The sequence below is a fragment of the Periophthalmus magnuspinnatus genome, chromosome 22, assembly GCF_009829125.3.
Source record: "Periophthalmus magnuspinnatus isolate fPerMag1 chromosome 22, fPerMag1.2.pri, whole genome shotgun sequence".
Taxonomy (NCBI): Eukaryota; Metazoa; Chordata; class Actinopteri; order Gobiiformes; family Gobiidae; genus Periophthalmus; species Periophthalmus magnuspinnatus.
In genome coordinates, this window is record NC_047147.1 from 2,595,069 (window position 1) to 2,739,247 (window position 144,179).

The 144,179-nt window shown below is 43.9% G+C and overlaps 2 protein-coding genes across 3 annotated transcripts; both read right to left on the reverse strand.

Annotated features, from left to right (window-relative positions):
- Positions 1-5,456: 5,456 nt before the first annotated feature.
- msrab (methionine sulfoxide reductase Ab) lies at positions 5,457-85,484 on the reverse strand. Of its 2 annotated transcripts, none has more exons than XM_033988886.2 (7): positions 85,298-85,484; positions 63,486-63,554; positions 61,426-61,545; positions 50,431-50,535; positions 25,674-25,780; positions 6,432-6,646; positions 5,457-5,738 (listed from the first exon to the last, which is right to left on the reverse strand). In XM_033988886.2, the coding sequence occupies exons 1-6, from the start codon at positions 85,368-85,370 to the stop codon at positions 6,467-6,469; spliced, it is 654 nt and encodes a 217-aa protein (XP_033844777.1). In that variant the 5' UTR covers positions 85,371-85,484; the 3' UTR covers positions 5,457-5,738; positions 6,432-6,466. The 2 variants fall into 2 exon arrangements, with proteins under 2 accessions (XP_033844777.1, XP_055087221.1); XM_055231246.1 differs by having other exon boundaries at positions 6,427-6,646.
- Positions 85,485-136,759: 51,275 nt separating this feature from the next.
- On the reverse strand, positions 136,760-144,139 carry ythdf2 (YTH N6-methyladenosine RNA binding protein F2). Its single transcript, XM_033987898.2, has 5 exons — positions 143,687-144,139; positions 142,517-142,596; positions 139,745-141,421; positions 138,518-138,583; positions 136,760-137,603 (listed from the first exon to the last, which is right to left on the reverse strand). The coding sequence occupies exons 1-5, from the start codon at positions 143,733-143,735 to the stop codon at positions 137,580-137,582; spliced, it is 1,896 nt and encodes a 631-aa protein (XP_033843789.1). The 5' UTR covers positions 143,736-144,139; the 3' UTR covers positions 136,760-137,579.
- Positions 144,140-144,179: the final 40 nt, after the last annotated feature.

Sequence of the window (144,179 nt, forward strand, 5' to 3'; positions counted from 1 at the left end):
AGTGTGTCAGACTGTAGAACATCCAGAGTGTGTCGGGCTGTAGCACATCCAGAATGTGTCAGACTGTAGAACAGGGACCATAGCTCCTAACTGAGCTTTTCTACACTTCTTCACACTTAGTTCAATTGGTTTCATCATATTTTAGTTGGTTCTCTTAGCTGAAGAAAGAGAGAGACGAGAGAAAAGAAAGAAGTGAGAGGGAGAGAGGGAGAGAGGGGGAGAAAAGAGAAAGGGACATAAAGGGAAGGGAAGAGAGAAATGGAGGGAGAGATGACAAGAGAGCAAAAAGAAAGAGGAAGAAAGAGAGAGAGAAAGAGGAGAGACAGAGGGGGCTCACCCCAATCAGATTATGGCTGCACATCCAGAGTGTGTCGGGCTGTAGCACATCCAGAGTGTGTCGGGCTGTAGCACATCCAGAGTGTGTCGGGCTGTAGTACATCCAGAGTGTTTTGCGCTGTAGCACATCCAGAGTGTGTTGCGCTGTAGCACATCTAGAGTGTGTTGAGCTGTAGCATATCCAGAGTGTATCAGACTGTAGCACATCCAGAGTGTGTCGGGCTGTACCACATCCAGAGTGTGTCAGACTGTAGCACATCAAGAGTGTGTCACGCTGTAGCACATCCAGAGTGTGTCAGGCTGTAGCACATCCAGAGTGTGTCGTGCTGTAGCACATCCAGAGTGTGTCGGGCTGTATCACATCCAGAGTGTGTCAGACTGTAGAACATCCAGAGTGTGTCGGGCTGTAGCACATCCAGAGTGTGTCGGGCTGTAGCACATCCAGAGTGTGTCAGACTGTAGCACAGGGACCATAGCTCCTGACTGAGCTTTTCTACACTTCTTCACACTTAGTTCAATTGGTTTCATCATATTTTAGGTGGTTCTCTTAGCTGAAGAAAGAGAGAGAGGGGAGAAAAGAACGAAGTGAGGGGGAGAGAGGGGGACAAAAGAGAAAGGGACATAAAGGGAAGGGAAGAGAGAAATGGAGGGAGAGATGACAAGAGAGCACAAAAACAGAGGAAGAAAGAGAGAGAGAAAGAGGAGAGACGTAGGGGGCTAACCCCAATCAGATTATGGCTCTACATCCAGAGTGTGTCTGGCTGTAGCACATCTAGAGTGTGTCGCTCTGTAGCACATCCAGAGTGTGTCAGACTGTAGCACATCCAGAGTGTGTCACGCTGTAGCACATCCAGAGTGTGTCACGCTGTAGCACATCCAGAGTGTGTCAGGATGTAGCACATCCAGAGTGTGTCACGCTGTAGTACATCCAGAGTGTGTCACGCTGTAGCACATCCAGAGTGTGTCAGGATGTAGCACATCCAGAGTGCGTCGCTCTGTAGCACATCCAGAGTGTGTCAGACTGTAGTACATCCAGAGTGTGTCGCGCTGTAGCACATCCAGAGTGTGTCAGACTGTAGCACATCCAGAGTGTGTCACGCTGTAGCACATCCAGAGTGTGTCGGGCTATAGCACATCCAGAGTGTGTCGGGCTGTAGCACATCCAGAGTGTGTCGTGCTGTAGCACATCCAGAGTGTGTCAGACTGTAGCACATCCAGAGTGTGTCACGCTGTAGCACATCCAGAGTGTGTCAGGATGTAGCACATCCAGAGTGTGTCACTCTGTAGCATATCCAGAGTGTGTCACTCTGTAGCACATCCAGAGTGTGTCGCTCTGTAGCATATCCAGAGTGTGTCGGGCTGTACCACATCCAGAGTGTGTCATGCTGTAGCACATCCAGAGTGTGTCGGGCTGTAGCACATCCAGAGTGTGTCGCTCTGTAGCACATCCAGAGTGTGTCGTGCTGTAGCATATCCAGAGTGTGTCGGGCTATAGCACATCCAGAGTGTGTCAGACTGTAGAACATCCAGAGTGTGTCGGGCTGTAGCACATCCAGAGTGTGTCGCACTGTAGCACATCCAGAGTGTGTCACGCTGTAGCACATCTAGAGTGTGTCAGGATGTAGCACATCCAGAGTGTGTCACGCTGTAGCACATCCAGAGTGTGTCATGCTGTAGCACATCCAGAGTGTGTCAGGATGTAGCACATCCAGAGTGCGTCGCTCTGTAGCACATCCAGAGTGTGTCGCTCTGTAGCACATCCAGAGTGTGTCAGACTGTAGCACATCCAGAGTGTGTCACGCTGTAGCACATTCAGAGTGTGTCGGGCTATAGCACATCCAGAGTGTGTCAGGCTGTAGCACATCCAGAGTGTGTCGTGCTGTAGCACATCCAGAGTGTGTCAGATTGTAGCACATCCAGAGTGTGTCAGGATGTAGCACATCCAGATTGTGTCGCTCTGTAGCATATCCAGAGTGTGTCACTCTGTAGCACATCCAGAGTGTGTCGCTCTGTAGCATATCCAGAGTGTGTCGGGCTGTACCACATCCAGAGTGTGTCATGCTGTAGCACATCCAGAGTGTGTCGGTCTGTAGCAAATCCAGAGTGTGTCGCTCTGTAGCACATCCAGAGTGTGTCGTGCTGTTGCACATCCAGAGTGTGTCATGCTGTAGCACATCCAAAATGTATCAGACTGTAGAACATCCAGAGTGTGTCAGACTATAGCACAGGGACCATAGCTCCTGACTGAGCTTTTCTACACTTCTTCACACTTAGTTCAATTGGTTTCATCATATTTTAGTTGGTTCTCTTAGCTGAAGAAAGAGAGAGACGGGAGAAAAGAAAGAAGTGAGAGGGAGAGAGGAGGACAAAAGAGAAAGGGACATAAAGGGAAGAGAGAAATTTGTGTGTGTGTGTATATATATATATATATATATATATATATATATATATATATATATATATATATATATATATATATATATATATATATATATATATATATATATATATATATATATATATATATATATATATATATATATATATATATATATATATATATATATATACATACTCCTACTGGAGTAATATATTGTAAAGTTTAACAGTACTCCTATTTGAGTAATATATTGTTAAGTGTAATAGTACTCCTACTTGAGTAATATATTTTAAAGTGTAACAGTACTCTATTTGACTAATGTTTTGTAAAGTGTAATAGTACTCCTACTTGAGTAATATATTGTAAAGTATAAAAGTACTTATATTTGAGTAGTATATTGTAAAGTTTAACAGTACTCCTATTTGAGTAGTATATTGTAATTTGTAACAGTACTCCTATTTGAGTAGTATATTGTAAAGTGTAACAGTACTCCTATTTGAGTAGTATATTGTAACGTGTAACTGTACTCCTATTTGAGTAGTATATTGTAAAGTGTAATAGTACTCCTATTTGAGTAATATATTGTAAAGTGTAACAGTACTCCTATTTGAGTAATATATTGTAAAGTGTAATAGTACTCCTATTTGAGTAATATATTGTAAAGTGTAATAGTACTCCTATTTGAGTAATATATTGTAAAGTGTAACAATACTCCTATTTGAGTACTATATTGTAAAGTGTAACAGTACTCCTATTTGAGTAGTATATTGTAAAGTGTAACAGTACTCGTACTTGAGTAATATACTGTAAAGTGTAACAGTACTCCTATTTGAGTAATATATTAAAGTGTAACAGTACTCCTATTTGAGTAATGTATTGTAAAGTGTAACAGTACTCCTATTTGAGTAATATATTGTAAAGTGTAACAGTACTCTTATTTGAGTAATGTATTGTAAAGTGTAACAGTACTCCTATTCGAGCAATATATTGTAAAGTGTAATAGTACTCCTATTTGAGTAATGTATTGTAAAGTGTAATAGTACTCCTACTTGAGTAATATATTGTAAAGTATAACAGTACTTCTATTTGAGTAGTATATCGTAAAGTGTAACAGTACTCCTATTTGAGTAATATATTGTAAAGTATAACAGTACTTCTATTTGAGTAATATATTGTAAAGTGTAATAGTACTCCTATTTGAGTAATACATTGTAAAGTGTAATAGTACTCCCATTTGAGTAATATATTGTAAATTGTAATAGTACTCTTATTTGAGTAATATATTGTAAAGTGTAAAAGTACTCCTATTTGAGTAATATATTGTAAAGTGTAATAGTACTCCTTCTTGAGTAATATATTGTAAAGTATAACAGTACTTCTATTTTGAGTAATGTATTGTAAAGTGTAATAGTACTCCTATTTGAGTAATGTATTGTAAAGTGTAATAGTACTCCTACTTGAGTAATATATTGTAAAGTGTAATAGTACTCCTATTTAAGTAATATATTGTAAAGTGTAATAGTACTCCTACTTGAGTAATATATTGTAAAGTGTAATAGTACTCCTATTTGAGTATTATATTGTAAATTGTAATAGTACTCCTACTTGAGTAAAAGCTGTGGTTACTCTCTCCGCTGTGATTAAGTCTACGAGTGAGAAAAACTTTATGTTTTGCAGTGCTTGTAATTAGGGGACAAAACGTTTTGATGGATTACGATAGTTTACGTCAATGAGGATGAGACACAACAGGATTTTGACATAATTTATGTTAACTGGAAGTGCTAGTTCATCTTGTTTGCCTAACAATTTTTTATTTATTTCATTCTGTATTCTTGTTGTCACTGGATAAACGCAGTTAAGGTACATATTACTGTCTCACATTTGATCCATCCTTCAGTGCCATGCAGTAAGTGTCTACTTGTGCCTATCCTGAAAATAGCAGATTTTGTGCATTATTTAATATCTGTGTAATCCCTCAGTCGTCCAGGTCTGATCCATAGTAAAAGACGAAGTTAAAATCTGTCAACTGAACAAATTGTTATAAGAAATCTTTTAACTTTGTCTTTTGTTATGCATTATTTAGTGTTTTGTCCCTCAAATTACATTTCAAATTATAAATCAGATGCTACTGTACATACAAACTCTTATAATTACTATTTCTCTAGTAGTTTTCCAAAATACAGTTTTATTTGAGTAATTTCCCTACTATAGCCATTCTGTTGATTATGTTGTGGTAGTGGATGCATGTAATTTGGTAGGTTATTTATGTATTTATTAATGTATTTATTTGTTTATTTATTTGAATCATTTACTATATTTTTCCACACAAACCAAACCAAACCAGACACATGACCGGTTGTTTATCTCAAATATTCTCTTCCATGTGTGGTTTGTGGTGTATGTCTCCATCTGCTGCTCACTCGGCGGTACTGTGTGCTGTGTGGGTGTGTGTATTTGTGTGTGTATCCTTTACATTTATGTGTTTACACTACATTTGTGTGTGTGTGGGTGTGTGTGTGTGTTACATTTATGTGTTTACCCTACATTTGTGTGCACGCGTTACATTGATATGTTTACATTACATTTTTATGTGTGTGTGCATTACATTTGTGTCTGTGTGCACATTACATTTTGTGTGTGTGTGTGTGTGTTTACATCACATTTCTGTGTGTGTTTGCATTACATTTGGACATTCAAAGAGAAAGAAATGACTCAAGAGACTCTGAGACCACTCCCAATGACACACAGCACTTTAATATAAAATGAAGGCAGCTGTTCACAATCACAGTACAGCATAGTTTATACAGTGGTCTGCAAATAATATTTCCTCTGGACGACCACAATCTACTCATAAAATGTATTCAAATGTTCTATTTAATGCCCAATTATGTGCATTCAAACAATATGTGGATTACTTGAAGGTGAGATTTTTAGCCTGTGGTTTAACAGAGGTGCACAGTTGTCTGCCCCGGAACCTTCTTAAGGAGCACCCGCTCCCTGGGGACTTATTTGGCAGGAACACCTAAGATGGCAGACAACATGGGTAAGTAGAAATTCAGACAATTCAATTGCATCAATTAGCTGATGCTCTTTTACTTCTGTTTTTTTTTTTTTGTTACGGGTCAACTTTAACTGCACCCACCTTAACCAATCAATAAACATTTTAAATTTGTTTGTGTATTGTCCTTTTAACCTGTTATCTTTAACTATAGCCCATGTCATGGACTAGCTACAGTACTTACTGGACAATCATTTTAGGAATTTGTCTTATTGGTTTTAGTTGTAGGATCTGGAAACCCAAAGGAGGCACTCTGAGGCGCATACTCAACTCAACTGTGCATTGTGTTTGTTATGTGTCAAATAATTACTTCCTTTGAACATGTTTACCTTATATCTGGGGACACACACATGGTCATGTTTATGTCACATGTACACAGAATTCTCTGGTTATAAAATAATAAGACCAAATGAAAGAGTAACTATACCAGAATACAGTAACTTAAAATGAGTATGGTGAGTGTGTATTTTCCATACATGTATTTACCGGTAGTTACTCTTATGGTGCATGTGCATGTGAGTGTCTGTGCTGGTGAGATCAACATACTGTACTACCTTTTATCATCTAGTACAATACACACTGTACTCTGTGAGTCCTCCATAATAATTCCCTCCACATTTTAAGACTAAATTTATTTCAAACTGAGGTATACTTTACATAGCTGTGTAGTACACTGAGGCGCAGAGAGCAGCCTACAGCTCGCCGTGCTGGTCCTGGGCCCCCAAGGGACAGCTGACCCCGGTCCCCTTCAGAGCACAGTAGCCTTTGGGGACTTTGCGGAGGTACTGCTGGTGGTAGTCCTCTGCATAGTAGAACTGTGTGACCTCTGAGATCTCAGTGGTGATGCAGCCCAAGCCCTTCGCAGACAGCTCCTGGAACACAGGGTGATGATCAAGTATCCGACTACTACACAACACCAGTACTCAGCAGACTGACCACTACACAACACCAGTACACAGCAGACCGTCAACTACACAACGCCAGTATACAGCAGACTGACCACTACACAACGCCAGTATACAGCAGACTGACCACTACACAATGCCAGTATGCAGCAGACTGACCACTACACATCAGACTGACCACTACACAACGCCAGTACACAGCAGACTGACCACTACACAACGCCAGTATACAGCAGACTGACCACTACACAATGCCAGTATACAGGAGACTGACCACTACACAACGCCAGTACACAGCAGACTGACCACTACACAACACCAGTACTCAGCAGACTGACCACTACACAACGCCAGTATACAGCAGACTGACCACTACACAATGCCAGTATACAGCAGACTGACCACTACACAATGCCAGTATACAGGAGACTGACCACTACACAATGCCAGTACAAAGCAGACTGATCACTACACATCAGATTGACCACTACACAACACCAGTACTCAGCAGACTAACCATCTGACTGACAACTACACAACGCCAGTATACAGCAGACTGACCATTAGACTGAAGAGTCCACAACACTAGCATACATCAGACTGACCACTACACAACACCAGACTGGCCACAAACACAAATATTGTTTTGATGTGGGTGACAGTAGCCCTGTTGGTTTGTGAGGTTTGGTCAGTGTTCATCCACTGGCCTGAAGGTTAACAGTTTGAGACCCACTCTCAACATAAAACATCATTGCTGAGTCATCTGATTCACTGACTCAGAGGTCATCGGTGTGATTCCAGCTTCCACAGATGAATGCTGTTGTTGTTTCATTGGGCAAGACACATCCCACCTCGCCTTCTGGTGTATGGATGTGTGTATGGTTGTATCTATGGATACATGTATCGATGGGTGTATGGACGTGTGTATGGTTGTGTGTATCGATGGGTGTATGGACGTGTGTATGGTTGTGTGTATGGATGTGTGTGTGGATGTGTGTATGGTTGTGTCTATGGATGTGTGTATCGATGGGTGTATGGACTTGTGTATGGTTGTGTCTATGGATGTGTGTATCGATGGGTGTATGGACGTGTGTATGGTTGTGTCTATGGATGTGTGTATCGATGGGTGTATGGACGTGTGTATGGTTGTGTCTATGGATGTGTGTATCAATGGGTGTATGGATGTGTGTATGGTTGTGTCTATGGATGTGTCTATGGATGTGTCTATGGATGTGTGTATGGATGTGTGTATGGTTGTGTCTTGTGAAAACCAGAAAGATCAGGTCCAGTCACTCAGATCACACATGTCTCGCACACAGTAATCTGATTACTCGACAAATCAGAGCATGGTGAGATTGTGTAGGAATATACACTTATAAAGTGATGGGAAGAATACTTTGAAAATGTATTTAGTTACAGAACATATTTGTAATATGTTCAGATATATGGTCAAAGTACTACATTCTAAATACATGGAATACTTTTAGACAAAGATGCATTTAAATTATAATGTCAATAATATGACATAATCACAAACAGCTGTACTTTGTGGAGTTGTTTGTTGTGTATTTAATTTATGTGTAATTCAGTGGTGGAATGTAACAAAGTAAAAGTAAAGTACTGTAGTTACTGTAGTTCAGGTATCTATACTGTAGATACTTTGTACTTTTACTTCAGGTATCTGTGCTTTCTACACTACTATATTTTTGAACAGGACTGAAAAGTAAAAGTATTTTTATTATAATTTGAAACCTACTGAAGAGTGAGGGGCTGATTCTGAACACTTATGTAATTTAGGCAAACAAAAATATATAATAAAAAACAGCTGGAAAAACCGACTGATTTTTGCAGTAGCCAGAGTACTTCCTTATTTACAGTTGTAACATGCCGGTCTGTCCACACGGGGGCGCTGTAGTCTTACTTTCTCATGCACAGAGGTCAGGCTGGAGATCAGTAAAGCCAGTAGTGAATAATTTCTGCAATTTTTGAAGTAATTTCCTCCACAAACAACATCATCTCCTGTTTTATTCTGCATAAAACCTGCTAATCCTGTAGTTTACTTTGTTTTAGTATGTCAGTTCATATTTCAGAGTTTTTCCTTCATGACGTGTTTAAAATATGAACTTTGAACACAATTCTATCGTTAAAACATTAATCACAAATCTAATCGCAGTGCTTGTCAGAAAAATCACAATTAGATATTTTTCCTCAAAATGTTTTTCTCAAACTTTTCACACGTCCCATTCAGTCCAAAATCCTCCTTTTGCACACAGCACATTTACGACACATCAGACAAAACTCAAACCAAAGTGGCTCACAGGTTTACGCTTGTGATAAACGTATAAATCAAGACTTAAAGGCGCTGCACTCGTTTTGAACATTATGAACAAAATGAAAGAAACAGAACAGTTCATGTCACGTAGTTCGCAGTGTTTTTTACCTTGTGCTTTTCTGAGCATCACATTCTGTGCACAGCAGCTGGCGAACTAGAGCTCTCTGTTTCTGGACACACACTTTTATTAAAAAAAAAAAAAAACTAAATATAAAATAAACAACCTTTAAAATTCATATACATTTATTAACTTTTGCTTTAATATTTATTACACTTAATAATGCATGCACATACACACGCACAGGCACACAAACACGCACATGCACTTGCACGTGCAAATTAGCATTAGCATTGACAGACTCTTTCTAAAGTGTTGTCCAGTGAAGTATTAATTTTATTTGTGACAGTGACATCCTCCTGCAGCTCCCTGTCCACTGTCTGACCAACACCTCTGACCTCTGACCCATGACCCACCTGCAGCTCTCTGTCCACTGTCTGACTGATCTTTAAATATTTATGAATTTTAATGTGACTCTGTAAAAACCTTGTGGAGATAAAACTGGACAGAAAGTAGTGACGCTAACAGCGAGGTTGGGGGCGCTGTTGTGCACAGAGTCAATTCTTCACCACAGTGAGTTTAAAAGCACTTTTCACAACTTTGAGACCAAAGTAGAGTTCTGCCTTGACAGTAAAGCTAACAACAACCAGCATGCTAACCACGCACTTCAATCAGCATGCTAACCACGCACAATAATTGCGTTAGATGCATATCCAGTCTGTTCCTTAGTATCTAAATCCAATTTGAAATGTTAGTATCGTGACGACACTATAGTAGGTACAAAAACATGTTCATGATTCAGAATAACTGTCGTCTAGACCCGGGACCCCGGTTTGAGAATCACTGCTCAGCGCTGTGTCGGCCATTTTAGATGTATAAATCAGAATGCACAGCGTCACGCCACATGCTAACCTTATGTGGCTCCTCCCTCCCTCGCTCTCTCGCTCGCACTGCAGCAGCGGAGAGGTGGAGGAGGGGAGGACGGAGGGAGGAGATGGAGGAGATGGAAGAGAGGATGAGGGGATGGAAGGAAGATGATGAAGATGAGCGGTGGAGGAGATGGCGAAGGGACAGGGTGGATAACAGAGGACGGAGGGAAGATAGAGGGATAAGGATGAAGGGATAGAAGAGGATGGAGAGATTGAGTTGAAAATGGGGGGATGGAGGAAGATGAGGAGACGGAAGAGAAGACGGGGTGGAGGAAACGATGAGGGGATAAAAGAGAGGATGAGGGGATGGAGGGATGAAGGGGAGGATGATGGGACAGAGGGAAGGATGGAGAGATGGAGGAGAAAATATGGGATGGAGGGATGAAGGAGACTGAGGAGAGGATGGGAGAATAGAGGAGAGGATGAGGGGAAAGAGAAGAGGGAGAGAAGAGGATATAAGGATGGAGTAGAAATGGGACATGGAAGAGAGGATGGGAGAGAAGATGGAGGGATGAGAAGGATAAGTGAGGAGATGAGATAGAGAAGAGGATGGGGGATACATGAGAAGATGAAGAGAATGGAGAGGAGAAAAGGGGATAGAGAAGAGGATTTGAGAATGGAGTGGAAATGGACTGATGGAGGAGAATAAAAGGACAAAAAGGAGGATGGGAGAAAGGAGGGGGAAGATGGAAGGATGAAGGGAAAGATGGGGGATGGAAAAGAGCGTGAGGAGAGGATAAAGGAGGGGAGAAAAATGAGGGGGTGGAGGGAAAGAGGAGAGGACCGGAGGCTGGAGGAGATGATGGAGGGATAAAGGGGAAGATGATGAAACAGAAGAGGATGGAGAGATGGAGGAGAAACTGTAGAAATGAAGGAGGATAAGAGGATATAAGACAGGATAGTGGAGAGGATGAAGAGATGGAGGAAAGAACATGGGGTGCAGGGATGGTGGAGCGGAAGGGAGAATGTGGCAGGATAGAGGGATGACAGAAATGATGGGGGATAGAGGAGAGGGTGAGGGAATTGAGGAGGAGAAAATGCAGGAATGAAGAGAATGGAGAAGGAGGTGAGTAGAGCAGGAGGTGGAGAAGAGGAAGAAGGGACAGAGAAGAGGATGGAGAGAGTTACAGAATGGAGGGGGAGATGGAGGGATGATGGTGAGGATGGAGGAGAGAATGAGGAAAAGATGGGGGGATGGAAAGAGGGTGGAGAGGATGAAGGGATGAGGAGAAGTAGAGGGAGGAGGTGAAGGAGAAAATGGAGGATGAGGAGGATAAGTGGAGAGATGAGATGGAGGGGAGGATGGAGGGACAGATGAGAACATGGAGGGATGAGGAGGCTAAGTGGAGAGATGAGATAGAGGGGAGGATGGAGGGATGAGGACGATAAGTAGAGAGAGGAGATGGAGGAGAGGATGGAGGGATGAGGAGGATAAGTGGAGAGAGGAGATGGAGAGGAGGATGGAGGGATGAGGAGGATAAGTGGAGGGAGGAGGTGAAGCAGAGAATGGAGGGATGAGGAGGATAAGTGGAGAGTTGAGATGGAGGGGGAGGATGGAGAGATGAGGATGATAAGTGGAGAGAGGAGATGGAGGAGAGGATGGAGGGATGAGGAGGATAAGTGGAGAGAGGAGATGGAGAGGAGGATGGAAGGATGAGGAGGATAAGTGGAGGGAGGAGGTGAAGCAGAGAATGGAGGGATGAGGAGGATGAGTGGAGAGAGGAGGTGAAGCAGAGAATGGAGGGATGAGGAGGATGAGTGGAGAGAGGAGTTGGAGGGGAGGATGGAAGGATGGAGGAGAACATGGAGGGATGAGAAGGATAAATGGAGGGAGGAGATGGAGGGGAGGATGGAGAGCAGAGGATAAGTGGAGAGAGGAGACAGATGAGAGGATGGAGGGATGAGGAGAATAAGTGGAGAGAGGAGATGGAGGAGAGGATGGAGGGATGAGGAGGATAAGTGGAGGGAGGAGATGAAGGAGAGGATGGACAGATGAGGAGGATAAGTGGAGGGAGGAGATGGAGAAGAAGATGGAGAGATAAAGGAGGACAAGTGGAGAGAGGAGATGAAGGAGAGGACGACGGGATAGAGGAGGATAAGTGGAAGAGAGGAGATTAAGGAGAGGATGGAGAGAAGATGGACCAGGGGATGAGGGATGAGGAGGATAAGTTGAGAGAGGAGGTGAAGGAGAGGATGGAGTGATGAGAATAAGTGAAGGGAGGAGATGGGGGAAGATGGAGGGATGGAGGACAACATGGGAGAATGGAGGAGAGGAAAGTGGATGTAAGAATTATTATTACTACTGTTTTAATGATGATGATGATGATTATTTTTATTTATTTATTTATTTATTTTTTAAGTCTTTTTAAATGAATATTGTGATTTAAAATGTGTAAATTATGAGAGTCACAGATTATAACTTTATAGAAACACAACAGGTAAACATGACATGCACCACTCTAGCATTAAGGCAAACACAACAGACCCACAGACATGACAGTGCACCACTCTAGAATTACTCACGCCTCCTAAACTCATGGATCTTATTACCACCATTACTTTCACATTTAATCATTTTATAAAATCTCTCCTCCTCCTCTCCTCTTCCTCTCCTCCTCCCCCCTCTCCTCCCTCTCCTCCTCCTGCTGCTCCTCCTCCCTCTCTCCTCGTGTCCTCCTCCTCTCCCCTTCCCTCCTTCTCTCCTCTCCTCTCCCTCCTCCTCTTCCTCACACTGGCCTCTCTCTGTCCTCCTCCCTCTCCTCCTCCTCGTCCTCCTCTTCCTCATTCTCCTCCTCCTTGTCCTCCTCCCTCTCTCCTCCTTCTCCTCCCTCATTCCTCCTCTCCTCATCCTCCCTCTCTGTCTCCTCCTCCTCTCTCCTCCTGCTGCTCCTCCTGTTCTCTCTCCTCCTCCTCCTCCTCCTCCCTCTCTCCTCATCTCCTCCTCTTCTCCTCCTCCTCCTCTCTCCTCTTCCTTACACTGGCCTCTCTCTGTCCTCCTCCGCCTCCTCCCTTCTCCTGCTCCTCTCCTCCCCATTCCTCTCTTCACTCCTCCTCTTTTCCTCTCTCCTCTTCCTCACACTGGCCTCTCTCTCCTCCTTTGCTCCTCCTCCTCCCTTACCCCTCCTCCTCTCCTCTCCTCCTCCTCCTTCTCCTCCTCTTCCTCACACTGGCATCCCTCGCTTCCCCTCTCTCCTCTTCCTCATATGGGCCTCTCTCTCCTCTTTCCTCTTCCTCACATGAGCCCCTCTCTCCTCTCTCTCTCCTCTTCCTCACATGGGCCCCTTTCTCTCCTCCTCTTCCTCACACCTCCTCTCTCCTCTTCCTCACATGGGCCCCTCTCTCTCTCTCCTCTTCCTCACATGGGCCCCTCTTTCTCTCTCTCCTCTCCCTCTCCTCTCTCTCTCTCTTCCTCGCTCTCTCCTTTCCCTCTCCTCCTCTCTCTCCTCCTCTTTCTCCTCCTCTCTCTCTCCTCCTCCCTCTCTCTCCTTTCCCTCTCCTCCTCTCTCTCCTCCTCTCTCTCCTCTTCTGTCACACGGTCCAAAGCACAGCCTCTTCTTCCTCCCTGTGAACAGTAACATGGATGAATCTTGATCTTTTTCATATCGGGACTTTGTGAATTCATCTAAGAGCAGATGCACCTACCCCTTATCTCTGCCCACTTACAGAACTTGCAGTTATTTTAAAAAAAAACAGAAAAAGTTAAACTCCGAGTCACCTGTGCACCTCCTCCCCTCTGCTCTCCATCCAAACGCGAGGGAAGGAGAGGGGGTGCAAATGAGAGGAGAGGACCCAGTTTCTAAAATGACTTGAAAAACATATATTCTTACTGTGAGCAGGCTTGCCTCTCCACAGACCTAACCTATAATTGACACACAGGGACATTTCAGAACATATATGTAGAGGTCTAAGCTACAGGGTTATCAACTTTTACAAAAAAAAAGATCTAATGAAGACAAAGGAAGGACATCTGACACAGTGACATTTCAGAACATGTATGTAATGGTCTAAGCTACAGGGTGAGCAGCTTTTACACAGAATAAGACCTCATGGAGACACAGGAAGGACATCTGACACAGGGACTTTTCAGAATATGTATGTAGTGGTCTAAGCTACAGGGTGAGCAGCTTTTACACAGAATAAGACCTCATGGAGACACAGGAAGGGCATCTGACAAATAAGGTCTTTTCAGAACAAGTCCGTTCATCTTTAAGTCTCATTTGTATTGTATTTACGTAGCCTTGATGCTAACTAGCGCACTGTGGCTACATCCACGTTCCACAGTGAGGGGTTTAGAAAAGCTGCTCTGTGTCGACAAAACAAATGAAAAAAAAAAGAAAGAGATGATACTGATGGAAATGTCTCTGTGACCTCAGTAGACTGAACCAATCACAGAGAGAAAAGAGAAAGAAGAGAGAGAAGAGAGGAATGAGAGGGAGAGAGAAGAGAGAGGAGCGAGCTTCTGTCCTCCTCTGCACCTCCTATACCTCCTCTGTCATCCTCTGCATCCACTGCCTTTCACGCTCATTAGCAGCGCGCTCCTTATTAGGGGGCACAGCGAGCCTCCACACCCCTCTGCACACCCTCACACATCTGCACCTCCTCTTCTCCTCTTTTTCACCTCCTCTGCACCTCCTCTGCCTCCCTGATTTTGACTTTCATGCACATTACGAGTGCTACCCTTATCAAAAGGCACAATGACCTCTCTACACCCATCTATCCTCCTCTCCACCTGTCTACCCTCCTCTGCACCCATTTGCACCTCCTCCAAACCCCTCTGCTCCTCCTCTGCACTCCTCTATAACCCTGCTTTTTGCCTTTCACGCTCATTATGGGTGCTATCCTTATCAGGGGGCACAGTGAGCCCTGGGAGGCCCATGGCACGTACACATCGTATTGGCTCTGGCTCCGTAAAACCTTTTGTTTATATGCCGGTACAAGACCCAGCCCCATCCTCCAGCTTGAGCCCCCACCAGCTGAACGTTCTCCTAATCAACCCTCCGCATCCCTCTCCTCCCCTCCACCCATCCACCCATCCCGCTCTGGGGAGAGAGGGGGGGAGTGGGGGGGAGTTGCCACGGCGGCGCAGCTCCACAAGCCTTTGATGTTCTGCAAATTTCAAATTTCATTACAGCGCGCCCCCTTCTTCCTCTCCTTCCTCTCCTCCTCCTCCGCCTTTCCTCCATTCCCTCCATCCACCCGCTCACCCTCCTCTCCTCCTCCCCCGCTTAACCCAACTCTTTTTCCCCCCCTACCCATGCAGCTCAAGTTGAGAAAGTAAAAGCCCCGCACAAGACTACGGGTTAATTATTCATCGTGGTAAAACGTGGATGTGCAGAAAATGGAGTACTGAGCTGAAGACAGTTTTGGAGGCTTGTCTCGGACACGGGGTTGGATGGGACAGTGTCTCCTGGAGATGTTTGGGTGCTCCTAAACACGTGAATCCAAAAGAGAGCAGTGACGGCGTGAGTCAGATGTGAGTCAGATGTGAGGAGATGTCTGAAGATGGCGCTGTGACGAAGTGGCGTGACAGTGCTTTGATCTCTGCTCAATGGAGGTGGATGGGCGCAGTGGCAGAGTGGTTAGCTTCGCCAAGCGGCTTTCCGCTCTCCTAAAAAGAGCGCACTGATTTCATTCAAGCATTGCTAAACATCGTCCCATCCCAAAATGGTGCCTGAGTCTAAGGTTCCATACTGTTCAGATCAGTGCTGGCCTGGTTTGTTACCAGTGTTACCAGGCAGAATGTTCAACTACAACTGAACTACGACTGAAATCACAATCACTTTAACCCTTTCATGCATGAATTATGATAGGCTACTTCAGGATTTTTTCCCAAAGTGTTTTTATTACTCTTTAGGCATGCAAAAGAAATATTCATCTTATTTTTTTTCAAACATGTATTCTTCAAGGAGTTGGTGACGTGTCCACTAGGGTGGACAACGCGCATTTGAACAATGAATGAAATATGTGTTTGAGAAAACAAATATTTAAAAAAAAATACTGAAAACACTATAAAACATGTTGTTGTATGCTCCCTAACATTGTGTTTATATATTTGAGCCTGAATAAGTGGAATGGTGCAAAAGAAATTGTCAAAAAACACCTTGTGATTCTTTTGCTGTATGTCATCACAAAGGTGCATGACAACATCTGCAGCCATTCCCAAACCACTGGCCACACCAGGCCCAGCCAAAGCCTGACACACTTCAAATCTGAGCATGTATCCAGAGCTCCCTGCTCTAACCCACACTTTCACACCCCAGGGTTTGGGTTTCTTTGGGATGCACTGCTTCAGAGATAAAAGTCCCTTGAATGGAATGATCTGTTCATCAATTGGTTAACAGAATTCTTTGGGATCCACAGCTAAATGGAAAGTTCTTTTTAGTGTATCCAACACTGGCCTGATTTTGAATAGCTTATCACTATTTCCCTGCTCCTGTGAGAAGTTATCAACAAAGTGAATGTATCTCAGAATCTGCTCAAATCGATTCAGTAGCATGGCATTTGCAATCAAGACGCAACCCTTCCTCTGATGACCAGTACATTCTTGATCTTGGGTATCTGAGGTATGACATGACCAAAATGATCCCTAGAAACTGATTCATTTGACCATTTGTAATGGCCAGATTTTCTTTGACTTTTTGCAATGCACAGAGGTTTGATCTGAGCACTATTTCATCTATCAGCTCCTCAGGAAATAGATACATGAAGAAATCTATTGGTTTTGTTCCTTCAATATTCACCTTCCACTCTCCTAAAAAGGAGGCAAGTCTTCCTCAAACTCATTATCTTTGGTTTTCTAGACATGTCTGCTTTTTTGTGTTCTTGAGCTCTGTCAGGTAGGACATCCTGAGCACCCTCAGCTTCTTCCTCAGCCTGAACTTCCTCAGCATCCTCTGCTCCTTCCACATCCTCAAATTCACTCTCACTACTGCAGCCATTTGCCAATTCTCTTTTCTCTGGTAGCCATTCATCATCACTGCCACTAACATCATCTTCACTTGAGTCAGATGGCATTTGCTGGACTATCCTGTAGGTTTTGATAGCATGATCTGCACCTGACCTCTACATAAACACAAGGACAAAGATAATAACTCTCATGCTAGAACTAATACCCACAAATTATTGCTATAATATAAATTAAATTGATTTTCATCCAAAACATTACTGCAAATGGTGAATTTAAAAAAAGAAAAAGAAAAACAACAGTGACAGCAATACTATGAATTGTAGTCTAAATATAGCTAGCGATGCATGATGTCCAATTTAGTGGACACATGATTAATCACAATTTCCTCAAATCACAAAATCAAAACTTGGATATTTTAACAATTATATTGTTCCTTAGTTGTTGCTTGATGTCCTCATATTTTTTTTTACTTGCAAGGGTCTCCTAGAATAGAAGGAATTGACAGAAATTGCTCCCCTGCGAGGCACATGTGCTCTTCTGTCGGCCATCTTGTTTTAGAGATTTTTTTTTTACTCTTGCCAAAGTTCACCAGTGGGTGGCAGTGTATTGTATGACACATAAGCGTCCACTGTAGTGACTGATGTGCAACTGTGATATTCAGACTCACTTATATAGGAGAAAACAACAATTGAATAGCTGTCCACTGTAGTGACCACTATGCATGAAAGGGTTAAATTCTCCATTTTCAGACTGTGCTACAGGGCAGTGGTTCTGTGAGCGCCCCCTACAGCCTAAGACATTATTAATCTGTGAGCAGTTCTATATTACCAATTAGAACTGATTTACTTGTTTTAATGACATTTATTTTAAAGTTATTATCTCTATCCATCTATCCATCTCTGTCTATCTAGAGAGTAGAGGGAGGAGAGAGGGAGAGAAGAGCGAGAGGGAGGAGAGAGAGAAGAGAGGGAGGAGAGAGGAAGGAGAGAAGAGGAAAGAGGGAGGAGACGAGAGAGGAGAGGAGAGGAGAGGAGAGAAGGAGGAGAGAGGGAGGAGAGGAGAGAGGTAGGAGAAAGGGAGGAGAGAGGGAGGAGAGAGGGAGGAGAGGAGGGAGGAGAGAGGGAGGAGAGAGGGAGGAGAGATGGGAGGAGAGATGGAAGAGAGATGGAAGAGAGATGGAAGAGAGATGGAAGAGAGATGGAAGAGAGATGGAAGAAAGAGAGAGGAGGAGGGTTAGTGTCCTCTGGATGAATCTACAGAAACATTAGATGGTGTTGAATGTAAAGCTGTGAGATTCTCCTTAGACTCTAATATAGACTCCCCCCTATGATAAAAAAAAATGAAATATATAAAGCAGACAAGACTGTGTGTAAATGTATTCACGGCTCATCCAGACTGTGTATGAATGTGTTTACGGCTCATCCAGACTGTGTATGAATGTGTTTACGGCTCCATTGGCTCAGATTCACTTTCTATTGAAACACTTCTCTCTGTATCTGCTGCTGTCTGGCTCTTCATTTTGGTCTTGCTAGCATTAGAAGGAGGTTTTATTGACAGCATTGCTAAGCACCCGCTCCCTGCCAAACCAGCATCGCAGGCGGGAAGGGCTGTTACCTTCAACATCCTTATTCTGGATTGGCTCTTTGGTTGCTATCACACCCGGAATTCCAAATATGGAACTGGGCTCCAAATGAAGCTCATTATAGGGATGATCAGTTATAGGGATGATCCTTCTGAGTACAGGCAATGAGTTTGTGCTCACCCTGTACTCTACAAACATGTTTTGAAATGTCCCTGTGAGTCAGATGCCCTCCCTATATGTCAGATGCCCTCCCGGTGTCTGAAATGCATGGGATTCTTATAGCAGCTCAGATTTCTTCTCTTAAACCTTAACACTCTTTGAACGCTTTAAATCGTTTTCAGATTTAAAATAATAAATCACATATCTGATCATATCATATCCGATATACACACCTTCTTCTGTTATATACATGTCTTGTTCAGTTATATACACGTCTTGTTCAGTTATATACACATCGTGTTCTGTTATATACAGGTCTTGTTGTGTTATATACAGGTCTTGTTCAGTTATATACACATCGTGTTCTGTTATATACAGGTCTTGTTGTGTTATATACAGGTCTTGTTCTGTTATGTATAGGTCTTGTTCTGTTATATACAGGTCTTGTTCTGTTATATACCCGTCTTGTTCTGTTATATACACATCTTCTTCTGTTATATACAAGTCTTGTTGTGTCATATACAGGTCTTGTTTTGTTATATACACGTCTTGTTCTGTGATATACAGGTCTTGTTCTGTGATGTACAGGTCTTGTTCTGTTATATACAGGTCTTGTTCTGTTATATACAGATCTTGTTCTGTTATAAACAGGTCTTGTTCTGTTGAATATACATGTCTTGTTTTGTTATATACACGTCTTGTTCTGTTATATACAGGTCTTGTTCTGTTATATACACGTCTTGTTCTGTTATATACAGGTCTTGTTCTGTTATATACAGGTCTTGTTCTGTTATATACATGTCTTGTTCTGTTATATACACGTCTTCTTCTGTTATATACAAGTCTTGTTGTGTCATATACAGGTCTTGTTTTGTTATATACACGTCTTGTTCTGTGATATACAGGTCTTGTTCTGTGATGTACAGGTCTTGTTCTGTTATATACAGGTCTTGTTCTGTTATATACAGATCTTGTTCTGTTATAAACAGGTCTTGTTCTGTTGAATATACATGTCTTGTTTTGTTATATACACGTCTTGTTCTGTTATATACACGTCTTGTTCTGTTATATACACGTCTTGTTCTGTTATATACAGGTCTTGTTCTGTTATATACGTGTCTTGTTCTGTTATATACACATCTTGTTCTGTTATATACACATCTTGTTCTGTTATATGCAGGTCTTGTTCTGTTATATACACGTCTTGTTCTGTGATATACAGGTCTTGTTCTGTTATATACACGTCTTGTTCTGTTATATACACGTCTTGTTCTGTTATATACACGTCTTGTTCTGTTATATACCCGTCTTGTTCAGTTATATACAGGTCTTGTTCTGTTATATACAGGTCTTGTTCTGTTATATACAGGTCTTGTTCTGTTATATACACATCTTGTTCTGTGATATACACGTCTTGTTCTGTGATATACAGGTCTTGTTCTGTTATATACACGTCTTGTTCTGTTATATACACGTCTTGTTCTGTTATATACACGTCTTGTTCTGTTATATACAGGTCTTGTTCTGTTATATACGTGTCTTGTTCTGTTATATACACATCTTGTTCTGTTATATACACATCTTGTTCTGTTATATGCAGGTCTTGTTCTGTTATATACACGTCTTGTTCTGTTATATACACGTCTTGTTCTGTTATATACAGGTCTTGTTCTCTTATATACAGGTCTTGTTCTGTTATATACGCGTCTTGTTCTGTTATATACCCGTCTTGTTCTGTTATATACACGTCTTCTTCTGTTATATACAAGTCTTGTTGTGTCATATACAGGTCTTGTTTTGTTATATACACGTCTTGTTCTGTGATATACACGTCTTGTTCTGTGATGTACAGGTCTTGTTCTGTTATATACAGGTCTTGTTCTGTTATATACAGATCTTGTTCTGTTATAAACAGGTCTTGTTCTGTTGAATATACATGTCTTGTTTTGTTATATACACGTCTTGTTCTGTTATATACAGGTCTTGTTCTGTTATATACACGTCTTGTTCTGTTATATACAGGTCTTGTTCTGTTATATACATGTCTTGTTCTGTTATAAACAGGTCTTGTTCTGTTATATACAGGTCTTGTTCTGTTATATACACGTCTTGTTCTGTTATATACACGTCTTGTTCTGTTATATACACGTCTTGTTCTGTTATATACACGTCTTGTTCTGTTATATACACGTCTTGTTCTGTTATATACACATCTTGTTCTGTGATATACAGGTCTTGTTCTGTTATATACACGTCTTGTTCTGGTATATACAGGTCTTGTTCTGGTATATACAGGTCTTGTTCTGTTATATACCCGTCTTGTTCAGTTATATACAGGTCTTGTTCTGTTATATATAGGTCTTGTTCTGTTATATACAGGTCTTGTTCTGTTATATACACATCTTGTTCAGTTATATACAGGTCTTGTTCTGTTATATATAGGTCTTATTCTGTTATATACAGGTCTTGTTCTGTTATATACATGTCTTGTTCAGTTATATACAGGTCTTGTTCTGTTATATATAGGTCTTATTCTGTTATATACAGGTCTTGTTCTGTTATATACATGTCTTGTTCTGTTATATACATGTCTTGTTCTGTTATATACACGTCTTGTTCTGGTATATACAGGTCTTGTTCTGTTATATACATGTCTTGTTCAGTTATATACAGGTCAGCAGGATGAGCCTGTCCTTATCCTCTTCTGTGAATATACCATAGTGTGATACAAAACAATACACAACAACTTCATAAACGTGATGTGCTTGTCTCCATGGAGCTGTTATCGGTTTGTTTTACAATATGGCATTAAGCGTCATAAACATTTATATTGATGTGCGATTTAAAAAAGAAAACAAAAACAAAACTTTTCCACAGAGCTGACTAGTAATGTTGTGTGCTTTTCTTCTGCAGAGGTGGGTAGTACTCAGTTACATTTACTTGAGTAACTCAGATGATGTCCGTGTTAGATTATTTTTCAGACTGTATTTTTACTCCCTCTTGAGTCGTGTATTTGTCAGAGTAACAGGACTAGGACTGATTCATCTGCATCAAATCCAAATTTCAATTTGACTGGATAAAATTAGCAAACCGCTGTCATTTTTTAAGTACTATATTTTTCTGCACAAACTGGGGCTGTCAAAAGTATTGAAAATCAGTATTGAATTTTTTTTTACAGCGTATAAACGTGCATTGTGTTGTACGTCCTGATTGCCTAAGGGACTGTAGACCATTGTGCTCTGTGTCCTGATTGGCTGTTGGACTGTAGACCATTGTCCATCAGTCTCCTCCGTGCCGTGTCTCCTGTACAGTACAGAATGTGTTCAGACAAATTTACATAAATGTTGTATCGCAGTGTGACTCTGAAGTGCTGTATGTTTGCAAGTTTTCTCCCCGACAAAATCCACACAGTCGATGAAACTTTCTGCATCAACTCAAGCGCCTACGAAGGTTTGAACTTTGAGAGTGTTTAAACAAGAGAGAAATGTGAGAAAATGTTAATGCCTGTGTGAGAAAAGTGTATAAAGTGTGTGGTGAGGGTGAGTTTTACAGTTGCAAAACATATATAATTATAAAAAAAAAATAAAGCTGACTACTTCGTGGAATTTGCCTAATGTGGGTTATTTTTACAAACGCGATAAACAAAGGGCCACTGTCTTCTGCGCTGATGGCAAACCCTCTATTAAAAAGCTACATAGTGTGCCTTTAAGTTCAAGTACTTTATTATATGAAAGAAAATGTGGTTTATTGATGAGCAACCGAGAAATGAACTCAATCCTCTTTTTGGAAGTGCGGCCGTGTGTTTCTACTCCATCCACTGGACTTTTGTCTAAGCGTGCATGTTCCCTGGGCCCGCATGCGCGTGCACTTTTACCCCACCATATCCAACGTGTGCCGGGGTCAGTGGGGTCAGCGGGGTTTGCGGGGTCATCCTCTCATTACCCCGCTCCCTCCCCCTCTACACTCTGATCCCCCTCCCTCTGGTTCTTTCCTCTTTCTCTCAAACCGTGATCCCAGCTGCGGCTCCTATTTGACCTCTGACCCCCAGCTGAAGGCCAAGGTTGAGAGGTTGTCACCACAGCAACCGAGCCCCAGGTGACCGCTGACCCCTCGTCCCTAAGTAACCATGACGATGTGAAGCCCTCATATTGTTCATGAATCTCATTTGAGGACAAAGCCAACGCACTGCAAAAACGTCAAAGACACAAGTATTACAGCTTCTCTCTGGACTTGAACAAAACCCTCACGATCACTGCTGTAATCCTCCACAAGTCTGTACATCAGCCTCAAGATAAATATAAATAAATATAAATATACACTCACTGTGGTGTAGGGCTTTAGTCTGTGGTGCAACATTAAGTACACATTTGAGGTATCTGTCCTAAGTGTATATTTTTACTTTTACTTCAGTACATTTGAGAGCAGTATCTGTACTTTCTGCTCCACTACAATTATTTTTATTATAGTTTGAGACCTGCTGAGACTGAGGGTTTATTTACAAAAATATACAAATAAAAGAAATAAAGATCGATTTAATTGTTTCTGTTGAACAAAATTTAGCTCAAATCTGTATCAGAATCACCACATTTAAAGACTTGTATGACTCAAAATCTGCACAAAATACATTTACTTTTCACTCTTTAAGTACATTTTTAAATGGATACTTTTACTTAAGTAGATTTTTTTATGTGATTCTTTGACTTTTACAAGAGTATTTTTTGCTTTCCTCTGACAATGCCTCTTAGTTCTGGCACTGCTCTGCTGCAGTGTCGATCCAACATTTATGTAAATTTGGCTGAACACATTATGTACTGTACAGAAGACACGGCAAACATGTTTACCTCGTATCTGGGGACACTGTTAAGTCATGTTTATGGAATTTAAAATCAAAATATTACAGATCAAATGAAAAAGTAAAACAGGTATTCAAACAGAGACACAGAGAAAGACAGTGACAAATAAAGCCACAATTCTCCCCTGGATCCTTATAATCCCAGTAAAATCATTAGTCTGCTAATAAACTTTTGGGTAACGACTTTTAGTTTCGTGACTGTTTCGTTTTCCAAGCCTCTGTAGATTAGACTGGGGATTTGGGCCAAAAGCTGTTGGCCCATTACCAGGCTTTTCTATCGAGTCTAATAACCCGACCAAACACGGATGGAAGTGATTCTCAGAGTAATATATCGCCAACCTTATATTTCAGAAAAAGGCTCTTATTGGTCTGGATGTTGTTTTCATCATGCTGAGTGACATCACATCAGTGTTTCTCAAACTGTGGGACATGTTCTAATTCTGCGAGTCCCTTCAGGTGGTGTTAGGACAGCTCTTCATCTTGTTTCAGCCTAATTTTGTCAATTTTATGGTAAATGGTCTTATTTTTCAATAGTGCCTTTCCACCTTCTAGACCAGGGGTGTCAAACTAATTTTCACAGAGAGCCACAGCAACAAAATGGTTGCTCTCAAAGGGCCAGATGTAACTGTAAGATAAATGTAACTAAATGTAACCAAATGTAATGTAAAATAAATACAACTACTTTTTAACTGTTTCTATATTTATTACTTAATAAAGTTACAAATATTGCAAATGGATTTGCATAGATATGAAAAATGGCTGTGTATCTGTGTATCTCCTGATAAATTGATATTTTAAAACAGTCATACCTTTAATTTACCTTGTTGCAGGCCACATAAAATGATGTGGCAGGCCACTTGCCCCACGGGTTTGACACATATGTTTTAGACGCTCAAAGCACTTTACATGAACCCATTCACACACACATACACACACACATCGTTGAACCAATTATCTTTGTGTCGAAAGCGGGACTCAATCCGGCAACCTTTTGATCAGTGAACAAACTCTATGCCAACTAAGCTACTGTTGCCCCACTTTTTCTATCCTTTTGGTCCTTGTTTGGACCATTTCATAGAACTGCAGTAAAAATGCTGAAGTCCAGCAGTTGGACCTGCCATCGTCCTGTGATATACCTCAAGTCCAAACAATGAGATGCTCAAAACGTAAATTTGAAATATGTTTATTCATTTTAGTCACTGTGGATCTTTTTTTTTTTTTTTGCAGTGCGAAGGCTCTGGAAGGACAAGTGGACGAGAGGACAGAAGGATGAGGACTGGGGCAAAGGACACGGGGACACAGAGAGGACCACCGTGGGGCAGGGGTTGTGTTGACCTATCGACCCACCTCCGGCACCTCACTCTGGGCCATTGTGAGTGGCGCGTGGCGTGTATGGAAATGGGATTAGCCCAAAGAGGAGCATTAGCTAAACCAACGCAGGGGTCACCACTCCAGAGACCTCCAGGAACCCCCATTGGATTCAAACGGCAGAGACCCCCAAACTAACTGCACACATGATTACACATGCACGATTGTTTGACTTCCATGTCTCTTTATATGATTCATATGTGCAGATTTAGTCTCATATTTTAGGCTGACTTATTGAGTTTTTATTTCAATTTCTTACTACAACAATGTCATTTTTATATTTTTATAGACAGACATACACACACACCAGTGTGCGCATACGCTGGGGTCGAGGGGGGTTAAATGTCTTGCCCAATGAAACAACAACAGCATTCATCTGTGGGAGCTAGAATCACACCACCGACCTGTGGCTCAGTGGATCAGACCGCTCACCGATGATGTTCATGTGATACTTTTGCCTGAGTACTTTTTGCCTCTGTATCTGTACTTTTACTTCAGTAACAAAGCTGAGTACTTCATCTATGTCTTTTTACTGAACCTTTTTTTTTTTAAATGGTAAAAATCTAAACATCTGAACATCACCAGTTTAACTACACACAAAAGCCCAAACTGCAAAGAGATTCCAGACATGTTAACATGAGCTCACCATGTGCAAAAACTGAGTAACTTGGAACCTTATGGTCGACTCAGACAGGGATCTATCTACCAACTACACTATGATCTAGCACTGCTGTTTTTTCACTGTATTCATTCTATACATATCAGCTTTAACCCTTTGTGCCAGTGTCATGTGGACGGGTGTAGTACCTGCTGATAGGCCTCCTTGCTCTCCAGCGCCACCTGCTGTTGCTTTGGGCTGGACGTGTAGATCGTGGAGCGATACTGAGTGCCGACGTCCTCGTACTGCTTCATCCCTGTTACAAGCACACAAGACATTTCACTCAAATTAAACTAAAACTCAAAACCTAGACATGAAGACACGAGCAGCAGATATGACAGAGGTAATTGTTACTATAGCAACCATAACGGAACATTATCCTACAGCACCATACTGTGACATTACTTCCCACTTACCTTAAATAGTCATTGTGGTGAGTCATTAGGATGCTCTGATTGCATAAGTGCTTTTCATGACTCTCAGAGCCCAGTGCAGAGTTTAAGGTGAGGGTAAATCTAACAACAACTAGCATGCTAATGTGCACTTCCTGATTATGGGACAATACAACACTTTATAATTCGATTCAACTGGCATGCAGAAAACTGAATTTGACCTCAAGAGCTACTTCTACAATATATCTGTGCTGAGGCAAGACAGATTTTGCTCAAAGACAAGGAAAAAAATCAGGTACACTTTGAACAAAACTTGAACCAGTTACCTTCTGGTTGGAGGTCAAAAAATACCAGCTGTCCCAATGACTTCCCAGGATCCGAACAGTTATATTAAAGTTGAACAGTTTAAGTTGTGATTGGTCCTATTTATATTAAATCCATCTTCAGTGTTCACAAACATGAGGATTCCAGGCGTGTGGACATATGCACGCTCTCATTTTGTGTGGATGTACGCACACTCTCGTTTCGTGTGGATGTACGCACACTCTCGTTTCGTGTGGATGTGCGCACACTCTCCTTTCGTGTGGACGTACGCACACTCTAGTTTCGTGTGGATGTACGCATACTTGTGTTTTGTATGGATGTACGCACACTCGTTTCAGGTGGACGTACGCACACTCTTGTTTCCTGTGGACATGCGTGCACTCTTGTTTCATGTGGACGTACGCACACTCTCATTTTGTGTGGACGTTCGCACACTCTCGTTTCGTGTGGATGTACGCATACTTGTGTTTTGTATGGATGTACGCACACTGCTCTCGTTTCAGGTGGACGTACACACACTCTTGTTTCGTGTGGACATACGCACACTCTTGTTTCATGTGGACATGCATGCACTCTTGTTTCATGTAGACGTACGCACACTCTCATTTTATTTGAGTCCCATTGTTTTGGACATAATGAAGCGCTGTAATCAGCACAGGCCCCGCCCCCTCTCATTAACACTAAAGGCACACGTCTAATAAAGGTGACGCATGCAGGGTTAGGAGACACAGTCTGTCTGCTTTCTAATTACGCTCCTTTGCATTGTCACTACACAGAGCTAACATGGCTGACCCTGTGGCAGAGTGGTTAGCCTCTTGGCACATACACAAGGTCCTGGGTCGGGGGAACATTATTTACTGAATGTTCTCCCTGTGTTTGGGTGGGTTTCCATCGGAGTTTCAAACAAATATACCTTAAATGTGCCATTCACATAAATGTAACAGACACATGTTCTTCCTCATGTTTTGTTTCATAACAAGATGTTCCATATTGTCCCTCTCGTCCTCAGCCCTGTCCTCTGTCTCCTGCCCTGTGGTGAAGCCGACATGGCCCCTATATCAAAGGCCCCAGCTCCCACCACCATTGGCTGACCACCATTGGCTGACCACCAGAGGCCCTGCTCTGATTGGCTGTTGGCAGGCCTTCAGTGACTCTCCTGGCCTCTGTGGCCCCTGTGGGCCTGAGGAGCTGATCGGACCCTGGAGGCTGGACAAGGAGGGCCTAATGAGCACACGATTAATATGATTACATTATTATTATTATTATTACATGATTATTAAGAGATAGTGTTGTGGAAAAACATCTGATTGTGATTTGTGATGTGTTTAAAGGGCTCATATTACACTTTTTAAAGGGCCCATATTAGCTGTAAAATTCTGTGCAAGGCTCTGCCCACAAGCCTACATACATATATACAGAAGCATGATACACAACTGTACACAGCAACTTCACAAACCTGGCACGATGTGCAGTTGCTTCATTAGAGACATGGATTCTGATTCTGCTCTGAAGGGGGAGTGACTTTGTGTGGAGAGCAAAGGGAGAGGGGACTCCATAACGAGTGAAAGTGAAATGTATTAAACATGTTAATACGTTGTTTTCAGAGACTATAGCATTTTTTATAGCAACAGTAAAAGAAACATGGAGATCTAAATGTGTGTCAGCCCCTCAAAACAACACCTCCTCTTTAAAATCTAAGCACAGTGGGCCCCCACTACAGTGGTCCCACGCTATTCGCGGTCATAAACATATATAATACTTGGAAAAAAAAATAAAGTTGACTACTTCACGGATTTTACCTATTGCGGGTTATTTTTGGAACATAACTCCTGAGAGAAACCAGGGACCACTGTATTTGCTTTGGATCAGCATAAAAGAACTGTGACATCAACTACGTTAAAGTCCGCTACGTTAAAGGCTCAATACTCCGAGCTTCTGAGACACCCTGAACCGCACACAGAGCGCCACATAGAGCACCACACAGAGCGCCACACAGAGCACCACATAGAGTGCCACACAGAGCGCCACACAGAACCGCCCACAAACCTCCACTTGGACCAGTGGGCTCCTTATTTTCCTACACCCATCAAAGCCGGCACAGGGCAGTCATTATTAATACCTCCTCCCAGTGTGTCTACATAATGCATGAGCCTCTGAAAAGGAAGGCGAGGGGGGAGGGGCATAGGGTCATACGCACACACCCCCACACGCGCCGGGTCACACCTACGTGCCCGTGCAGCCAAAAATATTCATTAAGGGCCACCGGCGGTAAAAGGAGCGGGGGCCATTTGAACGAGTGGCGAGACAAATGAGACAGAAATAGACCCAGTGGGATGGGCCAGCGGGGGATTTGGAGGGAGGGGGCGGGGTTAGGCTGGCATTGGGGTCGGTGGTGAATGGTGGGAGGGGCATAGCAGCACGATGGAGTCAATGAGTCCAGGGTAGGAAGGGTTAAATGAGGGCAACTGGGGTGGTCTACTTTTTGACCCTCTCCTCTGGACCATCTGACCCTCTCCTCTGCGCCTCTGTCCCTCTCCTCTGCTCCTCTGTTCCTTTCCTCTGCTCCTCTGTCCCTCTCCTCTGCTCCTCTGTCCCTCTCATCTGCTCCTCTGTCCCTCTCCTCTGCTCCATCTGACTCTCTCCTCTGCTCCTCTGTCCCTCTCCTCTGCTCCTCTGTCCCTCTCATCTGCTCCTCTGTCCCTCTCCTCTACTCCATCTGACCCTTTCCTCAGGGAAGACATTTTGACAGTTTAAACACAGATTTAACAAAATAAAGGTGTAGTTATTTATTTTTATTTGTCAGATCATAACTGCTGCAGTTTTGGCCCCAGCCAGGAAGTAAGAATAGAAACTTCACCACAATAAAAAAAAAACAAACAAACCTGAATGCGGATCTAAACTCTAATGATGTTAACTATGTTTGAGTGAAAAGTGCTCAGGTCAGGTTCAGGTTCAGGTCAGACAAGTCGTGACAGTGGCTCAGGTCAGTGACTCCAGGAAATAAGTCAATTTAATGTCCCGAAGAAGCATGGAAACCCAATATGTGTATATGTGTGCATGTGTGTTTGTGTGTATGCATGTATGTCTCTGTATGTATGTATGTGTGTGTGTGTGTGTGGGGGGGGTGTTCATGTGTGTGTGTGTTCATGTGTGTACATGTAAGTAGGGGTGTTCGTGTGTGTGTATATGTTCATGTGTGTATGTGTGTGTGTGTGTGTGTGTTCGTGTGTGCATATAAGTGTGTATATGTGCATGTATGTGTGCGTATAAGTGTGTATATATGTATGTGTGTTCATGTGTTTGTGTACATGTGTGTATGTGTGTTCATGTGTGTCTGTGCATATACGTGTGTTCATGTGTGTATGTGTGTTCGTGTGTGTATGTATGTGTGTTCGTGTGTGTGTGTAAATGTAAGTGTGTTCATTTGTTTGTGTACATGTGTGTATGTGTATGTGTGTGCGTGTGTGTGTGTGTGCATGTGGGGGTGTTCACGTGTGTGTATATGTGTGTATACGTGTTCATGTGTGTGTGTGTGAGCGCTGGAGTGTGTGCGCCCTGTGGTTTTCTCCTGTGCGTGCCGACCTCTTCTCTTTCCTCTCTTCCCCTGTCTCCCTCTTTTAATCTCATCCTCCTCTATCTCTTTCTCTCCCCTCTCCTTCTTCCATCTTCAGCTCTATCACTCCAGTCCTTCTCCTCTCGCCTTCCTCTTTTCTCATCCCTCTCCTTCCTCTCTCTCCTATCACCCCCTCTCTTCTCTTCCCCTTTCATCCCTCTCCCCTCTCCTCTCGCTCACCCCTCTCCTCTCCCCTACCTCTTCTCCTCCTCTCTCCCTCTCTCCTCTCCCTCTCCTCTCCTGTCTTTCCATCTCTCCTCTCCCTGTCTCCTCTCCCTGTCTCCTCTCCCTCTCTCCTCTCCCTCTCTTCTCCCACCCTCCTCCCTCTCCTCTCCTCCCTCTCTCCTTTCCCTCTCCCTCCTTCCTCTCCCTCTCTCCTCCCTCTCCTCTCCTTTCCCTTTCTCCTCTCCTTCTCTCTTCTCCCTCTTCTCTCCTCCCTCTCTCCTCTCCCTCTCGTCTCTCTTCTGTTGCTATTTTTGCCCTGCTCTTATGTAAGTCTGTGGAACGCGCTGGAGACAGAGGCAGAATAGAGAGCATCCCCAGTGGACGCACACACACACACACGCACACACGCACACCCACACACCCACACACACACACGGACACACCAGGCATCACGTGCGCTCTGTGTGTGTGTAGAACAGTGACAGAGCAGAACAGGCATGTTCTCTCCACATTTGCCGTTTGAATATGTTGTTTACTTTAAAGCAGACATATTGTGCTTGTGCCTCTATGGTTCTTATCTCTGACACTGTGGATCATTATGTTACAGTTTACACATTTTAAATCACAACATTCATCTAAAACGACTTAATAAAAGAAACAAGTCCACTGACTTCCGCGTTAGAAAACTGTGGTGCCCAATGGGAGCTAACGTCACCGTAAACGTGATCACAACAAAGCGCCGCATGCTGTCAGCACGTATGATGGAAAATCATGCCAGCGAGCAGCGGATTATTAAAAATGTAGATCATAATGGCTACACAACGCTGCCAAATCCTAAGGAAGAGAGTACAGAGTAACGGGCGTGTACTGGTGGTGGCGAGAACACAGGCAGATTGGCTCAATGACGTCTTGAATACAGGAGTACAAAGATTACTCAAAGATGCATGAATCACAGTAAATACAACATCAGAGCATCAACGAGAAGGAAACGTCTATAACATCAACAAAAGCTCAGGAAAGTGGATTTTACGGAATAGGTCCATTTTAACAAGGGCCAAAACGTTTAAATTGCACAATAGTGATTTGACTAATAAAATAAATGAAAAGGTCTTTAGTTTGGATGGATCTCTAACGCTCTGAGCCCCTCTGACGTTAGCATCTCCGTGAGGTCACAAACCGCTAACATTAGCAGCTGTGGCGCTTTCCTCATTAAGATAAGACTCGACTGCAACTTAGGACTGAACCAAACCCGACAGCACACACGCCACGCAATCTCCATATATTACATCTGTATGGCACAACACATCCCCCACACCCACTCAGCCAATCAGAGCGTGCCTCAAAGAGTGGGGGTGGGAGGTGGGGGTCAGGGGTCACAGGTCAAGGTTGTCTCCTGAGAGGGCGGGAGTCGCTCGGGGACGCAGGGAGGCCCTCAGGGGATCGGCGTGTGCGAATATTCATGCGGCGTGACAGCGGCATGACTGTGCAGAGGGGGCGGGGCTCAGGACCCCCACATGACTCTGCAGAGGTCACACAGCTGATGGTGAGGCTCATGTGTAGAGACGTTTTCATCATCCCCCCAAATTAAAACACGGCAAGATGAACTCAGGTACTGTTTATACAACGCACTGATTCAAACCGCCGACCTTCATGTATCTCCCTCAGTTTGGCCAAAATAAACGACAGGTCACTGATTAAGGCTATAACCTAATACTCTTAAAAGTGAAAACATAGATTTAAGACTACAGTGGTCCCTCGCTATATCGCGGTTCACCCTTTGCGGTAACGCTGTTTCGCATATTTTTCCAGAGCAATTCTACACTCTTTTTTACAGTGTATGAACGCGCATTGTGTTCTGCGTCCCGACCAGCCAAGGCACTGCAGACCACCGTCAGTCGATCTCCTCCGTGTCCTGTCCCACACACACAGAATGTGTGGGAGCCAAGTTTAATTCATATATAATAATGCTCAAATTTACAGAGTGTTGATATTTTGTTATAAATGCTGTTTTATGTTTACATGAATAATTTCATATTGAAAGATTTTTAATATTTGATTTATATACATAAGCTACATTTATTTTATTGCATCAACGTTGGTGTTAAAATATCTTAGAACTGTTATTAAGTTTTACTTAAATATGTTACCGTCACAGAGCGATAGCGTGCACGAGGAAAAGAGCACATGCTTGGGAAACGTGCTGAGTCGAGTCAGCGCATAAAGACAGAGACAAATGTTTTGTTTTTTTACCGTAGTATTGTTTATTTTTCAGAATGACTTGGTTTGATTACTTCTGTAAAAAAGGATTTTGCAAAGCTGTGAATTATTTTGTGGAGTCCAGAGGAAGTTATTTTCTCTTCCATAAAAATACATGAGTAACACCAATGGACAACGCAAAACCAGGCCTCAACCTGCACAGAATGTGTTCAGACAAATTTACATAAATGTTGGATGGACACTACAGCGGAGCGACGCCAGGACGAAGAGGCATGGTCAGAGGAACTGTGAAATACATGAGAGTCACTATTAATAAATTAAACAAGAGAGAAATGTGAGAAAATGTTAATGCCTGTCTGAGAAAAGTGTATAAAGTGTGTGGTGAGGCGTTTACAGCAGCAAAGCAATAATTGTAAAAAATAAAACTGACTACTTCACGGATTTCGCCATTGTTGGTTATTTTTGGAACATAACCCCCGTGATAAACGAGGGACCACTGAATAACCTAATACTCTTCAAAGTGCAAATATCAACTCACAATAAACAGCAGACATGCTGAAAATGGTCTGACGCGGTCTCTGATACTGTTAATAATCACACAGATGAAGTCGGTTTACAGTTTCACATGATCTTCATTAGCAATAGACCCATGATAGGCCGATATTCACACTTTAAAGCTCCAGCACAGGATGATATGATAGTTTGGTCGAGCTGAATATACAGACAGGTGTATCTGAACACTTAAAGGGTACATACGACACTACTCTCTGATCTCTGTTCTAATGTAGTTTCCTCGTCACAAACAGACATGGAGTTGTGTTTTGTTTCATTCACACATGTTTAACACACAAACCCTGCATATTTAGACTGAGTTCATCTCTCAGACTGAAAATGCTCTGTTCCACCTTGTGATATCATCATCTGGTAATACAGGGGATGCTCCACTGTGTTTTTAAACTCCATACACCTTCACTAGAATCATTTAGAGAATTGCCAATCTCTTCTAAATTAAAGGTAAAAGGACCTGTTAACTTGAAAACTAACACTTCATGACATGAAATGGTGGACCAGAGCATTTTGAGCATGTAGACAGACTAATAATAAATTGTTACTCAAACATGTGTGAATGTGACAAAACACAACTCCAGGTCTGTTTTTGAGGAGGGAACAGCATTAGGAAATGGCTTAACACTCACAAGAGTCTGCTTTGTGTAATATAAGACATTTAGTATTACAGTGTTGTCTTATACAAGTCCTAATGTCCATCATGATCATTTTTAAACCTAGAAGCAACATCCAACAAATATTTATCTTTTTTTTTTCCTTCTTGGTTTGTGTTCATAGGTTTGATTCTAGTTTTAGAATCTGAGTATCATTTTTGACGACCCTTGTAGACTATATTTTGCAATGTAATACTAAAGACTAAGGTGTCAGACAAGATACTAGGGCTGGGAAAATATAGAAAATCTGATACTAAGCCTAAAAAAAAAATACATAAACAGGAGAAAGTAAAAGAAAAATACAATTCTTTCAACTGAGCAAAAAGTTTGCGGACACCCAAAATGAGCCTTCAGTAGATCTAAAAGAGCCAAAAAACAGGACAACAGGGAATGAACCTTAGAGAAAAGGCGTAACTATTCCTTACACATGGTTCAAAGCTCACAAGAGTCACTCTGGTGTAATATAGGAGCTTTAAAGAGATTACTGTGCAGAATGTGACTCTCTGTGGCTCTGTTAAAGGTTTGTGGTGAGTTTGGAGACAATTAAAACTACATCATTTGGGAAAAAAATACGCTAAAAATGGCCCAACATGCGTGTATCGGCCAACTGTTCCTCTGGATGATAAACAATCAATACCGACATCGGCCATGAAAAACACATATTGTCGATCTCTAATATTCATTCAGTCCAAACAGTGGTAGACCAACCACCTCCAATTGCTCACTCACTGACAGGCAAGTGTCCTGCCCAAGAGCACACAAGACAGCCACAATACGCACTGGTAGAATCTAACCACCAAGCTTCAGGGTTTGGCGAGAAATACAAAAACACCAAATATGTTACTGGTCCTTTACACGCAAATACCACCATGTAGTAGTAATAGTAGTAGTAGTAGTAGTACAAGTAGTAGTAATAACTAAAGTCAAATGAGAGTCAGATATGCTATTCTCGTATTGTCCTGCTTTTTAAGTCCCGGTCAAAGGCATTCCTGGACAGTCTGTGTGTGCGGCGTTCAGAGGAATCTAAAATAACTGTCCGACAGGTGAAGCGAGCAGCGGGTGCACAGGGCCATATGGTGGTTGGGTACCTCAGAGGCCCGGTTTGGTGCGCTGGCCAAAATTATGGACATATTTTTAGGTGGGCTCTGAAGTCACACAAATAAAAACAGGCTCAATGTATTGTAAGGAATGGGCTGTAACAAGAAGGTTGTCAGTTCCATTCCCACTCAAATGTGGGCAGTGTGGGCCAGTTGTTCTGGTTGTAATTATTTCCCTGATACTGAAAGGTCTTTAACCCTTTAAGGACTGAGCACATTATAGACCAGTATAGCTCGCCTAGACTTTTATTATTTTTTAGCCATAAAAATCATGTTAAAGGAAGTATCAGAATGTACTGCATTTCTGACACATCTACCTCTATTTTACATATCCATCTGTATTTTTCCTTTGATGCATCTAATAACTGACTGGGAAAATCCCCACAACACCTGCGCTCTAATTGGTCATCTTCGAGGGACAACATAAGCACATTACCGTAGTGACAGTAAAATATTTAAAGAGCCCTATGCCTCTGCTTTGAGATGCCGTTTTACATGAGATCACAACTGGTTGTGGAGTTACGGTAATGGAAAGTCCGCAACTGCGCTCTATCGATGATGATAGGATCAGACGCTATAGAGTTTTTTCCCCATGTATTTGAGCAAAATGTGTCTTGCTCAAGTACAGATATATTATATAAGTAGGTCTGGAGGTCAAAATAAGTCTGCTGCGTACTGTCTGCATCAAATTACAAACCTTTTTATTGTCCGATAATCAGGAAGTGTGTGTTAACATGCTAGATGTTAGATTTACTGTCCCAGCAAACCCCTGCACTGGCCTCTTTGAGCTGTGAAAAGCGCTAAACTCATCATGGTGAATAATCAGGATGCTTAGATTGCATAAGGTACGTGAGGGTCGGACCACGACACTTAGAACCATCTGAGAAGGTCCACATGCCCTCCCTGAGCTGCAGCGGCTACACTAGCACTGACATATGATGCAGGTGCTGGGTTTAGGTCGTGATGATCCAAATGTGAATCATGGAGGGCTCAGGGGATGCCAGCACATGCTCTTCATCTTTAACTTACCCTTCATCCTCGCTCCATCTCTATCTCCATCCTCCACTGTCATCTCTTTCCCCCTGCTCTCCACTTTCTTCCCTTCTTTCACTCCTTATTTCTCATTCTTCTACTCCTCCCCACTCTTGTTCTCTGTTCTCCACTCTCCCTCTCTCTCCTCGTTACCTTTCCTTCCCTTCTGTCTTCTCTCCTGCTCTCTCTACCCTCCTCTCCTCTCGTTACTTCTCTCACTCTTCCTTTCATAAATCCTCCATTCCCTCACTCCTCTAATTGTCTCCTTCTCTCCTCTCCCGCTCTCTTCTCCCCTTCTTCTCCTCCTCCTACCCTCTTGTTCTCTCTTTTCCGCTCCCCCTCTCTCTCCTCATTACTTTTCTTCCCTTCTGTCTGCTCTTTCAGTCTCTGTAGTCTTCTCTCCTCCTCCTTCCTCTCTCCTCTGCTTCCATCTCTCTCCCCCTGACCCACTCTCTCTTCTTCTTTCCTCCCTCTCCCGCGTTCGCTCCCCCTCTTCCTCCTCTCTCTTCGTCCTCCTCTTTCCTATGGTATAGCACGTACAGTATTCCCGGTGTTGGCTGCTGCTGTGTCACTGCTCAGACATCACAGAGGAGGAGCAGGAGGAGCGGAGCTAAGATGGCCGCCGCGCTCTCATTTGAAACTCCGACACGTCCCCCTGGTTCCCACGCACCCACCGCACCTCGGCCTCCCCCCGGAATCAGTACCGTGCTCCTATAGGCTGAGGGTTCAACTCTTCACACCATCAAATCAAATCATCTTTATCATTTAGACCAGGAATCTAACCCTAAACCTTCCTTGTGTCTTAACTGCAAACACACAACAGAACACCGTGTTTCCTTTTATTGTTTTGAAAATGCTATAGTTGTCTAAAACAGTGTATTCACATGTGTTGTAAGTTCCAGTTTCATTCTGAGTCTCAACTCCCCTTGCTCTCGGCGCTAACACCCCCCCCCCCTTCAGAGCGCTATCACATTACAATCGCCACGTATGTCGCTATTTGAAACTCCTGCACATCACATCAGGTTTGTGAAGCTGTAGTGTATTGTTTTGTATCATGCGTTTGTATATTTATGAAAATTGTTGTGTGAGAGCATGGGTGACGTAGGCCTGTGGGCGGAGCTTTGGACGGACTCTTACAGCTAAACATGAGGAGGGGTTGAATAAAGGTTGCAGGATTAATCAAATGTGCATGGATGACATTTAAATCCACTTCAGTCATATTTTTGATGATGGAACAGTGTTATAATATGGGAAAAAGCGCAAAAAAATCAGTTTTGCGTTATTATCAGAGATATTTGCTGTTCTCTTTGAAGAATGCCAGTGAAGGCTTTTAAACTCTTAACGTTGCAGTTGTTACGTTCCAAAAATAGCCCGCAATAGGTGAAATCCGTGAAGTAATCAGCTATGTTTTTACAATTATTATATATGTTTTAAGGCTGTAAAACCCCTCACTTTTCTCAGACAGGCATTAACATTTTCTCACATTTCTCTTTTGTTTAATTCATTAATAGTGACTCTCGTGTATTTCAAAGTTCCTCTGACTATGCCTCTTCGTCCTGCCGCTGCTCCACTGTAGTGTCCATCCAACAATTATGTAAATTTGTCTGAACACATTCTGTGCTGTACAGGAGACACGGCACGGAGGAGACTGATGGACAATGGTCTATAGTCCCTCAGCCAATCAGGACGCAGAACACAATGCACGCTCATACACTGTAAAAAAGTGTGTAGAAAATCAGCAAGACCACGAAAGGTGAACCGCGATATAGTGAGGATACTATAATTGTTCCCCCATCATAATTAGCTCAGCTGGTTTGTGTAATCTTCAACTGTCCTGCATCCAAGGCTTGAATGCTCAGAATGTTTCGGTTTTAATCTAAAAAAAAATGTCATAAAATTGTCAAATAGGTCATATTTATATAGCACTTTCTTTGAGGAAGCACTCACCCTCAGTGTACGCAGACACTGGGGACGAGGTGAGTTAAGTGTCTTTCACAAGGACCCAATGGCAGTACTTTTGGAGGTGGAATCACACCACCAATCTGTGGGTCAGTGGATCTGACCGCTCACCCATGTCTTATCATCATCTTATCATTAAGAGCGAGATTTGAACTGCCAACCTTTAGATCAGAGGAAGAGTACTCTACTAACTGATCCTTTGCAGCTGATGTCATCATCATTCTCTGGAGTTGAGAAGGTAACTGGGGTTTTTCTGTTAGTCAGAAGCTAGCTAGCTAGTTTTTGTGAGTTGTTCTCACTTTTTGCTGAAACATCTAAACAGGTCCATGACGTTTTGAGTTTTCAGATATTCTTAAACCTCCATCTATTCATCCATTCTTAAACCTTTTTTTTCCCTAATGTTTACATTGTGTCTTCATCGTAACTGCTGAAAATTCCACCATAGAGATACATGAAAAACACCCCCAATGTCATGTTACTGCAAAGGATCTATTGGGCTGCTTTTGCGTAAAATCAGACTCCAGACCCTACACCAAAGTTGAAAAACCTTGTGTAGCCCGTTTTCAAATGTAAAAACATAAACAAAAATGTGATGCCTGATGAGCCACGTGAACTGATGGAACGAGCTGCAGAGGTCAGTCTGCAGCAGGAAAAAGTCAAATGACCCGTTTATATGATCAAGCTGCACTTATTAGTCCACTGTGTACCGCATGGAATTAGAAAGAATCAGGACATGCTACGTTAGCATGCTAGTTGTCATTAGCGTTATTGTGACAGCAAAACGGTGCTCAACTTGTAAAAAGCATACTATACTTATCGTGGTGGATCATTAGGATGCTCTGAATGCTAACACTAGCAGGAGTGACCTCGAGGAAAGAAGGCAAGGCAAGGCAAGTTTATTTGTATAGCACAATTTGTACACAAGTTAATTCAACGTGCTTCACAGAATAAGAAAGACATTAAAATCACACAAATCAAAACATAAATAATCACAAATAATCATCATAAATTTACCATTAAAAGAGAAGAGTGCATAATAAAACCTTTCAGTCGTATGCACAGCTGAACAGAATCGTTTAGAGCCTGGATTTAAACATTGTCAAAGTAGAGGCCTGTCTCACATCTTCAGGAAGACTGTTCCGGGTTTTAGCTGCATAAAACTTATGGACACAATAGTGAAATAAAAAACGCAGGATCATGTAGAGCGGGTAAATAGAAACATTTAAGACCAAAAAACAGTCTAAGAGCAGCAGTTACAGAGAGAGAGGGGTTTTCTGTAACGCGAACTGGATCACTTCTTATTTGGAACGTGGCAGCTAGCAGGTTAGCTATGTCCATTCATATATACAGACTGTGGTTGAAGACAGTAAAAAAGTGAACAGTGACAGTGAACTGTGAGAGTGAACACAGAGAGTGAACAGAGAGAGTAAACAGAGAGAGTGAACTGTGAGAGTGAACAGTGAGAATGAACAGAGACAGTGAACAGAGTCAACAGTGAGAGTGAACAGAGAGACAACAGAGAGAAAACAGAGAGTGAACAGTGAGAGTGAACAGAGACAACAGAGAGAAAACAGAGTGAACAGAGAGAGTGAACAGAGAGAGAACAGAGAGAAAACAGAGTGAACAGAGAGAGAACAGAGAGAGTGAACAGAAAGAGTGAACAGTGAACAGAGAGAAAACAGTGAGAGAGAACAGAGAGAGTGAACAGAGAGAGAACAGAGAGAGAACTGAGCGACTGAACAGAGAGAGAACAGAGTGAGTGAACAGTGAGAGAGAACAGAGAGAGAACAGAGCGAGAGAACAGAGAGAGAACTGAGCGACTGAACAGAGAGAGAACAGAGTGAGTGAACAGAGAGAGAACAGAGCGAGTGAACAGAGAGAGAACAATGAGGAGAACAGAGAAAATGAACAGAGAGTGAACAGAGAGAGTGAACAGAGAGAGAGAACAGAGAAAGAACAGAGCGAGTGAACACAGAGTGAACTGTGAGAGTGAACAGAAAGAGAAAACAGTGCGAGAGAACAGAGGGTGAACAGGGAGAGAACAGAGCGAGTGAACAGAGAGAGAGAACAGAGAGAGTGAACAGTGAGGGAGAACAGTGAGGAGAACAGAGAGAGTGAACTGTGAGAGTGAACAGAAAGAGTGAACAGTGAACAGAGAGAGTGAACAGAATGAGTGAACAGTCAGTGTGAACAGTGAGAGTGAACAGAGAGAGTGAACCCAGTGACCTCTGCACATGACACCCTGCTGTAGGTACATGTGCACAGTGAGCACAGCATAAACCCGCCCCCTCTCCAGCTCTACATCAGCCTGTATCATGTGTCTGGACGAGCTGCGGCGTGAAGGCAGCTCCAAACTTCAACCCTCGCCGTGTCTCCTGGAGTGTGTGTGTTGGTTATCCTAGTGCCGTGGGGACTCACATCTATACACACTCTCATTCCATGGAGACCTTTTGTGGGGACCAAAAATCAGGTCTCCATGAAGTAAATACTTGAATATACATCCAATAACATGGTTTAAAGTTACAATATGGGTCCATTTAGGTAAAGGTCAGGATTTAGCTTAAAGGACCAATATTGTGCTGTTTTCTGATCTTTGTTATAATGTTGTTTTCTCATTAAAAACATAACTGGAGTAGCTTTTTGTTTCATTCACACATGTTTAACACACAAAAGCTGCATATTTCTTCTGTCAAACTGAAAACACTGTTCCACCTTGTGATGTCATCAAGTGGTAATCCACTATGTTTTTAAACTCCATACACCTTCACTAGAATCATTTCAGCTCCTGAATTTCCTATTTCTACTGAGGTAACTTGAAACTACCACTTCATGACATCACAAGGTGGAACAGAGTATTTTGAGGTTTGGAAATGTAGACAGACTAATAATAAAGTGTTACTCAAACATGTGTGAATGAAACAAAACACAACTCCAGGTGTTTTTGATGACCTAACAACATTCTAACATGTCTTAAATCTCACAAGAGTCAGTTTTGGTAGTATAAGACCTTTAAAGTCAGTTAGGAAGTAGTTATAATGGTTCAGGTTAAGAGCTGACTCCAGGAAATTAATATGTAGGTCAATGTAATGTCCCCATATAGCATGAAAACAATAACATGGGTGAGTGCATGTGAATGTGTGTGAGTGTGTGTGTGTGTGTGTGTGTGTGTGTGTGTGTGTGTGGTGGTGGTGGGGGGGTTTATGCAACAATCCAGAGGCAGCCGCAGATTGAGACTCGCTGAATATGTAAAGAGGGCAACGCGGCAAAGGCAGCTGGGCGTTTGTGATTGGCTGCTAATGTTGCTATCCAGGCAGTGATTGGTGGAGGTGGCGCAGCCCGACATCACGTTGCCGGGACTAAAGCCTTTTGAACTGAGGCAGAGATCTCTCCGCACACACACACACACCCCTACACACGCACACATCAACGCACGCATCAAAACCCATCCATCGGAACATATAAAGTTGTTGGGTTGCGTCGCCCGAAAATTCCGGACGACGTGGGCACTGCTCTGTGGTAAGGTGGCGCGGTTCAAAGGTTACAGAGGGAAGAGTAAACTTTTGTAATTGGTGCGTTCTCTTTTAAGCCCAGCGCATAGGTGGACAGAATAAATTGGACTTAAGCACGCATGAAGGCACAGCTAGCGGGCCCCATCCTCTACGCCACATTTGTCAAATCAGAGCTAGCAAGAACATAGCGGGGATTAGAGCCCTGCACGTGCGCCAAAGGAAAAATATGGTTGCATTTGAGTTTGGGAATAAGCTAGGTTCACGTGACATCACAGCGTTGTACAATGTCTATTTTCAAACTGAGACAGAGGACAAGATAGCTTCAGAAAGTGGCGGCGTTGTTCAAGCCCAAAGACGTGATCATTGTCAGTGGAAAGGGGTTTAAGGGAAGACACTATGGTTTTTTTTTTGTTTTGTTTTTTTCTTGTTGTTACCAAATGAAAGATTGTACGCCAGAATTATCCACTCTGCAAGATGTTTTAATATTAACTAATCATCTTGCAACCATAGAGTCATATGAGGCTGTTTTCTCCAAATGCATTTCCCCCACAGGGACACTAACCTTAACCCTAACCCTTTAAAGCAGCACCTACAAACACCAAAATCACTGAACATGATTCTGACCAAACGTACACAAGAATTTTTTGCTATCTAATTCAATGTGTTTTTTAAAAGCTTTAACTGCCAAAAAATAAAAAATAAAATAAAAAATAGGTGAAATTATTATTTTTGGGAAAATTTTCAGTTAGATCTTGTTTTCTCAAATACTAAAAAATACATCTGCCTGGAATGTTCCACAGTATGCTCTAAAACTAAACATCTATGTCCAGAGTGACACCACAAGATCTATCTTTTAGCAATAAGTAAAGGGAAAATATGCAATGCATTTCTGTGAAACAAACAAATGGTTACCCAAACCCAATAGAAATGTTACATAGTGTTTTGACATAGCTTTTTCCTTTTTAATGAATACATATTACAAACAGTATTTATTTTTTATGCTCCACTACTGCAGATCTAAGATTACAACGATTAAAGGCACAGCGTCTGTTTTTTTTCTCAGAAACATGAAAGACTCGTACATTTTAAACAGTTTGCAGTGGGCCAAAGTTACTCCTGTCTTATTCCACGCAATGAGTTTAAAAGTGCTATTCACAACTCTCAGACACCAGTGTGGAGTTTTGCCGTTGCCGTAACGCTAACAACAACTAGCATGCTAACAATGCACTTCCTCATTCTCGGTCACTAAAATGCTTTATAATCAGAGGCAGAAAGCACACAGAAGACTTATTTTGACCTCAAGAGCTGCTTATACAATAAATCTGGACCTGGTCAAGACTGACCAGGTCCAGATGAGAAGAAAACTGGGTCCAGTGCCTTTAAAGCTTTTCAGAGCTTTTAACTATATTATTGTTGTTTTCCTTCACTATTCACCTTGTCGAATTTGTATTTGGAGTGATTTGCGCATGTTTGAGCAATCTTTACCTGCTTATTTTCAAGACGCCATATTGCCGAACAATCTCCATTTTCACGTACACCGGCACACGCCCACGGCTCTGTACTGATCTTCAATTTTATATTTCTAATTGATGATACACACAAGATTCAGCAAAGTCATGCAGTCATTTTGCTACAAATTTTTAAAATGAGCTGCTCGCTAGAGTTAGAGCTAGAATAATGTGTAGCTATCAAGGCGCAGACTCTTTGTCGTGATGTGTTCATGGCAACTTCAGCTCCCATTGGGCAATGCAGTTTTCTGCAGGAAGTCAGTGGACTTGTTTCTTTTATCAAGTTGTCGTTTTAGATGAATACTGTGATTTAAAACGTCCAAATGATAAGATAATAATCCATGGGTGTTGTAGATTATAGCTACATAGCAGACACAATTGGTCTGCTTTAAATAATGACAGGTCTGAGTTTACATCTGAGGCTGTGGAACTGAACACATCTATGATCAATGTAAAACTATTTCATTCGAAATGTAAAAGTGTGTCTTTTTTGGCGATAAAGCGTATGGTTGAAGTCAGTGCTTGTGGTGAATAAAACATGAGCTTGGTGAAGCATGAGGGGGAAATGCATGACTCCGCGGCTGGCCTCAGTGCCCCTTTCGCGGGTCCACTCTGCCCCTGCCCCGGGCAACTCTCTGGATCCTGGACATGTTCTGGACCATGCTGCAGGTCCTGGTTTGGTCCTGGTTCAGTCTCCTCGTCCTTTACTTTGGGACAGCTCAGGTGCAGGTGCAGTGTCAGAGAGCCAAAATGGCGTCCGATGTTTACAATGAAATGAGGTCACGGCGCGGAGGAGATGCTCTGACACATGCAATGGCACGAGCGGCTTCGGCAATGTCAACACATACTCCAAGAGAGAGACTGACAGAGAGAGAGAGAAAGAGAGAGGGTGGGAGAAAGAGGAAGGGAAAGAGAGAGACAGAGAGAAGGAGAGAAAGAGAGTGGGAGAGAAAGAGGGAGGGAGAGAGAGAGGGGGAGAAAGGGGAGGGAGAGAGGGAGAGGGAGAAAGAGGGAGGGGGAGAGAGAGAGGGGCGGCTGAATACTGCCTTTTCAGGGGAGGGGAGCGAATGTGCATTTTACAGCAACAGTCAAAAAATAGATTTATTTTATTTATACTAAATCGCATCAGGTTGAAGTAAAACGTAGGAAATCCAGTTGAGCAAGTGAAGTGCAGGTGTTTGTTCCTGTTGAGACTCTGTGCATAGAACATATGGAATTAATGCACACCTAAAAAAAAAAAACATATTATAGAAATTGCATTTCTGTGCTGTATCAGTCCCAACCTGTCAGCTCAGTGCTTGTTATGTTGACCTGTGTCTGAGATATAATACTCCCTACAACGGAAGCATAGCCAGACTAGACTGGATTGGATTAAAATGGACTGGACTGGACCGGACTAGACTAGACTAGACTAGACTAGACTAGACTGGACTGGACTGGACTGGACCGGACTAGACTAGACTAGATTGGACTGGACTAGACTGGACTGGACCGGACTAGACTAGACTGGACTGGACCAGACTAGACTAGACTAGATTGGACTGGACTAGACTGGACTGGACCGGACTAGACTAGACTAGACTAGACTGGACTGGACCGGACTAGACTAGACTAGATTGGACTGGACTAGACTGGACTGGACTAGACAGCTGGACTGGATCAACTCAGCTTCAGTTTATTCAGATTGTCGTGTAGGAGCGTGGGTGATGTCAGCCTGTGGACAAAGCTTTGGGCAGAATCGTATTGCTAACTGTAAGGAGGATTTGAAAAGGGCTTGAGAGAGATCACTAAATTACTGAAACGTACATGGATGAAATCTAAATCCTCTTCAGGTTTTGATGAGAGAACGTTATAAAAGTAGAAAGCTCCAAAAAGTAGGTTTTGCATAAATACCTCCTCTCTTTAACACATAAATAATATTATTAATTGAGAAACTACATCTCTGTTCTGTGCCAGCCCTACAGTGTCAGCCTACATCATCAGAGGTACAATACTCCCTACAACGGAAGCATAGCGCAACTAGACTGGACTGTACTGGACTGGAGCAAGTCTCAGGCTACAACATTTATATCTCAAATACACTTAGCTGATAAAGGTGAAACATGAGCTTTAATCTGACTGCAGATAATTATAATACACTTTCATTCATCACACACCCTGTAGAAAAAGTCCCATATCCCTCAGAGTTTGATCTCTCCTCACTTGACCGTCTAAATACTCTGACCACACAAAACATGTGTTACTGCCATGATGCTAATGTTTCAAAGTTGATTTTGATCTAAAGAATATTAAATGAAAATGTGCATTGTCACTGGTTGCGTCTCCCTGAGTTCAGATGTGTTCAGGAGTTTGACTGACAGGGGGGCCGTATCAAAACAAAAAAATGGCTGCTTATGAGGAAAAACGATGGGAAAAAAAACAAAAAAACACAGGGGACTGAAAAAGCTTTCTGCAGAATCGATGAGCATAACACTAAATTCTGTTAATCTGAGGCGAGAGAAGTTTGAATGTGACTCAAGTTGTGGGTGGAGGTCGTGGGGACCAGACGGACATACATCTGTATAAAAAAGACAGAGACATATCAGTCTGAATTTGCCTGGAGAGTGTCCACATAATCCTCCTTGTGGATGAATACACTGTCTAAATTTAACCCTATTGTGGCCAATGCAATTGTCACCAATAGAGCATGATTGCAGACTTTCCATAACTGTAACTCCGCAACCAATTGTGCTCTCATGTAAATTCAAACAGAATCTGAAAGCAGAGGTATGGGGCGCTTTAAATATTTTACTGTCATTACGGTAATCTGCTTACGTTGTCCATCGAAGATGACCAATAAGAGCGCAGGTGCCGCAGGGATTTTTCCAGTCAGTTATTCGATGCCTCAAAGGAAAAATACAGATGGATGGATGTAAAGTTGTGTGGAAAAAATGCAGTACATTCTGATACTTCCTTTAACATGATTTTTATGGCTAAAAAAATAATAAAAGTCTAGGCAAGCTATACTGGTCCATAATGTGCTCAGTCCTTAAAGGGTTAAAGAAAAAGCAATAGACTTTTATGGGGTATTAACTGATAACATATAACATATTTAGACCACCATGTTTCCTTTTATCATTTTGAAAATGCCATATGACGTATGTCCTGCTAATGAAACTACCACTTGTGCACATCACATCAGGTTTGTGAAGTTGTACTGTATTGTTTTGTATCATGCTATTGTATATTTCAGGAAAATTGCTGTTTGGCAGCGTGGGTGACGTTGGCTTGTGGGCGGAGCATTGGACAGAATGGCACTGGCACCTGTAAGGAGGTTTCAAATAGGGCCCTCAAACCTACATGGATGACATCTAAAACCTTCAGGTGTTTCTGATGAGAGAATGTCATAATATGGTAGAAAGCTCCAAAAAGTTGATTTTGCATAGCGCACCCTCATGAACACCTTTCTGTAAACCATAAGACCCTTTAGAAACCCATTAATGCCCAAAGTATCTAACTCTAACTAAATGTAATCAAACTATTTATCCACATCTCTTCCCCCATCAGCAGCAGGCAGCAGGCACGCACACTCCTGATAATCACAACCTCCAAGTGCCAAGTCCGAAGCCTCCACTAAATGAGCCAATATATGTTTAATCAAATATTAACCCAAGTGCTTTAAACAAGGCCATTAGTCAAATCCATAATAGATGCTAGCAGTAATTGCGAGTCATTATTGTACGGGCTGTGCGTATTCACCCATGTGTGTGTTACGCCCATGAATCTTTGATACCTGTTCTCTGCCGCACCCCCCTCCTCCCGGCGCACGTGAGGGGACAAAGTGCCACTTGGCCGGGCTCTCGAGGACTCCTGATGCTGTTGAGGAGGCCCAGGAGAAGCAACAGGGGGAGGGCAGGAGCACAGACAAGGGGAGCGGTGTAAACTTGAGATATAGAGGAGGGGTTTGGGGGGGTTCAAATCAAGTTATGAAAATCAACAAATTATACGACAGGTACAGACGGATTCTACAAACATATTTCAACTCTCTTAATAGCAGGGTTACCAAAAGTATCAAAAATCAGATACTAACCAATATTAAAACTAGTAATGAAATGAGGTACTCATCTGAGCAGGTATTGATCCTAAAAAGATCACATTCACAGTACAGAAATGTATAAAGTATAAGACACATAGACTAATATACGACCATGGACCACTATGGAAACTACCTGAACTAAACCAGGACCAAACAGGACCAAACAGCACCATGGACCACTATGGAAACTACCTGAACTAAACCAGGACCAAACAGGACCAAACAGAACTAAACAGGACCAAACAGGACCAAACAGCGCCATGGACCACTATGAACCGACTGGACACTGAGGTACTACACACATATAAGACACATGGAAATAGAACAGAGAGTTTAATGTTAAAAAGGTTTATGCTAGCTTCAGGTTCATGCTAGCTTCAGGCTCATGCTGGCTTCAGGTTCATGCTAGTCTCAGGTTTATGCTAGACATTCTACTGTCTAAATAAATAGTGTTTTTATGGTATCGAGTACTGAGTCAATTCTTCAGAATCAAAATTGAGTTTGAAATATTAGTATCACAACAAAACTACTTGACTGTTTAACTACAATGTTTGGCCTTTGCAGATCACAGACTGTAGGCTCTTCTGTGATCACATAAGGAATAAACACCAAGACAACTCGTGTTTTGCCAGTTATTTAGCGTTTAAGTAATAAAGCTGCTGCTGCAATTTTCTACACTGTAAGAAAGACATTAAATCTTTAAAAATAAGTTTCATTTTGTTAGGACTTCATTACTAATGTTATTTCAAGATATATAGTAGTTATTTTAAAGAGCCCATATTACTCTATACTCTGATCTCTGTTCTAATGTCGTTTTCTCATCACAAACAGAACTGGAGTTGTGTTTTGTTTCACACATATTTAACACATAAACCCTTCATATTTAGGTTCTTCTCTCAAATTGAAAAGACTTTGGATAATTGCCAATCTCTACTAAAAAACATAAAAGGAGCTGTTAACTTGAAAACTACCACTTCATAACATCACAAGGTGAAACAGAGCATTTTCAGGTTTGGAGATATAGACTAATAGTAAAGTGTCACTCAAACATGTGTGAATGAAACAAAACACAACTCCAGGTCTGTTTTTGAGGAGGTAATGGCATTAGAACATGACTTAAAGCTACAAGAGTCACTTGTGCGTAATACAGGACCTTTAATTTGAAAGATGAAAAATACATGTCTATCTGTTTCAGAGAAGATACATTAATTATTTAAAATGATTACTTTTATTTATTGCTGTAGCATAACTGATAAGAGTGTCATGAAAAGTCTAGATCGATAAGAGCAGTAGTACCGATAAATCCTGAAGGATATCCATGCCTAGTCATTGATCTGTTCATGATCAGAACATGTTTTCTTCTGTTCACATGGAGATAACCTTAACAAGAATGAACCAAACACATTTTTAATATCAAATATGTGTGATATGTGATCTTGAAGTCATGCGCATCCATACCAAGGAACAGGCTCAGAAAGATTTGGACATAGTGGGTATAAACCCAGGATGCATCGGTTTGTGTCCATGGATGGCTGCACCTCAGACACATTAACACAGACTGGCATAGCCCTAGACCCACGAGACCCCCATCCACACACACTCACACCCCCACACATGCGCACACGTCTGGGCTCCCTACTTCTGCTCCGCTGACCCTCCGCCCCAGGGACCATGATGTGAGGGTATGCAGAGGCCTTGAGCTGGACACGAGGCGCTCCTGACTCTGGTATGTTTAGATTGTCTCAGTACAGTATACACACCCTGTGCATTTGACCGACTCTGTGAAGGGGAGTTGGGGGAGACAGAATCTTGGTCAGGATTAGCAGGATTAGTTTAGTGTGTATGTATTTGGCTGATGGGGGACAGTGCAGGGCCAGGGTGACTACCTGTCCAACTTATTTAAATCTATTTAAATCTCATGTGTTTTTTATTAAAGAGGGGATCCTGTGCTAAATTGACTTTTTGGAGATTTCTATCATGCTATAACACTGTTCCCTCACCAAAACATGTTTGAAGTGGTTTTAGATGTCACTATTCCCTTATGCTTAGCAGGACAATCCTGTCCAAAGCTCAGCCCACAGGCCCACACATTACATTACACCTTCACAAACCTGATGCAATGTAAAGTAGAGCTATGGAACACCCTCTGCTCATGTGACATCTGCTGCCCATGTCTAACCAGGAAGTCAAATTATAAACTTCATGTTATATTTTCCTTCGTAAAGTGAGCATCGTACAAGCTGATATGAGGAGCTGTGTGCACAGGCTCTGCCTGATCTGAGCACATTTAAGTCAGTAGAGTTTAGGCCTGTGCATGTGATGATGTGCACTGATGAGTGTGACTCAAACTAGAAACTAGAAACTAAAAGTGACTCTCTTTCAAGTGAAAGTTAATTTACATGAGTGCTTCTCAAACTGTGGGTGAGTTCAAGAAGGACTCAAGGGGTAAACTCAATGTATATTTTTGCGTTTTGGCTCTTATGAAGCCTGCATTTCCTTGAACACATGGAATATGTACAAATTTATAAAATACAGTGGCAACCAGTTCCACGATGTCACAGAAATATAAAGTAAATTGACAGTTCTATGTAAAACTGGGAACTACAAACTGTGTCAACGACAAAAGTAATTCAAAGTAACGTGAACTGATGGAGCTCAGTAACACTTTGAGACAGTAATATTATAATATAAATATATTAAATATTTGAGCATTATGTGTCCTGCCACAGTACAGATATATTATATAAGCAACTCTAAGCCCTCTGAGTACAGTCTAATTATAAAGTGTTTTATTGTCTGATAATCAGGTCCACTGTTTGCATGCTAGTTGTTGCGGCTGAGTTTGCGGGTGCATCTGAGAGTGCATCTGAGGGTGCGACTGAGGATGGACACGGCTGAGGATGCTGCTGAGTTTGGTCGTGCCTGAGGGTGGACACGGCTGAATTTGGTCGCGGCTGAGGGTGCGGCTGAGGGTGCGGCTGAGAATGCGGCTGAGGGTGAATGAGGCTCAGGGTGTGGCTGAGGGTGGTCGCGACTGAGGGTGGTCGCGGCTGAGGGAACGCAGCTGAGGGTGGTCACGGCTGAGGGAACGCGGCTGAGGGTGGTCGCAGCTGAGAGAGCGGCTGAGGGTGGACGCAGCTGAAGGTGCAGCTGAGTTTGGTCACAGCTGAGGGTAGACAGGGCTGAGGGTGGTTGCGGTAGATGGTGGATGAGGATGAGAGGGAATGCGGCTGAGGGTGCGGCTGAGGGTGGTCATGGCTGAGGGTGGTCACGGCTGAGGGTGGTCACGGCTGAGGGTGTATGCCGCTGAGGGTGGGCGCGGCTGAGTTTGGTCATGGCTGAGGGTGGCCGTGGCTGAGGATGGTCATGGCTGAGGATGGTCGTGGCTGAGGGTGCAGTTGAGTTTAGTCGCAGCTGAGGGTGCTGCTGAGTTTGGTCACGGTTGAGGGTGGACATGACTGAGGGTGGTTGCGGCTGAAGGTGCGGCTGAGTTTGATCACAGCTGAGGGTGGTGGCCACTGAGGGTGGTGGCCACTGAGGCCGCCGCTAAGGGTGGACGTGGCTGAGGGTGGTCGCAGCTGAGGGTGGACGCGGCTGAGGATGGTCATGGCTGAGGGGGCGACTGAGTTTGGTCGCGGCTGAAGGTGCAGTTGAGGGTGGTCATGGCTGAGGGTGGTCACGACTGAGGGTGCGGCTGATGGTGCAGCTGAAGGTGCGGCTGAGAGTGGACGCGGATGAGGGTGTGACTGAGTTTGGTTGCGGCTGAGGGTGCGGCTGAGGGTGCAGCATTCTTACCTTGTGTTGGATCATGGTTCTCCCAGAAGTGCTTGAGCAGCATCTCCAGGCTGATATCACTGGGAGAGAAGACCACACGGACCACCTCCGCATGCCCCGTCAAACCTGCACACAAACAGCAGACTGACTCACATCCAGCTCTTCATCTGCAAAGACCTCCAGTGCCTGACCTCCATCACCCCCTGAACTCCTCCAGCCCAACCTCCACCATCTCCTCTCTGCAGACTCCAACCTCCCTACACCATCACAGAATCCATACACCTCCTCAAAATTTTATTTAAATTTGAGATGATTTCAGGGGACATAATCAGCAGTATGACCTTCTTTAAAGGCACAGTATGTAACTTTCTGGTGGTGGTACGTCATACTACGTACTTTGACTTCAGTGTTGATTCTATCATATACAATGTGGCCAAACATCCTGGCTCCTCTGGTGGGCAACACGGAGCACCATATTGAGAACAAAGTAGAATTTGTGAGCAAAATCAAGTATCTCCAATTTGATCCGGATGAGACCATGATTTCATTTGATGTGACCTCTCTTTTCACGTGTATCCCCACATTAGTAGTGATGGAGGCAGCAAAGAGGAGGCAACTGCAGGATACTAAGCTAAAAGAGAACAAAACTGACACTGGACTAAATCTGCAAACTGATGTAAATTTGTCTTAATACCACATATTTCCACTTCTACAGGCAAATCCACGGCTGTGCCATGGGCTCACCGCTCTCTCCTATTATGGCTAACTTTTATAAAGAACAATTTGAACAGGAGGCATTGGCCTCATTTCCAGACTCCACCCACACATTGGTATCGATATGTGGATGACAACTGGACTAAAATCTAAATTCAGGATTTGGAGCCTTTTACTGCACATATCAATGCTGTGGATCCAAACATCAAGTTCACGCGGGAAGAGGTTGTACTCTACAACATAGAGCTCAAGTGGTGCCCACAAACACAGAGGGGAAAGTGAAGGAGGAGCAGCATGTGGAGAAAGCCTTCTCGGCTTGTGGATATCCAAAATGGGCCTTCAATCTAAGAGAGCTAAAAAACAGGACAACAGGGAATCTGAACCCAGAAAGAAAGGTGTTACCATTCCTTACACTGCAGGTGTGTCTGAAAAACTTCAGAGAATTTTCAGACAATAGGAGATTCTTGTCTTTTTCAAACCCACAAAGACAAAAACTGGTTCACCCAAAAGACAAAACCCCGAGCCTTAACCAAAGTGATGTGGTCTACTCCATTCAGTGTAGTGAAGAGTGCAGTGAGTGTTACACTGGAGAAACTAAACAACTGTGTTCTTAAACTTCATACATCTTCAGTAGAATCATTTGGATAATTTCTGACCTGGAATTCTCAATCTCTACTAAAGGTAAAAGGAGCTGTTAACTTGAAAACTACCACTTCACGACATCACAAGGTGGAACACAGCATTTTGAGCTTTCATTCACACCCTGGTTTATTAGACAGACTAATAAACAGGGATGTGAATGAAACAAAACACAGCTCCAAGTCTGTTGTTGAGGAGCTAACAGCATTCCAACATGTCTTAAATCTTGCAAGAGTCCCTTTTGTGTCATGTAGGACTTTGATTCAAAGCATTAGTCCTGTTTCTTTCAATTTTCTATCCCTTCCATTACTAAAACTTTTTATTTGAATATTCTATAGTCAGTACCTCAACAGATTTTCACTCATTGTCTTACAGAAAACAATGGCTACTTTCTACACAGCTTCATCCTCAGGATTCTTAGCCCTGTGTGAAATAAGAATTGGAGCATGGTTGAATGGAGGACTCTTTGGGTTTACTCCACGGCTCCAGAGGTGCTTTTTGGATGATTCTTTTGGATGATTCAGAGAGGTGCGAAAGACTGTGTGTGTGTGATCGGGGGATAGTCAGGTTTGGATCGCTGCATGCAAGATGCCAAGAGAATTATGCAGCTGCCAGGAACCCAAGGCCCTGCGTCCTTCTCCTCATCCAGGTGAAGCCCACAAAGGGAGCGAGATCCAGGCCCATCCGCCGGCGCACATGTACCATCCGCCACAGCGCACATGTGCAGGATGAGGACACACCCACTGCTATCGCCGCCACTGCAGATGCCGCTCTCCTGTTCAGTCGCTGCCAAAATGCCCCTGAACATTCTGTTTATAGCCCAGGTGATGAGCGTGGTGCGTACATGGTGACTAGTGTTAGCATGTCTCTAACGGGATTTGGCCGTCAAATAGTAAAGATTTATTGACTATTTGTGCATGTATGGAACATCTTTCAGTCGTTCATTTCAACTACAAAGTTCAGTTTCATTTAAAGTTCACAAGACTAGACTTTAGTTTTAGAAAAAGAAAAAAACCTTAAGTCCTTTTCATTAAAGCGTATAATGTTTTCTTTTTAATGGTAAATGTCAACAGATTTGTTTTATTTAATTAATCTGTATTCAACCAAGAAATGTCATCGAGATAAAATAGCCTTTTTCAAGATTTAATTAACAACATGTATACTGCATTTTGTTAAAGCTACAATCTGTAACTTATTATTTAATAAATAAATAAACTTAAACATCTAAACTTTTATTTATTTTTTGCTTGTGTTCATTACTTTGAAACACATGAAAAAACATGCAGCCATTCTTCCTCTGAGCGGGTTTGCATATCCACAAACCGGACTTTGTTTGTTTCCATGGAAACATTGTTCCTTTGGCTATAATCTTCCACGGTATGGCATAAAGGGCATAAAGTATATGTATCTCCATGGAAAATGTTCCAGAGTATTGTTTTCAATTTGCATTTCTATGGACTCATGCAGGTGTGCCTCCTCTAGAAAGTTACAGTGTCTTTAATTTGAGCAGTTTGGGTAGTTGGTCATACGCGCCCAGTCTGGGGTTTGAAAAATGTGTGAGAGAGAGACAGAAAGAGAAGGAGAGAAAGACAGAGAGTAGGAGAGAAAGAGAGAACCGATTCAGGGTTTTGAAAAATGGGTGCTCAGTGCATGATGAGTGTGTACACCGAGCACTGAGAGAGAAAGAAAGAGAAAAAAAGAGAGAGAGAAAGAGAGGGAGGGAGAGAGAACAAGAGAGAAAGAGAGATAAAAAGAGAAAGAAAGGAGAGTGAAAGAAAGAGAGAAAGAGAGGGGGAGAGAGAGAAAGACAGAGAGAGAGAGAGAGAGAAAGACAGAGAGAGAGAGAGTGCTTTTTTTGGACCTGCTGTAGACTGATGTCTGACAGATTTGGATTTTGTTTAGTGCACTCAGACTTTCCCGTGATGTAAACGCAGTGACTGTTTTGAGGGTAATGAGGGCAAAAACACTCCATACACAAGGGCCTTAGTTTGGAAACCAAAATCTCCTAGATATAGGTGCTAATCCGGTGCCACTGTGCCACTTCAGGTTTTAAAGTGAATCTGCATATTAACAGAAGTTTCAGATGACTGTTTTAGATTAACACAACTTTTAGATGACTGTTCTTTCCCATGATTAAACTTTTAACATTTAGTTTAAAGGTCCTATAATATGCAAACTGACTATTTTAGCTCCCCTTCCTGAACCTTAAAGTGGTGGAGGGGTTTGAGCACCTAAATAATCCTGGGAGCAGTGCTTCACCAACACTCTTTACAGTGCAGGCAGAGAGCTGCTGACTGACTAGTAACTGGGGATGTTATTGGACGGTGGAAGAAATACTTTGAGGATCTCCTCAATCCCACCATCGCGTGTTCCGAGGAGGAAGCAGAGACTGGGAAGTTGGAGGCAGATGACCCTGGCTGAAGTCACCGAGGTGGTTGGCAAGGTCCTTGGTAGCAAGGCTCCAGGGATGCACGATATCCATTCCAAGTACCTGAGGTCTCTGGATGTTGTGGGGCTGTCACATCTCTGCAACATCACGTGGCGGTCGGGGACAGTATCTCTGGACTGGCAGACCGGGGTGGTGGTCCCTCTGTTTAAGAAGGGGGACCGGAAGGTGTGTTCCAACTACAGGGGAATCACACTCCTCAGCCTTCCCGATAAGGTCTATTTCAGGGACCAGATCTATGTTCTCCATCGGATCCTCGAAGGTACATGAGACTTTGCCCAACCAGTCCACATGTGTTTTGTGGATCTGGAGAAAGCATTCGACCGTGTCCCTCGTGGTGTTCTTTGGGAGATGCTCTGGGAGTACGGGGTCTGGGGCCCTATTCTAAGGGCTGTCCGGTCCTTGCAGTAAGTCAGACCTGTTCCCAGTGCATGTTCGACTCTGCCAGGGCTGCCCTTTGTCACCGGCTCTATGCATTGTATTTATGGACAGAATTTCTACGCGCAGCCAGGGGCCGGGGGTGATGGGTCTGTTTCAGGGGCTGGAGGGGGTCCAGTTCAGGAGCCAGAGGGGGTACAGGTTTGGGAACCACAGGATCTCATCTCTGGTGTATGCAGATGATGTTGTCCTGATGGCTTCATTGAGCCAGGACCTACAGCAGGCACTGGGGTGGTTTGCAGCTGAGTGTGAAGCAGCTGGGATGAATATCAGAGTTCAAATATCTCGAGGTCTTGCTCACGAATGAGGGAAGGATGGAGCAAGAGATTGGCAGTTGGATCCATGCAGCGTCTGCAGTGATGCGGTCGCTGTATCAGTCTCTTTTGGGGAAGAAGGAGTTGAGTCGAAAGACTCTTGATTTACCAGTCATCATCGACATTCCTACCCTCACCTATGGTCATGAGCTTTCGGTAATGACCGAAAGGAAAAGATCATGGATACAAGCGGTCAAAATGGTGGCTTGGCGCACCCTTAGACATAGGATGAGGAGCTCGGTCACACAGGAAGAGCTCAGAGTAGAGCCACTGCTCCTACACATCAAGAAGAGCAGCTAAGGTGGCTCGGGCAGGATGCCTCGTGGTTGCCTCCCTAGGGAGGTGTTCGTGTCCCACCGGGAGGAGGCCCCAGGGAAGACCCAGGACACGCTAAAGGGACTATGTCTCTCTGCTGGCCTGGGAACGCCTTGCGATCCCACTGGAGGAGCTGAAGGATGTGTCTGGGGTGAGGGAAGTCTTGAAGTCCCTGCTCAGACTGCTGCCCCCAGGACCCGGCCCCAGATAAGTGACAGAAAATGGATGGATGGATGTACTCTTGTAGCTTTAATCCATGTTCTAATGCTGTTACCTCAACAAAAAAAATACAGACCTGGAGTTGTGTTTTGGTTCATTGACACATGTTTGAGTAACACTTTATTATTAGTCTGTCTACATGTCCAAAGCTCAAAATGCTCTGTTCCACCTTGTGATGAAATTATTCAAATCATTCTAGTGAAGGTGACATCACGAGGTGGAACAGTGTTTTCAGTATGAGAGAACTCATCCTAAATACACAGGGTTTGTGTGTTAAACGTGTGAATGAAACAAAGCGCAACATCAGGTCTGTTTGTAACAAGGAAACATTAGAACAGATCAGAAAATAGCACAATATGGGCCCTTTAAAATAGTGTAATATGGGCCCCTTAAACTGAGTAATTTGGGCCTTTAAATATAGTAATATGGGCCTTTTAACTAGAGTAATATGGGTCCTTCCCTCGTCTGTTTGCACAACAGCCTTTGTTCAAACACCAAACCACTCCTCTTCTGTCTTTAGTCCACCTGTCCATCTGTCCATCACACATCTTCTGTCCATCTTCACCCTCCACTCTGTTGACCCCCACCCCTTTCTCTTTCTCTCTCTTTCTCTGTTCACTCTCCCCCTGTTTGTCCCCTCTCCTCCTTCTCCACTCTCCTGTCCATCAATACGTCTTACATCTTCTATCTATCTTTGCCCACCACCCTCTCTACCCCTACCCCCCTCTCTCACTCTTTCTCTCTGCTCAACTCTCTCTTTCCTCAACTCTCTCTTCCTCTCTCATTCTCTCTTCTCAACTCTCTCTCTCTTTCCTCAACTCCTTCTCTCTTTCTTTCTCTCTTTCCTCAGCTCCCTCCCTCTCTCTCTCCACCTCTCCTCTGTCCATCCGTCCGTCTCACCCTGACTTGTCTGTTGACAGCTCCTGGCTCTCTCGCAGCCTCTCTTCTCCTCCGTCATGGCCAGTGGAGCGACGCCTGCTGTCTGTGCAGGGTGGACAGGATCCCAGCCCTCCTCCTCCTCTCTCCCCCTCTCTTTCCCCTCTCTCCCCCTCTCTCCCCCTATCCCTTGCCTCACATTTGAGATTCTCTTGAACCTCGTCCTCTCATCCATCCCCTGCGCTCGGACCACACAGAATGTTAATAGCAGGTAGGTGGAGTGACTGACGGGGTTCATATACTTTGCTGTTTAAGAAAAGTTTGGATTATAACTGGCCCATATTTATATCGGCACACGTTGAAGGAATGTTGTTAAAATGTTTCATATTCTGGAAGTGCAAAGGGTAAAGCTGCACTATGGAGCTTTTATGTTGTCATCAGAAAATGTTGTTTTTGCAAAACAAACTTTTCAGAGCTTTAAATCGTGCTGTAGTTGTGTTTTTGAACTGATTCGTGAGTGTTTGAGTAATTTTTATATTGCTGATCAACCTCCGTTTTAACATATTTGGTTCTTCAAATTTATACCTTGGAAGATTATTAGGTTTCTGAAGATGCAAAGCACACACGGGCCACAATGGGTTCTAAAATTTGACAGGGGCCGGGCCACCTATGTATATATTACTTTAGAGATTTGGCCTGTAACATGTAGCAAAGCATGAATACGCAAGGTTCATTGTACAAATTGTTTTCCAAATGCATTAATTCAAGTTAGTTATTTATAATTTATTTATTAAATTCCAGTTGAATAAACACAGCAAAAAAAACTTTGAAAAAGGTTTACCCTTACCTATTTTAATATAATTTGGTCATGTTCGGCAGGCCGGATAAATAAGCCTAAAAGGCCGTGTGTGGCCCCCAGGCAAGCTGTACTGGTTTGTAATGTGCTCAGTCCTTAAATAGTTAAGAACAAGTAAAAATATGTTTACATAAAAGGATGACATTCAAATCAGTTAGCTTTTGGAAGATCAGATGCGGCCTGTCATGACAACACCTCATGGTTTTTAGTGTGACATATTGCAAAGAAAATCTAGACGATAAATAATCATATTGAGATGCTATAATAACTCTAAAGCAGGATCATGCCCTGCCCCTGCACCAAAAAAACAAAACATAAACCCAGCCTGTGTACAAACTGCAATACTCCAAGTTGCAATCTTAAGCATATTACCCACAATTTTTTGAAACTTGGACAAACTTTGACAAGTCCCTCACTGCAGCTCAAATAATTGACTAAAAGTATTTTAGATGTGTGGGGATGCACAGGGAGCTTGTGCACCAAAAGCAGCATGGCTAACAGGGACAGGCCCCTCCTCCTGGTCCCATCTCCGCTCTCTGCATCAGTTGAGTCTGCTGAGACGGCTGTCAACAGGAAAATCAGACATGAACTGATAATAAAACTAGTATAGAAGACAGATATTCATTTGGGCAGGTATCAATACTACAAAAGTCCCACTCACAGGAAAGAAATGAACCTTTCCTGAATGTTTATAATGATCATGAGCTGTATCTTTATAAGTATAAAACATAGACTAGTATACACCCATGGACTACTATGAATCTAATGGACACTGAGGGATTACACAGATGTAAGACATATGGTAAGAAAGCACTACGACTAAGATTGAATGTTGAAAATGGCATCCTATTGTCTAAAGTAAGGATGTTTTTTTATTACCATCAATGTATCTCAATTGGTATATGAGTATCACGTCTGTTCCTTAGTATCAAAATTGAGCTTAAAATGTTAGTATCGTGACAACCTCAGAATTAAGCGTATTAAGCATAGTTCTTTGAAGCTTTGACAATTCCAGTACGTCACAGTGGCTCCAAAGACTGACTAAAGTATTTTAGATTTGTGGGGGTGAGAGATGCAAGTCTGTGCACCAAAAGAAGCATGGCTAACAGGGTTGTGCTGAGACTCTACCAGACAGGCCCCTCCCCCTAGTCCCATCTCCGCTCACTGCATCAGCTGTGTCTCCTGAGATGTTCTGTGGTGGATGGAGAAGCTCAAACTATACCCCAACTCTGAGCCCAGAACGGGAAAAAATAGATTTATCTGATGTCCCCAAGATCACAGATAGTCTGGTTTACTCCTGGTTTAGTTCTGGTTTAGTCATACCTTAGTCTTGGTTTAGTCCTGGTTTAATCCTAGTTTCATCCTGGTTAACTGCTGGTTTAGATCCTGAATGGTCCTGGTTTCGCTCTGGTTTAGTCTTGGTTTAGTTCTAGTTTAGTCTTGGGTTTATTCCTTGGGTAATGCTGGATTAGTTATGTCTTAGTTTTGGTTTAGTCCAGATTTAGTCTTGGTGTGTGTTTGGCTTATGGTTACTTTCTGGAATTTATGTGGTTTATGGCTGGTTTGTTTAGGTATACCTTGGTTTAGTCCTGATTGAGTCCCAGTTTTACCTTTATTAAGTCTTGGTGTGGTATGGTTTTAGTTCTGGTTGTCCTTATTTAGACAAGGTTTAACTCTGGTTTGGTCCTTAGACAGATTTACTTTAGTCCTGGTTTAGACCTGGAACTTTAGTCTTTGAGGACACATAGTCAAACATGCTAAGATATGGTTGAGCCCTTTTTAGACCATTTTTAGTCCTGGTTTGGTCCTTGGATAGACCTGGTTTATTTCCTATTCAGACCTGGTTTACACCTGTGACTTTAGCCTTTAAGGACACTAAACCTGCTCTAAACAAGGACTCAACCACACCTTTGCATGTTTGTCTTAGTCCTGGTTTGGTCCTTGAACAGATCTGGTTTAGTCGCGCTTTGGACCTGGTTTAGTCGCGCTTTAGACCTGGTTTAGTCGCGCTTTAGACATGGTTTAGTCCTAGTTCAGACCTTGAACTTTACACTTTAAAGACACGTAGCCAAACATGCTGGTGTGCCACAGTGCACAATCCAGATGAAGCCAGTTTCATAACCATCCTAACCTCGCTTGGCAAAAACGGGAGAAAATCTCTGCATACAGCGCAGTACAGAGCCCAATCCTTACAAGTAGGTCATGGGGGGGTGGGGAGGCCCATCTGGAGCCAGCACTCCGAACAGTCGACTGCAGATGAAGGCGGCAAAAAGATGAGGGAGACTCACTCAAAAATAAAACCGCATTCCAATACGATTTCTCCCTTTTCCCCCCACGCTTTTTTAGATCTTTTTATTTTTTTGAATCAGAATCTGGCAAATGTTGAACTTGAATTCCCCTCGCCAGGTTGTGCAGGGATTGGTGCGTGCAGATATCAAAGCTCGGTGAGAAATCAGAGCAGTTACTAAGAGTGTTACCTCTGCCTTCATGTTGGTGGACTGCTTTTGTTATCATTTATGGATAGAGGGTTTGAGTCGAGATCCCACTTCTTATTTTGAAATGGATTTGCTTTTTTAAATTAAAGAGTCCAGACACCAATGCAACATTGAAGGAAAAAGTTTGGGGCTCTGTATGTGAGGGAGAAGGTCCATCAAACCCAGTGATTTTAGGTTTTAGTCCGACAACGAACCACAAATTTATGCCTCAAGCTGTTGCTGTTTTCCAGATGACATCACAGCGTTCTACAGGCAAATGATATTTTGGATTTTAGGGTACCGCCTTTAATAGAAAATCTCAGGTTCAACATTTGTGAATTTACTTAGATATTTCAAGAAAAAGAACAATGTAATCAATAGGGAAAAGTGTCATCACACTCTAGAATCTGAAAAGCGCCAACAGTGGCACATAACGTAGGCAAAGCTGCACACGTGTATATTTAAAAGTGTCCATTTACACCAGACGCATGAGAGCAGCTCCTGCAAAGCTAGCCTCTCATGTTTAAACACCAAACTCTTTCATATTGCTTACATGTTGGTAATATGAAGTAAGTCTTAAAACTACAAATTTGACAATGCACCTTTCCTTCATAAGTTCCATCCATCCATTTTATTCCTCTTATCTGGGGCCGGGTCACGGGGTGGCAGTCTAAGCAGGGGCTCCCAGACTTTTCCCACCCCAGACACTTCCTCCAGCTCCTCCAGTGAGACCCAAGGGCATTCACTTGTAAAATTGATGTTTAACATTGTAAAGTGTTTTGTATTTATCCCTCACATCTATAAACGTAACATAGTCCATCACATTCACTCTGAGCTCCCGGGTACGAGAGTGTGTACACAACTGGAGTTTTTTTTAGAGCAGCTCACAGAAGGGCCAAAGCAGCTCAGTTGATGATCTGAAGGTTGGTGGTTCGAATCCCGCTCGTGACATAAACATCATTGGTTGAGTAGTCAGATCCACTGACTCACAGGTTGGCGGTGCGATTCCAGCTCCCATAGATGAATGCTGTCGTTGTTTCATTGGGCAAGACACTTAACTCCCCTCGCCCCCAGTGTCTGTGTACTCTGGTGTATGAATGTGTGTGTGAATGAGTTGTTCCTTGATGTAAAACACTTTGAGTGTCATGAAGGTGGAAAAACTGTATAAAAATGATAATTTACCATTTACAGGACTTATTTTGAAAAGGCGTTTAATTTGTTTTGACACCGTGTGCCTTTTTCCTGTGTGTCTCCTGATAAAATCTTGGAGATGCTCTGTTGACGCTGAAACATTAGAGCTCCTGCCTCACTTGAGCGCCACCTAGTGTAAGTATACTTGTTGGATGGACATGTCCGACCAGTTATTGTTAAAAGAATTTTCTTTGTAAGTTGCATATGAGCTTTTACTGCTTTACTTTTACTTTACTTAAGTAAAGGACTTAAGTTAGTCCTGAATGTGTAGAATGGGTTTGGTCTTGATTTAGTCATGATTGACTGAGCTGACCATAACTGAAGTACAAAGTAAGGAAACAAAATTGAGGGATCATCTGAAATTCTTGTCAGTTTTACTTAAACATTTTGTTAATATACAAATATGGCATAAAAAGTAAAATCACTACAAATACAGAACTTTGATATGTGTGCAACCCTGAAATAGATAAATAAAAGATAAAATAAAGATATCACACTAAATCTGAAAAAGCTTTAGTCCGAACGCAGACTGACCTGTGCGGACCTCTTCATAGAATGGGTTGGGGGTGAATCCTCCAGCGTATCCCACCTGGGTGGAGAAGACCCCAGGCAGACGCCAGAACAGACGCTCCGCTCCCCAGAAGCAGCCCATGCCTGGAAGCAAACATCGCACAAGGCTGATACAACAAAAGGCTACAGACTATCCACTGTTTAAGCTTTTGTTTAGATCCTGGTGTAGATCTGATTCAGTGCTGGTTTAGACTTAGGGCGCTTAGAGCTGATTTAGTCTTGATTTACATTTATTATTTAATTTCATAGTACAGTTTGGGTTTAGTTTTGCTTTATTCTCCCCTGGCAGATCCAGAATGAGTTCTCTCTGTATGTTTTATACTGACTGATATCAGTCTGTCGACATTTCCAAAGCTCAAAACGCCCTGTTCCACCTTGTGATATCATGAAGTGGTAGTTTTCAAGTTAACAGCTCCTTTTACCTATAGTTCAGTAGAGATTGGAAATTCCAGGTCTGAAATGATCCAAATGATTCTAGTGAAGGTGCATGGAGTTTAAAAACACAGTGGAACTCTTCCTGTATTACCACATGATGACATCACAAGGTGGAAGAGAGTGTTTTGTGTTTGAGAGAAGAACTCTAAATATGCAGTGTTTGTGTGTTAAACATATGTGAATGAAACAAAACACAACTCTAGGTCTGTTTGTGATGAGGAAACTACATTAGAACAGATCAGAGAGTAGTGTAATATGGGCCCTTTAATAGACCGTTACTAAAAGCTAAAGCTAAAGTTTGATTTCATGCTTTTGTATCTGGTAAAACAGGTAACAATAGGAGCATGAAGAGGAGGAAGAGGAGGAAGAGGAGGAGGTGCAGAGGGTACAGAGTTGTAGAGTCTTGGCAGAAAGGAGATAGCAGCAGACAGCAGCGCTGTAGAGGCTCAGTACAGACAGGATGATAAAAACACAATGTTCTGGAGTTTAAAGCTCAGACCCACACACCAATGCCAATACCAGCGGCTCAGGGGTCACACAGATACTATATCAACACTACAGGATTATTTTAGAAGATTCACTGTGTGCGACCTCCATCAAATATTAGCCTGTCCGTCATTTTAAAACCACTTTCTGTTTATTGCCAATGTCTGTGTATCAAAGTCACCTTTTTGATACAATTTAAACAATAAAATATATATTAACTAAATCATACTGACAGGACTAAAGCAGAACTGCCTCAGTGATAAACCCTGACTCTCAGTGAATCCTCAAGATAGCCCAAGTTAGCCCAGACAATTTCATAAAACGGACCAACAGTGAGCAAGCCCAACTCTGTTGGCTGTAGTATAAAGGACTTTACCTAAAGGTGTCTGTGTCTGTGTAATCCCTCAGTCGCTCTGGCACACAGCAAGAGAAAAATTCAATTCTGTCAACTGGGCAATAAAGGTTTTTGAGTAAAGACATCTTGCTGTCTATTAGCATGCTAATATGTGTGAGAGCTGCCATTAGGGGCCTGAACTATTATCCAAAATGTGATTCCAGCACAGTTCACTCTGTAGTTCAATACACCAAGCCAACAAACAGAAACTGTAAACAAACAGGTGTGAAGAAACTGTAAACAACAGGTGAATATCGTGGACAATATTACATGATTTTCAAATTTGCATTTCTTTTGTTTTAACTCAGAAATATTTACTGACTGTGATTCATTCTTTAAAGTCCAATACTAAACAACACTGACAAAACTGTAGCTCTGTTCCATCTTGTGATGGCATGAAGTGGCAGTTTTTAAGTAAACAGCTCCTTTTACCTTTAGTCCAGTAGATATTGATAATTCTAGGGCTGAAATTATCCAAATGATTCTAGTAAAGGTGTATGGAATTTAAAAACAGAACAGAGTGTTTTTTAGTTTGAGAGATTAACTCAGGGTTTGTGTGTTAAACATGTGTGAATGAAACAAAACACAACTCCAACTGTTTGTGAATAGGAAACATTAGAACAGATCAGAGAGTAGAGTCATATGGGCCCTTTAATCCTGCGTAGTACAGTTCTAGGCTGCAGAATGCAGTACTGATCTGAACTCTCACCGAACATGATGGTTTGCAGGCCTGGAGGGAAGGGCTTCACTGTAGGGTTCCCGATGACCACATGTTTGTCTGTGGAGAGAGGACACTGTCAGAGACTGTGATTGCTCCAGGGGCCTGTTCAGGGGCCGATACAATAGCACCCCATTACATCATAGTGTGAACAGTGCAGAAGTAGACAAAGGTTACTCAATTTTCTGATAGAACAAGAGCAAAAAATAACCAGTAAAAGGCGATCACTAAAGAAAGAAATGAGGATTGAAGTATGAGATATGACATTTATAATAGTTTTGATGAGTTGTGCTGATTGAAGCATTTTTACTTTTCTACTTGGTCACTTTCTACCACAGATAAAACCAACAGTGAAGCAGTGATTTGGACTCTCCAATACCAACACCTGAGAAATGTGCGGTATCAGACCATTTGCAGATTCCCGCTTTGGTATTGGAATAATCCTAGTGACCAGGGGCCCACTGCAGAGACCAGGACCAGAACCAGGACCAGAGCCAAGACGAGAGCCAGGACCAGAGCCAAGACCAGAGCCAGGACCATGGCCAGAGCAAAGACCAGAGCCAGGACCAGAGCCAGAACCAGAGACAGGACCATGGCCAGAGCTAAGACCAGAGCCAGGACCAGAGCTAAGACCAGAGCCAGGACCAGAGCCAGGACCAGAGCCAGGACCAGAGCCAGGACCAGAGCCAGGACCATGGCCAGAGCCAAGACCAGAGCCAGGACCAGAGCCAAGACCAGAGCCAGGACCAGAACCAAGATCAGAGCCAGGACCAGGGTCAGGACCAGAGCCAGGACCACGGCCAGAGCCAAGACCAGAGCCAGGACCAGATCCAGGACCGGAGCCAAGACCAAAGCCAGGACCAGAACCAAGACAAGAGCTAACACCAGAGCTGGGCCAGTGCCAGAGCCAGGACCAGGGGCCTCACAGAGCTGGAGACATTTAAAGGATTAGAGTTTAGCCTGCTCTGTCCACAGGACATGCACGCACACACACACACACACACACTCACACTCACACTCACCTTCTATTAGTGAGTAGGCTTAGCCCTCAATCCACAAGTTACTGGTCAGATCTGTGCAGACATGCTCACAGTAACAGCACAATTTTGTGCAATAAAACACATGTAATTTAGCACATGCATTTTAGCTAATATTGATGCCATACTGTTGAATATTAAAGGAAAAGCAAAGCAACTTTTCATGAAACAAGCAGACTGGCACACCCCCTCAGAAACGTTACACAGCGTAGCTTTAAAGAAGAGTTTATAAGCACTTTTCAGAGACCAGAGCTGAGTTTTGCCATCAGGGTAAAGATAACAACAACTAGCATGCTAATGTGCATTTCCTGATAATCAGACAATAAAACACTTTATGAATAAAACACTTTTAGAAGCAGAAAGCACACAGCAAAAGCATTTTAACCTCAGGAGCTGTTTATATCAGTGCTGGGGTAAGACACATTTTACTCAAGTACATGGGGACAAAAATCAGGTACAGGACTTTTAATAAGAATAGACTTTAACTAGATATGAAAGTAATCAACCAAACATGTACACATTTCCTCTATATCATTTTAGTGTGCGAGTGTGTGTGAGTGTGTGTGTGTAGGGATTAGGCCTTAAGCAGACTGAGGTGACTTACAGTGTAAATCTATGCTAAGCAAAGGCAAAGGCTTCATGTGCGACTTCCACTAATGTGAAGTTTGGATATCCAAGTGCACTCCTGAACCTGAGAGCGCAGAGGGCCTTGGACATGAGAGCACAGAGGGCCCGGGCATGAGAGCGCAGAGGGCCTTGGACATGAGAGCGCAAAGGGCCCGGGCATGAGAGCGCAGAGGGCCCGGGCATGAGAGCGCAGAGGGCCCTGGTAATGAGAGCGCAGAGGGCCCGGGCATGAGAGCGCAGAGGGCCCAGACATGAGAGCGCAGAGGGCCCCGGACATAAAAGTGCAAGTCTGCAGAATTAGGACTGATATTACTGCATTCCTCAGGACTGTGTGTTATGGTGGTTAAAAAGGAGTGTTTTATTCTACGGGGTATTAACTGTAATACATAACATATTGAATACATAACATATATTTTCGCCATGTTTTGTTTTATTGTTTTGAAAATGCTATATTTGCTGAAAACAAGTCACTCTCCCTTCAGAGCGATTTCACTCAGCATCCCACTAATGAAATTACTGCATATCGCATCAGGTTTGTAAAGCTGTAGTGTATATTTTTGTATATTTATGGACTTGTCGTGTGGTAGCATGAGTGGTGTAGGCTTGTGGGCGGAGCTTTGCACAGAATCTTACAGCTAACTGTACGGAGGGTTTGATTAGAGCCCAGGAGAGGTCGCTAAATTACTGAAACATGAGTGGATGACATCTAAAACCACTTCAGGCAGGTTTTTGATGAGGGAACATTAGAAAATGGTAGAATGCTAACAATAAATTGATTTTGTACAATAAACCCTCTTCAAGAAACCAAATTAAAATAAAAACTTACTGAAAACTGTATTCAAACTAGATATTGGTCTGAAGTATTGACACTGAAAAATATCATCAATATGGAACATGTGACCATGGGTCCAGGAAAAATAAACAAATCAAAACAATTTGTTACGTATTTTGGATGGTCAACCAGAGGGCAAGAGCAGAGTTTTGCCATCATGGTACTGTGATACTGCTAACAACAACTAGCATGCTAACCATGCATGCACCACTAGCATGCTTCCTCATCCTCTGAGAATAAAGTACGAGCAAAGAGCTTCTGCATGCGAACTCCAGATAAATCACTCCATGCATCTCCTTTCTATCATTGTGCATGTATAAATCTTATAATCCCAGTAAAATAATTAGTGGACCCTACATAGACCTAATCAAGGGAGCAACACAAGGCTTCTATGGACACTGAACATTTTAGGGTGAGAGCAAATTGAAATTTTTTAATCAAGATTCATGTCACATTGAATATTTCTGACAGGCCCAAGAGCATTAGCATCGGAGATAAGACTGAAATCCAAACTAATCCAAGAATCCCGTATTTCAAAACATGTTTGTACCGTTCTAAGCAGGTTTCACACAGAATAAGAGCCCACGTGAACACAGGGCAGTTTCAAAGAACCTTACATTACCTAGAGTTGCAGTCTGCAGTGGTTTCAAACGTGATGAATGATTCAGACTGGCACAGACCTCATACATGTTGGATGCCCCTGGCCCGCTGCCTCTGCATGACCCACATCTGCTCTCATCTGCAGCTTTTCATTTCAAACCCTGCACTGGTCCTCCAAATGCATGCAACTGTGCTACTGTAATTAACACCCACACTACAAGAGCTGAGATATCATTTGACTGCACGCAAGGATAAGGTGAGGGATAGTCCCAGTTTGCAGTCTTGTGTCCCATATCCCAGTGGATTTATCGTAAAACATTGATTTGTCCCAGATTTATACAAGTAACATCCCATGTGTCCCTGTTTTTGACCTCTCTGACACTTGCCAACAATAAAGAGGGGAAAAAATTCTCATATGTTTCGCCAAAGTACAGTCAGCTGCACTGACTCAAGTCTCTCAGATTATATTCTGACTCAAACATGACTTGTGAATAAGTCATGAATGGGCCGAGTGCATAACGATTTTCCTTAATTACATGCTCTTTTCACAAACCAAGGCTGTCCCAGTTTGTGATTCTGAAGATCTGGTCACCGCAAGGACAAACTAGAATCGATTGCTGCATCAATACTTCTTTAAGGGATATGGTTTCAGGAGGATGAGTTTGAAACAGTCCAGGTGAGAAACTAATGAGAAAATATTACAATAGAAGTCCTAAACTTATATATTTGTCAGTTTTGATAAAGTCCTCAGGTCAAAAACTTTAAAAAGCCATACAAATCCATGTAGTTTGTTTTTTTGTTTGGGTTTTTATTTTTTATTTTTTTTTATGTCTCTGAAAAACACACTCACAGTGAGCAGGCTTGCATGTCCACAAACATCACTCTCACTTTGCTTAAAGGGGGCCGAGCATCTGAAGACCGTAAAGATGTTGCTCCTTTGGCAGTTCCACAGAAATCTCCATAAGGAAATGTTCCAAAGTATGGCTTTAACTTTCCATTTCCAAGGACTCATGCAAACGATGTGTCACCTTCAGAAAGTCACATTCTAAAATTATAAAATGGTAATAAACGGGAAGCTGTTTGGGAGCCATAAGAGCTCTGCACTGGAAAATCTAAAAAAACTAATCTGCCCATCTGCCCATCACTAGAGTTCTGGAAGAAGTGTGTCCATGACTTCCTGTTTGAAACGGTGGCTAGCAGTTTAGTTACATCCATTTATATATTATGAAACAACACTATAAAGCTGAAATAATAAAAAAAAGGATTCTAAATGTACAATATTATAAAAAAATATGAGCTGCAATACATAAAAAACAGAATGCAACACTTAGTAGTGAGTTTGTATGGATAATGAGTTATAGAACTTCATATTTCAACCTTCTTAAATCTTAAACCTTGTCTCTGTTCAGAAAAAAAAAAAAAAAAAAATCATACTAGAGAAAGAAACATTTCCAATGATAAATAATGAGCCTTCAAAATGATTGTTCCATGTATCATGTATTTAATGATAAGTGGATATAGTAATTATCGTGACAGGCCTAATCACTCCTGATCCTGAGTCTAAACCAGGGGTGAGCAAACTTTTTGACACACGGGCCACAATGGGTTCTAAAATTTGACAGAGGGCCCAGGCCATGAGAAATTATTTATATGTATATATTACATTCGAGATTTGGCCTATAACATGCAGCAAAGCATGAATGTGCAAGGCTCATTGTGCAAATTGTTTTCCAAATGCATTAATTATATTAATAATGAATTTATTAAATTTCAGATAAATAAACATTCCCCCCAGTAGGAATGTCACCTCGCTGGGGGGGAAGGAGCCGGAGCTTGTGCGGGAGGTTGAGCGTTACCGACTAGATATAGTTGGCCTCGCCTCCACGCACAGCTTGGGCTCTGGAACCCAACATCTTGAGAGGGGCTGGACTCTCCATTTCTCTGGCATTGCCCACAGGGAGAGGCGGCGAGCTGGTGTGGGCTTGCTCATTGCCCCACAGCTCAGCCGCTTTGTGTTGGGGTTCACTCCGGTGAACGAGAGGGTCGCGTCCCTGCGCCTTCGGGTCGGGGACAGGTCTCTCACTGTTGTGTCGGCCTATGGGCCAACAGCAGTGCAGAGTACCCGGCCTTCTTGGAGTCCCTGGGAGGGGTACTAGACAGTGCACCGACTGGGGACTCCGTTGTTCTCCTGGGGGACTTCAACGCCCATGTGGGTAACAACAGTGACACCTGGAGGGGCGTGATTGGGAAGAACGGCCTCCCTGATCTGAACCCGAGTGGTGTTTTGTTATTGGACTTCTGTGCTAGTCACAGTTTGTCCATAACGAACACCATGTTCGAGCACAAGGGTGTCCATCAGTGCACGTGGCACCAGGACACTGTAGGTCGGAGGTCGATGATCGACTTTGTTGTCGTGTCATTTGACCTTCGACCGCGTGTCTTGGACACTCGGGTGAAGAGAGGGGCTGAGCTGTCAACCGATCACCACCTGGTGGTGAATTGGATCAGCAGAGGAGTAAGCCGGACAGACTTGGCAAGCGTATTGTAAGCCTGTTGGGAACACCTGGCAAAGCCTTCTGTCAGAGGGGTCTTCAAGTCACACCTCCGGAAGAACTTCTCCCTGATCCCAGGGGAGGTTGGAGACATGGACTCCGAGTGGGCCATGTTCTCCACCTCTATTGTCGATGCGGCCGCTCGTAGCTGTGGTCGTAAGGTCTGTGGTGCTTGTTGCGGAGGCAATCCCCGAACCCGGCGGTGGACACCGGAAGTAAGGGATGCCGTCAAGCTGAAGAAGGAGTCCTATCGAGCCTTGTTGGCTCGTGGGATTCCTGAGGCAGCCGATGAGTACAGACGGGCCAAGCGTGCCGTGGCTCGTGCAGTTGTAGAGGCAAAAACTCGGGGTTGGGAGGAGTTCGGGGAGGCCATGGAGGAGGACTATCAGGCGGCCTCAAAGAAATTCTGGCAAACCGTCAGATGCCTCAGGAGGGGGAAGCAGTGCTTCACCAACACTGTTTACAGTGCGGGTGGAGAGCTGCTGACCTCGACTGGGGATGTTGTCGGGCGGTGGAAGGAATACTTTGAGGATCTCCTCAATCCCCCCATCATGTCTTCCGAGGAGGAAGCAGAGATTGGGGACCCGGACGCAGACTCGTCCATCATCAGGTGGTTAGCAAGCTCCTCGGTGGCAAGTACCTCAAGTCTCTGGATGTTGTGGGACCGTCTCTGCAACATCGCGTGGCGGTCGGGGACAGTACCACTGGAATGGCAGACCGGGGTGGTGGTCCCTCTGTATAAGAAGGGGGACCGGAGGGTGTGTTCCAATTACAGGGGAATCACACTCCTCAGCCTTCCCGGTAAGGTCTACTCCAGGACTCTGGAGAGGAGAATCCGACCGATAGTCGAACCTCGGATTCAGGAGGAGCAGTGTGGTTTTCGTCCCAGTCGTGGAACACTGGACCAGCTCTATACTCTCCATCGGGTCCTTGAGGGTTCATGGGAGTATGCCTAACCAGTCCACATGTGTTTTGTGGATTTGGAGAAGGCATTCGACCGTGTCCCTCATGGTGTCCTTTGGGGGGTGCTCCGGGAGTATGGGGTCCGGGACCCTTTGCTATGGGGTCCGGGGCCCTATGCTGTCCGGTCCCTGTATAACCGGAGCAGGAGATGTGTTCGCATTGCCGGCAGTAAGTCAGACCTGTTCCCGGTGCATGTTGGACTCCACCAGGGCTGCCCTTTGTCACCGGTTCTCCTCATTATATTTATGGACAGAATTTCTAGGTGCAGCCAGGGGCCGGAGGGGGTCTGGTTCGGGAACCACAGGATTTCATCTCTGCTGTTTGCAGATGACGTTGTCCTGATGGCTCCATCGAGCCAGGACCTGCAGCAGGCACTGGGGCGGTTTGCAGCCGACTGTGAAGCGGCTGGGATGAGAATCAGCTCCTCCAAATCCGAGGCCATGGTTCTCGACCGGAAAAAGGTGGTTTGCCCTCTCCGGGTGGGTGGTGAGTCTCTGCCCCACGTGGAGGAGTTCAAGTATCTCGGGGTCTTGTTCACGAGTGAGGGAATCAGAATCAGAATCAGAATCACTTTTATTGATCCCCGAAGGGAAATTCTCTTAGTTACCAGATGCCACAACCACAGGGTAGAATTTAAGAATAAAAATAAGGTCATTTAAATAAGAATAAGAATAAAATGGATGGGAAGGATGGAGCGTGAGATTGACAGGCGGATCGGTGCAGCGTCTGCAGTGATACGGTCGCTGTATCGGTCTGTTGTTGTGAAGAAAGAGCTGAGCCGGAAGGCAAAGCTCTCAATTTACCGGTCAATCTACGTTCCTACCCTCACCTATGGTCATGAGCTCTGGGTAATGACCGAAAGGACAAGATGCTTTTCCACCATCAAGACACTCAAAGTGCTTTACAGTTCACACACACATTCACACACCAGTGTACGTAGCCACTGAGGCAAGACGGGACAAATGTCTTGCCCAAGGACACAACAAAATTGCACTGCCAACCTGCAGGTCTGTGTATCTGACCAATGATGTTTATGTTGAGATTGGAAGGATTCTGCTGCCAACCTTGGGCTCAGCAGAGAGACACTCTATACACCATCTCCTACAGAGCTTTATATTCAGTCTGTCGCTTGAAATCAAAAACTCAACCTTATTTATTCATGTCAGAACTGTGCATATTTGTATGATAGCTGTTTTTGTTAGTATTTTAGCTGCAAAGTTTACTGGACACCTCGTAGGCCCCTGTTTGCACATATTCAGTTCTTTGACATGCTGCTGACTGGGATTGATCTGATTTGGTGATTTAGTGCTCTGCTATTTCCCTGTGCATGTAAACACAGTGAGTGTCCTTTCACAGCCTCCACCATGAACACTGTCCAACAAATCTACAGGCTAAACGTCCAGAGACCGCAGAGTGGCCAACCAGCTCCCTCCTATCTACCATCTGCACTCGCTCACTTTATCTGATACAAACGTGTGAAAAAAGAGTGAGTGTGGGGCGGAGAGGCCTAAACAGTCAAACAGGAGAGGTGAAAGAGAGAGCGACAAGCAACGCATGACAGAGGGAGGAGTGGGGCCCCAGAAGCAGGGTCTGTGCGGAGGCTTTCAGAGCACAGAGGCAGGCACTGCAGGAAGAAAGATCTGTCCGAGCACTCAGTCCAGCGGAGCAGACAACAAACAGGAGAACAGACAAGAGCAGAGACTTCAGAGGCTCAAGAACTGTCTACTCTGAACATACAACCAGAAGTCAAGACCATATTAGGACATGCTGTGGAAAGAGGGGTAAGACTAGTATTGTCACAATACTAAAACTTCAGACTCAATTTTGACACTAAGGAATAGCCATGATATTCAATATCGGTTCTGATATTATGATAATAAAAAAAGCATCTTTGAGCAGTTAAATGTGATTAAATAAAATGTGATTTTCAACATTAAATCAATGTGTCTTATATCTGTGTAATCCCCCAGTGGTCCGTGTGTGCATATATATATATATATATATATATATATATATATATATATATATATATATATATATATATATATATATATATATATATATATATATATATATATATAAAACCAGGCCTTTCTCCAGAGCAAATCTTTGAAAAGACCTCATGTGACATGACGAGACAGTTCAAATCTGCAAGTTCAGTGTGAGTGAGAGAGTTGTACTTCCAGATCTCCTTTAGATAGAGTCCAGTCTGTGAGAGCTTTTGTCTGGAAGTGTTCGACAAAGAACCTGCGCTCCAGTCCTCCCTGTACATCCCAACATTTGGGCTTGTATCTTCTTAACTTCTTAGTTAATAGGATTTACATTTTGAGGGGATGTGGCTGCAAAGTGGAGCCTGCCTCAGAATGACAGTAACTCCAGATTTACACATTGTTCTAGTCTTTAGCACAGACAGTAATTACACAAAACTCAATCAGGTTTCTACAAGGTTAAGCTGGAGGGCTTTCCGGAGATTTGCCACACTGTGACCTTTGCAGTCCTTGGTCCTCCAAATCTACAATATCTTATTACATTTTATAAGAATAGACTGTTCATTCAGACACACAGCGACACACATAAACGCAGTGAAAAAGTATAGATTTTTTTCTGTCCATTTAAAGTCATTTTAAAACATTCTATACAGACAAAAAGTTCCTTCGAATTTGGAATAGTGTCTGTGTCCTCTACTGGAAACAATGGGAGCGAACTGAGAAAATGAAAAGAACAACTAGACAAGGTTTGAACACATCCTGTGGAGGTGTTTAGACAGTGCATAGGTCAGATCTGTGCGAGGTGTCTCAGCTCACAGTAAGAACGCCAGTTTTTCAATTCTTTTTGAGCAATAAAAGCACTTGAAATAAATGGTAGGTTTAATACTGTGGCCATACTGGTTTGTAAAAGCCAGATCTCAGAAGTTAAGTGAGGCCAGACCTGGTCAGGACTTGGATGGGACACTGCTGAGAATAGCAGGTGCCAAAGAGGAGTACCAGTGCAAAACAAGACACTTCACCAACCTTGTACGAATGTGGTGCATTGGTGGTGGTTGATGGTCCAGATTGGCAGCCTCGTTTCCATTAGTCTGCCCTGGGGCAGCTGTGGCTATATGAATAATGCACTGTAAAGCACTTTGGTTGTCTCGAAAGGTGCTAAATAAATCCATATGGTTAAGCAAAATTTGATTTACCACAGCAAATGTTGATATTATATAACCAGCCTCTAAAATGAGACCACTGTGCTGTTAGCATGCTAGTTATTGTTAACATAATGTCATTGCAGTGAATAATTGAGATGCTCAGAATAAATAAGGTGAGAAATAACTTTGGACCAAACTGTTTCAGATGAAGTAGATCCATTTTTCACATTTTACCAAATCAGCTCCGGCCCTTTGAATGTCCATATTCTGTTTTTGAACACAAAACAAATGTATAGCCTGGCACTGCACAGCTGTTGATTTCCCTTAGTAACCCCCTTCTGTCTGACCTCAGTCACCAAAGATGCCCTCGCTGCTGCCCCCAGACCCACCTCGGCTGTGGGCTGTCTCCTGTGGCGCTCCTGGCACAGCTCCAGACAGTGCCAGGCTGCTTCTTTTCAGCACGTCCACCCCCTGCCAGCCCAGTGCCCACCCGCACCACTCTACTCCACCCTCACCATCCGCCCCACGCACTCAAGACTGAATACCCACACTCCACAGCCTGAGACCGGACACAAAACACCAAGGAGGGACTGCTTACAAAGGAACGCATTTGTGAAAAGGACTCTGCTCCGTCTTGGAACAGACATGGAGTTTATTTCAACACGGCGCCATTGTTTTTGGAGGACGTCTGAAAACCGCATGGCTGGCTATAGACCTCAACAGAACTGACGTGGAATACTTTGGTCGTCTTTTGCATTCAACTGTACGAGAACCAAAATATGGGAATGCACTCTATGGCTAACTATTTTAGCATTGTTGTTGTGTTTGCTCGCCCGCAGAGCATTGGTGCCCACTCACGGGTTTAGCAGGAAGTTCTATTGCCGGATGCCCAAGCCCAAAACGTGTCCAAAAATTCGGTGTTTACCTCTTCTCCCTGGCTCCTCCCGCGTGCTAGCCCGAGTTAGCTTCACACAAGTTGGCAGTGCGTCAGGCACGAGGCGGAGGAGGCTGGTGCTTTATACTGGTGCCAGGTTCGCTCTGCCGCCGGGAGGATGGGGGGAAGTGGGGTGGGCAGAGGAAGGGCAAAACATGGAGAAGGGGGGTCCAGTTTTAAGGACAAACACAAGGTATTCTAGTTAAGCGCATCTACGGACAATCTGAGTCTGCTCGTCAAAATTAGAGCTGCACGATACTGGATCATTTTGCGAAATCCGATACTGCAGAGCGGCCATTTTGATATTGCTGCTCAATAATTCCAGTTATAATAAAATGGGAAAAAAATGATATGCTTTCATTTACTAGTGAAACTCTCTCAAGATAAAACCAGGGCTACAGCAAGGCAAATTTTGGTCTAATAAGGAAAATCATTATTAGAATATATATATAAATGTGGTGTCTAGTCAGTGATTTTGACAAGGATTTGTGCTGAATATTTACTATTTAATAAAATTACTTTTGTTTTTCAGTCCAGTGAAGTAGAAAGTACACATACTGCTCTCAAATGTACTTAAGTAAAGGTTAAAATTACACACTTTAAAATATACTTAGGTACAGATGTTAGGTGCTGTACTTTGCTTAAGTACAGTACTTTATTACATTTACTCCGTTACGTTCCACCAGAGGCAGCCCTGGTCAAAATTAACTTACAGTAAAAGTATTTTGAGTTAGTTATAGTTACTATCAGAATGGGATATTGAGTAAAATGTCTATGAGAGAAAAAATAAAGTTTAAAAAGCCTGGAAAAACTGGAAAAAATACGTTATTATTTTGTTTGCAGAAATGATAGTGCAAAATGTACCAGAAATAATAATCGCCTTATTATTGAATGACATTTTTCTTCATTAAACACAACTGCCTTGTTTCTTCCTCTGAGAACAGCAGGAGCAAAGTTAATTTTGTCCACAGCACTTTTGAACCTACAGCACCAGTCCGACATTTGCACTGACCAAAACCTGACCCGATGAGACAGAACCACTCACTACCATCAGCATGCTGCTCATGTCCAGGAGCCAGAGGATGTCTGGACTCCAGAGGACAACTTTGAAGGCATCCATGCATGCATTCTATACATACAGTCTCATAGCAACAGAAATGGTTGCTATGGCGAGGGATACCTAAAAGCACCAGCTCAATTATGCTCCCGGCCAAAATGGAGGCCCAGCCTGTTGAGGCCCACTGAAATGTGTGAGCCCTTTGGACACAGGAGAATAGAGGCTTGTGCTGAAGAACTACAAAGACGTCTACGGCATAGACCTTTAAAGAAGACCTTTGGATACTTACAATCAGTGATGGAAGAAAGAATACCTGCATTAACATGTGTTCTGTAACGTATGGTCCAATGAGAGTACTCTGTTCTGAATAAACTCACACGTGCACTCATCAGAGTGGCCGTTTATATTTTTCTCTCTAACACTGTGCAGTTTGAAGCATAAATTGTGTGATCAAGTACCGCTATGTTTTCCAGTATGTTACATAGTTATATCCTTTGACACATATGAATCATTATGTTGTATTTTGGATATTTTATCATCACAATATTCATCTAAAACTAAGCCTCTGTATGATACGTCGGCGTAAACGTCATCACGACAAAGTGCCACATGCTGTCTGCCCCTTCTCTGGAGAGCTGTACCAAAATGTCTACGCAACAAAGGAACAAAGTGCGTACATCACAGTGAGTGTGTACTGGCGGTAAAAATGGGTAGATCGGAGCAATGATGTGTTGAATACAGGAGAATAAAGATTACTTAAACATACATGAATCACTCTAAATGCAACTTCAGAGGGTAAAAGAGAAGAAAACAACTATAATATTTATAACGAGAACTAACTACTAAGTCAATTTTGCATAAACGTCTCCTTTAATATGTACTTGCCGTAGGCTATACAGTGGTCCCTCGTTTATTACGGGGGTTACGTTCTAAAAATAACCCGCAATAGGCAAAATCCGCGAAGTAGTCAGCATTATTTTTACAAATATTATATACGTTTTAGGGCTGTAATACCCCTCACCCCCCCTCATGTATTTCACAGTTCCTCTGACTGTGCCTCTTCGTCCTAGCGCCGCTCCACTGTAGTTTCGATCGAACATTTATGTAAATTTGGCTGAACACATTCTGTTCTGTGTGGGAGACGTGGCACAAAGGAGATTGATTGATGGTGGTCTACGGTCCCTTAGCCAATCAGGACGCAGAACACAATGCATGCTCATACACTAAAAAAACATGTAGAACTGCATTGGAAAAATCAGCGAAAAAGCAAGACCATGAAGGGTGAACCGCGGTATAGCGAGGGACAACTGTATTGAACAAAAAACTACTTTTTAAACATATTACAAATCTAATCACAATACTGGCAACAACAAAAAAAAAAGTAATTTGAGTTTTCCCTCACCCATGGCTAATATCAATGCAAGTATGCAAGTATGCACCCATTAGTGAATGTATATGAAAGAAAGAGTATTTGTATATCTGAAAAGAGTGATTGCATGTGTGTGTGAATTGGTACGGTTGTGTACGTGTGTGTGTAACTGAATGTTTTTATAAATGTTGTATTTAAGGGATGAGATGTGTTGTATTAGATGTATGTACCACAGGGCTTTCATCCGCTTACACCAGAGGTGCTCAAACTTTTTTTTTTATCGAGGGACACATCTCAAAACATATTTGAGAGGGGCCACAGACCAGTGATCAATGCAGTGTGGTGCTTTATACACAGCTTTGACAGAGCCACTTTATATTAATAAGGCTTGAAACACATTAATTTTAGGTCTGTATCACAATGCAATGTGATGTTTGAAGTTATAGAGGTAGAAATACATTAATTTGCTGTAAAAAGTACTGCTTATTATCAACTGGGCCGGTTCAACAGGAGGGCCAATAAAAACTGGTCTGAGGGCTATATTTGGAGAACCCTGACTTACGCCAAACTTTTACTTAACATCTGCCTGTCCAGGTACGACAGGTGGAAATTAGTATTTTTGCTATAACGATACATCATCTTTTTAAGGTCAATGTTGAGTGCACTGTCCCTGTCCAAATAAAACCATACCATATCCCAAACTTTGACCCTAGAGCCGTCCTGAAATGCCAGAGGGACTATGGCTTCATCATTCCAGCTGCAGAAATGTTCAAGACAAACTCCATCACTTGAGAGCCCATGAAGCTCCTAAAAAAGCAAACATTAATTTGATTCAGACTTTACATAGACCTGCGCAGCTCCAGTCTGCAGTCTAATCCTCATAAGCTCTTTCACCATTAGCATGCACGCTCACCTGCTCTCATAGCACACTTGTCTGTAACAGTCACCACGTTTACATGCACAGAGAACTGCGAGTGCGCTAAACAACCACACTGAAATCGTCTTTGCCTCAAAAACCTTTTCCCATCTACAGCAGGTGAAAGAACCGAATAGGTGCAAACAGAGGCTACGAGACATTCAGGGGCATCTAGTAGTTTAGCATTAGCACTAATACTTTGCAGTTATATTTGCTAATAAAAAGGAATATAAACACTCTTTTGGCAGACATAGATAAACATCTAACACTGAGCATTTGATTCAGACATATTACGAACAGCTACTCCCAAGTATTTGCTCTCCACAGCACAAATATACACTGAACCTCCGGTAGCTTTTACTTTCACTTTAAAGAAGAGGTAACTTCAATTCAGTTTATTTCAATTCAGTTTATTTTTGTAAAGCCCGAAATCACAGCAGCAGTTGCCTCTTTGGGCTGAACATGAGAAATGGTTTAACCCTTTAAGAACTGGGCACATTATAGACCATTATAGCTCACCTAGACTTTAATTATTTTTTTGCCATAAAAATCATGTTAAAGGAAGTATCAGGATGTACTGCATTTTTTGACACGTCTACCTCTATTTTACATATCCATTCTTATCTTTCCTTTGACGCATCAAATAACTGACTGGGAAAATCCCTGTGGCACCTGCACTCTGATTGGTTCTCTTCAAGTGACAACATAAGCAGATTACCGTAATGACAGTAAAATATTTAAAGAGCCCCATGCCTCTGCTTTTAGACGCCATTTGAATTTACATGAGAGCACAGTTGGTTGTGGAGTTATGGTAATGGAAAGTCTGCAACTGTGCTCTATGGGCGATGATAGCATCTGCCACAAGTTAGAAAATCACCTGTGAAACAGACACTGGTCAATAAGAGACAAGCAAATTTAACTTCTCTGGGGCATTAACTGCTACTTTTTATTGTTTTGAAATTTCTATATTTGGCGAAAAGAACGTATTAGCATGTTTTTGGTGTTCTAAGTTCCCCCTTTAGAGCGCTGTCACAACACAATCGGCTTGCATCTCATTAATCAAACTACTGTTCATTACATTTGTCAAGTTGCCGTGTGCAGTTTTGTATCATGTTTTTGTATATTTATGGAGAATTGTCATGTGGGAGCACTGAACTTTTGAATTTTACAGATACAGATACGATTTGAACTGTAAGGAACCGTAAGGGTTTCAACAGGGCCTGGGAGAGATTGCTAAAATACTCAAACATGTGTGGATGACATGTAAAACCTTCAGTCTATTCTGTAAAAAATAAATAAATTAATTAATTAATTAAAAAAAAAAAGTTTAAATTGGACTAGGCAAGTTATCCACTTTTCCTGACGTGCATGTAATTGTAGTGAGTGAAAGGGTGAGGCAAGGCAACACAAGAGCCCAAAAAGTAGGGGTGAAGCTGAAGTCTGTCCACTCCATGAGCCTGTTTAGCAGAGTTACGGCAGTGCGGAGCAGAGATTGATTTGGTCAGCTGACCTCTCCCATCCGGCTGTGAAGAAATATTGGCAGTCTATCCAGCACTGAGTCAAAATAATAGCTGCTGTGCCCCTACCATGTAGCAATCTGCCAGTGATCGGCTCGCCAAGGTCAGGAGAACACAGCACGAGCAGCTAAACAAAGCGCTGTGTTGGCCCTGGGTACGAGAATATCACCAGGATTTTTAGGAATATTAGGTCATTTTTATTCACTTAAAGTTCTTATATTAAACAAAACTGACTCTGTTGATCTTTAAAACATGTTAGAATGTGGCTAGCTTCTCAAAAACAGACCTGGAATTGCATTTAGTTTTATTCACACATTTTTTATTAATCTTTCATTATTATCCTGTCTACATCTCCAAAGCTCAAAATGCTCTGGTCCACCTTGTGATGTCATGAAGTGGTAGTTTTCAAATTAACAGCTCCTTTTACCTTTAGTTCAGTAGAGATGACATCACAAGGTGGAACAGAGTCTTTTCAATTTGAGAGAAGAATTCAGCCTAAATATGCAGGGTTTGTGTGTTAAACGTGTGAATGAAACAAAACACAACTCCAGGTCTGTCTGTGGGTAAGGCTGAGGAGGGAGGACTACACGGTGACGAGGGAGGAGCCTGTGTCATGCGGAGAGTGCGAGCTGCTCAAACAGACGGACCTTACTCTGGGGTGGAGCTCTCATGCGCATAATGCCCAGATGGAACTGAAGCCACAGCAGATCTACAAGAGACTCAATATGAGCCTCATCCTGCACAGGCCAAAGGGACATGGGACATGCCAAAGGGACAGATCAAAGGGACTGGCCAAAGGCACAGGGGACAGGCCAAAGGGACAGGGGTCAGGCCAATGGGACAGGCCAAAGGGACAGGCCAAAATGACTGGCCAAATGGACAGACCAAAAGGATAGGCCAAAGAGACAGGTGTCAGGCCAAAGGGACAGGGGTCAGGCCAATGGGACAGGCCAATGGGACGAGCCAAAAGGACAGGACAAAGGGACAGGGGACAGGTCAAAGGGACAGGGGTCAGGCCAATGGGACAAGTCAAAGGGACAGGCCAGAAGGACACGCCAAAGAGGCAGGGGTCAGGTCAAAGGGACAGGAGTCAGGCCAATGGGACAGGCCAAAGGGACAAGGCACAAGCCAAAGGAACAAGCCAAAAGGACAGGCCAAAGATACAGGGGTCAGGCCAAAGCAACAGGGGACAGGCCAAAGGTACAGGCCAATGGGACAGGCCAATGGGACAGGCCAAAGGGACAGGGCAAAAGGACAGGCCAAAAGAACAGGCCAAAGAGACAATGGTCAGGCCAGCAGGACAGGCAAGAGGGACAGGCCAATGTGAGAGCATGTCTTCACCTAAAGTCATATTTGATTTCATGCTGAGGACTCTTGCACTGACACTTCCTCTGAACACATCAACTCTAGGTGGTGCTCCTGCATGTTTTTAAAGTTTGTATGTTATGGCAGTGGCATTTTGCTTCCTGTTTGTTTCCCTACATCTGAGATTATGACATCAGAATATCTTGACTTTTAATCTTACATTATAGGCTTGTTTCAAAAGACCAGTGGACTTTATAATGTACAGATTTTTTTGAAATGGTCACATACGTAGAGAGCTTTTCCAGATTCAATCTGAGACACCAACCTTCAGATCCATGGACTCTACCAACTGAGCCACTGTCACAGTTTATCTGTGCTGCTGCACGAGGCAAGGTTCAAACCACTGACCTGGTTTGTGGACAAGTTCTAACGGCTGTTCATATCTAGTTAACTTTAGGGATGTAACGATGTCTAAATCTTTCAATATGTTCACAGTATACATCTCACGCTACGATATTTATTTCAACATTTTGTGCAGGCTAACACACGGGTGAATATGCTGCTTTTAAAATACTGCCTGGCCAAAAAAAAAGTCAACACCTGGATTTAACTAAGCAAATAGGAACAAGGCTCCTCCAGTTGGTCAGGTCTAGGTTCAGCAACAGTCTGTGCTCAAAGAATGAGGTCAGTTGACACCTGAATATACTGAATGACCAGGTTATTCCATCAATGGATTTTGTTCTTCCCTGATGGCACGGGTATATTCCAAGATGACAATGCCAGGATTCATCTTGGTGAAAAATCAATGCAACACTGGATGGAAATAAATCTTGTGACATAGCAGAAGCTTATCGAAACAATGCCACAGCAAATGTATGCCATAATGAAAGCTAAAGGTGATCCAACCAAATATTACATTTTGTGACCTTTTTTTTTTGGTGGCGACTTTTTTTTTGGCCAGGCAGTGTACCTTGATATGCCTTTGCTTCTGTCAGAATCCAAAGAATTCTGAGTTAAGTAACAGTTATTTCTTCATGTAATCTGCATTGGAATAGAGCAAAGGATCGTGGTCTATGTAGTTCCCTCTGCTTTTTAGCTATTGCTGCACCATAACAATGGATTTAAAGGTCCTATATTATACAGAACTGACTCTTGTAGCTTTAATCCATGGTTACCTCCTCAAAAACAGACCTGTAGTTGCGTTTTGTTTCATTCACACATGTTTTAGTAACACTTTACTATTAGTCTGTCGACATCTTCAAAGCTCAAAATGCTCTGTTCCACCTTGTGATGTCATGAAGTGGTAGTTTCTAAGTTAACAGCTTCTTTTACCTTTGAATTGCCCATCTCAGTAGAGATCGGCAATTGTAGGGTTTAAATCATCTAAATGATTCAAATGAAGGTTTAAAAACACAGTGGTGCACTTCCTATATTACCACATGATGACATTACAAGGTGGAACAGAGTGTTTTCGGCTTGAGAGAAGAACTCAGTGTAATTATGCAGGGTTTGTGTGTTAAATGTGTGAATGAAACAAAACGCAACACCAGGTCTGTTTGTGATAAGGAACATCAGAACAGATCAGCGATCAGTGTAATATGGCCCTTTAAGTAAAGACACTTGTATTTCAACACACTGTGATATTTCAGTTATGGTTGCATTCTTGTCATCCATATATATATATATATATATATATTTTTGGTTATATTTCAATTAAAGGTACCAGATGTTGAGAGCTACTGATCTTGTCCTAAACACAGCCCAGACACAACACATTCATTTCCTATTCATGCACTTTATTATTAGCACATTAGTAGGCTCCGTATCTCCTCATCTGCTCCCACAAACCACACTCTCAAGCTTTAACTGGTCTCAGCTTACAATCACATCATAACCACGACAATGTCACTCAGAGGTTCTCATGTCAGCAGTGGCGTTTCCTCATCGCAAACAGACCTCGAGCTGTGTTTTGTTTCATTCACAAAGAGTCCATTTTGTGTAATATAGGACTTAATTCAACTATTACCCCTTTGTGACCAACCATAGATTGCATTTTTTTTTTGTGTACTTGCATTTTTGTTTTTTAAACTTGCACTGTTGTTTTAATGTCTGCACAATTTTACATTTTTGCAGGGAAAATGGGAAAAAAGGCAACTTTGGACATTTGTGCAAAAAGAATTATCACTTATTTTAATTGGTCTTTTTTTTGTAAGTTGATAAAAAATGGAAGAAAGAAAATAGAAACTCGGGCACTGCCATGAGACATAATGGGTTAATCATTCTTCCACATTAGACTTTAGACTTAGACTGGACAGTAGACTCACACGCTGTCATTACAGTGTATGAAATGTAAAACTCAAAACTTTGAGTTTAAAAATGGATTTGGCAAAAGAAGTCTTCAGTTGTCGTTTATTAACCATGACAAGTGAATGGAGCTCAGATAGAGGGAAGCAAACCTGCAACTTTTGGGTTTGTGGGCGAGTGTCTGTACTGCCTTAGGGTTCCTGCCCCTTTGGCTGCGCTTAGATCTAAAACTGCACTGTCCCTCTGCTCTCCTCATAAAAGCTCCATAACACAAGAGTCAAAGGCAACATGCCCTTTGGACCGTGCTGTTCTATTCTCAAACCGAAACTGAGCCAATTAAGACTCAGATCAGAGCTTTGCACTTCAAACACAGGTTTACCTCGACATGAAGTGAGACAGACAGAGACAGAGAGAGAGACAAACAGAGAGACAGACAGAGAGACAAACAGAGAGGCAGGCAGACATGAAGTGAGTCAGACTAACAGACACACAGAGAGACAGACAGAGGCAAACACAGAGACAAAGAGACACAGCCAAAAACAGTGACACACAGAGACAAACGGAGAGAAAAACAAAGAGAGAAACAGAGAGACAAACAGATAAACAGAGAGATACAGAGACAGGACAGTAGCCATAGATGCTTCAAATATTAACTTAAGAAAAATATGCAAATGGTCATCCAGATAATTTGTATTTATTCTGTTATTTTTATAAATTACTGTATTAATTGACCTCACCTAGACGAGATCTTGGGGGGAAACAGGACCGTATTAAGCCCAGTGGCTAAAATGAGCTTAGACCAGTGACTGTAACTCATCATGTTCCACAGATGAAATAAACAACTGAGAGCAGGCAGACTGCAAACAGGCCTCATGTGATGACAGAGAGACTGGACAGTAGCCTCATGTGATGACAAAGACATGACATGATATGATGACACAGAGGCAGGACAGCAGCCTCATGTGAAGACACAGAGACGGGACAGTAGCCTCATGTGATAAGACAGAGAAAGGGCAGTAGCCTCATGTGATAACACAGAGACAGGATAGTAGTCTCATGTGAAGACACAGAGACAGGACAGTTGCCTCATGTGATAAGACAGAGAAAGAGCAGTAGCCTCATGTGATACAACAGTGACAGGACAGTAGCGTCATGTGATAACAGAGACAGGACAGTAGCCTCATGTGATAACACAGAGACAGGGCAGTAGCCTCATGTGATAAGACAGACAGGACAGTAGCCTCATGTGGTGACAAAGAGAGAGGACAGTAGCCTCATGTGATGACACAGAGACAGGACTATAGCCTCATGTGATAAGACAGAGACAGGACAGTAGCCTCATGTGATGACACAGAGACAGGACAAACAGGACAGTAGCCTCATGTAAAGACACAGACACAGGACAGTTGCCTCATGTGATAAGACAGAGAAAGAGCAGTAGCCTCATGTGATAACAGAGACAGGACAGAAGCCTCATGTGATACCACAGTGACAGGACAGTAGCCTCATGTGATAAGACAGAGACAGGACAGTAGCCTCCTGTGATAACATACAGAAAGGACAGTAGCCTCATGTGATGACAGAGAGACAGGGCAGTAGGCTCATGGGATAAGACAGAAACAGGACAGTAGCCTCCTGTGTTAAGACAGAGAAAGGACAGTAGCCTCATGTGATAACACAGAGACAGGACAGACGTCTCATGTGATAAGACACAGACAGGGCAGTAGCCTCAAGTAAAGACACAGACACAGGACAGTAGCCTCATGTGATAAGACAGAGACAGGATAGTAGTCTCACGTAATAACAGGCACAGGACAGTAGCCTCATGTGATAAGACAGAGACAGGACAGAAGCCTCATGTGATACCACAGTGACAGGACAGTAGCCTCATGTGATAAGACAGAGAGAGGACAGTAGCCTCCTGTGATAACATACAGAAAGGACAGTAGCCTCATGTGATACCACAGTGACAGGACAGTAGCCTCATGTGATAAGACAGAGACAGGACAGTAGCCTCCTGTGATAACATATAGAAAAGACAGTAGCCTCATGTAATAACACAGAGACAGGACAGACGCCTCATGTGATAAGACACAGACAGGGCAGTAGCCTCATGTAATAACACAGAGACAGGGGAGTAGCCTCATGTGATGACATAGAGACAGGATAGTAGTGTCATGTGATGACACAGAGACGGGATAGTAGTCTTATGTAATAACAGAGACAGGGCAGTAGCCTCATGTGATGACACAGAGACAGGATAGTAGTGTCATGTGATGACACAGAGACAGGATAGTAGTCTCATGTAATAACAGAGACAGGGCAGTAGCCTCATGTGATGACACAGAGACAGGATAGTAGTCTCATGTGATGACACGGAGACAGGGCAGTAGTCTCATGTGATGACACAGAGACAGGACAGTAGTCTACTGCACAGACTGACGTCTGGGAGCTGCTCTGGTGCTGCTCATTTGGAGGAGATAAACTTTGGGTCTAAAACATTCACGTATAGAAACAAAGACACCACGCAAAACCAATACAGAAATAAACCGCTCTGTGGATTTTGGACAATAAACTTTTTATAGGAGAGATGAGGGAAACTTCTGCTTCCTCTCTCACAGTGGCGCGTGGGGTGTCGCGTGGGGTGTCACGTGTGTTACCTGTCACCACCATGCTCTGGGCTCTCCCCTTCAGAGCGCGCCCCGGAGCGGGCAGCTCGCTGGTCTGGGACATGTGAGAGGACAGAGGAGGACACAGAGGAAGACACAGCACGAGCCACAGCGCTCTCAGCACCAGCCTCGGACTGACGCACAGCCTCAGTCTTATCCACAGTGCGCTCCGCTCTCTGCGCGCGGTCATGCTGTCATGTGGTCACGTAGCGCGTCTGTGCGTCAGGAGGAGGGGCGGGAAAACCACATTTATATGAATATTCATGGCGCGTGGACACCGCCGTGCCCCGCATAGTAAACAGTCACTGGGTTAATATGACACTGCCGCGCGGAGCCAAATTCAATTTAAGGATAACCACAGCAAATGAGCCGGAGCCAGGATAGCTGCAGGGGCCAGATGAGCTGCACAGGTGAGCTGCAGGTGCCAGGTGAGCTGCACAGATGAGCTGCAGGGGCCAGGTGAGCTGCAGACGACAGATGAGCTGCAGGGGCCAGAAGAGCTGCACAGGTGAGCTACAGATACCAGGTGAGCTGTAGAGGCCAGGTGAGCTGCGCTGTTAGGACGTGCTTTCACTTTGACACGTGACATAGGGCCAGTCTCACGTGAGGTGAGGAGGTCACACTGAACACGTCCTGGTGACCACCTCAGACAGAAGATGAGAGCGGACAGAAGAACATGCCTCACAGGCCTGATACTCTGGGTTTGATCCTGATACTCTAGGTTTGATCCTGATACTCTGGGGTTGATCCTGATACTCTGGGTTTGATCCTGCTCCTGTAACAAACAGGTCACTACGTGTAGAGAGTTGATCTGATAGAACCAATACAATCCCGCATACATCCATCCATACATACATACACATACATAAACACATACATACACACACACACCCCTACACACATACATACACACACACACATATACATACATACATACATACATACACACACACACCCCTACACACATACATACACACACGCACACACACCCCTACACATTCACACACCAGAGTACACAGACACTGCACAAACTCAGGACAGGATTCATCTGTGGGAGCTGTCGTGAGCAGGATTTGAACCATCAACCTTCAGATCAGTGGACAAACACCAACTGAGCCTCTGTTGCCCTTATATATATAAATATATATAGATATATAGATATAGATAGATAGATAGATATAGATATATAGATATATAGATATAGATATATAGATAGATAGATAGATAGATAGATATAGATACAGATATATATATAGATACAGATATATATATATATATATATATATATATATATATATATATATATATATATATATAGAGAGAGAGAGAGAGAGAGAGAGAGAGAGAGAGAGAGATTATAGATAGTTGGTATTGATCTGACTATTTCTAACCAAGAAACGTTTGTCACATTACATGATAATCAGGAAGTGCATGTTAGCATGCTATTTATTGTAGCTCGGAATACATAAAGTAATTGAGGAATAACTGTAATGTTCAACTCATCGCATCAGGTTTGTGAAGTCATAGTGTGTTGTTTGACATCACCGTGTTTTTGTAGATGTACAGAACATGTATGGAACACAAGTATGGACACGCACGCCCATAAGCACATGCACACATCTGCAGATGGACACTGGAACCGGCATCAAATCAGAGGCATCTCCTCCCTCGTTTGGGGAATCAATGACAAAGCTGCAGTTGTACTTTGATTTGCAGTACAGCACTTGAATGAGAGTTTCATTTCCACATAGCCTCTCCTCTTTCCTCTCCTCCTCTTCTCTCCTCCAGTCCCCTGTTCCTCACTCCCCCTCACCTCTCTCCTCCCTGGTTCCATGTTTACTCTCCCCTCCTCCCACGTCTCTCCCTCTCTGTTTTCTCTCATCTTTCCCCTCTTCTCTTTTCACTCTCTCCATCCCCTCATCTCCTCTGCCCCCCTCAGCCTGCTCTCTCCTATCCTCCCCTAGCCTCTTCCCCTCTTCTCTCCTCCTTTCCCTCCCCTCCTCCCTCTTCTCTTCCTCCTTCCTCTTTTCTTTTGTCCAGGGCAATGAGGTTGGATGGCATGTAGAGGAGCTGAGGGTCCCTGGTGGACTGTGCTATGCAAACGCAGGTAATTAGCCCAAACCAGAGAGAAACAGAGGAGAGTGAGATGGACAGATCATGAGCGTACACTGATGGACGAGTGTAAAGAACAGAAGAGAGGAGGTGAAGGGGAACGCTAGAAACATGTACATATGTAGTACATGCAGATGTAATGTTGTTTTAAACATATTTATACCAACATGTTTCCATTTATTGTTTTGAAAATGTTATATTCACTCAAAACAACATATTAATATGTCTTATAAGTTTCAATTTTGTTTTTGATGCTCCCCATGCTAAGTCACTCCCCCTTCAGAGTGCTTTCACAACACAATCAGCGTGCATTATGCTAATGAAACTACTGCACATCACATCAGGCTTGTGAAGTTGTAGTGTACTGTTTGTATCTTGATCTTGTATATTTATGAAAACTGTTGATACCATTTGGTAATCTAAATATATTAAGTGTTAACAGCTGCTTGTGTGAATGAATGGATCTGATTGGCTGGTCAACTGGAGTGATGCGTGACTGCTGTGAGCTGATTGGTCCTTTTATAGATAACACACACACGTCTGTTGTATCCTGTTTGTTTGGATGTGTTTTACCTCTGAGCAAAACACTATGGTTGGTTGTTGCTGTGTTTCAGTGGACATGTGTGTGTGTGTGACATGCATGAGCGTGTATGTTTGTGTATCTGAGATGTGCATGAGTGTGTGTGTGATGTGCATGAGGGGGTGTGCATGCGTGTGTGATGTGCATGAGCGTGTTAGTGTGTGTGTAGGTTTGTGTGTGTGACGTGCATGAGTGTGTGTGTGTGAGATGTGCATGAGCGTGTGTGTGTATGTGAGACATGCATGAGCGTGTATGTGTATGTTTATGTGGGGCATGTGTATGTTTGTGTGTGAGAGACATGCATGAGTGTGTGTGTATGGTTGTGGTGTGTGTGTGTTTGTGGTGTGTGTATGTTTGTGTTGTGCGTGTGTTTGTAGTGTTTATGTGTGTGTTAGTAGTGTGTGTGTTTGTGGTGTGTGTGTGTCTGTGGTAATTGTCTTTGTGTGTTTGCTGTGTGTGTCTTTGTGGTGTGTGTGTGTGTGTTTGCAGTGTGTGTATTTGTGGTGTGGGTGTTTGCAGTGTTTGTGTGTGTGTGTTTGCGGCGTGTGTATGTTTTTGTGGTGTGTGTTAGTGGTGTGTGTTCGCAGTGTGTGTGTTTGCAGTGTGTGTGGGGGTGTGTGTGTGTGTGCTGGGGTGTGTGTGTGTGTGTGCGGGGGTGTGTGTGTGTCGATCGATGCCTCTGACACTGGCCTGTCACATGTCCTCGTCTGCTTCACTGACCACACTCCTCTACATTTAGAATGAACGCTGGACTTAGCACTGTCCACAGTGTGAACTTGGACTGCAGAGGCCTGGTTTAGGCCGAGTCTAGTCCTGGTTTAGTCCACTTGAGTCCTGTTTTCGAAGACACAATACAATGAATTAAAAAAAAACAACAAAAAAAAACTATTTCAATCTGTATATTCCTCTTTCATGTTTGAGACATTTCAGTAATCTGATAACTCCAGAAATCAGATAATGGTCAGATTTCTGGTGTGAACATAGAGTGTAGTTGGGTGTGGGTGCTTTCTGTGTCCCCATTCCTTCACTGGTGAGGGTAAAGTCAGACTTCTTCAATGTTACTGTAATATCTTGATTCTTTTGAATGTTTTCTTTTTAAACCTTAAAGCGATGTGAGCTGTCACTGTCGTGCCTTTGCACGCTGATATTTTGTGCATAATGCAGCATTACTCCCATTATTAATGCAGCAGATTGTGCTTGTGTCCATTCTACAGAATGTGACTCTGTGTAGTTAACACAAAAAGCACCTGATCAGAGCAGTGCTTTCAGCTATTCAGTCCTGGAGCGTGCTCAGAGCCACCTTACACATGGACCGTTGCCATAGCACATGATCTCTTTTTGGATTGTAAAACGTCCTCAAAATGTCACTTGTAACAGAAATTGAAATCCCTGAGCTACATGAGGATGTGAGGGCATCTGACACAGGGCTACAGGAAAATGGGATGGCATCTGACACACAGGGCTATAGGAGGATGGGAGGGCCTCTGACACACAGGGCTACAGGAGGATGGGAGGGCATCTGACACACAGGGCTATAGGAGGATGGGAGGGCCTCTGACACACAGGGCTATAGGAGGATGGGAGGGCCTCTGACACACAGGGCTATAGGAGGATGGGAGGGCATCTGACACACAGGGCTATAAGAGGATGAGAGGGCCTCTGACACACAGGGCTACAGGAGGATGGGAGGGCCTCTGACACATAAGGCTATAGGAGGATGGGAGGGCCTCTGACACACAGGGCTACAGGAGGATGGGAGGGCATCTGACACACAGGGCTACAAGAGGATGAGAAAACTAAATACACTTTCGCTGCTAAAAAGTAGTAGTTAATAATTGATATTGTGGCGCAGTTTGCTGGCTGTTGGCACGCACTTGTCTCCCCCGCTCCCCAAAAAACCTCCCTCTCCCCAGACGCTTTCTCTCTACCCCCTTCCCTCCCCTCGCCCCCCGCCCCTCGTCCCCTCCCCCTCCGCTTTTTTGTCAAATAAATTGCTACGTGACCTACTTCTTATTTTTCACCATTCTCTCATGTGCGGATATGACTGTTTGAATGTTTCGCTTTAGGCGCACAGTAGCCAAGAACGCAACGTATGAAGAGCCGTAGATGTAGGCCACACCGCTCCCAAAATTAAAAAAAAAAAAAAACACAAAAAAACCCGCATTTATAATTACGGCTTTGAAGATTTTCAGTTTTTGCTTCGTGTCCAAAAAACAAAGCAAAAAAGCTTTAGTCTTCATTCAGTCCTGGTTTAGTCCTGGTCTAGTCCTGGTCTAGTCCTGGTCTAGTCCTGGTTTAGTCCTGGTTTAGTCCTGGTTTAGTCCTGGTCTAGTCCTGGTTTAGTCCTGGTTCAGTCCTGGTGTAGTCCTGGTTTCGTCCCGGTGTAGTCCTGGTTTATTACTGGTCTAGTCCTGGCTTAGTCCTGGTTTAATCCCGGTCTGGTCCTGGTCTAGTCCAATCGTCTTATGCATCTTGTTGCATAATAACTGAAATATAACACTGGTTTTCATGCATTTCAGGACGGATGTTTTCATTTATAATTACCGCTCTGAACATTGTAAGTATTTGCAAAAAACAAAACAGCGTACACATTTGAACTTTTGTCTAGAAACTGGTATGCATATTTTCTGATTATATATATATATATATATATATATATATATATATATATATATATATATATATATATATATATATATATATATATATATATATATATATATATATATATATATATATATATAGTTAAAACTAAAAAAATTAAAGTCAAAAATTGTTTTTTCTGATTTTCAATGCCACAATGAAAATAAAATAAAAAAATGCATATTACATTTACACAAGATCACTGCTTTTTATTCTTTATTTATACATTTTTTGAATAGCATTTTTTTTAAGAAACAGTATGTGACTTTTTAACCAAGAAACAGACACAAATAAAAAAAAAAGTTTTTGTTTTGATTTTCTACAGAAAATTAGTAAAAGAACGTACGTCACCTACAAGCCCTGCTTTGGCTTTAATCTCCATAGAGTACATTGTATGGTTTAAACTCTGTTACCATGGAATCATGCAGGTGACGTGCCACCTCCAGAAAGTTACACACTGTTTCTTTATATGTCTTTTAATCTTAGAAAATGTTAAAATAAATGTTTAGTCCTTGTTTGATCCTGATTGCTGTGGTCCAAATGTAGACTCGGTTTGGTACTTTTCTACTCCTAGTTCAGTCTTGGTTCAGTCCTGGTTTAGTCCTGGTTCAGTTCTTGTTCAAATCCTGGTTTAGTCCTGGTTTAGTCCTGATTTAGTCCTGCTTCAATGCATCTTATTTCATATTATTTGAAACATGACATTGTTAAATAAATTTCACACCCCCACACGCACGCACACCCCCCCACACACACACACCCCCACACACAAAACAATTCTCAGCGTTTAAGGGTCAAACCCGTGCTTCTGGTTTCCTTGTCAAAACCTCAAATAAAACTAAAATAAAAAGCTAAAGCTCATCGTGACAGGGCGTCAGATGTGGAGCGTTGCATAAGACCACACTGACTCCTGATCCCGGGTTATGAAACAGTGTGTGCGTGCGCTTGGGTTGATTTTAGCTCCGTCACCTCTTGCACACGAGGGAGAACACGCCACTCAGCCCGTTTGTACTCGCGCGTGCAGAGTGTTTGGAGAATTTGGATTTGTTTGTTTGGTTGGATACCGGTGTGGTCCTGTTCTAGTCCTGTTTTAGTCCTGTTCTAATCCTGTTCTAGTCCTGGTTTAGTCCTTGTTTAGACCTGCTTTAGTCCTGGTTTAGTCTTGGTTTAGTCCTGGTTTAGACCTGCTTTAGTCCTTGTTTAGTCCTGCTTTAGTCCTGGTTTAGTCATGTTCTAGTCTTGGTTTAGGCCTGCTTTAGTCCTGGTTTAGGCCTGGTTTAGGCCTGGTTTAGTCCTGCTTTAGTCCTGCTTTAGTCCTGGCTTAGTCCTGCATTAGTCCTGGTTTAGACCTGGTTTAGTCCTGCTTTAGTCCTGTTTCAGTCCTGGTTCAGTGTTGGTCACTGTGCGTTTGGTTTGGGTTTTGGATTTCAGTCACCTCCTGCACACGAGGGAGAGCACAGCACAGTAGAATGTGAGAAGAATTTTAGATTTGTTTATAGAATTTTGAGTTTATTTTATTTAATTGTATTATTATTATTATTATTATTATTATTATTATTAGTAGTAGTAGTAGTAGTAGTAGTAGTAGTATCATTATTATTATTACTGAAGTTTTTATTTTAATTTATTTCATTTTTTATTATTGTTGTTTTTTATGTATTTCTTTTTTTTCTTTTTTAATCAAATATACTTGTCCCTAAACCCAAATGATCTCAAATAGAGATCAAATATCAAATATTTAATGAGTTTCAGTGAGAATTTAAATTTTTTTATATTTTATTTTTTTATATTTTTTTTATTCTTTGGAACTGTGCACTTACTGTAAACAGGATCTACAATCTGAGCTGAACCCATGTTGCCAGTTCCTAAACCTGTAAACGACACATTTGAGGCAGAATATTTTACAGTGTGAAATTGAAACGATGATGAGACACACGCAGCAGCCATTTTGAATCATGCTTTTGATCTTTTTATTGGAGCATGTAAATCTGTTCGTTGGCACAGCGGCAAAGTGGTTAACGCTTCGGGATCAGTCACAATCAGTTTTATTGGCATCGTTGGTGAACAAAATTCACAAACCTGAAACATGCTTGGGCGGTACGGTGTGACAGTAGGATGAGTAGGATGGATAGATGGATGGATAAATAACGTTTAAATTAAATACAATATATTAACTGCGGGTTTGAGCGCCTGAATGATCCTGGGAGGTATGTTGTCGGGGGCTTCATGCCCCTGGTAGGGTCACCCATGGCAAACAGGTCCAGGAGGACGGGTCAGACTAAGAGCGAGTTAGAAGCCCCTCATGACAAGTATAACAGTGAGGCCAGTTATGTCACTCAGACCAGCGATAGCGGTGCCCCACCCTCGAGCCAGGCCTGGGGTGGGTGCTCGACAGCGAGCGCCTGGTGGCCTGGCCTTCCCCCACAGGGCCCGGTCTAGCACAGCCCAAGAAGCGACGGGGGCCGTCCTCCTGTGAACACACCCTCTGCAGGAGGATCCGTGAGGGGCTGGTGCGAAGAGATATGGGCGGCAGTCGACGACCGGATCTCCAGATGTGAAGACTGGCTCTGGGGACATGGAATGTCACCTCGCTGGGGGGAAGGAGCCTGAGCTTGTTCAGAGGTTGAGCGTTATCGACTAGATGTAGTTGTCCTCACCTCCACGCACAGCTTGGACTCTGGAACCCAACTCCTTGAAAGGGGTTGGACTGTCCATTTCTCTGGTGTTGCCTGCGAGGAGCAGCGGCTTGCTCATTGCCCCCCCAGGTCAGTGTTGGAGTTCACCCCGGTGAACGAGAGGGTTGGGGACAGGTCTCTCACTGTTGTGTCAGCCTATGGGCCAAACAGCAGTGCAGAGTACCTAGCCTGCTTAGAGTCCCTGGGAGAGGCACTAGACAGTGCACCAACCGGGGACTCCGTTGTTCTCCTGGAGGACTTCAACACCCACACGGGCAACGACAATGACACCAGGAAGGGGGTGGTGGGGAAGAATCGCCTCCATGATCTGAACCTGAGTGGTGTTCTGTTATTGGACTTTTGTGCTAGCCACAGTTTGTCCATAGTAAACACCATGTTAGAGCAGAAGGATGTCCATCAGTGCACGTGGCACCAGGGCACCCTAGGTTGGAGGTTGATGATTGACTTTGCTGTCGTGTCATCTGATCTCCGGCTGCGTGTCTTGCAGACTCGGTTGAAGAAAGGGATAGAGCTGTAGAGTAGAGGTAAGATCTTAAGGCCAAGCCCGAGCCCAAGCCCGAGCCCGACCCGACCCGAATTTCGGGCCGGATGGGCCTAAAATGTCAATCATTACGTTCGGGTCGGGTCGGGCTTCTCTCTACCTGACTTTTTTAAAATAAATATATGTTTATAAAAATGTATACTAAAACAATGTGTGGATACTAAACTTAGGAATACTTGTTATAAAAAAAAAGTAATTTGGATAAAACAGAGAAGGCGCTATAAGGTAATTGCTATTTAACTACTAAACAGGAGCCGCAGAGCCAGAGCATACTCTGTGCACGTGAACACCCCCTCTTCCCCTCCGCAAGTCCACATCTATTTTGACCTGGTATCCCTGATATGGAGCAGCAAGAAGTAAAGGATAAACTAAAGACAGGGGAACTGAAAAGGCAAACACGCACCGGCAAGAGTGAGGTGTGGAAATGCTTCAAATTGATTGTTGAAAATGCTACAGAAACTTGCGTTGGCTTCGCTGAATGTAGTAAATGTGGCGCTTTGCTTTCATACGAGAGCAAAAAGACTGGCACCTCGACGCTGAGCAGGCATTTAAACAGCTGTATTGGCAAAAGTGATGATCGTCAAACATCTATATTATCATTTGTCCCAAAGACCGCACCTCTTCGCGCTAAGCAGGCCATCACAGACAAGTGCGTGGACTTTTGCTGTCAGGACCATAGACCATTTTCAGTAGTTAGTGGCGAAGGTTTTTTATTAGTAGGCTTATTTTTACGCATGTTTAACTTTGTTTGGTTCTTTATTTTTTTTATTTATCCTCACAAATAAAATATGAAATTTCGGGTTTGCTTCGGGCTCGGGCCTGCAAATCAAGTTAATTGGTCGGGCTCGGGCTGGGTCGGGCTTTAATACCCGCGGGCCTGGGTCGGGTCGGGCTGGATTTTTTAGGCCCGATCTTACCTCTACTGTAGAGCACTACCATTGGCAGAAGAGGAAAGTGGACAAATCTGGCAGACCCAAGCGTACTGTAAGGGTCTGTTGGGAACCTCTGGCAGAGCCCTCTGTCTGGGGAGTCTTTAACTCACACTTATGGGAAAACTTCTGCTAAATCCCGGGGGAAGCTGGAGACATGGACTCCGAGTGGGCAATGTTCTCCACTTCTATTGTCGATGTGGCTGCTCGTAGCTCTGGTCATAAGGTCTGCCACCTGGTGGTGGACACCAGAAGTAAGGGACAATGTCAGGCTGAAGAAGGAGTTCAAGCCTTGTTGGCTTGTGGAACTTCTGAGACAGCTGACAAGTACTGACAGGCCAAGTCTCGCTCGTCTCGTCATCGAGGCAAAAACTTGGGGTTGAGAGGAGTTCAGGCAGTCCATGGAGGAGGACTATCATTGGCCTCAAAGAGATTCTGGAAAACCGTCCAGCGCCTCAGGAGTGGGAAGCAGTGCTTCATCAACAGTGTTTACAGTGCGGGCAGAGACTGGGGATCCGGAGGCAGACTCATCCATCACCCTAGCTGAAGTCACTGAGGTGGTTGGCAAGGTTCTGGGGCTAGATGAAATGCGTGCTGAGTACCTCAAGTATCTGGATGTTGTGGGGCTGTCTTGGCTGACAGTACAGGGGACAGTACCGCTGGACTGGCAGACCAGGCTGGTGGTCCTTCTGTTTAAGAAGGGGGACTGTAGGGTGTGTTCTAATTACAGGGGAATCTCCTCAACCTCCACAGTGAGGTCTATTCCAAGGACTGGAGAAGAGAATTTGACTGATAGTCAAACCTCGGATTCAGGAGGAGCAGTGCGTTTTTTTGTCCCAGTTTTTGAGCACTGGACCAGCTCTATACAAAACACATGTAGACAACCAGTCCACAGGTGCTTTGTGGATCTGGAGAAGGCATTCGACCATGTCCTTTGTGGTGGCCTTTGGGGGGTGCTCAGGGAGTATGGGGTCCGGGGCCCTTTGCTAAGGCCTGTCTGGACCAAAGCAGGAGCTGTGTTCACTTTGCCGGCAGTAAGTCAGACATATTTCTGGTGCATGTTGAACTCCACCAGGGCTGCCCTTTGTCACCGGTTCTGTTCATTGTATTTATGGTCAAAATTTTTAGGCGCAGTAAGGGGCTGGAGGCGGTCTGGTTTGGGAACCACAGGATCTCATCTCTGCTGTTTGCAGATGATGTTGTCCTGATGGCTTCTTAAAGCCAGGACCTGCAGCAGGCACTGGGGTGGTTTGCAGTTAAGTGTGAAGCAACTGGGATGAGAATCAGCTCCTCTAAATCCAAGGCCATGGTTCTCGACTGGAGAAAGGTGAATTGCCCTCTTCGGGTGGCTGGTGAGTTCTTGCTTCAAATGGAGGAGTTCAAGTATCTCGGGGTCTTGTTCATGAGTGAGGAAAGGATGGAGCATGAGATTGACTGGCAGATCGGTTAAAGTGACAGGTGATATAGAGTGACAGGTGTTTAAAGTGACAGGTGATATAGAGTGACAGGTGTTTAAAGTGACAGGTGATATAGAATGACAGGTGTTTAAAGTGTCAGGTGTTAGAGAGTGACAAGTGTTTAAAGTGACAGATGTTTAAAGTGACAGGTGTTATAGAGTGACAGGTGTTTAAAGTGACAGGTGATATAGAGTGACAAGGGTTTAAAGTGACAGGTGATATAGAATGACAGGTGTTTAAAGTGACAGGTGATATAGAGTGACAGGTGTTTAAAGTGACAGATGTTACAGAGTGACAGGTGTTTAAAGTGACAGCTTTTAAAGCATGACAGTTGTCACAGACAATGTTTTAACATTGCAGAAAGCTTTAAAAAAAATTGATTTAGAGTAATAATAGAGTAATAGTAAATTTTTAGGTAAATCACTATAAATGATAAAGTGATAAAGTGACATGTGTTATAGAGTGACAGGTGTTATATTAGGTAAACCACTATAGATGTCCCTATTGTTTCTGTGTTAAATGTGTTCTAAGTTTGTAAAGCAATTTATTTTAACATTCAAAAACGACAGAGCACCCAAGGGTCCCCAGACAGTATTTTGGTGCACTCATACTGTGATATTTGAAAATGACAGAGCACCCAAGGGTCCCCAGACAGTATTTTGGTGCACTCATACTGTGATGTAGTGCAGTGCGGTAAATTCAGCGATGACCCAGATAAATGCTTTTCTCTTTCACGTTTGGAAGCGGCTGTTTGTGCCTTCCACATGAGAACTGTAACCCACATCTCTGCAGTCAAGCTGTCGTCACAACACTACACATCTGATATGAAATGGGTACAGTGTTGCACCAGCACTTGACCAACACATATCCACCTCCATCTCTAAAGCTGTTTTGGAGTGGCACAATAGTCAAGTATTACCAAAAAACCACATGATCAGTGGTTCAATCCCGGCTGAAAGTTTGTACTGTCTTGAGTACCCCCAAAGCTTTGTCTCACACACTAAGTACCCCTTAAAGTGCATATGACATGTTTATCTCCATCCATTTTCCTCCGCTTATCTGGGCCCAAGTTGCGGGGGCAGCAGTCTAAGCAGAGACTCCCAGACTTCCCTCACCACAGACAGAGGGAGCCCAAGGCCTTCCCAAGCCAGCCGAGAGACATAGTCCCTCCAGTGTGTCCTGGGTCTTCCCCGGGGCCTTTTCCTGTTGGGACATGCCCGGAACACCTCCTCAGGGAGGCGTCCAGGGGGCATCCGGAACAGATGGCTGAGCTACCTCAGCTGGCTCCTCGCGACATGGAAGAGCAGCAGCTCTACTCCGAGCTCCTTCCATGTGACTGAGGTCCTCACCGCATTTCTAAGAGAGTGCAGAGCCGTCCTGCAGAGGAAACTCATTTCGGCCGCTTGTATCTACGATCTTGTCCTTTCAGTCATTATCCAAAGCTCATGACCATAAGTCAGGGTAGGAACGTGGATTTACCGGTAAATCGAGAGCTTTGCCTTTGGACTCAGCTGCTGTCCCCAACCGCCATGCTATGTTGATGAGACATGTTAGCCAAGACAGCCCCACAACATCCAGAGACTTCAGGTACTCGGAATGGGTCTCACCCACCCCCAGAGCCTTGACACCGAGGAGCTTGCTAGCCACCTCAGTGACTTCAGCCAGGGTGATGGCTAAGTCTGCCTCCAGGTCCCCAGTCTTTGCTTCCTCTTCAGAAGATCTGCCGGTGGGATTGAGGAGATCTTCGAAGTCCACCATCAGACAACATCCCCATTCGAGGTCAGCAGTTCTCCGCCTCCACTGTAAACAGTGTTGGTGAAGCACTGGTTACCTATCCTGAGGTGTCGGTTTGCCAGAATATCTTCCCTTCCCTCTGGTGTCCACCACCGGGTTCGGGGGTTGTCGCCGCGACAAGCACCTCAGACTTTACAACCACAGTTACGAGCAGCCGCATCGACAATAGAAGTGGAGAACATGGCCTACTCCAAATCCATGTCCCCAGCCTCCCCAGGGGTCTGGGAGAAGCTCTCCCGGAGGTGTGAGTTGAAAACACCCCTAACAGAGGGCTCCACCAGATGTTCCCAATAGACCCTCACAATAAGCTTCCTCCTCCATCAGCGGATCCAATTTACCACCAGGCAGAGATCAGTTGACAGCTCTGCCCCTTTCTTCACCCGAGTGTTCAAGGTACGGAGCTGAAGGTCAGATTGCTGCCTCTTACTCACAGGCAACGCCAGATAAATGGAGAGTTCAGCCTCTCTCAAGGAGTTTGGCTCCAGAGCTCAAGCTATGCGTGGAGGTGAGGCCGACTATATCTAGTCAGTGCCGCTCAACCACCGCACAAGCTCAGGCTCCTTCCCCCCCAGCGAGGTGATCTCTTTGCCCCAAACCCCGCACGGATCCCCCCGCAAGTGGTGGGTCCACGGGACTGCTTCGGGCTGTGCCCAACTGGGCCCCGTGGTGAAAGGCCCAGCCACCAAGCACTGGCTCCACCCCAGGCCTGGCTCCATGGTGGGGCCCCGGTAATTCCAGTCCGGGTGACGTAACTCGGTGCTCTTCTACTTGTCATGAGAAACTTTTGAAAAGTTCTTGGTCTGACCCGTCCCCCACACAGGTTTATGTTTTGTTTTTTTGTTTTTTTGTTGTTGTTGTTGTTGTTTTTTTGTTGAAATTGATCATTTTACTTCCTAGTTTGACACAAGCAGCAGATAGGACATACGTACAAGTAATTTCATGTAAGCTTGGGATTAAACATTATCGCTCCATTTTGCAAAATCCACTTTTCAGAGATTTATCCATGTTATAATTATTCCCTTCTTTTTGTATTTAGAGTGATTTGTGCATGTTTGAGTAATCTTTATTCCCCTGTATTCAAAACGCCCACTGTGGTGTAATTATTTAATTCTCTTTTTTTATTTTCTTAAATGGTGATTCAAATATGATTTCACAGCGTCAAGTAGTACCTGCACTGGCTCCCTAGTTCATATTTCGCATTCAAAATGTTATTCATTGTGTTTAAATGTCTGCACCCTATGGATCCGGTCTGCACTCTATGGGTCCTGTCTGCACTCTATGGGTCCAGTCTGCACTCTATGGGTCCTGTCTGCACTCCGTGGGCCCTCTGTCTGCACTCTATGGATCCAGTCTGCACTCTATGGGTCCAGTCTGCACTCTATGGGTTAAGTCTGCACTCTGTGGGTCCAGTCTGCACTCTATTGGTCCAGTCTGCACTCTATGGGTCCTGTCTGCACTCTGTGGGTCCAGTCTGCACTCTATGGGTCCAGTTTGCACTCTATGGGTCCTGTCTGCACTCTGTGGGTCCAGTCTGCACTCTATGGGTCCTGTCTGCACTCTGTGGGTCCAGTCTGCACTCTATGGGTCCAGTTTACACTCTATGGGTCCTGTCTGCACTCTGTGGGTCCAGTGTGCACTCTATGGGTCCAGTATGCACTCTGTGGGCCCTCTGTCTGCGGTCTGTGGGTCCAGTCTGCACTCTATGGGTCCAGTCTGCTCTCTATGTGTCAAGTATGCACTCTATGGGTCCAGTCAGCACTCTATGGGTCTTGTCTGATCTTTATGGGTCCAGTTTGCACTCTGTGGATTCTGTCTGCTCTCTATGGGTCCTGTCTGCACTCTATGGGTCCCGTCTGCACTCCAGTCTGGATTTGCTTTGTTTGTTTGTTTGTTACTGCAGCCCTATACTCCACCCAGAGCCTTGAGGTCATAGGTCAGCCGACCAGCTCCTGCTGCTGTGCCCAAAGCGAGGCTCAAGACCAGAGGTGATATGGCCTTTTTTGTGGCAGCGCAGAGACTTTAACGCAGTTTAAGACTAGATTGAAAAACAACCTTTTCTCTCTGGCATTTAATACTAGCTACACAGGATATCTTGGGATTTTATTGGTGTTTTATTCTTCTTTACCTATATATCGTGTTACCTGTATATTTGTAATTTGTTGACTTTTATGTGAAGCACTTTGGTCAGCTGATGACCAGTTGTTTTAAATGTGCTATATAAATAAACTTGAATTGAAATAAATCTACAGCTCGCTAGCTAGATTTGCAGCTCTCCATAGGAGGGGCAGACTCCTTGCCATTTACGGCAACATAAAATCAAAATGTTGTTTTGAAGACATTTGAAAATGTATTATGTGCTACTCTATCTGAAGGTAATATTTTTAAACAATTTCTTTTGTAGTATTTTATATGAAATTAATTACTGCAAATACATATATTTACACAAACCATTACTTCCACCAGTGTAATTGAACTGTGAACTGCTTTATGCTTTTCCGCCTTACCCCATAGTACAAAAGGTGAAACTGTAAATAACTGTGTTCATCTCTCTAGCATATATGTGTACTTGTATTTGAATAGTAAGTGCCTGGGTAGTACATGCTGAATGACCTTGTTACACAGCATCAGTAACCCTCTTTAGTGAAGCTGTATTATGATGTAGCGCTCACTAAAGGATAGCTCCATTACGCAGGCCTACTCTCGTGTACTTAATCCAGCGCATGTGCCTCGGGGCCTTCCTCCTGATAGAGCAAATCACTGTGGCCTACATTGCTCTCTCTTCTGTGGCTTCTCCTGACTCCATTTTGGCTCTCTTCTCCCGATGCTCTCCTCTGGCTCCTCTTGTCTCAAGGAAGTCCATGCCATTTTGCGTCTTGTGTTTTAGCACTGTATAATATATGCCCTCAAAAAAGTTAACTGAAACCTGACAGAAAGTCAATCTCTATGCTGCAACTATAGGAGGTATTTTACTTCTATGGGGTATTAAAGAGGGGTTATTTACTTCTATGGGGTATTAAAGGGGGGTTATTTACTTCTATGGGGTATTAAAGAGGGGTTATTTACTTCTATGGGGTATTAAAGAGGGGTTATTTACTTCTATGGGGTATTAATATTGTATTATGACTGAGCTGTTGGTGGTCCGAAATCCAAACCGGGCCTTGAGGTCATCAAATCAACTCCTTTTGGAAGTTCCAAAAACTAAATACAAACACTGGGGTGATCGGGCCTTCTCTGTTGCTGGGCCCAAACTCTGGAACAAACTGCCTCCTGATGTGCGCACCATTACTGACTTCGGTCTTTTTAAATCCAGGCTTAAAACATATTTATTCAGACTGGCTTTCAACACTTAGTAATGTTGTGACACATTATCATTATTTATAATTTGTTGTATTAATGTATTTTATTCTATTTTATTGTCCTATTTTACTGTTTTAGTATGATGAACTTGTTTTAATTTGATTTTACTGGAAAGCACTTTGGTCACCTTGAGTGTGCTCTATAAATAAATGTTGATTGATTGATTAAAGATGGGGTCTTTTACTTCTATTGGGTATTAACTGTAACACATAACATATTTAGATCACCATGTTTCCTTTTATTGTTTTGAAAATGCTATATTCACAGAAAACAACTTAACATTTTATAAGTTTCACTTTCATTTTTGACGCTCTTAGTCTCCTCTGCCTTTACCCTCCATGCTAAGTCACTCCCCTTCAGAGCACTATCACAACACAATCAGTGAGCCTCCCGCTAATGAAGCTACTGCACATCACATCAGGTCAAGTTGCTGTGTACAGTTTTGTAACATGTTTTTGTATATTTATGGAGAATTGTCAAGGGGTCATGCTAACCGTAAGGAGGGTTCATAGGGATCATAGGACGTAGGATACTCTCCATAGGACAAAACTACCTACCCACTACAGGTACACTTCACCCCTCTTTAAATGATGCTTGTTTTCTTTTTACTATTCACATTAAAGGTTCTTTATTACACAAAACAGACTTATAAGCCATATTAGAATGTTCCCTTCTCAAAAACAGACCTGGAGTTGTGTTTTGTTTCATTCACACATGTTTGAATTCCCCTGCATTAATTATCTGCCCCTTCCTTGAACTGCCACCTCAAGATGGTGGAGGGGTTTGAGCACCCGAGTGATCCTGGGAGCTATGTTCCCGGGGGTCTTCATGCCCCTGGGTCACTCATGGCAAACCGGTCCTGTCAGACGGGTCAGACTAAGAGCGGTTCAGAAGCCCCACATGGCACGTACCACAGAAAGGCCAGATACATCGCGCGGACCGGCATTACTGGGGCCCCACTTTGGAGCCAGGCTTGGGGCAGGTGCTCAACAGCGAGTACCTAGTGGCCGTGCCTTTCCCCACAGAGCTCAGTCAGGCACAGCCCGAAGGAGCCATGTGGGAGCATCCTCCTATGGAACCACCACTTGGCATTGGCTGCGAAGTTGGAGTTCACCCCAGAGTTCACCAGATGAATGAGAGGGTTGTGTCCCTGCACCTTTGGGTCGGGGACAGGTCTCTCACTGTTGTGTCGGCCTACAGGTCAAACAGCAGTGCAGAGTACCTGGTTTTGGAGTTTTTAACATGTTCATAATTTAAACAAACAAAAATATACAGATAAAAACAGCTAGGAAAAAAAGACCTATTCAGTTGTTTCTACTGAACAAAATTCAGCACAAATCTGTATCAAAATCACTGCATTTGATCTGAAGCTTAGATCTGAAATTCTGCACAAAATAATTGTACTTTTTACTCTTTAAATACATTTTTAAATGGGTGCTTTAATACTTTTACTTCAGTAGATTTTTTCATGTGAAAAGTGAAAAGTATTTTTTGCTCCAGTATCTGCACTTTTACTTAAACAAAATTGACCTCTCCCACCTCTGTTTTGAACCCATTTCTTTGGGCCAGGTGGGGTAGGTTGGATTCTTGCTCGGGTGGACAGGGCTGTGAAGAGTCCTTATAAACTCGTCGCAGTGAATAATTGAGATGCTTAGAATGCATAAGGTCAGTTAGGAATAATGATGGACTGCTGCAAACCAATGACAATGAACCAGTTGTGGCCTATCATCTGACCTCTGACCTGCAGCCTCACTCGTACCATCACTCTATTCCTCTTGGCCTACATCTCCCCTGCCTCTCCTCCCTCTCCCCGTTCCTTTCTCCATCGTCTCCGAGCGCTTGTCCCTTCTCTTCTCTTGCACTGGATTGTCCTGGCTGGAGGGATATCGTGCCATTTACTCGCGCAGATGAAACGTGGAAGTGGCGTTATCTTTGTTCCTCTCCTTTGTCTTGGCTGCCTACGATGTGGATTTTCGAGTTTGCTTTTTGTGCGTCTTCACTGGGCTGCCGTGTCCTCAGGGTGCAGTGCGGAGGGAGGGGGTTGGCGGTTCAAATCCCTTCTGTGTATGAATCGGATAAGCACTGACAAACAATTGGAGATGTGAGCGAAAGTGGGCCATACAGCGGACCATCACAGCTTCATAGACTGCTATGAAGTGATGACCTCCTCACACATGCATGCACCTTCTCTGTAGACCATGTACACGGCCAGGCATCAGCACAAAGCACTTACAGCCTACAAAGGACACACTAACAGGACATGTACTATGTATGTGAGGAAATCTGTCCTGCCCCACTACACATATACACACATATATGCAGCTCTTGAGGTCAAAGTGAGTTCAATCTGTCCTTTCTGGATATAATTATAAATCATTTTAACTCAGTTCAATTTATTTTTGTAAAACCCAAAATCACAACAGCAGTCGCCTCTTAGGGCTGAACATGAGAACTGATTTAACCAACAGAAAATTAGAGAATCAACATAACATAGCGAGCATGTCACAGCATAGTGAAGTGAATACAGTGCAGTGAATTATGTCTAAAATAGCTTATTCTATATAATTTTTTCTCAAGCTATAAGCCAAAATGTACACAAAGGGCTAGATCTATGACAAAAAACACACAAAATGAAGTTAGTAGCAATATATGATGTATTTTAGATCAAGAATGTCAGTTTGTAAAATTTTCCTGAGAATTTCTGCAAAATTTTGAGCCTTTAGTCAAAAACATGTCACAGTGAATGCATTGTAGTAAATTATGTCCAAAATAGCCTACTCCACGTGATAGTTTTCTCACACTACCGACCAAAATGTATAAGAAGGGCTAGGTCTATGACAAAAAATGTACAATATGTTTTATTGTCCAATAATTAGAAAGTGCACCTTAGAATGATAGTTGTAAGATAATAATAATAATAATAATAATAATAATAATAATAATAATAATAAGAAGAAGAAGAAGAAGAAGAAGAAGAAGAAGAAGAAGAAGAAGAAGAAGAACAAGAACAAGAAGAAGAACAAGAACAAGAATGCATTTGTCTCATATAGTGCTGTTCCAGACACACTTGAAGTTGCTTTACCATTTTGTGGCACTGGATTTTCCCAGCAGTCTTTCCTCCATGTACTGAACAGGCGTGGCTCTGTTTAGCTTCTGAGATGTGACGAGGTCAGGCTTTGACGAGGAGGCAAGGTTATCTCACCTTTACTGTCTCTAAATGGAGACATGTATCTTCATCAGGGACACAGTGACAATAGACAACATCTTCAAAGTTCAGAATTCAACATGTCCCACAGAGCGACAGATACACAAGCCACAAGAAGACAAATGTTAGAGTTAGACCGATATATTGTTTGGCTGATATTTTCACTTTTTAGCGTATCTGCTATCAGTCTTAAATCTCCAGCACAGGCCCTTATTTAGTTTTCGTGGATTTGCTGCCTAAGACATACACATAAGCTTTATACAAAGAGACAACTCCACTAAATGTGATGCACTGCTCTCTGAAAGGTTTGTGGTAATGATGGGACTATCATCTCCTTGGTAGGATCCGAATCTTTTGAATCGGTTCTCTTCAAAGAGCCATTCAAAAGACTAGGTCTTTTACTATGTATTTATATGACAAATGACAATGTGAGAAAAAAAAAAAAAATCTACAAACTAATCATAGAAAGAAATCACTAAGTTTAACTTAAAATGGTTCAAACTGAGAGTGGTAGTGTGTTTATCCTTCGAAATTATGAACACTCTAAATAAAATGTTGCACTACAATAATAAAAGGGTGTTGTTTTTTTTTATGTATTTTTTTTTATTGTGATGCTCTTACGATGTTTCTATGCACAAATTTCTCACTTGTATCGCTTGCTCTGCTTCTGTGCTGATTCTTGTGTTGGTTCAGCGTAGTCAGTGTAAAAATGCATAAAAATTGGAAAGAAAACGACTCTGTTCTTTTAAAAAATAATATCTGGTTTGAAAAGAGCCGAATTACATAATTTGAGCAAAATAATCAAAATTGGCCATATATACATTGCCCAAAAATATTGGCAGAGCTCATTGCCTGTCTTTATGCTCTGTATTCTAAACAATTGGTATCAGCCAATCCATATGTGAAAAAACACATATGGATTGATCTCTACAGAACAGTGGTCCCTCGTTTACATTCTAAAAATAACCTGCAAAAGGCAAAATCCACAAAGTAGTCAACTTTATTTTTCACAATTATTCTATATGTTTTAATTCTGTAAAACCCCTCACCACACACTTTATACATTTTTCTCAGACAGGCATTAACATTTTCTCACATTTCTTTCTTGTTTGATTCATTAATAGTGACTCACACTCCGCTGTAGTGTTGACCCAACATTTATGTAAATTTGTCTGAACACATTCTGTACAGGAAACACGGCACGGAGCAGGTTGATTGATGGTGGTCTGCAGTGCCTTGGCCGGTTGGGACGCAGAACACAATACATATTCATACACTGTAAAAAAGCATATAGACCTGCACTGGAAAAATCCGTGAAACAGCGGTACAGCAAGGGACAACTGTATACATCCACGCACACACATATTACACAGTCGATTCATGGCCTAGTACGCTTACTACTGGACTCTTCCAATTGGCCTTAAAAGTGCATTTACACTGAAAATCAGTCTGTACTTCCAATTTTGTATGTCCCAAGTGGCCTAAAAGTGCAGTTAAAATTGCTATGTGGCCATTCTAATTTATCACGAAAATGGATAAAAGAATGAATGGATACTTGTAATAATTACGTTTACGTTAGGGCATTCTGAATAACTCACCATGTTGCACTGGCCACAAAAAAAAGTCGCAAGCAAAAAAGAAAAGGTCACACACTCTAATATATTGTTGCATTAATTTTTCACCAAGATCTCCAGCACATCCCAAAGATTCTCAATGGGGTTAAGGTCTGGACTCTGTCGTGGCCAATCCATGTGTGAAAATGATGTCTCATGCTCCCTGAACCACTCTTTCACAATTTGAGCCCGATGAATCCTGGCATTGTCATCTTGGAATATGCCCGTGCCATCAGGGAAGAAAAAATCCATTGATGGAATAACCTGGTCATTCAGTATATTCAGGTGTCAGCTGACCTCATTCTTTGAGCACAGACTGTTGCTGAACCTAGACCTGACCAACTGCAGCAACCCCAATCTATTTGCTTAGTTAAATCCAGGGGGCGACATTTTTTTGCCCAGACAGTGTATCTTAACTGTTAAAAACTGCACTCTGGGTCTCTGAAAGTTGAGAATGCCGTAATTCACGCCCTGATTCATGATAGTCTGGGTGCTAGGGTTTAGGTAGTGACCAGTCAGATCAGAGAGAGGCATTTTAGGTTTAAACCAACAGGATTTTAGCAGTGAGATGCGTCATATATATTCAATTTAAAAGCTAAATTTTACACCCAGTTCCTTTATCATCATCTAGGCCTTGAAACCTGCGCGAAACATGGCCTGGTGGAGGAGGAGACAGAGGATAAGTTTGGGTTGGCAGCCGGTGCAGAGACTGGAGGAGAGCAGGCCTTTACAATGAGGGTTTAAGCCCAAAGCCTCTTTACTGGAGAGGAGGGGGAGGAGAGGCGGGAGGAGGACACGGGACGCTCCAGATTAACCCTAATCTGAGTTGGGCCGCTGCTCTAGGTGAGGCCCGAGCACCCAAGCACCCAAGCACCCAAGCACCCGCCCAAGCACCCGCAGCCAGCCCGCACCCATGCCAGGTGGCCAGTGCAGGGCTCACACAGGACTAGGGAGGGGGGGTGGACAGATAGAGGGATGGAGGGATAGAGGGGAGGAGGGCTGTTGCTGGGGAAAAGAGAGACAGAGGAGGAAAAGCAGATTATGCAAAGAGAATAGAGTATTTATGGGTATGATCATCCAGAGCGCTGGCCCAACACTGTAAAAATGTGACAGTTTTACAGGTGAACACAAGTAGGACAACAAGCTAACGTCCACACTGCAGCTGCATGGAATCAAAACCTATTATTTAAAGCTGCTCTACTGGATTTTTATATCTAAAAATCTGAAAAACAGAAATGGTTCAAAGGTATTCCTCACTTACCTTATGCAATCCCAGCATCCTCTTTATTCACATCAGCGCTTTTCCAAACTCTCAGAGACCAGAGCAGAGTTAGCCTCAATGCTAACTGCAGACCTGATGATCAGACAATAAGACCAATTTAGTTTGAATACATTGGAATAATCTGGTAAAGCCCAGTGAAACATGATTTTTTGTTTTATTTGTTTTACACTCAAACCTTGTGTTGAATACTGTGTGTCTTAAGCACTGAGGGGAACTTGTTTCTCTGTAAGAATGTGACACATACTTATTTTAAGATGTCTATACTGGAACCTGCTACTTCGGTTATATGATACGGCTCTTCATCTTGACAAAAGGTCTTGTAATACATCTTTTCAGTGACTGCAAGTATCTTTTAGTGACGTATTCTACCATTCTATATCCATTTATGACCTTGTACGGACCAACCTTCTATAGATAGTACTTTTCTCACTCTATTAGTACTGGAAAAACTCCCTTAAAATGTACCGCCTGTGCTGCTGTCTGTAACTTCATTCATCTGATCAGATAAACTTCTTTCAACTCTCTACCTGATCTGCAATATCTTCCTTCACAATTACACCCAGTATGTAACTTTTTGTAAGTAAAATAAAAGCATGTTTTGGTCTTTTTTGGTTGTGTTTATTGCGCTGAAAAACATGCGTTCTCATTGTGAACGGTGTCTTGCATCTCCATAAACCTGACTCTTACTTAAGAGGGATGAAAGCCTCCTGCTTGTCTCCATGGAAATGTTGCTCCTTTGGCTATAATATTCCACAGAATGACATTAAACTTATCTTTATAGAGAGTGTTCCAAAGTATGGTTTTAAATTTCTATTTCCATGGTGATGTGCCATGTCCAGAAAGTTACATATCTTCAGTTTGGATTTATAGCACTGTGCTTCTCTTTCATCGCACTTTCAGTGTTGTGTGAGTCAAACCAAATCACTGTACAGTGTAATGGTGTAATGACAGCAAGGACTGCCTCAGAGAGAGAAAGAGAGAAAAAAAGAGAGAAAAGATAGAGAGAGTGAAAGAGAGAAAGAAAGAGAAAAGAAAGAGAGGGAGAGGTTTAGGAGCAAAACGAGCTTATGTGAGGAGAATGCTGTATTTCTGGCTCTTTTCTTTAAGGGAGCTTTAGATCCCAAAGTTGGAAATGGACCGTTGAAATGCTCCGAGCTGTTCTGGCTCAGAGCTGTTCCGGCTCAGATCTGTGGGATGGGGAGGGCTGAAGGACTACTGAAAATTACTCCAAATAAATACTGATTTTGTTTAAATATTTTGACTAGTTTAGATTTACTTCTCATTTATAGCTAAAGGTAATCTGTTGTGGGAGTGGAGAAGTTACTCATAAAGTGTAATTTTCTTTATCTGCTCCATGATTTGAATTGGTAATGACATATTAAAGCAGTCAGGCTAAAAGTCCAGACCTTATAAATGTGGTGGTGCTGATGGAGAAGTGTGCCTGTGTTTTTTGCAGATGGCCGTTGGTGCAGTGGTGACTGTGGCCGTGCCCTGGTGCTTTGGATTACAGCAGCCGGGTAATCTGCTGTGGAGGCTGTATGTAGGGCAGCAGTGGCTTAGCCCGGGGTCTCGGAGCTGCACCGCTAGGACCGCTCTGAGCTGCACCGCCAGGGCCGCACTGAGCTGCACCGCCAGGACCACACTGAGCTGCACTGCCAGGACCACACTGAGGTGCACCGCCAGGGCCGCTCTCAGCTGCACCACCAGGATCGCACGGAGCTGCATTGCCACGACCACTTTGAACTGCACCACCAGGACTGCACTGAGCTGCACCACCAGGACCGCTTTGAGCTGCACCATCAGGACCGCACTGAGCTGTACCACCAGGACCACTCTGAGCTGCAGCGCCAGGACCGCACTGAGCTGCACCGCCAAGACCATTTTGAACTGTACAATCAGGACCTCTACACCACCAGGACCGCTCAGAGCTGCACCACCAGGACCACTTTGATCTGCACCACCAGGATCACTCAGAGCTGCACCACCAGGACCACTCTGAGCTGCAGTGCCAGGACCACACTGAGCTGCACCACCAAAACTGCTTTGAACTGTACCACCAGGACCGCTACACCACCAGGACTGCTCAGAGCTGCACCACCAGGACCGCTTTGATCTGCACTGCCAGGATCCCTTTGAGCTGTACTGCCAGGACCATTCTCAGCTGCACCGCCAGGACCGCTTTGAGCTGCACCACCAGGACTGCTCAGAGCTGCACCACCAGGACCGCTTTGATCTGCACCGCCAGGATCCCTTTGAGCTGCACTGCCAGGACCATTCTCAGCTGCACCGCAGGGACCGCTTTGAGCTGCACCACCAGGACTGCTCAGAGCTGCACCACCAGGACCGCTTTGATCTGCACCACCAGGACCACTCTGAGCTGCAGTGCCAGGACCGCACTGAGCTGCACTACCAGGACCGCTTTAAACTGTACTACCAGGACCATTACAGCACCAGGACTGCTCAGAGCTGCACCACCAGGACCGCTTTGATATGCACCATCAGGACCGCACTGAGCTGCAATGCCAGGATCGCTTTGAGCTGAACTGCCCGGACCATTCTCAGCTGCATCAGGACCGCACGGAGCTGCATTGCCATGACCACTTTAAACTGCACCACCAGGAACGCACTGAGCTGCACCACCAGGACCATTCTGAACTGCACCACCAGGACCACTCAGAGCTGCACCACCAGGACAGCTCTCAGCTGCACCGTCAGGACCTCTCTCAGCAGCACCACCAGGACCGCTCTCAGCAGCACCACCAGGACTGCTTTGAGCTGCACCACCAGGACTGCTGCATCACCAGGACTGCTGCATCACCAGGACGACACTGAGCTGCACCACCAGGACTGCTTTGAGCTGCACCACCAGGACTGGTCTCAGCTGCTCTGCCAGGACTGCTTTGAGCTGCACTACCAGACCGCTTCACCACCAGTACCGGACTGAGCTGCACCACCAGAACCGCTCTAAGCTGCACCACTAGGACCACACTGAGCTGCACTGCCAGGACTGCTCTCAGCTGCACCACAAGGACCACTCCGAACTGCACCACCAGGACCGCTGCACCACCAGGACTTCTGCACCAGTAGCGTGAAGCCTTTCCAGAATGCAGTGAGATGCTACTGCTTGTGACTGACTTATACTGTACCTGATAGCACAACACACTGTTCACACTGGGGCAGTTTATACATTAAATATAGATAATAGACCTTTCATAAGCCCTTGCTATATAACATTAGTCAATTAAAGCATGGCATTTGTTTTATGATAATTGTCATAATATATCAATATCATATCAATATTGCAATTACATAATCACAAATCACAATATTTTTCAGTATGGCACGGCCCGAGACAGAATACTTGGTTTGTGCCCTCTGCTTAGTGTCTATCTTATCTGTTGCTTTGTAAAAGAGGAACTGCAGGAGTCCAAGGTCACCTGGTACAATCGATGTTCCCTTTCACACAGGAGCGGCCATCTTGGAAAGGTCTCCCTCAGCCCCTCTGCTCTGCTTCTCCTTCTACAGATTTATGCGGAGCAGCTAGGCCCTTTTCAGAATGTGTCCACTCAGCGTGTTATAGTGTAGGCTTATGTGGGATCTTGAAGGTGGACCTCTTTTGGACACAGGGACACAGGTTATAGTGAGAGAAGGCTTCGTGATGAAGCCAATTTGAGCTGTGAGATGATGCGTAGGGACTTTAAAACACACAAGAGAATATTTCCTGAATAAAGAGTGGACAACATCATGGCTATAGAGCAGAGCGATGAAGGCAGGGTAAGGTGTAAACTACAGGGTTAGTAGCTTTTACACTGAAAAAGACCTCATGGAGGTCTTTTTCAGTGTCTTTTGTGTGTTCTTAAATGCACACAGGAGCATTTAAGAACATTTTTGTAGAGATTTAAACTACAGGGTTAGCAGCTTTTACATAAACTAAGACCCCATGGGGACACAGGGACATTTAGTTTTATAGATATGAGCTCAGTGATTGCAGAGATATTAACCATAAACCAGGTCAAAACATAAACACATTTCAATTCTTGAGCAGCAGATTCTGCATCACAACCTTCTCAGGTTCAGGCTTAAGGCCCCTTAAGGATGACATATTGTGCTTGGGTCTGCTAAATAGTTATAATCTATGACATCTGTGGTTCATTATGTTGTATTTTGGACATTTCAAACCACAGTATTGATCTAAAATGACTTAATAAAAGAAAGAAGTCCACTTTGGAAAATTGCTGAGCCCAATAAAAGCCTATTTCTGCCTGCCCCTTTTTGGTACAAACCAAGCGCTGCATGCTGCCTGCCCCTCCTATGGATAAGTACAGATCACGCTAGCAAGCAGAAGACTTATTTTTTCAATTTTGCCAAAATGTGTCAATGAGAAAATGAAATAAAATTAAAGAACAAAGTAAGTACAAAACAATAGGCATGTACCGGTAGCAGTGAAACTGAGGGTTCGATGCAATGACGTCATGAATTAAGGAGAATAAAGATTACTCAAACGTGCATGAATCCATCTATTTCAGAGGGTCAATAAGAAAGGAAACCACTACATGGTTGAATACTCTGAAAAGTGGATTTTGCAGAATATGTCTCTTTAGCATTGTTCTGTGCTCTTGCGTGAGGACAACAGCAGGAGAACATGGACACTCCTTTTAATTCCAGGTCATTTCCTAATCTCTTTGATACCCATCACATCTGCAGCCTGACTCACTTCAATCACTGACAATCAAGCAGCTGCAATCTGGCACACTCGCTCTGTCCCCGCTATGACACAGACATGAGTGCACACCACACACACTTGCGCTGTCCTAACTATGATTCACACACAAGTACACACAATACACACTCGCTCCGTCCCCGCTATGACACATATGTGAGTAAGCACCACACACAAACACTGTCTACCTGCTATGACACACACACTCGCATGCACCACACACACACAGACACACACACACGCTCCATCCCCACTATGACACACATGCCAGTAGGCACCACACACACTCGCTCTGTCCCCGCTGTGACTCACATGTGAGTACACACATATCGGGTTTCCATGGTAATTATTCACCGTAATGAATTTATAAGCACTTTTTAAAAACTTTCAGCCACCATGGTAATGCTAACAACAACTTGCATGCTAACAGTGCATTTCCTACTCAAATTGTAACCTAAATCCTCATCTGAACCTGTTTAACCTATATTTGAACTTTAAACAATTTGTGGTTCTAACAATAAAGGGCGTAAGTCCCCATAAGGGAAGTCCCTATAATGTGAGTGTGTGTAAGGTCCCCACACTGTTATACCCATCTTAAGAGGACACATTTTAAAAATGAAACACGTTTAAAGGGGCGACAGCGGCTCAGTGGCTCAGTGGGACAGCAGTGGCTCAGTTGGGCGGCAGTGGCTCAGTGTGGCGACAGTGGCTCAGTGGGACAGCAGTGGCTCAGTGGGGCGACAGTGGCTCAGTGGGGCGACAGTGGCTCAGTGGGGCGACAGTGGCTCAGTGGGGCGACATTGGCTCAGTGGGACAGCAGTGGCTCAGTGGGGCGACAGTGGCTCAGTGGGGCGACAGCAGCTCAGTGGAGCGACAGAGGCTCAGTGGGGCGACAGCGGATCAGTGGGGCGACAGTGGGGTGACAGTGGTGTGACAGTGGCTCAGTGGGGCGACAGTGGCTCAGTGGGATGACAGCGGCTCAGTGGGGTGACAGTGGTGTGACAGTGGCTCAGTGGGGCGACAGTGGCTCGGTGGGATGACAGTGGTGTGACAGCGGCTCAGTGGGGCGTCAGAGGCTCAGTGGGGCGACAGCGGCTCAGTGGGGTGACAGTGGTGTGACAGTGGCTCAGTGGGGCAACAGTGGCTCAGTGGGGCGACAGTGGCTCAGTGGGGTGATAGTGGTGTGACAGCGGCTCAGTGGGGCAACAGTGGCTCAGTGGGGTGACACTCGTCTGGTCTTCCTCCTCGCCTGGCCGATTTTTCTTGTTTTGTCTGATTTTTCCTGTTGTTTTGTTTCTGTGTGTAGGAGTGGCATCACTCATGCCTCACAGCAAGAAGTTTTGGTTGGATCCCCGGGTCGCCCAGGCCTTTCTGTGTGGAGTTTTTCATGTTTCTCCCCGTGTCTGGATGGGTTTCCTCCGGGTACTCCAGTTTCCCCCATCAACCAAAACATGAACGCCCTTTGAGACAACTGTTGTTGTGATTTTGGGCGTTACAAAAATAAATGAATTGAATTGAAAAAATTGAATTGAATTGAATTGACTGTGGCTCAGTGGGGCGACAGTGGGGTGACAGTGGTGTGACAGCGGCTCAGTGGGGCGACAGCGGCTCAGTGGGGCGACAGCGGCTCAGTGGGGCGACAGTGGCTGAGTGGGGCGACAGCGGCTCAGTGGGGCGACAGCGGCTCAATGGGGCAACAGTGGCTCAATGGGGCGACAGCGGCTCAGTGGTGCGATAGTGGGGTGACAGTGGTTTGACAGTGGCTCAGTGGAGCGACAGTGGTGTGACAGCGGCTCAGTGGGGCGACAGTGGCTCAGTGGGGTGACAGTGGTGTGACAGCGGCTCAGTGGGGCGACAGCGGCTCAGTGGGGCGACAGTGGTGTGACAGCGGCTCAGTGGGGCGACAGTGGCTCAGTGGGGTGACAGTGGTGTGACAGCGGCTCAGTGGAGCGACAGCGGCTCAGTGGGGCGACAGCGGCTCAGTGGGGCAACAGCGGCTCAGTGGGGTGACAGTGGTGTGACAGCGGCTCAGTGGGGCGACAGCGGCTCAATGGGGCAACAGCGGCTCAGTGGGGCGACAGCGGTTCAGTGGGGCGACAGTGGGGTGACAGTGGTGTGACAGTGGCACAGTGGGGCAACAGTGGTGTGACAGTGGCTCAGTGGGGTGACAGTGGCTCAGTGGGGTGACAGTGGTGTGACAGCGGGTCAGTGGTGTGACAGCAGGTCAGTGGTGTGACAGCGGCTCAGTGGGGCGACAGCGGCTCAATGGGGCGACAGCGGCTCAGTGGGGCGACAGTGGCTCAGTGGGGCGACAGCGGCTCAATGGGGCAACAGCGGCTCAGTGGGGCGACAGCGGCTCAGTGGGGCGACAGTGGGGTGACAGTGGTGTGACAGTGGCTCAGTGGGGCAACAGTGGTGTGACAGTGGCTCAGTGGGGTGACAGTGGCTCAGTGGGGTGACAGTGGTGTGACAGCGGCTCAGTGGTGTGACAGCGGCTCAGTAGGGCGACAGCGGCTCAATGGGGCGACAGCGGCTCAGTGGTGCGATAGTGGGGTGACAGTGGTGTGACAGTGGCTCAGTGGCGCGACAGTGGTGTGACAGCGGCTCAGTGGGGCAACAGTGGCTCAGTGGGGTGACAGTGGTGTGACAGCGGCTCAGTGGGGCGACAGCGGCTCAGTGGGGCAACAGCGGCTCAGTGGGGCGACAGCGGCTCAATGGGGCGACAGCGGCTCATTGGGGCAACAGTGGCTCAGTGGGGCGACAGTGGCTCAGTGGGGCGACAGTGGGGTGACAGTGGTGTGACAGTGGCTCAGTGGGGCAACAGTGGTGTGACAGTGGCTCAGTGGGGTGACAGTGGCTCAGTGGGGTGACAATGGTGTGACAGCGGCTCAGTGGTGTGACAGTGGTTCAGTGGGGCGGCAGAGGCTCAGTGGGGCAACAGCGGCTCAGTGGGGCGACAGCGGATCAGTAGTGCGATAGTGGGGTGACAGTGGTGTGACAGTGGCTCAGTGGGGCGACAGTGGCTCAGTGGGGTGACAGTGGCTCAGTGGGGCGACAGTGGCTCAGTGGGACGACAGAGGCTCAGTGGGGCGACAGTGGTGTGACAGCGGCTCAGTGGGGCAACAGTGGCTCAGTGGGGTGACAGCGGCTCAGTGGGGCGACAGCGGCTCAATGGGGCGACAGCGGCTCAGTGGGGCGACAGTGGTGTGACGGTGGCTCAGTGGGGCAACAGTGGTGTGACAGTGGCTCAGTGGGGCGACAGTGGCTCAGTGGGATGACAGCAGCTCAGTGGGGCGACGACAGTGGTGTGACAGCGGCTCAGTGGGGCGACAGTGGCTCAGTGAGGTGACAGTGGGGCGGTAGTGGCTCAGTGGGGTGACAGTGGTGTGACAGTGGCTCAGTGGGGGGATCAGTGGCTCAGTGGGGTGACAGTGGGGTGACAGTGGTGTGACAGCGACTCAGTGGGGTGACAGCGGCTCAGTGGGGTGACAGTGGCTCAGTGGGGCGACAGCGGATCAGTGGTGCGATAGTGGGGTGACAGTGGTGTGACAGTGGCTCAGTGGGGCGACAGTGGCTCAGTGGGGTGACAGTGGTGTGACAGTGGCTCAGTGGGGCGACAGTGGCTCAGTGGGACGACAGTGGCTCAGTGGGGCGACAGTGGTGTGACAGCAGCTCAGTGGGGCGACAGTGGCTCAGTGGGGTGACTGCAGCTCAGTGGGGAGACAGCAGCTCAGTGGGGCGACAGCGGCTCAATGGGGCGACAGCGGCTCAGTGGGACGACAGCGGCTCAGTGGGGCAACAGTGGTGTGACAGTGGCTCAGTAGGGCAACAGTGGTGTGACAGTGGCTCAGTGGGGCGACTGGCTCAGTGGGATGACAGCAGCTCAATGGGGCGACGACAGTGGTGTGACAGCGGCTCAGTGGGGCAACAGTGGCTCAGTGAGGTGACAGTGGGGCGGCAGTGGCTCAGTGGGGCGACAGCGGCTCAGTGGGGCGACAGCGGCTCAGTGGAGCGACAGCGGCTCAGTAGGATGACAGCAGCTCAGTGGGGCGACAGTGGTGTGACAGCGGCTCAGTGGGGCAACAGTGGCTCAGTGAGGTGACAGTGGGGCGACAGTGGCTCAGTGGGGCAGCAGTGGCTCAGTGGGGTGACAGTGGTGTGACAGTGGCTCAGTGGGGTGACAGCGGCTCAGTGGGGCGACAGTGGCTCAGTGGGATGACAGCAGCTCAGTGGGGCGACAGTGGTGTGCCAGCGGCTCAGTGGGGCGACAGTGGCTCAGTGAGGTGACAGTGGGGCGGCAGTGGCTCAGTGGGGCGACAGTGGCTCAGTGGGGTGACAGTGGTGTGACAGTGGCTCAGTGGGGCGACAGTGGTTCAGTGGGGCAACAGTGGCTCAGTGGGGCGACAGCGGCTCAGTGGGGCGACAGTAGCTGGGTTGGTAGTGTCCACCGATCTGAAGCTTTGCAGTTCGAATCCCACTTGCCACATAAATATCATTGTTTGAGCGGTCAGATCCACTTACCCATAGGTTGGTGGTGTGATTCCAGCTCCCACAGATGAATGCTGTTGTTGTTGTGTCCTTGGGCAGGCACTCAGCCGAGCACATCAAAACACTGTTCCTGGACATTGAGTTTGTGTGTGGGAAGTGTCTCTGCGATGCAAACGCAATGCAAAAAGGTGCAGTGTGTAACTTTCTTCAGATGGCATGTCACCTGCATGAGTCTATGGAAAAAGAAAGTTTTCCATGAAGATAAATGAGTTTTAAGTCAGACTGTGGAAAAATTATAGTGAAAGAAACACAAACAGGAAGAGGCGCTCTTCAAGGCCAAGTAAGAGTCAGGTTTGTAGAGATGCAAGCCTGCTGTAAGGACATAAGTTTTGCATTAAACACACGCAAAAAAAACATGCTTTATTTTAGTCTATTTCTTGGCCAAAAGTTACACACTGCAGCTATGTAAACTTGTTTATTTTCAAGGAGACAAGCAGGTGATGCCACCAGGCCATGTTGCAAGTCAGATCTGTAGAGAGGCGAACCCCGTCACAGTAAAATGTGCATGTATTCAAAGACTTTTAGAGCATAAAAACACCTGTAACTGAAAAAAAATAAAAAAATAGATGTTTTATTTGGAGAACAGATGTTTATATGTGAGTTGAAAAGATGAGAAAAAAGTCATGAAGTTATGATTTGACCCTTTTTCACAATCACATTTCATCACATTAATATGAAAGGGATTTTACAGTATAATCATCCGCTCTCACTGAGACACAAGGACACAGAATACACAAAACATTGCAGTACAAGTAGTAGTACATGTGTGGTCAAACTACAATGATGATTAGACAACAATAAACTTCATATTTGAGCCAGAATGTTCTGAAGTATGGTTTTAACTTTCCATTTCCATGGATTTGTGTAGTTTATTCAGTCTGTGTTAATGTAAATGATGAGACAACATGATAACAAAACATACACTAGATCATAATCAATTTCATGCATATATTTGGTCCTGGTATATTGTACTGTTGTGGAATGTAGGATGCTAGTATAGCGTAGATAGCGCTGCCTCTAAAGCCCCATTAGCACATGAGAGCCGCAGCTTTGCTAACGACTGCTAATCCGACCTAAATGCTGAGCGCTAATCTCTGCATCAGATTAGAGCCGACGAGAGGAGCGAAGAGCTGGTCCTTCTGTCCACTGTCCTTACTCACCCCCACCTCACCCGCTCTGTCCACTGTCCATACTCACTCCCCCTGCTCACTGTCCACTGTCCCTACTCACCCCCTCCTCACCTGCTCTGTCCACTGTCCTTACTCACCCTCTCAGCTCACTGTCTTTACTCACCCTCTCCTCATCCTCTCAGCTCACTGTCTTTACTCACCCTTTCCTCACCCTCTCAGCTCACTGTCTTTACTCACCCTCTCCTCACCCTCTCTGCTCACTCTCTTTATTCAGCCTCTCCTCACTCTCTCTATTCACCCCCTCTCCTCACTCTCTCTGCTCACTCTCTTTACTCACCCTCTCCTCACTCTCTCTATCAACCTCCTCTTCTCACCCTCTCTGCTCACTCTCTTTATTCACCCTCTCCTCACTCTCTCTATCCACCTCCTCTTCTCACCCTCTCTGCTCACTCTCTTTATTCACCCTCTCCTCACTCTCTCTATCCACCTCCTCTTCTCACCCTCTCTGCTCACTCTCTTTATTCACCCTCTCCTCACTCTCTCTATCCACCTCCTCTTCTCACCCTCTCTGCTCACTCTCTTTAGTCACCTTCTCCGCTCACTCTCTCTATTCACCTCCTCTCTCTCCTCACCCTCTCTTCTTTTACCACTTCTGCTCGTACCTCCTTTCATCACTCCTTTCTCACCACTTCCTTTCAGCCCTTCCGCTCACCATCTCACCTTCTCCTCACCCTCAGCTCACCCGTGCTTCTCACTCTCTCTCCCCTTTTCACATTTTCACTCTACAAAGAAACATACAGCCACAAGCGTATGTTGCTAGATCTGTTTCACATACTTTTTATTAGTTACACACACTCTCATATAACGACAGCCTGATGTTCCTCGAAAATAAAACAAAATTCTTTGTAAATGGACCAGTAGCAGCAGCATGGGGTGAGTTATTGTTTGGGGCCGAACGCAGACATTTATCATTATGGGGTGATATACACAATGAGTGATGTACCATATAAGTGTATATTCCCCCTGATGTTAATTTAAATGTGACAGCAGTACTCATGAAATGGTTCTGTACATGGAGATTAGAGCCTGTATTTTACACTGCAGAAAGTACTTCAGTATTTAAAGGGCCCGCATGACTTTATTTTCTGATCTGTTCTAACGTTTCCTAATCTCAAACAGACCTGGAGTTGTGTTTTGTTTCATTCACACATGCTGAACCCTGCAGATTTAGGCTGAGTTCTTCTCTCAAACTGAAAACACTCTGTTCCACCTTGTGATGTCATCATGTGGTAATACAGGAAGTGCTCCACTGTGTTTTTAAACTCTGTGCACCTTCACTAGAATAATTTGGATCATTTCAGCCCTGGAATTGCCAATCTCTACTGAACAAAAGGTCAAAGGAGCTGTTAACTTGAAAACTACCACTTAATGACATCACAAGGAGGAACAGAACATTTTGAGCTTTGGAGTCGTAGATAGATGAATAATAAAGTGTTAAACATGTGTGAATGAAACAAAACACAACTCCAGGTATGTTTTTTTTGGAGGAAACAGCATTAGAACATGGATTAAAGGTCACAGGGGTCCATTTTGTGTGATACAGGGCCTTTAAGTGCAGACATGCACATTATATCATATCATCAGCCCTGCCCTATACAAGCATGTAGATGTGTACACTGAGGTTAAAGCAGGTCTAAGGTCATCGTTGCCACTGCAGTCCTGACCCAGAGCCTACAAAGGAGAAGAGACATCCAGTCAGAGGTGGAACGTAACACACAAGTTGTAAAGTACTGTATTTTTTAGGTATCTGTAATTTACTTAAGTACATTTTACAGTGTGTACTTTTTACGTCTACTTTGAGAGAGCAGGTATCTGTACTATATTTCTTTCAAGTTCAAGCTTTGGCCTTGAGCAAATAAAAATACATTAGAAAAATTAAGAAATTGATTTGAATGGTAACTGCTGACCAAAATATGAGTGGTTGTTTTTTTAAGTCAATGTCACTACATTTAAGACTTTAACAAATTAACAACAACTGTGTGAAATACTTTGAAAGTACATTTTTTGACAGGTACTAAACGGTCACATTTTTATACAGTGCTTTTCCATCTTCAACACGCTCAAAAAATGACCACTCAGCCAGTGATGTTTTATGTATGTTTATGTTTGAACTGCAAAACTGGGAATCAGTGGACAAACGCTCTACCAAATGAGCCACTGCTGATATACTTAAATCGATGTTTTGTGTGATACTTTAACTTTTTACCTCTGTATGTGTACTTTTACTTGAGTAACTAAAGTGAGTACTTGATCCAGCACTGCATTAAACATGAACAGAGCAGTCTCCTGGAGCAAACACACAAACATGATGCATATGGATTTGGAGTCAGTGTTTTTGGTCTGAGTGCAGGTCAAACGCCCTACTGTCTGTTTACAAAGCCAAACAACACATAAATAAATCAAATATATTTGGAAAAAAACAAAAAACTTTGAATTTTGAAACAGACAGTGGAACAAAGCCTTGAATGTGTGGTATTCAGCGTGGAAGACAGGAGTTAGAGGTAATGCTGGACACCTCCAGGGAAATTTTGTAATTACAGGCTGCAGGACACAAGATTGTTTAAAATTTAAAAAATAATAACAAGAATTTATTTTTAAAAATACAAAAAGAAAAAACTGTACCTGATTTACCATCTTAAAAACATGAAAAACAGAACTAGTTCATTCGAAAGGCTTTGCAGTGGTCCAAAGTTATTCCTCATTTACCTTATGCATTCAGAGTATTATAAGCAGAGTTTTACTGTCATGTAAGTCTAATGACAACTAGCATGCTAACCCGCACCTCCTGCTTATCAGACGATAGAGCGCTTTATAATTCTATGCAGCCAAGCGGATTTACTCTGAACTCAAGAGCAGCTTTAAAGATACAATTTGCTCAAATGTGAAAAAAAATGTGTACAGAGCCTTTAATATGATGTTGTGATTCCATCCAGGAATTAAAAATAACATTTCGGATCACGTACATTATTGAAAAAAAATAAAAATCTATGTCAATGTAATGGAAGGAGGTGGAGATATGGAAGAGGAGAAAGGACAGCACCAAACACTTAACATGTGTGTGTGTGTGTGGGGGGGGGGGGGGGGTGCACGTGGGGAGGGTGTGTGTGTGTGTGGGGTGTGTGTGTGTGTGTGTGTGTGTGCGTGGGGAGGGGGTGTGTGTGGGTGTGTGGGTGTGGGGGGGGGCGGTGAAGGGGCGGTGAAGGGGCTGATCAGCTGATGGCTGCGGATGATGGAGCAGAGAGGGGTCAGAGGTGGCAGTCTTGCATTGTCAGCCTGGGCCCCTGTGTGTGTGTGTCCCGGGATCTTCCTCCTCCTCTTCTACCTCCCCCCTTTCCTCCATGCCTCACCTCCTCCACACACACACACACACACACACACATACACTGTCGAGTCACCACTTCCCCCAGGCCAGCTCCTGACCGTATCCCCTTCAACGCAGAACATAGACGAGGACCATGGACAGCTCCTGCACTGTGCTGCTGTGGTCCACTGTGGTCCGGTGCTGTGGTCCACTGCTGTGGTCCACAGTGGTCCGCTGCTGTGGTCCACAGTGGTCCGCTGCTGTGGTCCGCTGCTGTGGTCCACAGTGGTCCGCTGCTGTGGTCCACAGTGGTCCGCTGCTGTGGTCCACAGTGGTCCGCTGCTGTGGTCCACTGTGGTCCGCTGCTGTGGTCCACTGTGGTCCGCTGCTGCGGTCCAGAGGATGACTCGCAAATCTGAAAAAATTGACTCTACGAACATAAAAATTAGTGTATTTAAAATGACACAGAGAGTTGTGCTGCAGGGAGATGCACACGCTGTGTTTCAGTCTGAAATAAAAGCAGCAAAGATCCAGGGCTGCAGCCTAGACCATAAAGGAAAAAATAAACCTTAATATTTGTTTGATTATGTTTAATTTATTTAATTATTTATTTATTTATTTTTATAAATACGGTTTTCATTTATTTTTTTCACTTTAGTTAAACCATAGTGAGCACATTTGTTTGACAGAGGACCAGCTCTAGACCCGAGACGATCATGACCCATGTGAAACCACTGGCTACAGATATTAACATTTTATTCTGTCTTTAAAATAGATGAACGTGCAACTTTAACACTTACAATTACATTTTAAAACACACATTATTTTCATTTTCAAGTCAACTTCCTCCAAACCCCCATCCTCCCCAAAAACACTCCAGAGACATCCCCCTCTCCACGCGCGTGTCATCTGAAGAGGACGAGACACGCGCGGGCCGTGCGACCCTCCCCTCCCCCCCCCGAATATTATTGTCCTTTACGCACCTCCCCCCACCTCCCCTCTGCCCTGTGTAATCCCTGCAAGATGGCCCCATTGGCTAATCCCAGCGCGCCGATCAGCTGGCACATCCACTCCGGGACGGGACACTGGGGCAGGTGGAGGTGGGGGCTCTCTCTCTCTCTCTCTCTCTCTCTCTCTCTCTCTCTCTCTCTCTCTCTCTCTCTCTCTCTCTCTCTCTCTCTCTCTCTCTCTCTCTCTCTCTTTCCTTCGAGGGGTGGGGGTATAGTCTCTCCTCCCCCTCGTCTCTCTCTCTCCATCTGTGAGGAGGGGGTGGGGGGGACAGAGTGCATATATCGGGGCGGGTGCGTCGCTTCAGCGCAGTCCTCCCCGCGTCTCCGGCAGCTCCTCGCTCTCCTCCGTCCTCACCATCCTTGTCCTCTCCTCCTCTTCTTCCTCCTCCTCCTCCTCCTCTTCTTCCCTCCTTCCTCCTGGATTCCTCTAACATATATAGCGCTGTGGCGTATATATGTATCTTTGGGCTATTTTTTGTTTTTCCTGTTTGGGATTTTCCTCCTCTTTCCTTCCCGGGCTTGTGTGTAGTTTTTTGGGTTGTTTTTTTTATTTTTATTTTTTATCACCTCTTTGACATTTGCGCATGACACCTGCCTTGCCTGTTCCACCATCCCACCACCAAAAATCCATCCCTCTTGTTTTTTTTTTGGTTTTTTTTGTTTTTTGTTTTTTTTCTTTCCTGTCTGCAACGACGTTCCCGGATGAGACTCCAGGTACCACCTCCAACACGGAACTACTCTGCTGCGGGAATATCACCGAAACGCATTTGAAGAGGAGCGCAAGATGTGAACGCTAGACTTGTGCATGCTTGTGTTTAAAGGAGCACGGTGCGCGGAGGAGAGATGGAGCAGAGGAAGCAGAGGGAGTGCGGAGGAACGGGGAGGGATAAAAGCAGTAGCAGCTTAACACGGCGCTAACGAGATACCGGGTCAGAGTCAGATAAAGTGTCTTCTCCGGAGCATAGCGACAGTCACGGCGTGCGTGGCTGTGCGGAGCGTGTACGTGTGTGCGCTCTCAAACCTCGCGTTCGTCCTTTGTTTTGCTCCGAGGGGAAGAGGAGAGGATGCTGTGCAGGAGAGGTAGAAATCAGGTACGGACGAGGATTTTTTTTTTTTTTTTTTTTTTTTTTTTGAACGGTGCGACAAAAGCTCTCCTCCTCTTCCTCCTCCTCTCCTCCTCTTCCTCTCTCCGTGCGTGTGTTGTGTGTGCGCTGTGAACCTGTTTTAGCTCGGTCCAGATATGATTTTGCAATTGCTAAACAGGGATTAGCATGCGATGTACCTTGAATGTGAAGAGGAGAAGACGAGCGCAGGGGAGCCCTGAGGGAGGACAGGTTTGGAGAGAGACGCGAGAACAGAAGACACACACGGATAATACGAGAATATTTAGTAGAATGTATGTTTAAGGACACGTTCAGAACCTACAGAAGTTAGGGTTTGCGCTCTTTGTGTTCACAGTGGACCTTGATTTAATTTCAATACAATTAAGGCACGCGGTGAATGCCAAGAGAGGAGCCAAAATCTGCAACTTCAAAAAAAATATTAGGGACAACATTAGGGGGGGGAGGGGTGTGTGTGTGTGTGTGTGGGGGGGGGGGCGTGCGTGCGTGTGTGTGTGCGTGCGTGTGTGCGCGTGCGCGTGCACGTGTAATGCTAATCTGACTGAAGTGGACTAAAGCGCAGGGTCACTAATGTGCTTACACTAGTGCTGCAGCCAAGTGGGCAGAGGGGCCAGGAGGGACCCTCCGCGGGTCTGGAGTGCGCGCTCGGTTTAGACGTGTGGAAACATGGTAAAGATGCGTGTGAGGTCTGTGGGGGTCTGTGGGAGGTCTGTGGTCCAGGTCATGACACGCACGCCCCTGTCACTCCATTGTAAAGTGAATATTTTTGTTGCAAATGTTTGTTTGTTTTTACTCCTGTTATGCAATACGTTTCAATAAAGACATGATGAAGTACAGGTCTATTTGTGGAGCTACTATCTGCTGCTACTGTTTAGAAGTGAGCGGGAAAAGAGAAGAGGAGGAGGGAGGGAGAGGAGAGTAGCAGGAAGGGAGGAGAGGAGGAGGAGGAGGGAGAGGAGAGGAGGAGGAGAGAGGGAGGAGAGGAGGAGGAGGGAGAGGAGGACAGAAGAGGAGGAGGAGAGGGAGAGGAAGGAGGAGAAGAGGAAGAGAGAAGGAGGAGGGAGGAGGACAGAAGAGGAGGAGGGGAGGGAGAGGAGGGAGGAGTAGGAGGAGAGGAAGAGGAGGGGGGGGGCACACATCAAGTCATTGAAATAATGAGCTTGACTTCTCTCGCTCTAATCGCGGAGCTGGAAAAGGCTGCGGGCGGAGGCCGTGACCTACATGCACCGGACGGTGCGTGCACGGGACGGTGCGTGCACGGGATGGTGCGTGCAGGGACGGAGACAAAAGGCCAGGCGCATTTGGTCACATATATGAAAAGACAGAGGTACTGGTCATCACAGCAGTGCGCGTGCATTCGGTCAATAGGCTGCGTTCACATCATAGAGCAAAAGTTTAGTTTGAGCTGAGCAGGTCAGGACTGAGATGTTGCAGGTGAATAGGAAAAATAAATAAATCTAGAAATATCAATTTGAAACTTCTGCTGTAGTTTACTTCTATATTATTATTATTATTATTATTTTTTTAATACTGCAAGTTTTTCATGATGTTATTTTTTTATATATATAAAATAAGGCCTTTTATGTGTAAAACAGCCAGAATTGACATTTGAGACATTTGAGTCTCAGAAACAGATGGAGCCAGGTTTAAATTTCTTGCTTTATTTTGTTGTCATATTACATACTAAAAATATACAGAGGGGATATGGGATATTTTATTTAGTATTTGAGTGAATTAGTCCTCACTGAAAAATTTCCTAAAATTTGCTATTTCTTTCTTTCTTTTTTTTTTTTTTTTTTTTTGTTAAAACTTAAATAAATCAAACTTGGCATCAGATATATTTAAAAAAAAACCTTTGTTACGTTGTGTTAAAATCTGGTTAAATCCAAAACTGTAAATGTTGGTGTTTGTATGATCCTTATGATCATATGGCAGAAAAATGCATTTTGAGAAAATGGCTGATGAAGTTATATCGTCCCATGAAAGTCTGTGGCTGCAAGATTTTTTAAAAGATCTTTCAGAGCAGAGCGGATAGCTGTGTCGTTTCCAAATGAGAGAATGTAAACTAAGAGGCCAAAGAATGACCACAAACTGACCAAACTGACCAGAAAACTACAAATTGAAGTTTCATTTTGCCTGTAGCATGACTCTGTAAACAGTGCACTCGTTGCCTCAGCTCCAACATGCAATGTGCACTTAATTCAGACGAGAGGTTGTGTTCATGTGACATCAGAACACTGTAGAATCATTGTAGTTTAAACAGAGGGACACAGGTCAGGACTCCCAGATTACAGATATGTGGACCTGGTTTATGGTTATCCGTCATTACTGGGCCCATTCACATCTCTCTCGCTATGAATAAACAAAAGTGAAATCATTTTCTCACAATAGCTTCAGAATGTAGTGCCATTATTCAAGCCCAAGGAAATGATTCTTGTCAGCTGAAAGGACTTTAAACCATAACATTAATATGACAAGTTTGTCCCAAACCAATAATGACACAGGTCAATGTTTGTGGATCAGAGGTTTGGAGATTTTGTTCAAAAACAGTGATGTTCACAGAGTTTGATTTGTGCTGTCGTAAAAAAAAAACAGTGCGTCAACATAGAGTTTGATCTGTGCTGTCGTCTACCTTCTGTAGATTCTAGCGCATAAACGTGGCCTGAGACTCTTAAGGTTCTGATGTTCTTCAAACTTGAGTTCTTCATATGTTCTTGATAAACTACCCAGAATGCAGCTAGGATATTCTAATTCAAAGAGGACGATGTTTGTGGAATATGGGACTTTCATATTTGACCCCAATGACGTCTCCATTTGGGATTTTAACAAAACGATGCTAGTTTTCTTCATTTCAGGCTAATTCTGCAACATAATGATTTTACATACAACATTTGGTTTGCATAACGATAAAACTGTATTACAAGTGTGCATAAATTAAGATGAATATACTTTTATCTTTTAAAATGTTTGTAAAAATATCTGATGAGAGCATGAAATGTGAAGCTGCGCACGATGCCCCTTCATCTCTCAGCAGATTTACCAACCTTCCACAATTTGAAAATATACAATTACTCGATAGTCAGTGCTTCTAGATAAACGGCTAGCATACAGAGCTTTTTTATAGCCATGTTAGGCTTCATACAATGGCTTGGTTTTAATTTGGAAAATATTTTAGGGAAAAATATGACCATAACCTATTGATTTTTTTGGAAAATCTACAAATTTTGAACTTTAAACTCATCCAAGAATTCTATACGAGAACATCAGACACACACAGGGAGGGCATCTGACACACACAGGGAGGGCATCAGACACACAGCGGCGTTTGGTGCTCTGCAGAGAACCTAAAATAACTAAAGCCTTTGTGATTTTCTATTTTCCTTCAAATTGCAGTTTCAAATCTTGCAGCCACCATAAAATAAACAAAGCAGTACAACCTGGACCCAAGGATGTGGTCAGTGCGGAGAGCCTGGTGCTGGAGGTGAGGGGTCAGTAACTGTTCTTGCCCCTGCACAGCTCATCAGAGAGGCCCCTTATAAAAGCAGTGAAAAATGAGGCCCTCATACAAAGGAGGGAGTCGAGGGGGCGGGGCCCTGGGGACCGGAGCAGGTGACCCCAACTCAGTAATGTCATTTACACACACAGAGTCATCACGATGAGGAATTGCTTTGTTTATCTGTCTGTAATAAAGAGGAGAGGAGAAAATATGAAACTTTCTCTGTAATGAAAGAGCAGTGTTGGTTATTTACTTACAGAGAATAAAACTGCTGTTTAAGATCAGTGCAGGAGGAAGTACAGTTTTGTACTGATGCAAAAGGAAAAAAAGTATCACATGAAAAATCTACTCAGGTAAAAGTATTAAAGTGCACTTTTAAAAATAAACTGAAAGAGTAAAAGTATTTCACTCAGATTTTCAGATTTAATAAAACTTCAGATGTAGTGTTTTTATTTGTACATTTTGTTCAAATTCAGAATGTGTTAAAAAATAAAACGTCTGATGATGTTACATTGTCCCATGAAAATCTGTGGCTGCAAGATTTGAAACATTAAAAAGATCTTTCAGAGCAGAGCGGAAAGCTGTGTCATTTCCACATGAGAGAATGAGACCAAAGAATGACCACAAACTGACCAGAAAACTACAAAGTTGCATTTTGCCTGTAGCATGTCTTTGTAAACAGTGCACTCGTCGCCTCAGCTCCAACATGCAATGTGCACTTAATTCAGACGAGAGATTGTGTTCATGTGACATCGGAACACTGTAGAATCATTGTAGTGTTTTTATTTGTACATTTTGTTCAAATTCATAATGTTTTAAAAATAAAACCTCAGCCTTTTCAGCAGGTCTCACACAATAATAAAAATACTTTTACTTTTCAGTCCAGTTTAAAATGTGGAAAGTACAGATCCTGCTCCCAAATGTACTGAAGTAAAAGTAAAAAGTACACACTGTAAAATGATACAGATACATAAAAATAAGTACAGTGCTTTAGTATTTTTACTTTGTTACATACACCACTCTTTAAGACACAAAATATAATAACTGCAGTTAAATTTTACTTAAATAAGATTTTTTAAAATTGAAAATAAAAAATTTCACAGAAAATAAGAAGTATTCATCTCTTTTTTGAACAATATATTTTGCACTTTGACAAATTTAAAAAGAAAACTATAGAAAGTAGTTGTCATTTGACAATATTATCTCGACATAAACATCACTGAGTAGTCAGATCCACTGACCCGCAGGTTGACGGTGCAATTCCAGCTCCCACAGATGAATGCTGCCTTTGTGTCCCCGGGCAACAGGTTTAACCCCCTCTCCCCAGTGTACACTTGTGTGTGAATGTGTGGGTGAATGTGTAAGTAGCTCTTGATGTGTGATTTGGTCATGTATACATAACTATAACCCACTTACTGCAGCATATCCCATGATGCATTAGGCTAAATCAAGCTGTCCTGGTTGGGTGAACGGGGTCGAACGATCCGGTTCATTTGACTATATTTCCATGATGTCGATGACCACACACACTCACACAGACTCTCACACACTCTCACACACTCACACACACACTGACACTCTCACACACACACACACACACACACCCCCACACACTCACACACACTCTCACCCTCATACTCTCACACACTATGTCACACAACCATACACTCTCACACTCACACACACTCTCACCCTCATACTCTCACACACTATGTCACACAAACATACACTCTCACACTCACACACACTCTCACAAACACTCACAGTCACACTGACACTCTCAAACAGTTACACACATTCTCACACACTCACACACACCCCCACTCACGCACTCTCATATACACACTCTCACATACACACACACTCACAGACTTTCACACACACTCATACACGCACTCACACATTCTCACACACTCTCACATTCTTGCACACACTCACACACTCTTGCATACACTCTCACACACACTCTCTCACCAACACTCACACACTCACACGCACATTCACCCACATTCACACACACTCTCTCTCTCACGCACACACTCACTCTCACTCACACACATTCTCTCTCTCACACACACACGCACGCACACACACACACACACACTCTCACACACCCCCACACTGAAGGTTGCACTTGTTTAGGAGAAAGCGATGCATCGTGAGCCCGAGTTGTGCTCTGCAGAAATGGGTCACCGTCAGCTGCAGCACAGAACAACTTTGATTTGGCTAAAAACACAAAATGGAGGACTTTCTGAAAATATAAAGTCTAAAAACAAGACAATTAATTATTTATAACATTTCTTTCATACAGTCAAAATGTGCAGGGCCAACGCACAAGTCATCTTCTGAAGCTGCTGTCACTGAGTTTGTTGTGTTTTTCTTTAGCACAAAAATGAATCAACTTGTCTTCTGTGACTTTTCTATTTTTTATTTTTTTCAAAAATTGTTCCATTTGTGACAATCATAAAGATTATTATTATTATTATTATTATTATTATTATTATTATTATTATTATTATTGTTTCTATTGAAATAAGTATATTTGCTATGATCTGTTTTTCACTCATTGCTGGAGCACCAGTGAAGTACTGTAGTTTTACTTCAGTACATTTGAGAACAGTATCTGTACTTTCTACTCCACTACATTTTGAACAGGAATGAAGTATTCTTATGATTGTGTGAGACCTGCTGAAAGGCTGAGGGTTTATTTTTAACATGTTCATAATTTTAGGAAATTTTAGAAAATTTGTATAAATATACAAATAAAATCTGCCAGAAAAAAAAAACTGTTGTCAATTGTTTCTGTTGAACAAAATTCAGGTCAAATCTTTAAGATTTATGAAAATCACCACATTTGAAGCCCGATCTGAAAATGTACTGCAACTGTGCCTTTTACTCTTTACGTACATTTAAGTACTTTAATACTTTTACTTAAATAGATTTTTTCATGTGATACTTTTACTTGAGTATTTTTGCTTCGGTATAAGTACTTTTACCCAAGTAACTAAACCGAGTACTTCCACCACTGAAAATATGTTTATTTTTTGATTTTGAGTTGAGTTATTTAACAGTTTGCAGTGGTCCAGTTCCTGACTGACCTTAAGCATTCAGAACATCCTGATTATTCACCATGATGAGTTTACAAGCACTTTTCACAACTCTCAGAGACCAGTGGAGTTTTGCCGTCACAACTAGTGTACTAATGCGCACTTTCTGATTGTTGAACAATAAAAAACTTTACAATAGGATGCAGATGATGTGCAGAAGACTTATTTTGACCTCAACCGCTGCTTGTACTATATATCTGTACTGGGCCAGATACACTGGAAAATATTCTCATATTCTCAAAAATCGGGTACAAAGTCCTTAAAGAGCCCATATTACACTATCCTGTTTAAAGGACCCATATTACACTATCCCGTTTAAAGGACATTTTAAATTGCATATTACACTATTTTCATTAAAGGGCCCATATTACACTATCCAGTTTCAAGGGTCCATATTACACTACTATTCTGTTTAAAGGGTCTATATCGCTCTATTCTCTGATGTTCTAATATTGTTTTCTCATCACAAACATACCTGGAGTTGTGCTTTGTTTCATTCACACATTTAACACACAAACCCCACATATTTAGGGTGAGTCCTTCTCTCAAACTGAAAACACTCATGTGGTAATACAGGAAGTGCTCCACTGTGTTTTCAAACTGCACACACCTTCACTAGAATCATTTGGCTCATTTCAGACCTGGAATTGTAAATCTCTACTGAACTAAAGGTGAAAGGAGCTGTTAACTTGAAAACTATCACTTCATGACATCACAAGGTGGAACAGAGCATTTTGAGGTTTGGAGATGTAACAGACTAATAATAAAGTGTTACTCAAACATGTGTGAATGAAACAAAACACAACTCCAGGTGTGGTTTTGAGGAGAAACAGCATTAGAACATGACTTAAAGCTCACAAGAGTCCATTTTGTGTGATAAAGGACATTTAAGGTTTTAATTTGTGCCTGGTTTTCATTCTATGGTTAAACCATCCCCCAATTAAAATGCAAGCGTAATTAACTCACGAGACAGACACATTTGTGGCGGTACGATAGTGGCAGACATGCACGCAGGAAAGGCGAAGGGGGGAAAACCTAATTTGGTCATGTAAATAGGGGTCGGGCGGGGCATGCGAGAGCGTCACTAATGGAGGAGGGAGATGGATGCCTTATGATAATGAGAGCAAATAAAGCAGTGGTGTGACCTTGCAGCTTGCAGGCAACCTAACCACTGTGCCATCTGAAATGTGCACAGAGCGCGGGCTGCAGGGATCTTCTGAACGCTGTCCTGCTTATTTTTATAATACAAAAATGCTCTAGGTATGCATTAAAAGAGGGACTTATTGAATACGTTGGGATCATGTTCTAGGATTTGAAAATGTTCAGATGGAAGGGCCTAAGAAATATCCACACTTATGATACACCAACGTTGAACCTTCTCATTATCTGATTGGGCAGATTAATGTCATGGTTTAAAAACATATTGTGCTTGTGTTGTTCTGTCGTTACAATCTCTAACACTCGTGGATCATTTGGACATTTTAAATTGCAACACAGTTGTCCCTCGCTATATTGCGCACTGATACTTCGCAGTCTTGCTGTTTTGTGGAATTTTTTTTGTGTGCAATTTTGCATGATTTTTACAGTGTATGAGCATGCATTGTGTTCTGTGTCCTGATTGGCTGAGGGACTGTAGACCATTGTCCATCAGTCTCCTCTGTGCCGTGTCTCCTGTACAGTACAGATTGTGCACATCCAAATTTACATAAATGTTGGATTGCAGTGTGACTCTGAAGTGCTGTGTGTTTGCAAGTTTTCTCCCTGACAAAAACCAGTGTCGATAAAACTTTCTGCACTGAAACTGAAACGCTTTGGACTTAAGTGTTTCTCTGCACGGAGAGGTGCCTTTGCGGATACCGCTGGAGCAGAGGCACGAGAACAAAACATTTTTTAGTGAGGGTGAGGGGTTTTACAGCCTTAAAACATATATAATAATTGGAAAAAATAAAGGTGACTACTTCGCCAATTTTGCCTATTGCAGATTATTTTTAGAACGTAACCCCCGCGATAAACAGACTTAATAAAAGAAACAAATTCGCTGATGTCACCGTAAACTTCATCACAACAAAGAGCCATGGAGTTTTTGGCTGCTCTGATGGACAGCTGCAGATGACACTAGTGAGCCGAAGATTTTTTCATTTGTACCAAAATGACTATATGACACAGCAGAATCCTACGCAGATTAAGAAAATAAAATTTAACAAGGAAGAAACCTCCACCGGTGAAAAGGGGGGGTTACTTCATTCTTCTTGATCGGCAAAATGTCATCTTGAAAATAAATGATTAAAAATTGCTCAAACCTCCACAAATCACTCCAAACAACTTCAGAGGGAAAAAGAAGGCACAACTATAACATGGTTCAAAACTCTAAGCTGGATTTTGCCTGCTGTAAAGGCCTTTCAATCGACATCAGTCACGTCTTTGAGCTTGAGTAAAGGTGCCACATTTTGAAACTATTGTGAGAAAATGATTTCACTTTTGTTTTATTTACACTGACAGTGAAGACATTGAACTTTGTGACAGTTTCTGCTTCATGTGGATAGGGCCAGTGAGTAAAAAGTCCACCATAGACTTCAGCTCTGTCTCCAGATCAGTTTAAACAAGAGGGATTCTACACTGGGGTGTCACTTGAACCCGACCTATCTGTGTGGCATACATGGGCATCTGTCATCGTGGTTACAAGTTCTAATTTTAAAATAGGGCAACATATTCTTGGTAACTGTCAGTTTAAGTTCCTTTTAAGCATATCCAAAAGCATTAAAACAGCAAATCTAATCCCATGCATTTCAGAACATGTTTGTGGAGGTTTAAGCTACAAGGACAGCAGCTTTACACAGAGTTAAACACCAAGGGGACACTGAGAGGGCATCTGACACACAGGGACATGGAGACAGAGGGAGGGTATCTGACTTACAGGGACTTTTCAGAACATGCTTGTAGAGTTTAAACCACAGGGTGAGCAGAGGAGGAAGGGAGGAGCAGAGAATTCCCCGGGGACCTGCTGATGATGCTCAGCCTGGGATCCCTTCGAGGCAGCGACGTGTCATGCTCATGGCACGCAGACACGTGCCATGGCGACCCCCATTCACCCTGCAGCCCCCCCGTCTGTGCCTCCTCCTACCCATGCACCTCCCCTATACCTCCCCGGCACCCCCCTGTACCTCCCCTGCACACCCCTGTCTCGGTTTTGCTTTGTCACACTGAGGGGGGAAGGGGGGGTCTTGGGGGGAAATACAATAAAATAAACAAAGCTCGGTATTACCCACTCACCTTTAGTTATTCCAAAAGTCACAGAGGCTGATTCTTTGTTTCTGCTGTTGGACAGTAAACTACATGATTTGATTCGAAGAAAAGCAGGAGAAAAGGTATAACCAAAGCATTAAAAGTTATATCAAAAACTGTAATTACTAAATATGTTGAAAAAGGCAGATGATGGGCTGAGGCGCAAGCGCGTCACGGCTGTGCGTAAAGCTTTGGCTCCATCTGGTGTCCATTAGGCACGGTACAAGCAGAGCGCACGTCAAAAAGAACTGTGCTCACCTGCCATCCCCGGTACTCGTACATGATTAATATCAGCGCTGGGGGAACAGGGGACTACAGGAGGGACAGGTCCACTCCACAGGCTGAGGGGAGTGACTTGGGCTTGTTACATCAAAACCTACTGGTCACGTTTATGGTGAAAGAGAGAATACTGAGGAAAAGTCAAATATTTTTAAACAATAGGGACTGAACAGTGGTGCAAAGTAAAAGTAGTAAAGTACTATTGTGTACCACATCTGAGAGCAGTATCTGTACTTTGTACACTACATTTTTAACAGGACTGAAAAGTAAAAGTATTTGTATAATTGTATGAGAAAAATAATGCATTCAGTTGTTTCTCTTGAACCAAATTCAGCTCAATAAAAATAGAGACATTTGAAGCATAGACCTGAACATTTTTTGTTCCAGTATATGTACTTTTGTTAAGAAACAAAACAAAGTACTTCTTCCACTGCTGCTGAAAATGTTAAGCTTGTCGACATAAAGGATTTCATGATTCTAGTTGGAGCGAATGACAAAATGATATTTATTAAACTGAAAAGTAAATTTTCACCACAGGTTCGCCACAGTTCCCACGGATCAATGCTGTTGTTGTGTTCTTGGACAAGACACTTAACCCCCCTCACTCCTAGTGTGTGTGTACACTGGTGTATGAATGTGTCTATGAGTGTGTGTGTGTGTGGGGGGGGGGGGGGGGGGGGGGGGTAGGTGTGAGTGGTTCTTCATGTAAACTGCTTTGAGTCTTAAAGTTGGAAAAGTACTGTATAAAAATGACCAACAACTACTAAAATAAGGAGAAAAATGTAAGTTCACAAGTGGAGGAGTTCCAAGTATCTTGGGGTCTTGTTCACGAGTGAGGGATGGATGGAGCTTGAGATTGACAGGCGGATTGGTGCAGCGTCTGCAGTGATGTGGTCGCTGTATTGGTCTGTTGTGGTAAAGAAGGAGCTGAGTTGAAAGGCAAAGCTCTCGTTTTACCGGTCAATCTACGTTCCTACCCTCACCTATGCTGGGCACTCCCTTAGAGATAGGGTGAGAAGCTCAGTTACATGGGAGGAGCTTGGAGTAGAGCCGCTGCTCCTACACGTCGAGAGGAGTAGCTGAGGTGGCTCAGGCATCTGTTAAAGATGCCTCCTGGACGCCTCCCTAGGGAGGTGTTGTGGGCATATCCCACCAGTGGACGCCCCAGGGAAGAACCAGGACACACTGGAGGGACTATGTCTCTCGCCTGACCTGGGAACACCTTGGGGTCCCGCTGGAGGAGCTGGAGGAAGTGTCTGGGGTGGGGGAAATCTGGGAGTCCCTACTTAGACTGCTGCCCCCACGATCCAGTCCTGAATAAGTGGAAGAAAATGGATAGACTGTTATAAGATGAATATGTCAAAAAGATTAATACTTTTAATCAGTTATTTTCATTTTTTCATTTTCAACTCTACATAAATATACAAAAAAATGACACAAAGCTGCACACAGCAACTAGACAAACCTGATGTGATGTTCAGGCGTTTCATTAGTGGGATGCAGCTGATTGTGTTGTGAACATGCTCTGAAAGGGGAGTGACTTAGCACAGAGAGCAAAGGGAACCAGGGTACCCTAATGTATTGAGAAGACTAGACGATGCCCGTCCTGTGTTTACCGGTGCTACAGTGACTTACACAGGCACAGAATGAAAACCCACCTCTCCTCCCTGGCATTTAACAATAGCTGAACAGGATGCTGGTGTTTTAATGGTGTTATATTGTTCTTTACCGGTGTATCGCGTTCTCTGTATATTTGTATTTTGTTGACTTTTATGTGAAACACTGTGGTAATTGTAGTTTTAAACGTGCTATGAGTAAACTTGAACAGTAGACACATGAAGGGGACAGATTATGTAAAATGTAATTTCATGAGCTCTTAATCAAAACTCAGAAACGTAGTTTTATGCTTGGGTAATCCTGTTGTGCCCGGCGTTATTCCAAAACATTTTAGACTTTTGGTCATACATTTAGGTCCTTTATGTCACGCAGCATGTGTTCAACACAATCACATGTAAATGCCAACAGGGCTGTGGTCTTTTACTTCATAAATTGCTGTTATCTTAGTGGACCAAACAGTGCATTAGTCGACGTTTACTAATCATTTTAAGATGTTCTGTAAGCATAAAACCCTTACAAGACCTTTTAGTTATTGAGCCGTTACAGACCAATGTTAAGTTTCACAACGAACAAAACGTAATACTCATCTACATATTTGAATTAGTTGAGTACAAAAAGGATATGTTTGACCTCTTGAGGACCATTACTCTGGCAGGTCAAGGTTCCAACCTTAAAGGATCATTGTGACTTTCTGGAGGTGGCACCTCCAGGATCCCATGAAATAGAAACTCCAGAACTTTTCCACAGAAACAAAAGCAGGTAGTAAGGTTTGTGGTGATGCAAGCCCGCTTACAGCGTGGACATTTTGTTTTCAGTGAAATAAACCGAACCAAAATGAAAAACACAAACACTTTAGCCATGTGTGGGCCAGAAAAGCAATGTAAAAAGCACTGTATTTATTGAAAATCACATGTTTACCACGGAGGTGTTCACTCATCTGGACTGTTATTAGCTCTCCATCTACAGGTAGCAGAGGGAATTACCATGGAGAGAAAAGCAGCCTTGTTGCCCTGACATACTAATTGGAGCACACAGTTGAACAGAGTTTGATGATAGAAAAGCTCTGAACAAGTCTGTTGATTTATGGAACTGTTTTCTACGTATAATGTCACAAATCTGGGAAATTTGAAACCTTTTTGAGAGGCTCAGCGGGATAGCAGCTAGTCCACAGATAACTGAAACCAGTGAGAATGAAGCTAAAATCAGCTCTAGGTGTGTTTTTGGTGAGGGAACAATGTTAGAACATGGTTAAAATCTCAATTTTGTACGATATATTTCAGAGCATGCATTGAAAAATATGGTCCATAACTTGACTTTGGTAAACAGGTTTGAGGAACAGGCAACACGGGGTCTCTTTGTGGAGCATCTTTATTCTGCCACAAATCAAAGCCAGTAGTTCTGAAAGAGGAGCTTGCATTTGGACTCACCGACAGAGTTGGTGTGAGTGTGACCGTGTAGTGGTGGTCTGCTGAGTGCACACGTTAGCTAGGTGTGTGGACGGGTTTGGGAGCCAAGGTTAGCTCAATCAGAAACTCAGGAAGGGCCGACGCTTTACAAACCAGGGGAATGCACACGCTTCTGCTCAATATATCACATTTATTACCTTTAAACTGATTAATGAAAGAGTGGGGGCAAGGCCACTCCAATCACTGTCTTTAGAAAAACGGAGGAAAAGAGAAACCAAAAGAGCAGCCTGTAGCATTGGGTTTTACTTGTCTAGGGGAAAGACATGGAAATAAAGTCCAATGGTTTTTAAACAGTAAAATTATCAACTTAACGTTTCAACCCATTTTGACAACCCCCAGACACTACCTTCCCTATAGCATCCATTCAAAACAAAACAAGGCTGTTGAACAGGAGCAGTGCTCTCAAACAGAAAATGATGGCGAACAACAGAAGCTGGAGAGACAGAACGCTCCATGGAGTCTCCACTGGTACAGTCCCACGGCTTATCCTCAGGAGCACACGGCCAAAGGGGAACTCAGAAAATCAGACAAAGTGCCCATTCTTCACTTTGGAAACCATTAGAAGACAACATCACACATTTATGTTGGATTTGTGTGGCTGGAGATTTAGACTGGCTCTTGGACCATAAAAACAGGAAATGATCCTTTCTTTTCAAAGGAAAGCAGCATATGAGGGAGAAAGCATATGTAGTGGAATGGGGTGGGGCAAAAAAAAGTTCACCTAAGGGTGCTATGCATTAAGTTGTAGTCCTATGAATATCTGTTTCCTTTTTCTTTTTACTACAAGTTCGAAGTAAGTCTTTAAAGTCAAAAGAAATCAAGAAAGTCTTCATTTAGTTTGTTGTCCGTGTTAGTTCATCACCCCTAGTAGAATTAGAGATCAGCAGAGAAAGGTGGTTGGGCTTTAGGCCATAGCAGTCTTTAGAACGCTTACTTGACCCGTCCCTGGCGCTCCTGAAACAAAAGGAAGCATGTTAGTCACAATAAGAGTAAACCAGTCTGACATAGCACTGTAACACAATCCAATAGTCATTACAATAATGTAATAGTCTAAAACCCTGCACCACAGGAGAGGGTTACACATGGCCTTCTGCAACAGGGAGCTTCTTCCCCACAGTTCAAATGGACCAAAGAAACAGAACAAGCACAACTCAAAGTAAAAAACACTCTGCACCGACTTTTCTTCAGAAGAGGTTATTGATGATTTATGGCCTCTTACATTGATGCATTGATAACTGGACTCTGTAAAGTGTTAACTTTGATCTTAGGTCACTGAAACAGACACAAGAACACTTCAATAGAAACATTTATACTTAGTGACCCTTGTGGTGGAGAGACAACATGTGGAAACAGCTGTGAGCAAAAGAAGAAAAACTTCTTGACAGATTTAAATTTTGCTTTACTATGGATCAGATGTGGAAAACAGATTACAGACATGAGCAAAAAAAAAAAAAAAGATCATGATTGGCAAGGTACTGTGGAGTGGCCCTGTATATGTAAGAAGTGGAGCCAGCCAAACAGTACCAGCTTAGATCATATTTGTACAAAGTGAAAGGCCATAATTAAATGAATATCTGGATTTTGTTGGATTATAACCAGCATGTAACAAAGACTAAAGACCCTAAATCTTTCCAAATTTAATGAACCTGAGGCAACACTGATTTAAAGGGTCACAATGACAAGAAAATATGAAACTTTTCACATTAGCCTAGAGTTAGGAGTTAGCTAAGCAACTTCCATGTAACACTCTCCTGGTCTAGCCATTGCAGTTGCATTAAAAAAAAAAAAAAATCCTTAACATAAACCCTGTCTGAGGATACAAGTGCAGAGGTGGACACAGTACACTAGCTGTTAAAGCTGTGCATTACCTGGATCCTGTAATGACTTCGGCTGCTGGGGTTGCTGGGATATGGCTCACTGCCCTGGACCTCCACCTGTCACACACGGAGAGCAGACTCAGTACAACAGGCATAATAGTCATACCTTACATTTAGATTTGTGTTTAGAACTTTGATAACTGTAACCCTTTTGAGAGGCATGTCATAGAGATCCCTTCACTCACAAGGGTGAAGTGCCTTGCCCAAGAACAAGACCCAAATGAAATCACTGACCATCCAAACTGCAGGATGAGTGTTGTAACCACTGAGCCCCAGTCCCAACACTTTCCCATTTCAACAGCACCATTTACTCCTGTGCCAACCTAAAGTACCAGGTTAAGTGGAAAAAATGCATTTCTCTGTTTAGGAATAAACCATAAAAACATTAACTGCTGTTAGTCTGCTTCCTACCCTGTGATGAAATATTTTTCATTTTAAACATAAATGATATTTAGTGTGCCACATATAAACTACCAGGTCTGGGAATGGTACCCTTTCCTCTCATGAGGTCGGTCATTCCTCAAACTTCCATTCCCACTCTGAGACAAATATCGACACGACTGAGGTGATTCCAGAGCTTATACAAGGCAAAGCATACTTGCAGCATTTAGTCAAGGTATAATCGGCATCAGAAACAGTTGTGTTTGGTTTCATTCACATGTTGAAGTAACCCTAGTTTCTCTACTGCATTTCAGCTTGTCTTCTACGCTAGAGGCCTCACTAGTCTACATTAGCGTCACCAGCTCTGGGGTTTCAAGTCTTCAAGGACTTGTTGAGGGCTTATTTTTGTGGGCCCTAGGGGGTAGCTTAGCAATTATACAGCTAGCTGCCCTTGTTTACAACTTGATAAATGCTTACTTCAATTCAATACAACTATCAGATGTAGTCCTAACACATGCCCCCTGCTGGCATTTCACGCAAATGAAGGCCTGGCTTTATAATAGCCTTACATTATTCAAAGTAAAACCAAATGAAAGGACAGGGCAGTCGTAAGAAGTTTAATAAGTCTGAATCATATCAAATTTAACCTTTGCCCTTAGTTCTACACATGTGAGCACAGGACAAAAACGATAACTGGAACACATCAGAGAGTACAGTGTCACGACTGGAGCAGCACCACTAACCGAATCATTTGACACTGAGGTACCAGAAGAATAAAAACATCACGACTGCGATGTAGTGATAGAATGCCACAATAACTGAGTATCCCTCGGTTACCTTTTTGACACACTCCTCCTCCTCCTGGCGTTTCTCGTAGTGGGAAAAATCATCGAAGATGGAGGTGGTGTGTTTGTAGGCTGCCATGATCTTGAGCACCTGCCGGGCCTTGTCTAGGGGCACCTCCTGTGTGTCCCGGGAGTTGGTGACGGGTTTATTCTCATTGTTCTCCAGCCGGATGTGCCTCAGCTGACTGTTGGGAACGTCCTTTACAAAGATCCAGCGCACATCAAAGCGGCCCTTCCACTTGTCCTGCGCCCACACGCCCGCGGACGTGTTGTAGTCCACGGGAGAGCGCATCTCTGCCACACCACAAAAGTGCCCGCTGCCGTTGACACTGAAGAGCAGGTAGAGTGGGCCTTTACCCCCCAGAGAGCGGTAGGCCGCGTCCAGACGCTTGTTCCCGTGCTCCGTGCTGCACCAGATGTTGTACTTGATAGAGCGGTGGATGTCGTCCTCCGAGTAGCTCTTGATGATGAACACGCGTCCTTGTTTGGGGTTCCAGTCAAAGTCCTTGGGGTTGTAGTTGTTTACCATTCGCAGCTTCTCTAAGACGGGGTGAGGTTCAGAAGGGACACCTGGGACCACGGGCACTCCGGTTGAGGACGGGGGCGACTGGCCTGTCCCGCTCCCACCTGCCTCCCCAAAGCCATTGGTGCGGTTCCGAGGGGGGATCCAGCGGGTGGGCTGAGAGGGCTGCTGTTGGCTGGGCGGAGGGGGACCCTGGGACAGAGGCTGTGCCAGAGGAGCCATGGCAGGCTGACCTGCCTGCAGCTGGCCCATCTGGGACACAGGAGGCACCAGCTGTCCATTGCTCAGGGGCAGCTGGGGGGTCCCGGCAGAAGTAGCACCGGGCTGGGGGGATGCCTGATTAGGAGGCTGCCCGTTGGTGGGGGGTTGAGGCACCTGCTGAGGCGTGGCAGCCTTGGGCATGCTGCCCTTGTTGTCCCACGTGCCGATGTCCATGTTGTGTTTAATGGGTGGAGGAGGCAGGTTGGCACCGGCCATGCCACCCTTGGTTTTCAGCTTGGGCTGAGGCTTGGCCGGTTTGCTGGCAATGTCTGCCCAGGAGGCGGGCTTGGCAGGAGCTATAGACACAGGAGGCATGCTGGGGGGCCCCACAGAGGACACAGGACCCAGTGGTCCCCCACCGGTTAAAGCAGAGCCAACCACTTTAGGAGCAATGTCCCCATTTCCCCCCGGAGCAGTGCTGCCGATCTTCAGTCCGGCCATGCTCTGGTCCAGGTTGTTCATGCCAGGCGCCTTGTTCAGAGGTTCGTTGGCAGGAGCAAACGGGGACTGTCCATCAATCATAGCGCCTCCTAAGGAGCTGGGGGCGTAGGCGTAGTTGCTGCTGTAGCCGGAGCTCTGCGGTGTGCCCGACTGTCCCTGAGAGCTGCTGCTGCCCCACGCAGAGAAGTCGATGCCGCTGGGGAAGAAGTTGAAGCCATGCTGGCCAAGGAAAGGGTTGCTCCCCAGAGGGCCCGGCTGACCAAACATGGCATCTGGGAGGTAGTGGGGCTCCCCGTTGCTCAGCTGTCCATAGGAGGCCAGGTAAGGCATGGGAGGGTCTCCACCCGTGGACCATGCTGCCTCGTTCAGGGAGTAGGAGAATCCAATGGAGGGGCTGTAGTAGCTGGGCATGTAGGAGTCTGACATGGCCGTATAGGCATTGCTCTGTGGGAAACAAGGAAAACTTTGGTCAAACATGTCAAACTAGAGCCGTAACATTCTGATATATGGCATCTATCAAAAATAGTGGTGCATAACAGTTCCAACACTATGAAAATATTTTCATAATAGCTGTATTTTCAAACTTTTCATTATGTTCGGAAAGACAGTTAGGTCTGATTTGCCTTGGGAGAATGAACATGCTTAACACTAAGCTGGTGACCCATGTTTAAAGCAACAATTTCAGTGGTTGCTTACAGCAGTGGTCCCCAACCACCGGGCCGTGGACCGGTACCGGTCCGTGGATCAATCGGTACCGGGCCACCGGCCGTCCAAGAAATAATTATTTCCGTTGTATTTATTATCTGAGTCTGAACAATCGTTTATTTTGAAAAATCTTTTATTTATTTTGAAAAATGACTGGACTCTCTCGGTTACATTTCCGTCACTTGAGTGCCGACAACTTAACCCTTAATTAGCAAAATGAGTAAAAAACAGACGTCTTTGGAAAGTTTCTTTTTGAAGGGGAAAAGGCCCAGTGAAGAGACAGAAAAAGAGCCAACTTCCAAGTAAAAGAAAGCTTTTAACAGACAATACCAGGAGTTCTACTTGAACTATGGTTTTATCGCGACAGGTGATTCCCACAGACCAAGCCCGCTCTGCATAATATACGGCGACCAGCTCTGTAATGAGGAAATGAAGCCTTCAAAACTGCTCCGCTACTTGGAGAGGCAAATCAAATTTAAGGTCATATCAATTTGTTGACCACCAGAAGTTGAATATGATCACTACTCACTTCAATGCTGTGTTTAGACCTCTTCCATTCACAGATCAAAACAAAAATTAAATTTTAACCAAAATTGGCTTACTATTTACTGTACTATAACTTTAATGGACAATATTTTTTTTGGTTTTGACACTTTTCTGTAGTTTTTTTCCCCAATTTTAGTAGAAAGGGAGGTAAAAATTTTAAAATTGAATCAAAATTATTTTTTAGGTTAAATGGCCCAGCCCTACTGCAACATATTGGGCGTCATGGTAATTAAACATGAGTCACTAGCACTAGCACTTCTGCAGCGGAAAGTCCCAGCAGGAGCTCACCTGTCGGGCCTGAGTGTTCAGGTAAGGCTCAAACTCATCGTCATTCAAAGTCTCCTTTTGGGTCACAGCTCCGTTTTGCACTGGAAGCACAGGTAAAAACAAAATACAGTTTAGCAACTCCCAGATCAAGCAGCACATGGGATTATGGGTTAGTCTGACTTTAGCAGATTAATAATTACATCATCATACTGGCTCTCGACAAAGTTACAATTAACACTAGCATCTTTACTTTAAGGTGAAATATTTCACTGATCTCCACAAACAAGATGTCTGGATTGAATAGCGCTTAACAAGTCCAATATAATCTGAGTCCATTTAAGGTTTGTTTATTAGTTGGTTGAGTTAAATGCAAAAATGCTCATGAAAAGTTGTGGAAGTCTCAGAACACAATCTGGACAGGAGACCTTTGCCCAGCAATGCTTTGACACACTGGCTCTATGGTCATACACTACAGAGGATTGTGCCTTTTAAACTGCCAATACATGTCAGTTTTATATTACTGGACAAATGCAGAGATGTGTCTGTTCAATGAGGCGAGCACGCTGCTCATTTACAATCCTCAGAATCATGGGAGCAGAGCCATGTCGTGGACTTCTCAGGAGCTGAATTAAACAGACATTCTGTCTGAACATAACTACACGTGCTAGGCTAAATCCAGGGCGTTTTGGGCATAGATAGCGGAGTGAGACTTATCTTCGTGGAGCTCTGAGTTTGAGGTTAGCTCCGAGTTTCTGAGCGCTAACACTTGTTTGTCCGGGACGGACGGGGCTGTCCTGGTGCTCTGTCCTGGTAGGACAGCGTACAGGCCCGCTCTTTCATTTGGAGAGGGATATTTTACAGGAGTGGTGATACAGGCCCAACTTCCGCACTTGGCTCCGGAGAAGGCTGGCGTCTCCAACCAGGAAACTGGCCCAATGTGCGGCACCTGCGGCCAACTTTAGTTCGGTCACGTTTAGAGCGCTCAGAGAAGTCCCACAGGCCTCACCCAGGCGCACACAACCCGGTCACTGTGTGAGACCTGGGGCTCTGTGGCGGTGTGGCCGTGCGTGTTAAACGTGCGCACACTTTGGCGTGAAAGTTTCGAGGCCCGAGTGGAGCAGCTTCACCGCACACAGCTCCACACCGCACTACGCGGAAGCCCCGCACACGAGCGGCCCGTGGACAGCTTACCTTTGTTTGCTTGGCCTTTCGGTCTCTGGATTGGGTCCAGGTGATTCATGAAGGTTTGATTTATGAGAGGAGAGGAGGGGGAAAAAGATGAAGATAGTTTGGAGCAGTCCGTTCGCAGGTGGTCAGGCCTACTGCACCGCTGTGGAGCTATCCGGCTAACAAGCTAACAAGCTATCCGGCTAACCGCGGTGCTAAGCTATCCGGCTCTGCTCTGTGTGGCCTCGGTGTGATCTCTAGTGTCCGCGCTGGAGCTGCTCCTCGAGGCCGCTGGCTGACATGTCTGTGTCCTGGGGCCGGAGTGCGGGGTTTCTGTGGGGTTTGGGCCTGGCTGGAGGCGACTGAAGACGCGGGGGTGGCTGCTGTCAATGTGAGGAGTGTTTGTGTCCGGAGCCGATCACACAATGGCGGGCTGCGCTCATGAATGTGCCACGGGATGTGCGCTGCGCTCACGACCAACATGGAGGAACACCGCGAGACTGTATCTCTGCCACAG

Coding starts and splice junctions, on each gene's coding strand:
- msrab (XM_033988886.2), bottom strand. CDS start 85,370: ATGTCCCAGACCAGCGAGCTGCCCGCTCCGGGGCGCGCTCTGAAGGGG. Junction 63,555..85,297: donor CCAGAGCATGGTGGTGACAG/GTAACACACGTG, acceptor CTCTCTCCACAG/ACAAACATGTGGTCATCGGG. Junction 25,781..50,430: donor GAACCATGATCCAACACAAG/GTAAGAATGCTG, acceptor TGCTTGTAACAG/GGATGAAGCAGTACGAGGAC.
- ythdf2 (XM_033987898.2), bottom strand. CDS start 143,735: ATGAATCACCTGGACCCAATCCAGAGACCGAAAGGCCAAGCAAACAAA. Junction 142,597..143,686: donor GAAAGGCCAAGCAAACAAAG/GTAAGCTGTCCA, acceptor CTGTGCTTCCAG/TGCAAAACGGAGCTGTGACC. Junction 138,584..139,744: donor AGGAGGAGTGTGTCAAAAAG/GTAACCGAGGGA, acceptor CGTGTGTGACAG/GTGGAGGTCCAGGGCAGTGA.